This window comes from Chelmon rostratus, chromosome 1 (assembly GCF_017976325.1).
Source record: "Chelmon rostratus isolate fCheRos1 chromosome 1, fCheRos1.pri, whole genome shotgun sequence".
Lineage (NCBI taxonomy): Eukaryota > Metazoa > Chordata > Actinopteri > Chaetodontiformes > Chaetodontidae > Chelmon > Chelmon rostratus.
This window is the reverse complement of record NC_055658.1, coordinates 17,623,478-17,767,656: the sequence shown is the minus strand read 5'-3', so window position 1 is coordinate 17,767,656 and position 144,179 is coordinate 17,623,478. Positions and strand designations below refer to the sequence as shown.

General features: G+C 41.2%; 4 protein-coding genes across 6 annotated transcripts; all 4 read right to left on the bottom strand.

Annotated features, from left to right (window-relative positions):
- Nucleotides 1–16,809: 16,809 nt before the first annotated feature.
- Nucleotides 16,810–22,478, bottom strand: LOC121603946 (ammonium transporter Rh type C 2). The gene is made up of 11 exons (XM_041933321.1): nucleotides 22,196–22,478; nucleotides 21,302–21,494; nucleotides 20,122–20,272; nucleotides 19,861–20,008; nucleotides 19,583–19,749; nucleotides 19,355–19,492; nucleotides 18,463–18,599; nucleotides 18,125–18,249; nucleotides 17,909–17,982; nucleotides 17,749–17,822; nucleotides 16,810–17,662 (listed from the first exon to the last, which is right to left on the bottom strand). Exons 1-11 carry the CDS (start codon nucleotides 22,419–22,421, stop codon nucleotides 17,629–17,631), a joined length of 1,467 nt encoding a protein of 488 aa, XP_041789255.1. The 5' UTR covers nucleotides 22,422–22,478; the 3' UTR covers nucleotides 16,810–17,628.
- Nucleotides 22,479–29,423: 6,945 nt separating this feature from the next.
- On the bottom strand, nucleotides 29,424–43,005 carry fes (FES proto-oncogene, tyrosine kinase). Its single transcript, XM_041934848.1, has 18 exons — nucleotides 42,670–43,005; nucleotides 41,486–41,659; nucleotides 40,326–40,422; nucleotides 39,993–40,176; nucleotides 39,198–39,335; nucleotides 38,974–39,093; nucleotides 38,682–38,804; nucleotides 36,871–37,066; nucleotides 36,108–36,188; nucleotides 34,999–35,208; nucleotides 34,709–34,831; nucleotides 34,302–34,355; nucleotides 33,304–33,422; nucleotides 33,071–33,165; nucleotides 32,780–32,903; nucleotides 30,923–31,080; nucleotides 30,664–30,786; nucleotides 29,424–30,505 (listed from the first exon to the last, which is right to left on the bottom strand). Exons 1-18 carry the CDS (start codon nucleotides 42,892–42,894, stop codon nucleotides 30,366–30,368), a joined length of 2,484 nt encoding a protein of 827 aa, XP_041790782.1. The 5' UTR covers nucleotides 42,895–43,005; the 3' UTR covers nucleotides 29,424–30,365.
- Nucleotides 43,006–46,318: 3,313 nt separating this feature from the next.
- Nucleotides 46,319–126,479, bottom strand: furina (furin (paired basic amino acid cleaving enzyme) a). 3 transcript variants are annotated; one of them, XM_041933911.1, is made up of 16 exons: nucleotides 126,317–126,479; nucleotides 119,315–119,641; nucleotides 87,614–87,712; nucleotides 79,565–79,660; nucleotides 75,460–75,588; nucleotides 75,097–75,173; nucleotides 68,491–68,579; nucleotides 63,713–63,885; nucleotides 62,246–62,458; nucleotides 60,295–60,395; nucleotides 59,026–59,129; nucleotides 58,681–58,798; nucleotides 54,504–54,683; nucleotides 54,291–54,415; nucleotides 52,670–52,792; nucleotides 46,319–51,526 (listed from the first exon to the last, which is right to left on the bottom strand). In XM_041933911.1, the coding sequence occupies exons 2-16, from the start codon at nucleotides 119,522–119,524 to the stop codon at nucleotides 50,919–50,921; spliced, it is 2,445 nt and encodes an 814-aa protein (XP_041789845.1). In that variant the 5' UTR covers nucleotides 119,525–119,641; nucleotides 126,317–126,479; the 3' UTR covers nucleotides 46,319–50,918. The 3 variants fall into 3 exon arrangements, with proteins under 3 accessions (XP_041789845.1, XP_041789922.1, XP_041790001.1); XM_041933988.1 differs by lacking the exon at nucleotides 126,317–126,479 and adding an exon at nucleotides 125,714–125,943; XM_041934067.1 differs by lacking the exon at nucleotides 126,317–126,479 and adding an exon at nucleotides 122,970–123,022.
- Nucleotides 126,480–129,427: 2,948 nt separating this feature from the next.
- Nucleotides 129,428–143,704, bottom strand: LOC121608633 (stereocilin-like). The gene is made up of 28 exons (XM_041939921.1): nucleotides 143,392–143,704; nucleotides 142,778–142,802; nucleotides 142,077–142,662; nucleotides 141,029–141,910; nucleotides 140,868–140,930; nucleotides 140,649–140,774; nucleotides 140,256–140,422; nucleotides 139,995–140,181; nucleotides 139,529–139,644; nucleotides 139,292–139,424; nucleotides 139,019–139,201; nucleotides 138,547–138,585; nucleotides 138,290–138,466; nucleotides 137,743–137,892; nucleotides 136,278–136,336; nucleotides 135,982–136,105; nucleotides 135,762–135,844; nucleotides 135,525–135,660; nucleotides 134,790–134,992; nucleotides 133,566–133,656; nucleotides 133,279–133,450; nucleotides 132,935–133,104; nucleotides 132,365–132,520; nucleotides 132,142–132,284; nucleotides 131,510–131,658; nucleotides 131,197–131,294; nucleotides 129,722–129,869; nucleotides 129,428–129,516 (listed from the first exon to the last, which is right to left on the bottom strand). Exons 1-28 carry the CDS (start codon nucleotides 143,702–143,704, stop codon nucleotides 129,428–129,430), a joined length of 4,968 nt encoding a protein of 1,655 aa, XP_041795855.1.
- Between the last annotated feature and the right edge of the window lie 475 nt (nucleotides 143,705–144,179).

The window sequence follows — 144,179 nt, the reverse complement described above, 5'->3', positions numbered from 1 at the left end:
TCTAGTAATGAAACAATCTTTTTTCTTTATTTATTTGACCAAACTATGAATAAATAACTCAAGGTCAACCTTTGAGCCTCTTCTTCTGAAACTTTCTACCACATTATTATTATCTAATCTTAATTCAAATGATCCTAAACAAGCTGCAAATCATGATAAACTCATGGTGGTAAAACATTTGTTGATTCGCCAAACTGATTTTTATCCTAACATGTGAAAGTATGATGGGAACTAAATCGCAGGACAAAATCTCTAAGGAATGGATTTCCATTCTCCCCCGCCAGTCGTTCAGACTGTCAGTCAAGTTCAAGTTCACAGGGGTAGAAATGTCTCGACTCTTCATTCACTCCTGCCGTCCCCCCCCAGACTCCTCCTCCCCCCTCCCTTTCCCCCGCGCTCTGCAGTGACTGCATGGCGTTACTATAACAGAGGGGCTGTGGCGTTGTTATGGCAGCAGGCTGGACGGCCCGACTATGTGCTGGTGAAAAGGACAGCCTGTCAGAGAGAGAGAGAGACTCTGGTTCCCCCCAACAGCTGGGTACAGGCACCCCCCTTATAACCCCCCACCCCAGGCCTTTCAGACACCACCAAGACCCTGGGAACCCCAAACACACACACACACACACACAGAGAGAGACACACACACACAGAGACTTATGTTCATTGCTTAGAGACTTACCTGAACCATCATTATATCCACTACTTCCCTCACCCTTATCCTTATCCCAAGTCTCCACCCTCAAATTTAACGATTTATGTCCCCATAGGGAAGCCAAGTCCCCACAATGTGACTGTATAAACAGATTTATGTCCACACACACACACACACACACATTGCACTCCTCTTCCAACCTCCACTCACTTTTCCTTCCCAATCAATTCCTAAATTCACCTGCACCTCAAGCCACCTCCCTCCCACACACACACACACACACACACACACACACACACACACACACACACACACACACTTCTTCGTCTTGCTGCCCTTGCTACACCTCACTTCATTACACCCACCTGTGTTGTGCAATCAAGTAAAGGACTTCAAATTAAGAAACAAAAACGGAAATAAAAAGAATGATGATTATTCAGTACATTTTCAAACAACCTGAGTGTGTGTGTGTGTGTGTGTGTGTGTGTGTGTGTGTGTGTGTGTGTGTGTGCGCGTGTGTGAGTGTGAGTGTGTGTGGGAGAGAGATTTTGTTGAGGTCTCATTCAACTTTGAGCATGAAAGGCTGATCATTTGCATAAACTGCATGCTGTCTGAGGGGTTTGGGGGTGGCAGCCATACTGAGAAAAGATACGAGAGAACATGAAAAAAAAAACAGAAAGCACGATCCTGCATTGTGGAGCTGCAGGAAGAAAGAGGACGTTTGAATGAGAGAGAGGGTGAAAATTGGCAAAGAAAAGGTCTTACCATGTCTCCCAGTGGGATTAAATTGTCCAGGAACCTCTTTATGTATAATTTTGTGAATCTGGCAGCAGCACGGCTACAGGATTGATCTCACATCGAGCTCCCGCCTGAAATTCATTAGAGTTACATATGCTGAGATGATGCAAGCAGTTAAAGAATAGTGTAAATGTTCAGAGTCTTTTTTTTCTGACTGTACCTACTCACAAAGAAATGCTCTGTGTCAATGTTGCATTACAGAGTCCCTTTTTCCTTTTTTTTTTCAGAAAAGGGCCATAATGATGCTGATGCCACCGTGCAGCAGAGGATCTTCAGAGCTTCACGCACAGGCCAATGAATGAGGCTGAGTGCAGTCGGTCTGCAGCAATGAAAGGATTCTCTGCCACATTCAGGTGTAACTAAATACAGTTTTAACAATTTACAAAAAAACGACAGGTTTGAAAGAGAGTTTTGATACTGAAAAAACAATCATTCAGATATGCTGGCATTTAAGTGTCATTAGAAAACGCAGCATTTTCAGTGAAATGTGATTTTTAATTTGCTCTTGTCAAAGTAATACTGAATTTATGTCTCTGTACTTGATTATTTGTGATTTTTTTATTGTTTGGATGATTTTTTTAAGGCATTTAAAACAAAATGTTGAAAGGTTGCTGTTTCCATTCATTTGCAGCTTGTAATTTATTCATATGACATTTGAGATGATCAAAGCAACCTGAATGAAATGTTTTTGCTCTTTACTCAATAAAATAAGTGTTGGAGAAATGCTGAATGTGTAATTATTCACCCTGCTGAAACAGTTCTTAAAGGCTGATCTCTGTCAGCTGACCAAAAACAAGTGCTGCACATTTTCAGCCATCAGGAGATCAACATAGCTGCATATTGTTTGGATTGCATGGATCTTTTTAAAGGCTTTTACTTTTTCACAAACACTATACTGGGGGAGATGTAAGGTAAACAGTTCTGTTCTTTTCTTATGGTGAAAATAAACAGAGTGAGCCAGTGAACATAATAAGAGGACAAAAGAAAAGTCAGCTCACATAAATGACAAAGAGCATAAAAAAGTGATGGTGATTTTTTTTTTAAGTATAATTGTGGGCAAAAAAAACAATTCAGTGTCACAATTGTTTGTTCAGATCAGTCAAATTTTGTCTGCACGTTTCAACAAGACTTGAAGTGAAAATCTGATCTCATTGTTTTTCTCCACATGTGTAAGAATAAATATTAATAGAATAATAGATAAATGATTATTCAAGGAGGGCTGAATCTCATCCAAGGGGCTTCTTCATTTCTTGCTCTGGTGGGGAGTCCCAGGTATTTAACCTCTGTGGGGTCATTATCAAGGTCAGTGTTACCACGAGGGATTAGTAAACTGCCTCCCGCAGTGTGAGGAGCTCATGTCCGGAAGGCGTCAACCTGCTGCAGGACAGAGGGGGTCACGACCTTTCACTCTCTGGGGACTCAGGTTGACCTGACACAAGCCGCCAGAGAAGAGCGTCTTCCTCCATGTGTTTTGTTTCGCAGAGCTCCCACTCTGTACTTTAGGTTATCAACATCTGTACTCTCTAATCTGATTTCAGTCTTTCATGGAAAGAGAGAAAGGATTGTGTTGCAAGTAATGTGTGTCCCCAGGGGCTTGTAGAGGAGTCAAAGGTTTTGCTCAGTTTTTCTCTCTTTTTTTCAATCACATACTGTAATATGCAGAAACCTGTGCATCAGCATCCCTTCGATTTATGTGAATGTGAAGCAAAGTTCCTCAATGTGTGCGCATTACATGGTGTTCCTGCCTTAATGCAACATTATATCCCAACAAATATCAACAACATTTTCAATCAATGCAATCTTCTGTATATTTATTCATTTTAAAAGGCTGTATGGCTGAAAGTATGTGGACACCCCTGCCTGCCTCTTGGTCATGGTTTGGCCTGTCAGTTCCAGTTAAAGGACAGTTTTGTGCAGTGATACAGTTTCTAACTCTGGCGGCAGTTTTTAAAAGGACTTTTCTTGTTTCGATGTCACAATGCATGAAGATCCATAAAGAAATAGTGTTCAGCGTGACGTGTGGGAAAACTTAACTGGCCTGCAGCGAACTGAACTTGGAGCGGAACGAGGCCGGCATCACCACCCAGCGTCAGCGCTGGATCTCAGTAATGCTCTTTGGAGCAAATGTCTGCAGCCTGGATCCAGTGAGTGAGTGCAGAGCGACGGCTGTTATAGTAGCATATTGATGTGAGCATCAAAGTCTGATTTATAATTTTTTTTCCCTGAAGTATCTGACCATGTATCTTCCAGCTGACAGTTTCTGCTCTTAGGCAGCTTTGCATGCGATCGATAAATCACTCCTCCTCGTTTCATGTGAGAAATGATCTGTAAAAACAAGAGTGATGTGCATGAAGCTGCGTCACACAGAGTTGAACTCATGAGCTGCTGGCTGCAGGTGTTGTCTCTCACGGCACTCAGTGTGTCTTCATTCATTGATTCTGCTCAGATTTTGTCAGTCTATTGTGACAGGAGTCACTGGAGGTCACGTTACTCACCAAAAGCTGAGAAATTAATTTTCAGGCTGTGCTGCAGAGAACAAAGCACACTTTTATGTGCAATTACTATACGTAAATAAACAAACATACATTCACATCTCGTTCGTTACGCTGCTTCAAACTCAAATCTGGAGTATAGGCAACATTTTCCAGGACTGACCTTGATATTCACTGCTGATCAGAGCTTTGGTGTGAAAGTGCCTAAATGTGGCACTCAGTAACGCCACCATGTTCATGTCCCTGTCAGAGTATGAAGTGAGACGCTCCGAGTGGACTCAGATGTCGTCGCCCTGCCTCATGAATGACGAGCAGGCAGCTGTAGACCAGGTTTGTGTCTGTGGAGGGCTGCAGATGATTGTCCAGTCATTTATATCTTCCAACTCAGTGAGCTTTAGGTCTTGTACTCTGCGTTTGCATAAGAATAGAATCAGGTCCTGTGAACTTCCCCAACCTATTGACCCAGCTCCCCAGACATGAATAGCTCTGCTTTGAGGCTCCCCAGCCTCTCAAACAGGCTTTAACCATGCCTTAAGTCCCAATCATGGTAATTTAATATATCTTAAGTCCCTGGCTGTTTTGCTGGAGCCCCTCTACAGTTTGTTTTAGGCATTCTCTGCTTCTCACCTCATCAGCACTACTCCTTATTTGGCAAATTTAAGTGGCTGCTGTGGCAATACAAGGTCCTTTTCAGCAGCTAAATAAGCCTCGATTCTATATAATTAGACAAAGTTTTTTCCTACTATTCTTATTCAGTCCTTTGATTTAGAAGAAAGAGAAAATTAAGCATAAACAGCTGAAGGACAGCGTGGTGAAACAGACTGACGCTGTCTCAGATGCATCAGGGCCCCACAAGTGGCAGCTCCAGGTCCAGTAATCTGGAGTCTGTCATCAATGAATTTATGGTAACATGATTATATTTATATATCATGTACAGACAGTCTGAGAAAACCAGCTGACAGTGCTGATGTGGGGCTTTCACACAGCATAAAACTGTGAATCACCACCAAAGATTTGTGTACTCAGAGTTGCACCTGAGCCATTCTTCTTGTTTTTTGCACTCCTGTCTGCTTTATACCTTCGACAACATGATAAATCAGACTTGAGTTTAGGTGAAAAAAAGACACTTGAAAAAGGTGCTCAACCATGACAGAAATGAATGCATAGAAAGGCTGCAAAAATTAACCAAAAATGAAACTGGACTGCAGAGGGTAAAAAGATAAATTGTGTTTCTGAAGCAGGTTTTAGAGGCTCTATTGAATGGAGGCTGTCTTTCTGATCAGATGCTGATTTGTCACTGTGGGGCAGAAGTGAGCAGCAACAGAAGAGAAATGAAGCAGAAGCTATAATGTGGATTGTGTGGTGGTACAGTGACAGCATACCTGGATCAGGAAACAGATGTTTTTATCTGTTGTACCTTCTCACATGTGAAGGAAATCCCCCACAGCAAAGTTGTTATAGTCTCTCTGTCGCTCTCTAGCAACTGTTTTTACCAATTGGGTCTGAAGCATCTGTGAGTGAACTCCTGTGGCATTCAGTAGCTGGAGAGTGAACATCATAGTCCAGAGACAGGCATTTAATCCCTTAATATTTCCCTCTGGAGACTGAATTTTAACACATTAAAATGTTCAGATTTAACAGACCAAACAGGAACAGACACAACCATTTACATCTACTCTGTCATTTCACTTGTCTGAGATTTGAATTCATGTATTTCTGCACAAGATTGCACATCTTGCTGATAATTTTAACTGCACTAGGTATAAGAAAGACAGACATGAAAGCAACTTTTGGCAAAATGATAAATCAGACCTGAGTTTATGTGAAAAAAAGACACTTCTGTTATGGTGCTCAACCATGACAGAAATGAATGCATAGAAAGGCTGCAAAAATGAACCAAAAATGAAGCTGGACTGCAGAGGGTTAAACGCCTCCACTGGTGACAGCAGCTTAAGAGTCAGAGAGCGATTCTTATTTCTGTCCTCCTCCACTTTTTATTCATTTATTCTTTTATTTTTTACATTTTGACAGAGTACATCATGTCAGACAACCTCTCATCTCTCGCACAACTGACCGGGACACAAATGGTTTCCAAGCGTGGGCTGAAGATGCTCCGCTGGCACAACAAGCAGAGCCGCAGCTTCAATAATACAACCATCATTTCATGATATGCTGTGGAATATATGCTGATTGAGTATGACTTGTCTGTTTTTCAACCTGGAATATGATCCTAAATTAATATCTTCATGACATCTTGATGTTTTGCTTGTTTTGTGTCCAATAATAAAGGGGAGAACAGAGCTAAGTATATATTTCTGTAGGTTTTACCTGAATTTGTCCTTCCTGACAGGTGCTTTTGCACAACGATGAGTTCTTGGAGATATTTTTAACCACAGAGCTAAATGCAAGTCTGGGCTTGCAACATGTGTGAGCCACATGAATGCTAATTGGTTTACAGATTAAAATTCCATTTAACTGACTCATCATTTACTGAAAGAGATGATTAAAGAGATTGTCCAAAAAATGTATGAGGGCTCCTGGTTCTTATTAAAGATTCATTTCCTATAATGCCATTTAGAGACAAAAGTAACAAAAAAGTAATAACAAGCTGCCGCTTTGTTTCTGTTGTTGTTTCAATGGTAATGTTTTACAGTAGATTTGTTAATGAGCTCGGTGGAAGTTGCATGATTTTACCGTTAGCTTGAAGAAAGTGTGAATGTGCGCATTTAAGCAAACAGTGACTTCTCTGTGGTTTTACAATGATTCCGCCCACAAAAGCTGTTGTAAATTTCATTATATTTTACGATTTTAATAATGATTAACCTTCTTTTTTTCAGCTCAAGAAACATGCAGTTACACCGTGAGGTTAATGGCATGCTCATGTATTTTTAATTCATAAAGATGTGTTCCTGAATTTTTGTAGCTGTTCTAATTTAACATGAGTGTCCATTTAATTCATGGGACTTCATTTCCTAAATGTGGGTTTGTCCTAAGTAATATAAACTGCTCAAATCTGATGTGACGTTGTATATTCTGTGTGGACACACTGAAAGACATCAAAAATAACAGCAAACCCATAGCCAGAGTCACAGTGTGATCCAACAGTGGAGTCCATTCATCTGCATGAATGAGAGAAAGCTGGAGTGTGACAGAGAGTGATGCTCTCTGTAAAAACAGGACTGCAAACCTCCAGCATGACCTGTTACCTCGCAGCATCATGTCCTCTGTTTCTCTGTGTCATTAGACAGAAGATGAGTTGTGGTGACATCTTTGTAAGAGGGTCCACGGTGTGAGGATCCAAATGTTTTATGGGGTGAAAATCTTTTCCTATACCTGCTGCTAATGACAGAAAACAGAAAGAAATATGATAACCTGCTTCAAGGGTTAAACTCATCGAATTCTTCACACTTAGAGATACTACTGTCACTTCAGGATCTTGAATGTGAAAGAACATGAGTATGAAAAGCATCATGGCAGAAAGGCAGAGATGACAGGTCAGCTTCTCAGAAAATATAAAGGTGGAAAAGGGAAGGTGCACACATTGTTTCTTTAAAATTAGAGCCAAAAGAGTGAAGTGAAAGAAATTAAATTGGGCTCATGGAAATGTGTGTGACAGAGCAAATTACGAACCTGTGTCTTTGTCACTGTGGCACCACCTGCTGGAAATAAAGCACAATGTGTTGCCTCGATGACCACTGAGCACACAGTTCCTCTCACCTGCATCCACCTCATCTCACACACAAACACACTAGACACATATGCAACCAACACCAGCTCTACATCTTTAAGTTATGTGTGTGCTTCCCTGAGGTCTGAGCCACAGAGAGAGACGATTGTGAAGGATCATCAACCTGCAGGGAGGAGTCTGTATTAACACCCATTTTTATTTCTTAATTCAGAAGACAAATATTGTGTGTGTGATATGTCATGCAGAGGATGGAATAGTTTTTCATGCAGATAATTTTGAGGATCCTGGTTATGATTTGTTGATGAACACTTTTTGTTTAAAGTTCAGGGATTTATCTTTTCTTGCTCATGCAAAGTCCACACATGATTCTGTAAAATGTCCCTTTGAAAACGAGATGCTTCGATTTCAGGAGTTTACCATGAAAAAAAACAAATTACACATGTAAGTAAAGGACTTTCAACCATCTATGTCACGTCTTCAATGCCGGGCATTGTTTCAGCTCACTGGGATGGCTGACGAGCTTGGAGGATGGGAGCCCACATGGATATTTTCCCAAAGACTGAAATGGGACTGGTCCTAAAATGAGGACCTCATCAAAGTTTGGGGCAAAAAAAAAAAAAAACCCTTCCAGCTCTGCAGATACATAATCCCCTGAGAGAAGAAATGTGCACGAGGCAACAAAGCACACATTTGTTTCTCTTCTCTTCACGTCCCAATCAAAGCCTCTAATTAACACGGTTTCTTTTCAGATAGTAGACATCAAATAGTAGCAATTATCTGTGCAAACTTTGATGAGGTGGAATCTCATGCATTCATGGCTGCACATTCGACAATAATCTAAGTCCCCAGCCTGGTTCACTGCACAACCAGAGCTCAGAGAGGCCCACTGTGCAAAAAAACTAATGAACTCTAATGAAGCTCCATACAATGATCCATGCCGTGCCAAAAAGTGCAGGACGCAGAGTTGACACACACGCACACATGCACATGCACATTAACATATCCACACACATTTACATACACACACATAAAGATCTTGGGTTTGTTTCTAATCATTTGACAAGTCTGAAGAAAATAACAGAAGTACACAGAAACCTGGACTCTCTGGTTTAGTGGCAGGCCGTGAGTTCAGCAGTCGTGTTTTACATCTAAAATGCGGAATCATCCTGTTCTCTGCTCCTTCATCTTAAGAACCAAGCCACGTCTCTGCTGTGCTTCAGCCAAACCCGAAAAAGCCGACCAGGAGGTCATCTTTGTGCTTTAGTTAGGAGGTGTTCTTGTTTTGAACACATTGGAAAAGATTTTAGCCATGCAAGCGGCATGTTCCTAGGTAAGGTCTGTCCCTCATTTTGTCCAAGAATTAAACATCAGTCAACATGAGTTGATTAACTGAATGGATTTACCATGAAGATCTCATGACCCCCTCAAATTGAATTTGACACTTCAGGCACCGTCAGCTGCACTTTGTGTTTAGTTTGTTTTTTGTGCTAGAGCATAGCAACGAGATGCTAAACATGGTAAACATGGTAGCCATTAAACATTATGTTAGCATGCTGACATTAGCATTTAACTGTGTCCTTTGTTCATTGTTACCCAGTGACATCGATCACGTTCACATTCGAATGCCATAAAATCAGATTGTATTACCTTGAACTGCTGACAGTGTTTCACGTTCAAGTTTAATTTTATTTGTCATTTCAACTATAATAATAACAACATATCAGAGAAATCATAGTGCATTAAAAAATTGGAATATGTTGAAAATGTAACAAAGTGTGCAGTGTGCATACAGTATAAATGTATGTGTGTGTGTGCAAAGTAGCAAGCAGTGCTAGCAACATGCTGCCAATGTTGTAGCTCTTCATGAGGAGATGAAGGACATTGGATTATAGAAACAAAAAGGCTTACTGACCGTTACCACAACAACATGGACAGTTTTCCCTAATTGTATGCACAATAACTCCAGTGCAAACCAAATGTGGCATTACACTCTATGTGAAAGTAAATGAACCAGTACATCCAAACCTACATACTAAAGTATAATATGTCTGCTGGAATGACGAACCGAAAATTACTGGTTGTAAGATAAGTTCTTGACAAAAAAAAGGACACACACACCCAAGATTCCACACATGCACATGTGCACACACGTACACAAACACACAAACAGTGTGTTGGTAAGAACCGGGGTGTGTGGCTGCGAGGCTGGGAGGGAAAAGGCTGAATTTCATCAGGGGAGCACACAATCACAGGACCACAGTGTGTCTCTGTGGTCAGGCAGGGCAATGTGTGCACATCAGGTTTTGTGAGGCTCTGACGAGATGTGACAGCCCAGCTCTCACTCAAAGATCCACGAATTTGGTCCATTTTTCTGCCTTTTCCATTTACAATGCTTCAGTGGAGATTTCTTTATTTCTGAATGGACAATGGACTCTTTCTTTCTCATTCCCTACATCTCCCTCTCTCTCCCTCACACACACACACACACGCACACAAAGCCTTGCTGGCAGACGCATGCACACTTGCTTGCTGTCATGCTCATTTTGATGGTAATTAATGACATCACCACTGCGTGCGGGTGCGTGTGTGTGTGTGTGTGTGTGTGTGTGTGTTGGGGGGTGCGTTTGTTTGTTGCGCAAACCGTGGGAACAGGGAGCTCTCCAGGGTGGCGAGTCAGGGCCTCCAACAATACATATGCTGTTGCTTTTCACCCAAACACCCTCCCCTCCCAGGAGAATCATTCCTCTCCCCTCCTTTCCTGTCCCCCTCTTTCCCTCCTTTTTTTCTGTGACTTTCCCTCCCTCAGTTGCACTTGGCGCAGTGTGGAGTGTGAGATGACTGCCCCCTCTCTGCCAGTGTGTCGCATCAGCCTTAACTTAGTTGCAGCTGATGGTTTCTGGTAAAGGTAAGTGGCATGCCAGAAGTCCGGTGTGCTTGCAATGAAGAAGGAGGCACCTGTCGCATGCAGTCGACATGCAGGGATGAATCATTTTGATCTTCACATCAGGAGCATTGATGGATTTGGTGCAGAGATTCTTTTGTGCAACTAGCAGTGTCTGCAATGGAGGAGGAGTGTAAAACAACTATTCACATCTACTCATATTACTGTAAAGAGCAGCTTTTTTGTGTACTTCTTTGTATACCTTCTAAAACAAGTGATTCTACTTGCTGCTCTACACGTCTCTTCCTTCAAAAGCTTGGACCTGGCCCCTCTTCACAGGCGTGATAGATACTGCTGGCCTACCACTGTTCACACCGTTACTCATGGAAGCAGAGAGATGTGTTGGTGGGATTCATTCATTTTCAAATCATTACTGTCAGGATGCCACATTGGCCCTGTTTACCAAACAGTTACTTACTGGATTCTGCAAGACTGCTGAATTTATATTTCTGTTAAAATAGTATTATTCTGTAAAGAGTCAGTTACATAAGTTCACTAAGTCCCTTAAGGCACTCTTAAAGATCAAAAAAAGTTTCCATTGGAAAAAAAAAAGGCTGAGCAAGGAAGAAAGTTATATTGATAGTCTTAATTTAGCCAAAAAGCTGATTGGTTTTAACCTCACAGCATCGACCTTCACATGTGACAGATAACACCTGGTATTGATAACACACTGGAAATAAACAGGCTACAATTGCATTTCACTGTGCAGTGCTGTATTGCATAATGACAAATAAAAGCCTTGAACATGAAATATGAAAAGTAAAAACGCCTGCCCAGGCATCCCTGTATGTTTGCAGAAGAGCTCTAAAGCAATATCCATGGTTTCCATGGACGCACAATGCCAGCATTTAGTTTGGCGATGAGGTCAGAGCTCACTGCGCTGGTAGACCCACCACGTGCACTTCCCAGCACACAGTCCTGCCTGGTGACCAGTCTGCAGCCAGACAGTGGCAGCATAGTAATGAGAATGTCCTGCAGTCCTGTGAAGGCCTCTCTGCGCCCACATGATAATATACTCGTGTTTATTGTCTAATTAAACCAAAAAAGATAAATCCAAAAAAATGCTCGTGTTTCTTTTGAATGGAGGCTGTCTTTCTGATGCTGATTTGTCATTGTGGGGCAGAAGTGAGCAGCAACAGAAGAGAAATGAAGCAGAAGCTATAATGTGGATTGTGTGGTGGCACAGTGACAGCATACCTGGATCAGGAAACAGGTGTTATTATCTGTTGTACCTTCTCACATGTGAAGGAAATTCCCCACAGCAAAGTTGTTATAGTCTCTCTGTCGCTCTCTAGCAGCTATTTTTACTTTCTTCTCTTTGAATCACTACTGAATGTACCTCTTGGTTTTCATTGGCCTCTGTCAAATACCACTATGGTTTTACAGCATTGGTATAAAAGGTATAAAGTGTCCCTCTCTAGGGACAATTGCTTTTTATTAGCCTTAAGGTTTGCCAATTTGGGTCTGAAGCATCTGTGAGTGAACGTGGCTTGGTTCTGTCATTTCACTTGTCTGAGATTTGAATTCATGTGTTTCTGCACAAGATTGCACATCGTGCTGATTATTAAAACTGCACTAAGTACAAGAAAGACAGACATGAAAGCAACGGTCAGATGTCCTGAGGATGGGACGCTTCCTTGCAGATAACAAAAACAAGTGGATTTGTTGCTATCTTGCACGTGAACCATCTTACAAATAAAATGTAAAATGTTGTAGTTGTGATTATGTTTTAAATTGTATGCAAATATTGGCAATAAACAAACACAAAAAAGTGAGATTTTCCATTTATTATTATAATCAATCACTATCTCTTATGTACTCATTTGGGCTCATGGGCAGGTGGAGCACCTAATTAGCTAAACCATTCAGTCCGGATCTCTCTCTTTTTTTAAAAAAGCAGCTCTGATTTCTACTTCTTTCAATCTAGGCAGGGAACTAGTGGCCTTTGTGCCCGAATCAAAGCAGTCCCCAGCCATGAATAGTGATTTCTCTGGTTCTCCTCCCCACCATTGCTGGCAGAGAGGTCTTCCCCCCGAGACTTTCCCCTTTGACCCCAATAAATGGACACTTGTCAACTGAATAAAAAAGTAGTGACTGGCCTTTAGTGATGCCGCTTGTTTGGGCAATAGACGTTTGATGAGTCATCACAATGACAGAAAGGATCCTGCACAGAGTGGTGGTGCTCGGCCCTCAGTGGGACGTCTTGTGACATGACATCAGCATTACAAGCTCTGGACAGTGAGGGGGTTAAATTTGATTAGATTGGAGTGTATCTCTCAACACAACTCACTGCACCAGCATGAAACTTTTTGCTTGCCTTTCATAAAGAACTAGTGGGCTGCCTTACAAAAGAACAATGCACATCTGCAGCCGTATGTCTTTTTCAAATGAGATGAAACAGTCTGAGTGAGAGCTCAGCGATGGGACCAATGGCCGCCACTGTCATGTGCCAATTAGATGTTGTGGACCTCTTGAAGGACAAACGCCTTTCAGGAGTTTGCTGATGAGTTTTATTTAGACCACAAGAGCCCCTGATATCTCGCTCAGTGGCCCAGTGAGACTGCTTGGTGAGGACAGCGAGAAAATGCAGGTTGCTATGTCCATCTAAAAGCCCAGATGGACTCTGCAGCCTGCTCCAATCAGCTCACAAAGGTGATATAATTGCCAGGGCAGGATGGGACAAGGCCACCGCCTTTGGAGTTCTTCAGTCTCCTCCTTTTCCCATTGCACCTATTTTCTCCCACTCTATACTCACTGATTATACTCCCCTCCCTCATTGTCCCATTATCCCCCTCCAACAACAGGCCAATTTGTCCCTCCAGCTTGGCTCCCGCCTCCCCTCCTGCTGCGTTATTTAGCCCCTCTTCTGCACTTCAATGGCAGGTACTGATTAGAGAACTTCCACGACCTCGTCGCCATTCCTCAAAAATCCCTCCTCCCCTTCCCAGCAACCTTTAATCTGATTACAGGCTTTCTGCAGCTTTTCAGAGGAGGCCAGTCCCAGGAGGACAATAGCAGACCAAGTGGTTTCACAAACACTCTCCCCAGGGTCATATGATTCACAAGAGCTGAGTCCACACTCCTCCAGCATCGGGTCCCAGCAAGGTCTGTCTGCACAGTGATTTAGGAGCAACATCTCTGTTACAGTGGATCTGCACCTTGTCCAAAAAAAAAAAAAAAAAGAGTAAACTTTTGAAACAGCCATATTTATGTTGAGATCCCTCATGCCTATCTGTCTTAATCTATTTTTTAGTCAAATTCTGGTCATTTTGGTTTGCAGTTTGCAATATTAAAGGCAACGAATCAATCAATTTGCTTGATTCTTGTTTTTTATTAGGTTTGCTTCATTAATTCTATGGAATATTATTTTAAGTGTATTCATGAAGAGAAATTTTCATATATGTTTAATATAAACTGTAAAAAATCCTCAAATATCATTATATGTTATTGTCATTGTTAATAAAGTGAGAACTTTCATACCCACCTTACTGTCTACACACTTCAATTAAATGTTTTATTTTTATTATTAATTTGTCAATATCAAACTTGACAATTTGCAATGCAAATTTCGTTGACATGTCCTTGCTCAATGACAATAAAGGCAATCTTGAATCTTGAATCTTGAATCTTGAATTTCTATTTTAAATATTGGGTTTTGCATTTACATTTAAAAGAGCTATTTAATATAAACAGACTCATGTTGGACAGTTATTTTAAAAAAGGATCAAAGTCAATGCACCTGTAAACAGACTTTGATGTGTGAATTAAAAATTGAATTAAATTAAAAAGCTGTGTTGGCTTCAAGTCATTTGGAGAACATTATAGCCTCAGTGAGTGCAATGTGATCACGATCAAAATGTGACCTGATATGTCCGCAAAATGGTCAGAAGAAAATCTTGGTTGAAGTAAAAACAATGAATGTGTGACATCCTGGACTCATATATGTGTGTTCTCGAAAACCAAAACAAGGCCAAACTCTCCAGTGCCTGAATGTTTCCAGCTACTAGTAAACACATGAATGTTACATCATATGCAACTACAGTAGAATCTGAATGTCGATCTAATGCCTCATAGCCACATGCACATTTATGAAAGAGGCTTTGGAGCGGGTTTCCCTTTCTATCATTTGTACATTTAAAACAGATCTGTGGAAAGTGAATTCATCTACTGCAATAATGAGGGTCAATTAGAGAAGTACGACACCCTGAGGTATTTGAATCCAGAAGTGTTTTCACAGATAACCCCTCATTTAACTTGTTTAACCTCAGGCCTCTTCACTCATCAAGCTTCTGCCACTAGCCAACCTGACAAGACCAGCACAAAGCACATGTCCAGCCAGTGTATTTAGAGTTCATTAATGACTGGTCACAGTCACAGTGACTGGTCAGGAAATGACCCTATTGACTGGCCTGTCCAGGCCTCATTACCATCAGAATGAAGGGAGCAAGGAGACCAGGGCCCTGGAGGCAACAGGCAAGCCCACAATGACCTGAAGGGCCTGTTTAAACTCTCTTTAACACACACTTACACCCTAAATCAAGTCAAAATGGAGCTGTGCACTGCTGTTATAGAGACAAAGTTATTTCTCTACTCATTCAAGGAAATTAAGCGATTTTGTTAAGTGGTGTGGAGTCACAGGCATTAAAACCTGATTCTGCATGAGAGTGTTTGAGTGGTCAGAGCCCTGAGTTAAGGTGTCAGTCAGTGTGAGACTTTACTGGAAGCAACATCAGGATTCAACAAATCTGGCTCCATAGCTAACTTTAAAAACAATTTACATCAGATAGATATTAACCAAAACAAATAAGGTTGCAATCAAATGCAAATGGAGGGAAACTTGGATAACTGATTCAGCTTCCTCTTTCAGTGCTTCTTTTCCTCTTTGGTCATGGTTACACACTTGGCAGGCGGCAAATACAATTGTGCTGTTTGTCTGTAATTCATACAAACACACAAGTATGTATATATTTTATTATTCAAAAATTAGAAAGTGTAGATTTTGGTCCTCTGGATGCTGTCTGGTCCCCATCTGAACCAAACTGACTGAATATATGCACTGTGATGTTTGCTGTTGGTACACTGGAGGTGATACAGCCTGCATGCAGACTGCACACAATCATACAAAGTCTTTATCTTGTTTCTCTGAGGATAGAAGTGTTGATATAGAAGAGTCAGAGGGCTAAAACTTCTGCAACAAGTGTTGATGCAGCATGTTTCTCATAACGCCACCTTGTGGAGTAACAGAGGAGTTGTAATGAAGAGGACAGAATTTCAAACAGGTTCAGGTGTTTCTTGTGCTTAAATCGAGGGAACAATAGCTTCTAACAGCTAATTTATCATTAATTATAGTTTACCATTGTTAAAACAAAATGGCAGGAAAGGGAAACACAGACAGTCTGTGCTGTATGACACTGGCTCAAACACTGGTTTAGTGGTTTAGTGCCTTACTGAATTTATATATCCTGGTTTTTATCTTTTGTTTTGTGTAAGGCATGTTGTGACACTGGTTTTGAAGAGTAATATGCAAAGAAAACTTGAATATGTTTTATGATAATACAGCTTTTTGTAGTAGAATTCTTATTCCTGTTGTTATTATAATCATTATTACTGCATGTTCAGGAAGCTACACATCCGGTTAAGCAGTGAGTGCCACAAACTATGGAATCAACACCGTCCCGTGTGACTACAGTCCACCACCAGTACAAGAAAAGAGAGAAAGTCAAAAACATTATCTACTGGCCCTAAAATAAACACTAGGGGGGTGCATCTATTCACAAAAGTGAAGATTAAAATATTTAAAGCATAGATTCAGGAGACAAGTCTGAAATTATTACTCTCCTGCTAATGACTTTGTTTTGGATGAGGTTATTCTTCTATTTTAATTGGCCATGATGAGTTATTTCACTGGACAAACTGGATGTCACAGCTTGTGCTTTCATTCAGTTTGCGACACATTAGAGCAAAATAAAAAAATATTTGCAATTTTCATCGATATACAAAACTAGCTAGTTATCAGTATTGTCATTGATTTAAAGCTTTTTATGGCCTTTTGTTCATTTATTCAGGTTATGTTTATTCACACAGGAAAATTCTCACATCTCGATGTGATTTATTCTGCTTGTGCAACTATCACGTGAGCAATAGGAGTATGAAGACAATAATATAACTCTGTTGTTTGTGATTTATGAATGCGTACATCTGAAACTATAATAGTCAACACAACAAGCAGATTGTCACATACAGTCAGGTATAGTTTATTGGAGGTAACCTTCAACACTGCAGCAACCAAACCACTGGAAACTGTATCATAGTTACTGTAGCTACTCAAAACTTCCACCTTAAGAACAAGTGAGTTATGCAACAAACAAAAAGTATGGGATAAAATGTGGAATCATATGTACACACATCTTACAAAGACCTATACATAATTTAAGAACTAAGATATAAAACACAAAAAATGTTTAATTTGGCTGCACAAATACATTTGATTATTCACTAAATGCCTTTTTTGCACCAACAACTAAATGGATTTAGCAGACTCTTCATTTATAAGCAACAAAATAGCAAACATTATCAGTGACAATATTCAACAATTAAAAGGCATGACATGGAAGCATTCAGCGCTCTCTATAGCAAAGATAAAAGAGTACAGTGATGTATTTCCAAACTCATGAAAATGAGTTTCTTTCTGTGCATCATAATCATCTAACACAATATAAACAAAGCGTCTATGATTTCTCATCATACTGCTTGGGTTCACGACCTGACATTTTCCAGTCATCAAGCATCTTCAAATCATATGCAGTTTCTTCCAGAATGAAAGAGAAAGTGAATGCAGTTTTGATTCAGAATATTTTTTCCATTAATGTGATATTTGGTGAGCGTCATCATAATCTTAAGCTTCCAATCATTGACAAAGGTGCCAGACCAATGTACACAAGACTGGCAGAACATGGCAAAGTATTGTTCCTTGTTGCTCCTTCATAAATAAGTGTTGTTTCACAGCGGTATCAAGTTCAAAGTGATATGAGGGAGGTTGATCTTCTGCTGCGCACCTCTAACTTTGCTCCACAGAGAAGTTTGACTCAGATCTGCCACACAAAAAGAAGAAAATCACATTAAACATGCGAACTCTTGAGGGGGAGGAGTGAATGAGGACGTGTCAGAGTGAGCTTACATTTCTTGGTGCTTGTGTATCATGTGGTTGTTGTACTCCAGGACGGGAGGGATGCTCTCCTCTTCCTCAGGAACCTGGAAAAGACAAGTGGGATCACATGTTTTTCCCTTTCCACTTGAAAGAGAAAGACCACCATCTAGTGGTAGAAAAGCACTCTTACCTCCCAGTACACTTCATCATCATAGCAGTTGTCATCAGCAGGGTCGCCCCAGATAGGGAACTTCAGGATGAAACCTTTGAAGAGAGGACAAAAAAAACAGCATGAAGCAAGACAAGACAAATAGCAAAATAACCTGGATTCTCTTAACAAGGTCATTGAAACAGACTGCTTGGTATGGAATGATGAGTCTTAGAAATACACATTTTTCAAACTCACCCACAATCGCTCCTCCAACAAGTCCAAATGCAATTGCCACACATGTGCCAGCAGCCTGGTAGCCTCCCTGCGTTCCTACAGATCTGTTTGCAAAATCTCCTTCAAAGTCAAATGTGTTGATCAACCTACAGGCAGAAAAGGAAAATTCAGCAAAGTCAATTCACTCCGAGCCAAAAACTCATAAATGTCTTAAATCAAAGCAATCACAGGGCTAAATCTTACAATTAGATGCAGCCAGCTCCTGAGAACTCGTGCTCGTGTTGAGGTCAACAAACAGGTAAGTTCAGGTTTTCTGAACTTCAGTCACTTGTGTGTTCGCGTGCGTGTCAGTCACTCACCCCTCTTTGCTGTAGACAGATTCAGTGGCGGCTGCAGCAACAATGGCTCCTATGAAGCCGCCGAGCATCCCTGGCACAGCGTGCAGATTGTGAACACCACACGTGTCCTGGAGCTTCAAATATTTCTCCAAAAAGGGCTGAGAATGAGAAACACAGTCATGCATTACTTACTGATTTGAACCAGGGCCACAGCCATGATCATAAAAGTATTGAGTATGATCCCAATTCCCTTCTGTTCAAACCCAGTGCTGTTCTCCCTAAAAACGGCCCTCAAAAACAACTATTACTATTTATATTGTTTGGTTTTTCAAAGTTTAAATTAATTTACAAATCCTTTTTAATAATGCTAACAACATTAAAAATATGAAATCCCTTTATTTAAATTATTTTTGGCATAAAAACAGCCATATATAAGGTTACTGACTCTAAAAATGTAAGAATCAGCCTCTAAAATTTATTAATGCTCATCTACATGTAATTATAGAATAAGAAAATCACCTACAGGTTGTTAAAACTGCAAATTCCCAGAATCAGTTCTGTGTCAGGGCCATTCTATCTCCATCTTGCCCTTTTTCAAAACTTTATTTAGGTTGATTTGCTCACATTTAATATGAAATGTTCATTAGAAAATGCCTCTTCAAACAATATAATGGCTGGCATAAAGGTCACAGTTGTTTGCAACCTACTTTTTGAGGTGTGTCGACAAAAACTTACAACTGGACAGTTTCCAGCTTCCATTTAATTCTGAAAGCACTCAGTGGCTGCTCTCCAAATGAGTCATCACTTCAAATAATCCTGTATGACCGCCTTCACCTGATTTTGTTTCTGCCTCTCTGATGACACAGACTTTAAGAGTTCTCTCAGATCAAAAGATCGGAGGTGTAAGACTCACCGTGACAAACAGGTAGCCAAAGGTGGAGATGATTCCACAGCAGAAACCCACAATCAGTGAACCATAAGGAGTGATCATGAACTCTGCTGCTGTTCCCATGGCAACACCACCGGCCAGTGTGGCATTCTGGATATGCACCTGTCAGGTAAAGCAGCATGCTAGTCATGAGAAACATGTAGAAGTTAGATGACTAGTTGTAGGTTTGATGCTTTTCAGTGACATCATTACCATGTCCAGCTTTCCTCTCTTCTGAGACATGCTGGAGATGGCCACGGTGGTGAGAACAGAGGCAGCGAGGGCCAGGTAAGTGTTGATGGCTGCTCTGTGCTGTCCGTCACCGTGGTCCGTGATGGCTGAGTTGAAACTGGGCCAGAACATCCACAAGTACAGTGTACCTGAGAGGTGAGAGGAGGACGATCAAACAGTTGGATGAACACATCACATGAACAGGTTTGACAGCAGTGAATGTAAAGTATGTGATATGCCAGATGACCCGTGTCACTCACCAATCATGGCAAACACATCGGAGTGGTAGACGGATCCATTGAGGCGTTTGCTTAGGTGTAGGTTTGGTCGGTAGAGGACCCAGGAGATGGCCAAACCATAGTATCCTCCGAAGGCGTGAATGACCATGGAGCCACCAGCATCTCTGCACTGTGGGGGCAGGCAGCACAAAAATAAAAAAACTGCAATGTTTGAAGGAGAATTCTCACCCCCTGCACAATAATTAATGCCCCTGTGGGATGACTGAGTTCGGTGAGGCTCACATGAAGAAGGGTGAGGATAATGTATTCCTCCACAGCAAACAGCGTGATGCCAAATAAGGTGACGACCATCAGCTGGACGGGGCTGACTTTTCCCAGGAGGGCACCGTAAGCAATCAGAGAGCCGGCACAGCAGAAGTCAGCATTGATCAGACTGTGGAGAAGAAAAAGGACAGCATTGAGGTCCGAATGAGCAGAAACAAACAGTAATGGATGATGCACCAAATCCCTGTGGGGAGTCACAGTGTGAGGCTGGATGACTAACTGGGTGGTCTTGCAAAAACAGACCTCGTGCCAGCGATGTAGAAAGGTCTGGCTGAACTCATGATCATTCTAGTATAGGGGGAAAAAACGCTCAGACTTGTATGTATTCCTTTAAACCAATGACAATCACCATGGACTCACTAAGTCCAGGATGCAGCAAAAGTCCCCTTGCAAAATAGTGGCACTCAGATACTGGAAGAGGAGGAGAATGCCACCTGAAATAGTGGGCCACTAGCAAGCTTAACCAACAGCCTACTGCCTGTGAGTCAGTCTACCAACTGGGCAAGCACGAAACTGCTCTGAGGCCCCACGAGTGGGGGCATGTCAGCTGGTTTTGGTCATTTGTTAAGGACTTGGAATCATTAAAGTACAATGTGAACTAAGGCGGGTCCTGCATTATTACCGATTATTATTATTAGCTCTGTCTTGTCAAGTGGCCTTGAGTCACAGCCACGGGCGTAGCTATGTACAGTGCAGACAGTTGTTTTTGTCTGTCTCCAAATATCCAAGTTCATTGACGCAGCAGGAACAGAAATACTTTTCTTTTTATTCCACACATTCTTCCGAACTTGATTGGCAACATTTTGAATAAGTATTTTACAGACTATATGCATTAGTGGCAGTGGCTTCCCACTTTGCTATGACAAGAATGATCGCTCTGCTGCAAGGACTTCAAGATGCAGGACCAGACAAAAGATTTTCATGTGGTGACAGTTGTGACAAAAGATCCCCTTCAGAGAACATGACAAGGTGAAGCGTTGTTGTCTTTCCGTAACGATGAATCATCTACACTGTTTAAGGAATGCGGTATCATCGAGGAGTTCCATGACACGCCTGCACATCCCCACCTGCATCTCGGCAGGTTACTAAATGACTGATGGTGCACAGATAGCTGTTTACTTTGCGTGAAGAGACTTACCTCTCTACTCCGATGTAGATTTTTCCGGTGGTGTGGTCGAGGGAGTGGAACCAGCCTTGCATGAGAAGAGCCCACTGCAAACCGAAGGAGGCAATCAGGAAGTTGAAGCCTACACCACCGAAGCTGTAGCGTTTCAGGAAGGTCATGAGGAAACCAAATCCAATGAAGATCATGACATGGACGTCCTGGAAGCCTTAAATAAGGGAAATAAACACATTTGTGGAATTATTAGAGGCAACACTTAAAAGTGCATCAAGCTAAAACAAAAATCTCTCTCTCTCCTGCATGTTCATTGTCTACTTAGCAATTAGCTTATTATAGTTTCTTTTTAGTGATAGATTTGTAAATTATGCTTTTGTTTTAGCTTGTATGTTGAGATTTTATCAGTTTAATTTGCTGAAATTTATTAATGTATTAAAAATATTATTGCAGCTAGAGAGCTTCACACTCGGTGTATCAAACTGTCACAAGTAAACTGAGAAAAGTGTTTTCCATCGTGCAGTGCTACTATTTTAATGTTGCATACAAGAAGAAGAGAGGGCCTCTCATAACATGTTCAGCAAGGTTATTAAATGTTCTGTTGCACAGCCACAATCTAGATTCTTGATGGAAAAACAGGTTCATCGCCTTGTTTTTATGACCTCTGGCATTTCATTGAAACTTTCAAGCCATGAACAGAAACCAAAGGCAGAAAAAGGAGTGAAGGTGAGGTAAAATGATCTGTTGCAGCTGTGAGAAATTTCAATTCTAGATATATTTTTAATGGAATAAAAGGAATTCATAGTCATCCCTTTGCCATCAGTGGAAAAAAAAACAGTGACACATCACAGGATGATCAAAAAACAGCTGGATTTAAATATAGTTTCCTCACAGGCCGCCTGTTGTTGTACTCACTGGGATATCTGAAGTAGAAGTCGTTTTCGATATCGCTGGTGATGTTGTGATCCCTTTTGTGCTCTGCCCAGTGTGCGTCTGACTCTTCATCATACCGGATGAAAACTCCAAACAGTATAATCATAGCAATCTGCCAGACGAAGCAGACAGCCGGCAGGCTGACACGAACATTGGTGTTCTTTTGCCGGCCGAAAAAACCGCACACAGCGTCGCAACAGTTCCCCATGGTGGTGATGATGCTCTGATCACTCCTCAGCCAGGCCCTCGCTCTGCTGTGACTTCCAGCAGCTTCTCAGCAGGTATATATATACAGTTATAGATCGACCTTTGGAGGGGTGTGCTCTCCAAAGGGGTGGACTGATCTTACCTGCAGGCAAACCCCTCCTTCCCTGCTTGCTTCTGTTCCTGCTTTCACAGCCAGGTCAAGCTACATTTGGCAACGCTCCTCCTAGAACAGGTGCCACAGGAAACAATCACTGCATAAATGTGTGATAGAAATGACTCAGTACAGGCATTTGATGTTGTGACTGACTTTTTATGGGATCATTTTGTGATGTTGCAACTTCTAGCTATTGATACATAATGTTTGCATTACCCAGCAGGCCAGCACAATGAGAAAACATGGTAAAAATCAGGCCCTGGTGTAAAGGTAAAGATGTAAAGATAGCTGCATTTAGTAGTATTGCCAGGCTGTTCATTTGGTCCTTTCTGGAAATGAAAATTTTTGAGTGTCATGTAAGGGAAGCCTTGAACTGGTTTTGGGTGAACACACATGTCAATCAGGCTATCATCACCTCAGCTACATAATGAATTTAGGTGTTTACACCTTTTATACACAGGGCAAAGTTTTCTAGGGATCAGAAAACTGCGAATGGACTTATTTGGACATATTTTGAGTGAATGAGTGCATGTTTTATACCTGTGCAAACCACTGGGCCGATCCACTGGACCATCTGGGACCCTTTCAAAATGGGAATCGGTTCACTGAGTGTGCTGTAAAGAAGACAATGCCAACTACTTTCACTTTTATGCGATCTGTGTGTGACTTAAATAAGTGCCTGCCTTTCTGTACAACGAGATGTGTGTCCAGACAGACTGTTTAGAGCAACTAAAGCAGCACTGAAGTATAATTTGTCTTTTCCAGTGAAGGAAGCTTTGTAGCTGTACCTCTCTCTCTCCAGTTGTTTCCTGTCTGCCTCAACTGTGAATACAAGCAACAGTATGTGATGGTCACTCAGTCCCTACAAAGATCACCATTCAGGTCTGTGATCATCAGTCCACCACCGTCTGATGACAAGTCAGTGACAGAAGATCAATCTCAGTACCACTCAGAATGAGCGATGGCTGAGTGGGAAGTTGCTTTTTATTATTTTGTTTTATTTGCGTGAAAGCAAACTGAGCTCGGTCTTTCCACAGCACATTGAGAGAGGGCACGGGCGTCCGCTCGGAGTGACACATGCCGCCTGGTTAGCTGTTCCTCTTCCTGCGAGTCATGTGTCCTGTGTTGTGTTTTGGTTGTGCTCTCCTATCTTGATGATTATCTGACAGAAAAGATTCCAGTTTAAGGATTCATCATGTGTCAGGGCTCTGCCGTGTCTCTGCAGCACAAAGAACATTCCAGATGATATCTGTTTTCCTCCTTCAACACTTCATAACTTCTTCAGTACATTATGTAACACAGTGTGTGTCAGTGACAACATGTGCTCGAGAGTCAACCTATACGCTACATACTCAAACTCGACTTAAACAGAAGGATCATTTTTATTGGCATGTTTGTTGCATTTGTGCTTATTTCATAATAATGCAATGTCACGGGCTCTGCAAGCCCAGAAGAAGAAGCCTGCAAAGATACGAACACAAACACAGGTTTAAAACTGTTGTTAGAGACGAGGCTGCATAATTTTTACAGGGTAGGTTAACTAGCGTTCCTGCCACACATGTGGGACAATGGAGAATTTTAAAACACAGTGCAACAGTAGCACAAGTCAAGTCATAGATACACAACAGTGTCTGTCTGAAGGAACGTTTCCCACACGTTTTTGCTCTGACTCTTCATCACCAGTTACATAACTGCTGTCACCAGCTTAACCAATGACTGACTGTTTTCTTGCTGGTTTTTTTTTCTTTTTTTAAATAACTTTTAGAGGCAACAGCAAAAATAGGAGTTTTTAATTACATTTGCTTTTGCTAATTATCTTCTGGGAGCCCCAGAAGACAACCAGGTGAGCTAAGGTTACCCGCTGGTCACACCAGGTGGGCTTGCACAGAAAAACTTGCAAAAGAGTGCAGTGAACTACGAATGGACTCACGTTTTTATTTTTAGAAGAATGTTTTATATTTTCCATCAAAAGTTAGATAACAGGCAGAGGATGAAGAATGCTGATTAAACAAGGCCATATTTAAAGCACTGTCACATGAAGCATCCACCCTGCTGTCACACCGCTGAGCAAAAAGCGACCCTTCCTGTGGGGAGTGTTTGAATAAACATAAACCTGAAATGAATGCTGCAGAAAGTGGCCTACAGCAGGGGGTGATCATGCCGTTTTGTCTCCATAAAAGATGAATTTTTACAAAAAGAATAGAAAGTCAGCCCCCACAAATAGCTGTCATTCAACTATATCGACGCAGAAGCGACATAATGACGTCCTGACAGCTGTCAGAGGGCCTGAACATGTGACAGAGGGACATTATGGAGGTTTTAGATTTTATCGGCTGAAGATATTCCAGCGATGTTCTCTGTCACATGGTGTGGTGTGCTCTGCCTCAGCTGCACAGAGCCCAGGAATGATGTGGCTGGAGATATTATGAGCTCCTGTCAATCTGCAGGTAAGTGAGACACAGATCAGTGCAATGCAGCTATTCAAACAACAAAGCTTTGCACTTGTATCGGCCTTTTCCTTTGCTTCAGTGTTGTTTTTAAAAGCAACTGTAACTGTGACATCCCGTCAGGCCTGCCAAATGGCAGCGCTTACAAATGGAGTAATGAAGCACCTTCGAGTCAAGCACTGATTTACACTGTTAATGTGAACTGTAAAAAAATAAAAATTAAAAACTCCATGTGCATATTTATCTTGCATTATGTGCAGAACTCCAGGCACTCTGTCACACACACACACACACACATACACACACACACACAAGCTGCTGACCACTTCTATCAATGTTAGGGAAACAACATCCAACGACTTTTAATGCTCGGAAAGGCACCAAATGATTGTTTCCTTTTCAAATGACTCAAGCCTGTTTTTGTTGGAATCACTTTGCGTCTTCGTTACAAAATGATTGTCTATTGTGAAATCTGTGATAGGTGTATGCAAGGTGAGCTCTGCAGCTGAGGAAGTAATTGCTTTCTTGTTTTGATTAGAAGAAATAAAACGTCAATCAAGTGTCGTGCACTTTGATTTGATCTGTCTGGAGCAGCCTGAGGAGTGTGACTAAGCAGAGAGGAATTACCCAGAACCGAGCAGCAGCGCGCACACACTCAGATGTCACAGAGATACGGACGCGTCAGGCAGTCGACAGCACACTCGGGATATGATGTGACACTCAGATAACCCTTCAGCCACCGCGTTATGATCTGCAGAGGAGACGCAGGTTTTACTTTGTCAAACGGCATCTTTGCCTCTCACATGGTCCTTTGTGCGACTGCAAGCTCACGCACATGCACACTGATACGGAGGCGACACACATGTGCTGTGTGAACAAAGGTGACTGAGCAGCCGTGGACGCACATGTCTGTGTTAATGTGACCGCAGTGTTCGTCCTCTAATCTCTGCTGTTTTCCACTCGCAGACGGAATTTGATTCTGCTTATTGAACTTGTTAACTGTGTTTTTTTATTCTGTGCTCGTTTGTATTGCAGATATTGTCTGTTTGTTTGTTTGTTTCTGTGCATTAATTAAATAAATGTTTCAAACAAAATTAATATTTGTTCATTAGGAATTTAGTGTGATAAATAGGAATAACTTTTTCCACTCTAGCTGCAGGAGTTCATGTTAGTTTGGACTAACAAAACGTGAGAAAAGATTTCACTGATGCATACTGAAGAAATCTATCTATCTGGTGGGCATAGGGCATCAACTTCCTGAATTTTAATGCACCAACCATCCAAAGTAGATTTTATAGCACATTTCTCTGCAGTATTTTATACTCTATAACAGCTTGTTCCAGCTCTTCGCTGAAACGACATGATGCCTAAATCCATCAAAAGAAAAGCTTGGATCATTCCATGAGATGGAAATACTTTTATTTTATACACATTTCCCCAAAGCTCAGCCGGACATGTTTTGTGTTTTTGGAAACTTTTTTATTTTATTGTTTGTTTGTTTGTTTTACATTTTTCAGGAGCCCAGGCTGATCTGCTTGTCATTAATTTATTTACTAAAACACACCTTTAGAGACTACCTCTACTTTTCTGAACAGGTGTTGCCTCAGACATAATTTCAACTACTTCCATTTAACAATGTATCTTGTCTATCATCTTCCATCTATTTGTCTCCCAGTTTAACATTTGCAGTTTCCTGGTTATGGTCTAAGATGTGCCTCCAGAAAATGAAACAGGGTTCAGCCCCACGAAGCAGCAGCAGGAGTGTTGACTGGCCAGCAAACAGCAGCACAGAGCTCCTGCTGCCCTTCTGTCAGTTGGCCCTTGTTTCATTCTATTGACAGCAAACGCAAATGCAGACAGTAAAATCTGAAATACTTTTAAAATATAATTTTTCTATTTGATCTTAAAATTCAGTTAGTGGTTTTGAGACACAATAAGGAAGTAGAATTATTAACTGAAAAAACAACAAAAAAGTTCTATATATTAAAATGTAAATGCTAATTCAATTTTGTGAGTGTATCAGCTTGTTATTGTTCATTATTCCAGCGACACATACAACTCCATGCTGCTCACTCATTTTGCGCCTGTATCAGGATACTGCACATGAACAGAAATACAAGCATGCCGGCTGCATGAAAGATCAGGTAACAACTCTGCAAATGAGGGCTGAAATAAAATAAAAGCACAAATCTTTTCAGAGTTCTTTTAACTGTAAATTGATTGATAAATTGATTTGAAGTGGTTGATTTTTTTGGTGCGCTGTTTAAGAGCATGATCAAATCAACAAAGGCCCTCGTACCAGTACCAGCAGTAATACTGATACTTAATCAATAATGATTACAAATGATGTTTCCCAGCATTGTGTGGTGCCTGTGGGAGCTCGACTCAGAGTCATTGCGCCTGTGTGATGAAGATGATCAATAGATGAGACTGGTAGCATGTACACTGTCCTTGAGATATTCTTGAAGTTCTCTGCAACTTCTGATTGAATCAAACACGACTGATTTAATGAGCAGAAAATTAGGAGACACTTGGAACTGAAATGAAGGTCAGTAGATTAATATTATTTTATGTCACCTGTGTTTCATGATTTTATTCTTTGTTTTTTGTTTTTTAATTTTCTTGAAGTATTCTGAAACTTAAAAGTAACTTTTCTTGTTATCAAATTTATGCATTTCCCTTTCTGAGATTTGTGAGCTCACTTACTTAAATTCAGAATAATATAAACACATTTTAGCCATGTGGTTTTATCAGTTAATATTATTGGTATAACTGTGAATCCAGTGCATTGACTAGGACACAAACAGGGCCTCGCTCTGACCCAGTGTGTTGCTGTAAACAACTCAAACAAAGTTGCTTCATACATGCTATTAACTTTATGTACATTTGCATGGTGACTCATCAGCAGATCAGATCTCAGCCTGTGAGATAATTAAGATGCATATGTAGGTGAAATGAAAATCAGGGCCAGTATCCAGAATGAGACCCAAATCAAATATTAATTGGGGTTGAATTACTTTCCTAATCAACCCATTAATTAACTAGATTGTCAAACTAGAGCAGGAACCAGAGAGCTGTGCATTCTTTGGCAATGCCTCGGATTTACTGTATGTTTTGTTTCCTTGGAGTCAAATAAAGATGAATGCAGGCCTCAGCATCATGGGACACTCAGGTGGCAACAAAAGTTACACAACGTGCTTGACTGGTGAGGTGCTTTGAATTACAAAGCAGTTGAGCAGTCAGGTTGAGAAGCAACAAAAAAATTTATTGCACATGACAAGTCAAACTTTCAGCCAATGACTGACAGGTGCCACACCTTCCTCCCCGCAGGTGTTTCTCGTGTTAGAAAAGACGCTGAGTGCATATTAAGGGCGTGTGGCAGTTTAATTTGACAAAGCAAACTTGAGTGGGCCATTATGCAGTCTAAAATTTCAAATCGCACTTTCACTGCCAGTGGCTGAAACTGATACATTCAGCCTGTATACTCAGTTTGTACTATATTTAGTGAGGAAACCTCCATTATGTAAACTTTAATACTTAAGTTGCACAACATCATTTCAAAACTCACATATCTTCATTCTCTGTGGGATTAATCTCAAATTGGTGTAGGTATGAAATCTTGCATCAGGTAAAAATGCCTTATCACTGAAATACAAAAAGGATTAGCCGTGTTAATGATCCTAATCCATATCAAAGGAGAGAAAACACACACTATTTCAAGAACAATTACAATAATCCCTCAGAGAGTGTGACTCTGACACTGAGCCAAGAATATTCAGAGCCAGACAAAACCGTCTGCAGCATTATTTGCATAGAGATGAGTATCGACTCAATGTAACCTCTCCGTGACATTACACACCCACACTGCTGACACGAGGAGCAACCCTGTTCACATTACACACAATGTCAGAAAAAGTATTGATCATAGTGACTTAAAATCCACATCCTGAGCAAAATCAGTCAAACAGATAGCCTATCCCCTTATTTTAGATATATTTTTTTGTAATTAAAAACAGTTGTTTTACTCCTTCTCAGAAACCCTACATGCTTTCCATCAGTGTTGTGCAAGTACATGAAAATTAGTTACTTCTCTCAAAAGTAATTTAATCACTGCATAATTAATTATTAATTAAAAATTAGTAACTACGGAAAGTAACTTTTGTGTTGCTTTTAAATATCTGCTTTAATTCTCTTTTAATGCACGCACAGTTATATTAATTTAGTGTTGCTGTTGCACAGTGAGGGACAACTACACACAAAGTCAAATTTAATCAATCATTGTACTCATTATCACTGTTATTGATACTCCCGGCCACCAGAGGGCAGCAACGCCTGGCGTTCCGACCTCCAGAAGCTACACTACACCCCTACAGTGGGATTTGATAAAAAGGGACCCACACAATGCTTGATGCACATGTCTACTGAGCTTTGCCACAGTAGTTAATGAATAATTGTATTTAATGAAATCAACGTTCTTCGATTTATATTAGAAACATTACAGTTGATGAGAAGTCAGCTCACATTGCCTGAACAGTCTTATGGCACAGTAGGGTCAGGTGACGTTAGATCATAAACCAGAAAATCCAGGGTTTGTCTGCTGTCCCCTGCAGGTGACTACATCACATAAAACAAAAGTAACAAGTAACAGGCCCATTTAAATTTCAGCAACTGTAATCATTTAATTCTTAAAGGTAATTAGTTACATTTCTAGTTACCGAATTACAGTAACGCGTCACATAGCTAGTTAGCTATTCCCAACACTGCTTCCCATTGACTAACATCATCAAAAGGAAGGTCTGCAGCTGGGTCCTACAAACACAACAGACACCCCAGCAGACACAAACATGTTCACAGTGTCTGTGCTGGCAGCCTCTACAATCTTCAGGAGGATGTGTTCGTTTAACACATCTCTCTGGTGTCTATGAGACAGACCACGTGTGTGTGACATTGCATCAGTTATGGTCACAGCATACGGTGCAGTTTGTTCACAGCAGCACGAATCTGTGCTGCCTCAAAGGAGCCAGATGTGTTGAGGACAACCTTCTGTTCTCAGCAGGAGGAGGAATGAAAAGCAGCCAAGCAGAGCGAGGGAAGAGTGCTGCCATCAACTGGTCCACTGATGTTTCACAAGTCCACCAAACTCCATTATCAAGTTTCAAAGTCCAAACCTTTTGAAGTCATTTGCCATATGTTTGGTTTCAATGCGCATGTGTCTTGGAGATCTTTTTCAGTGTTCAGACTTGACTTTAACATCGTTTAAAAACTAAATTCCAAACCTATCAACTGTACAGCTGAAAGAAAAAACTAAGCTACTATACATGTCCAGTCCACAGGCTGACTTGTGTTATAAAGTTTTGTATATGGCACTGAGCTCAGTCCGAAGTTTCTTGAAGGACGGTCTGTTTCTGGGGTCGTATTGCCAGCAGCTGTTCATAAGACTGGAGATTTGCACGGGGCAGCAGTGTGGAGCAGGCATACGGTATCCTGAAACACATCACAGACAGTCAACGCAGGTACTGAGATACTCTTAGCACACGTGTGGAGTTCAGAAAAAGCATCTTATGTGACAGTCGAGCACAGTGTAGGAGCTGGACTCTGAACTCAAGCACATGGACGGCTTGCTTCCAGATATGAGTTTTTACCTTTCTCCACCTCGTCTCGTGTCTGTTGGTTGGTCATGCTCGTGTAGGGTGTCATTCCCATGGAGAAGGTCTCCCACAGTAAGATACCAAAGCTCCACACGTCACTCTCTGTGGTATAACGACCTGAAAGCACCAGCAGGGGGCAGCATTGACAAAGGCACGGTGCACTTCTCTGCCAGGTTTTAACTGACTTTTGGCAGGGAGAGACAGGAGAAGTGTTTCTGGTTGTGACTGCTGGGCAGAGGCAGCTGTGGCCTACCATAGTTCAGGGCTTCAGGAGCCGTCCATTTGACAGGGATCTGTCTGAGGCCGCCCTCTGTGGAGTAGACACCGTCATCTTGCTGACGGGACATCCCAAAGTCGCTGATCTTCACCACGTTGTGCTCTGCAACCAAGCAGTTCCTGGCTGCCAGGTCCCTTTGAATGAAGACGGCAAGACAGAGGGAGAAAGATGTAAGAGGGATGTATGCAGAGGCAGATGAAAAGTGGATACAAAAAAGGCACAAAGACATCATACAGAGAGAGAAGAGACAGCACTAAAGGCAGAGAGAGAACAGGCGTTCTTGTCATGTCTCTGGTGTTGCATGTGAGGCAGTTTGACATGCAGCGTTATGGGCTAAGCAGCTACCAGCAGCCTGCTCTGATCTGTCCCCGCTGGGCAAATTACACAGTGCTCCTGTAATGAGCCGCGTGTCACAACCTCATGTTTTCTCCAGAGCACCGACAGCCTCCACTGATGCCTCACCCAAAGCCCTGCAATCACTCGCCCTCAACCACAGACGCCCTGAAAGACTAAAAAACCCTGCACACAATCCAGTATTTACAGTATTTTTTACCAACAATTAACGTTTCAGCCTTTTCTCATTTTTCTTTTAACAAATGCTTCGAAATCAAGATTTTTTTCCTATATTTGGAGACCGCATACATGTCTGATGTTTAGAACCAGTTCCAGCTCGCTCAGAGATCACAGTCTTTAGAGGCTGGCTGTGTAGTTCCTGACAGGTGGTGAACCAGTTTCACAGCCACGAGTACTGGCTCCCTGTCTCTTTCACAGCTGAATTTAAAATCTTATTTCCACTGGACAGCAGTGTTGTTGACTGTCTCTTCTTCTGTCTTTCCAACCTTTACTTCGGGTTAACACAAAGAAGTATTGAGAGGCAACATTTTACTGTTACAGACCTGAGGAATAATCTGTCGATTAATATCGAAAATGCAACTTCTGTAACTCTAATTATTGTCTGTTTTGTATCTAAACATTTGCAGCTTTGCTTATTTGATTGTTTTTACTCTTTGTTCTGTTTTATTGTGTTTTAAAGCTTTTTTTAGTACTTTTTCTATGTAAAGCACCTTTAATCTGATATGCACAAATAAACTGCCCTGAAGCTCCCTGAACCAGCTTTTATATGTTAATTGTGAAAGTTGCAGTTTTGATGACATTTAGCTCTTGTTCCTCTTGAGTTTGAATGCGCTTACTGCAAGTCACAGTGAATCACGTTCAGAGCTTCCTCTTCAAGAACACAACTTCACTTTAAGAAGGCTTTTAATCTCTCATTCTCAATCGACTGGCTGGCCGCCTCATCCGCATATGAGGAAGAGTTGTGGGGAACGTGCAGTCTGGTTGACAGTTAGGTAATGTTCAATATTGGGGAAGTAAATTATGCTGTAAGATAAAGGCTTTGAGATCCATCTGCCTGCAGCTTGTAACACTCTAGTTCTTGTGGAAACTACATCATAATTTATGTCAAATTAACACCCAACTAATTAATTTTCACTGCAACCATTATTTGTCTAACACACTGCTCTGCTGTGCTTCATACGTTTCCTCTGTGTTTAATTCATGGTGGCCTCGACACACTTAAGAGAAATCTACACATAAAGTGCCCTGTCCTCTGATCCGAGGATGCCACTTTGTGTTTGTTATGTCTTAGATAGTATATTCTCCATGCTAACAGTCAGTTAGCAAACTCCTTAGCGTAGCTTGGTCTAAATAGATTTTGCCACAGTGGGGGATCCTTGTTGCTACTCAGACCCTTTGAAAGCTTCCTCGTTCACAGGCAACAAAACATGGTCAAATCCTACGTGTGTCCTACAAATATCAACTGATTGATTGACCAACCTGTGAATACACTTCTTGCTCTCCAAGTACTCCATGCCAGATACCACATTTTCTGTCATTTTGACCAACATCTTATGCGTCAGACTGTGGCTCTCATGCCGCAAGAAGGAGAGGAAATCACCACCTGATGAAATGTGTAGACACACACACACACAGAGAGAGAGAGAGAGAGAGAGAGAGAGAGAGAGAGAGAGACTGATCACAGAGGCACAAAAGTGGGGAAGCAATAATGGTACAATAAAGCTTGAAGCTGTAGGTAAACAACTGAGAGTCCAACAGGGTCATATTTACCTTGAATGAGCTCCATGATGATGTAGATGGGCTGCTTCTGAGTGCACACTCCTATCAGCTTCACAATGTTAGGATGGTCATATTGCTTCAGGATCCTGGACAGCACAGGAGAGAAGTACAGAGATGAGTGTGTGCGTGTGTGTGTGTGCGTGCGAGCGTGTGTGTGCGTGCGAGCGTGTGTGTGCGTGCGAGCGTGTGTGTGCGTGCGAGCGTGTGTGTGTGTGTGTGCTAACCTGGCTTCCATCAGGAACTTCCTCTTGTGCTCTGGGGCCAGGTTCTCTTTGCAGGATTTCACCGCTACAGGAGTGTTATCAGAGCGTAAATGACCACTGTACACCTCTCCAAAGTTACCCTGTACAGTGCGAACACCAACATGATAGTTATCATCAGTTATCATCATAGTTATTTACCTGATGATCTGTTCTCACATGTGCATAATTGTGCGACAATTTTAAATCAGAGGGAAATGGAGACACGCGTGCACATCACTTCTAACTGCTCTTCAGTATTTGAACTGTGGAAACAGACAGGAGTCAGAGCTGTACTTCTGTTTTCAACCCATATTTTGGTTAAATTTGCTGAGAAGTTCAACTTGAAAGATAGATTTACATGTTTCGAGCCTATTCTAATAAAATACTCACATGCTCACATGCACACTGAAAGGGCTACTGGTTTCTGTAACTGTTTCTCCTGCCCATAGAGACAACTTTATTTCACTCATTCACACTGCTGAAGCCTCAGATTAGCTTCTAATGAAATGAACTTTGAACTTTTTGAGCTGTTTTTAGGTCCATCACTTAGATTGGTAACTCTTTGCAGCCAGTATAGTGGTGAGGAGCCATTACAACGAATTAAGTATTCATTTAAGGCAGACGTGTAAAATGTGAACCTATATTCTTTAAACTGGCAATAAGGTCTCCAAAGTTCTCATATTGCTTATTGCTTTATTAAACCACTAATTAAAAGTCTGACCTTGTGTTATGTGTACTTTATCAAAAATCTGTATTAGTGCAACTCATTAAGCTGGTCTTTAACCAAACTTACCACTAACGTCTCATGTAAATATGTTGACAACATTTTGAGAGATCTGAGTCAGAGACAGACACACAAACACATGGACACTCCATTCACGGTTGTCAATAAGCGTAATCTGGGGTAACGAAGAAAAAATATTTTTGCTTTTTCTCACTTCACTTCTACATTCCTGTCAACACATGTGAAGTTCACCCACCCGTCCAATGAGGTGTCCCAACACAATATCCTCATGTTCCAGGACCCATTTGTCCTAATGGGGTAAAAATGATCAGTGAGAGACACATCGAAGTGCTGTTTGAAACTGTGAGACCACCAAGGGAAAGAAAAGAAAAGGGGAGAGAATCTGAAGGAAAGATCATTGGAGAGTAAGTTTAGATTTGCATATGAGCTCATCTGTGACAAACACTTTAATAGCAGTATGTATGTTGAAATAGAGTGTTTCAGCTCTGGGCTGCAGAGCTCTGGACTAATAGTGTGTTAAAAAGCATGATTCACATAGAGAAAACAATAAAATGAGTGCGTCTGTGCATGCATGTGTGTGTGTGTGTGTGTGTGTGTGTGTGTGTGCGTGTGTGTGTGTGTGTGTGTGAGTTACAGCAGTACCTTCAGGACAGGTTTCTTCAGCACTATGTTAGACCTCTTGGTGATGTGCTGCCGTGATGACATTAGATGATGGATCAGCTGTGGGACACTGGGGAAGCTTTCTCCATCCAGACGGTACAGATTCTACTGACACACATGGAAAAGCATTTCCATAAGTAGGTTAAGGAAGGAGAAAAACTTCATGACTTGATAAAAAAAAGTACGCCTGAATAACAAAAAAGCTTTTTAAACAATTTGATTGTTTAAATAAATTGCCCAAGTGTTTTGTTCAATTGAGCAGATTTACTTACATCCGTGTTCTGAATGAGGAAATGCTTGCAGGCTCCATCCCATTGCACAGAGAGCACGTAACCCTGCTTCTCTTGACTCTTCCTCACCAAGAAGTCTCCATCATTCTCCAGCAGCTGCTGGACCTCCAGTCTGGGAATGGCTCCGTGGTACCAGTCCTGCTGCCCCAGAGGACGATCCACCTCCTGCACCAGGCTGAGGGCCGGAACCACCTGGAGCCAGGAAGAGGGAAAAGCCAATGTTTAGAGCTGACATGAATAATGAAACAATAAGAAGTGATACAGGGTGGATTTTAGGGTGATTCTGCAGAGATTATCTGGTTATACTTCAAAGAAGAGTCTAAAATACTTAAAGTCTAACTGCACCACCTTCCATGCCTCCAGGGTACCACTGATTTGGGACTTGGAGAGCAAGAAATAGTTCACAGTTAAAAGAGAAAAGTAGCAAAAAAATTAGGCTTGAAGTCCAGTGCATTATAGACAGTAAAATATGATTTGTTCAAGATGGTCTGTTACACCATGCACACAGTCATGTTTATCTTTCTGACAGATTAAACTGACTGTATCTGGTCTTTTCCTGTTGAGACCTGTGTGCAGGACAGCTGGCTGATGGCTGCATGTGTGCTATCGAGTGTCTGCAATGATAAAATGATGAAATGTAAACTGGCCGCCTGAGATGTCACCTTTAAGGCCAGGGAGAATTTCAAAAGAAGCGATTTGACAGACAAAGCTGACCTCAGTGAGTCCAGCGATGCCTTCAGGAGCACAAGATCCCAAAGAAAGATCTGTGAAAGTGAGAAAGTGAGCTCAGCCGTGCAAACTGTGCCACTTTCTCCAAAACATGATGAATTGTTTGTTGTGTGGGAAGAGGTCTGAGCGTACAAAAATAGTTACAGTTAAGGTCGGAGGTGGGAGAGTGAGGGGGGAAGTGTCTTTCAACTGGAACAAGTGTCCTTCCTTTTAAAATGTCCAACCAGCAACTACTGCAACATAGATGTTGTTTGGAGTGTACAATGTGATGCCAAACACTTTATTATCAGCACTTGCACTCTGTCTGTCATTGTTTTGTGTGTAATCATTGTGCCTTGATTGTAATCCAGTGTTCGACCTACTTCCCATTTGGGTTTAAACAGTCCACTCAGACTGTTTATGATCCCGTCCATGGCCAGTTTAGAACTGGTTTGGCTGTGGTCCTGAAAAGAAATACAGAGTACATTATGTTGGTCTGTAAAAATGTATAAGAACTGACATCTGGCATAAAGTGTCCTCTCTGCCTTTATTTCTTTCATCTCCCTTCAGTTCCTCTTTAAATACTTAAAAATATTTCCTTAAAAGGCATTGCAATTAGAATGATTTAGCATTTTGTAAAATCTAGCAGAGAGGTGTAGACTGAATACCCGTCGCCTCACCCTCCTTGTCCAAGTGTGTAGGAGAACCCATGGTGGCTGTGAAATATCATGAAAACATGAAAGGCACTCTCTGGAGCCAGTGTTTGGTTTATCCATTCTGGACTACTGTAAAGACCAAGTGTTCCTATGTAGCAAGTTGGGAGTGAGGCTGGGTTGTAGAAACATGGCAGTGCAATATGGTGGAAGAGGACCTGCTCCCTCTGTACATATAAAGAGCTCATTCTGAGATAACGAAAACATGATTCAGGTGATTATATACTAATCAAAACATACTTATGAATATTACACTCCATTTCTGTCATATTCTGCCTGGTCCTTTAATTTTTCTGCAAATAGACAGAATATACCTTGGCTTGTTTTCTGAGTCTACATGCAACACACAGCCAATTTTTTGACTGAAAGAACTGATAATTAAAGGAGCTTGAAAAAAAGAGAAAGGAAGGAAAGACTGCCAAGAATAGCATACATTGCTTGTATTTGAAGAACATGAGATGGTGTCTGGGTCCAGCTTCAGAGCAGAGGGAGGTTCTTTGGAGCCCAACTTGTCCAGGTTCTCCTTCAGAATAAGCCTCTGAACCTCCAGCTTGGCTCTCATTCCCAGAGATAGAGTAACCTGCTGCCGGCACTCCTCCATTGCATGTCTCTTGCTGAACTGGTAGACCCTGGACAAAGTCAGGGAAGGTAAATTATATTTGTGTAAGACCTTTTCAGTGTGAACAACACAACGGGTTGCACGAGTCAATAAGACAACACAAGTGACGGAAATAGACAATGCAAGACCACAGACATCAATAGAACGTCTGTCTGGGCAAATAGGTTTGCAGATGCAGATCCTATTGACTAATGCAATCAATAAGAAGGCGTCTCTAGCAGCAGCTTAGCCAGCCTTTGTGCTGGATTTTGAGCAAAGAAGACCAGTAAACCTTTAATAACCCAAGAGTCTGCTAGTAAGGTGAACAAGACCTCTAAAAAATGAGCTGAGATCCTTATTATCTAACTAGCAAACAGGTTCAACAGAGCAGGAATGGACAGTGCATGGCTGGATTAACCTGTCAGAGGGCACCAGGGTAAACATTTGCTGTTGGACCCCTATTGACCACCCGACGTCAAACTGCGCATTGTGCATGTAGCCCATTACCTCCAAATTCCCATTAACAGTGCACACAGCACAGCTAAATCAAATTACCAAACACACACAGACATGCAGTGAACCTGGGCCTGTTGTGGGGCCCTTGGAGTCCTCTACTTTGCCTGGCTTGAGACAGTGATTTCATGCCATTTTTACACTCAGGCTTATGGACAGATTAATCGAACCAGATATAACATGCTGATTAGTGAGCTTTAGCGGTGCTGGAAGGCAGGTTACATTAAATTTAGCCAGAGTCAGGCTAGCTTTTTTCTGCAGTTTTCATTATTTGTGCTAAGCTAAGTCAACCTGCTGCTGACTGTTCCTTACATATATTTACCATACAGACATGAGAGTAGCATTGATCTTCTCATCTAACTGGCATCTAAAGTGAATAAATGTATATTTCCTAGAACATCAAACTGTTTTAAACATTTAAGCCAACCTGGACTGCCAACAGTTTTGTGTAGGCCAACATGCTGTTGTTTGATCAGATTTCAGTATGCAAAATCCTTTAAAGGCAGTTTAATCAATGAAACCTTTGAAATGATCCGAGAGTGATGGTGAGTGAATCACAGATGCAAGCGTGCTTAGTCATACATTTCCTCAAGTAAACTCAGCTCCAAGAGGTCACACTGGGCCAACCTCATACAATACGTCACTGTCGATTTACAAAATGTTTCTTCAAAACACAAACGAAAGCTCGGCATTACTTCCTCTCACCTCACAAACGCCACCGGCACCATATGTTCCCCCCAGCTGCCCTTAAAAGGCAGAAACTTTTTGCAAATAAACACATTGTTTTCAGTTGTCCTCAGGAGCTTGTTAATGACTCGATCGCTCCCACAGGACTGTGAACCTCTAACACCTTCAGACAGCCTCATCAACCAAGACAAATGAAGGAGTCTAGCTTCAGAACTCTTAACATATTGCTCTATTATGATTTATAAGGCACTTAGCCTCCTGAGAACACGCTAGTTATTAGCTGTTGCCCACTGAACACCCCCGATGGGAAGGACTGCCCACAGAGGCAAACTTCACTAATTTGTCTCCACAAACGCTTTGTGTTTTTATTTCGAAACCTCCTCTGCAACCTCTGAATATAACATCAGAGAATCAGTGGTTCTGGCTTGAGTCTGTAGTCCGATCACCTCTGGCCCTTCTTGACACCTTCCTGTTCTGCCTCCAGCTCCAGCTCCAGCTGTTCCACCGAGGTCTGCTGGGAGCCCAGAGTCCGAGCCAAATCCAGCAGCTCCTCCTCTACCGCAGTCAGTCTGGGAGAAGGAGACAGGGAAATAATGTGAGGAGGGGAAGTAACTGACGCAAAGCAGTCAGATGAAAAAGGAGAGGAACAGAGAGGGTAAGGAGGAGGAAGCAGTTGAGACACTGAAAGAGAAAACTGGAGTTTAGTCATCTGGATGAGATTGCGCTGTTCGTTCTCACTTGTGCTGGATTGTCTCGAGCGTGAGGTCATTCAGTTCAATCTCTCTGGGTTTTAGCTGCTCGGTGTCCTCCAGAAGACTGCAATCAAACTCTGCACAAGCAGGAATCTCCCCCACAGACCTCCGAGCACAAACACACAGTCCACAGCGTCATCTATCTGCAGAGTTAGCTTTCACGATTGCATCGGTGGCTGCATCTGAGGGGGAAGTTTTTCCTCAGTCTACCTGTTCTGCTGGATGAAGTTCTCATACTCTCTGTGAGGATCGATGGCCGTTAGAGAAGACGACATCTCCCTGTGGATCCGCACCACTTCATGGTGGAGAAGAGTTGAGATGTCGAAATACTCCTGCAGGATCTCCTTTCTGATTCAGAGGCCAGGAAGGGCAGAACAGAATAATACAACATACTCAGAGGACAGCCTAATTCAAACCACATATACAGCACATTCTCGCTTTGTTTTCAAAGCCCAACATCAGAACATCCAGGTTGGTTAGTTGCAGGTTAATTCATAACAGTGGTATGAGAATCTGCTTGCTACAGTTGTAATGAAGCTTCTGGCTGTCAAACACTTAACACACGAACCTCTTCAGATTATCTTCATCACCACACGTTATGAAAGTAGCATTTTGGGTTTGTTTTGGATGTTTTCTTGACTGCACAAACACGGAAAAGCTGTCAAAAGTACTCTCAATGCATGAGCAGATATTATTAACATAATGTTGATGAGAAACAAACAGTTTATTATTCACTGTACACTCAGCACACTGTTTAAAGTATTGCTCTGGCGTTAATTAAAACAAATGGTTGTCTGAAAGACAAAAAAAATGTTGTAGCAGTTTGTGGGAAATTGATTTGTATCTAATAGGGGAAAGCCTGTATAAACTGTGGTATCATTAATTAAAATGTGCTTTTGAGGTCAGCATTCCATCCTCATATTTACTGTGAATGAATGGAGAACAGTCCACTGAATGCGAGCAGAAAGAGAGTGAATAGAGCAGCTGCAGTGTGTGTGATCTTACAGTATGAGCACCATCTCCTGCTGCAGCGTCTGCAGGGCAGTGAGCAGGGCGGGCTGGATCTGACTGTAGTGGTGCTGATGGTAAACTTGAGCTGCTCGCACAGACAGGACGTACTCATTGTGCAGCTCGTGGAGTTTCAGTGAAGCCTTTATGTAGCGCTCTTTGGCCTTGTCTCGCTCTTTATCTGCAGACAGGAAGGGGGGAGGGACCCTTAATGTCATGGAGGAAACACACATGACATTTACAGTGTACACAGTACAGAACAAGACAGACTGTGCCATCAGTGTGAAACTGATTCTGTGTAGGGAAGTGAGTGACACTGGGAATGCACACCTTTAATGGCCTCCTGGTACTTCCTCTTAGCCTGAGCTGCATCTCTGACGGCCTGCCTGTAGCTGCTCTTCAGCCTCTCCAGCTCTGTCTGGGTCACCTGAAGCACAGCAGCACACGGACATGAAAATATATGGTAAAAGAATAGGTGTTACTTACGGAGCACAAGTGCTACATTTAGCAGGAAGTGGACGGTGGCTGTTTTATGTTTCACCGCAGAGCAACTAGAAACATGAGTGAAGAGATATGAGGAAATGATCTGACTTTTGTTATGTTGCTTTAAGCAAAACCGCAAAACTCTGCTCGATAGCATCTCTTGACACTGCTGATCAGTTGTAATTACAACATAAAATCTATCACAAAAAAAAAAAACAAAGTCATCTGAGCTTCGTCTGCACGGTAAAGTAAGAAAACTGAAATTAACAAACTGCGACCCAGTATGGATCACTGGAAATGAACACATCATTTGCCTGAAGTAATTGGGTAATAAAAACAGGGGGGAGCAGCGACCAGATCGAGATAGCATCAAAATGCATTTGCACACACGGTTTCCAGTCTATTGGGCCTCATTTCATTTGACTGCTGTCTATTTATAAAGCTGCCACTGCAATGCTCATCTGCATGCCGAGATGATAAACCAACAGCTACATTTTAAAGCAACAGCTTCTACATGAAGAATCACGCCATAGATGAGAATCCTCTGCCACTATGACGGCCTCTCTCGGTACACATTATGGTTATTTAATATGTTTACTTTCATCTTAAAATACCAAAGCGCCCAGAAACAGAAGCAAGTTGTGGTAATGACAAACAAAAGCATTGTTTCATAACAGCTGAGATATGGATAGTGCTTGAAATATGACAGTATCGGTTCATGGACCACAGTAAATATGTGGCCACTCAACTATACACCAACACTATCTTTCTTTAAGAGGAAGACAGTTTTCTTTAGCCTGTGGTTTTAGGCTTTGTGTGTTTTCTGTCTGTGTCCATTTACAGGATGAAAAGTGGACAAAGACATCACAGTAATATAAGTTCAGCTCACTTTCAGCAGCGAGCAGTTTTATCACAGGTAGAGGTCTGACTGGACCAAGCACTTCACCTGTAGCTGGTGTGTGTGTGTGTGTGTACGATCAGTTCATCGGGGATGGCTGGTCACACACCTTGCAGAGCTCCTGCTTCATCATGTTCCACTGCTCCGCATAGGTTTTGCGCAGCTGCTGCTTGTCTCTGATGAGCAGCGTCAGCTTGCTGATGGGACCATCCAGCAGATCCTCAGAGCGCTTCTTCATCACCTGACTGAGCGAGTCCGTCTGAGAGACCAGCACAGCCCACGACTGACAGGCAGGAGGACAAAGGTGGGGAAGACGGGTCGTTCAAACACAGGACATGAATACATGGAGCTCATTGGTCTGGATTTTTTTCTTAGTATGTTTTGAAAATTACTCAAAAAGTTTAAGAAAGTCAGACAACAAACATGTGGTTTTTGGTGTGGATAGAGCCACTATTATTTAACTCTGGCTCCCAATTCCTGACCCGTGAGGTGCAGAGCTTTTATAAGATTTCCTTGGTTCAACCTGCATTTACCTGTGTTGTCCACCATTTCAATTTTTTTTTTCATCATTGCCCTTTTTCATTTTAGCCAGTCTTTGTGATCTTTGGTAGACAATTCTCAGCAAATTCCAAAACTTTTGCAAACCTTATTGGGAGTTCACCTACAGGTAGCACCATGCACATGGATGGCTGTAACTCAGTGGTCAGATACAGATCTGCAGCTTTTTTTTCTTGAAAATAAAAATAAGAATTTGATGACTGTGCAGCCCCAGTATTGTACACTGTGTTTTCTTATTCGGATTTGAAGAAGTATTTTAACATTTAATACCATTTTAATCTATGACAACTGGGAAGGTTTTGTTCAGGCTCATAGGTAACTATTTGTTCAGAGGAAACTGAAACTTCACACCATTTTATGAGCACCTCAAAAAGAAAAATCAGCTCACACAATGACTCCTTCGCTATACTCCTGCAGTTAAATGTGTTTTTTAAACCCCTGAAAATGAAGGTGATAAAACAACATTGAATTCACAAGCTACACATCTGATTAAAGAAATAAACCTACACTTTTGCTACGATGAGCGGTTCATACTTCTGTCAGATATTTCGATCTATCTGCATTTGTTGCTGCAATAAGGAAATAGACAGATCCTTTATTTTTCTTTTTTTTTGGATGGAATATATTTACATATTTATATATATTTCAGTGGGCCTCCTGGATAAATTCTTTATATGGGAAACACTTCACCTTAATTTTGAGAACTGATTACTGATACTGAGAATCACACCTCACCTTGTTGAGCTGGCTGATGTAGTCGAGCCCTGCGCCGAGCTGAGGCCGCTCCAGCTTCTCCACTATGACAGCCATGTGATGCAGCTGAACCGAAAACTCCCGCTCACTCTTAGCCCGTTGACCCATCCACTTCTTCATGACCTCCATCAGGTGAAGCTCTGAGTCCAGCAGCCGCATGACGGCTGCATGTGCCTGGGGGCACCACAGGTCCTCCCCAAAACCCATCTCTGAATATTCAACTCCAAGAATGCGTTGTCAGCAGTAAGTCCAAACACCTTTGTCTTCTAATGAGCGGGGCAGAAACAGAGCAGTTGCCAGTGACCAAGAGTAGTTGCTCCTCTGTGGCCACACAGGGGTTTCATTTCCCTGCACACAAACAAAAAAAATGTACAGAGCTTCATGTGAGGCAGCACTTCCTCATGACTGTTTGAATGTTGTTGTGCTTCTACTTGTAATTTTGCTTTCAGTTTAGGCACCATTTTTTGAGGCACATTAAAACTTATTATTGTTGTAAATGTATAAAAAAAATCTAATAATAATAATAATAAAATCTAAATGAAATGCAGATAAAACACAGAGACAGGTGGAAGCTGCAGGCTGCCTGAGACAGAGCAGTGAGCTGGAACCACATGTTACATTATGGCCACTAATGTTCAGCCTTTGCAAAGGGGGCATTTTTATGAGTAGAATGTAATGAAGTGCATTACCTCCGCCACTGTAGTTAAGCACAATTTTGACATAAGATATTTTACTTGAGTAAGTAAATCAGTTTACTACTAATCCCAGTATGCTACAGTATATTAAATTGGGGGAAAGTCATTTATAGATATTTCCCAACGCTGCTTAACTTAGAGCAAAGGCCAGTTTGTTGCAAACTTCTGTGTGTGTTGCTTATTTAAGTGAACAGCTCATCACTTTTAAAGCGCAACAGTCTGTAAAACCTGCTGATGGTGTTTTAATGCATAGAATAAAAAGGAGTTTTCAATTGTGTTTTTACCACAGTGTGAACCCAGTCTCACTTCATTACTTGTATTTATGACTTGGTTAGGTTTGGGTTCAACCTCTCTGCTGTAAACTCATTGGCTTAATTACACCAGCCATACATCATCAGATTCACTCATTACACACAATGGGGAGAAGAAACAAGCTAAACAAGGCTGCACAGCACCGGCAGGTTCTGCACACTGCAGAGGAAATATCTGCTTTTAAATTTAGGCACAGTACCTTTCACTGTGGCTAGAAGTAACAGACAGGCGTGTTGTACTGTCTGATGTCCAAATGTCACTGTTATAGTTGGCCAAATGTTGTTTGTGCTTCAGTGGCAGCATTCATGCTACTATGCTGATTTACCACATCCACCATCCTAACCACCATGTGTTAGCATGCTGAGGCTGATAGAATAGGATACACATTTTTGCAGGCATTTGTTCTAAAACCAAAGTACCGGACAAATACAATTATTGACCTTCTGATTACAATGGATGAAAAGTTAAGAGATCATCAAAGTAGTTATAATTCATCCTAAGGGGAGCATGAATGTCTGTACCAGATTTCATTTCACCACAAATGCAAACCTGATGGAGGTGCTGGAGGAAAGGTCAGTGATCACCAATATCAGTAGGATTAATTCTCTGTCTTCATTATTCATGTTCATAATAACAGTTTCATAATTTGGGTTCCTTTCAGACATTTTTATCATTTTAATTCATACTGGCATTTAACTCAAGGACATTTTTATTTCATGTAAAGATTTGTCTCACAATGTCCTTTTTCACAATGATACATTGTATTTTGTAATGTTACTTCTCATGACAGAGGTGCTGTCAATAGAGCTGCGAAGTGGGGGGCCTCTCAGTTAAATCTTTAGTTAAAAGTATTAAGAACTGCATATATCTGCTTATTTCATTAAAAGACAGAACAAACAGTCAAAGGTACAAGCCTGTGTATATAATAGAAGTTAACTATGCATAAGGTGCATTTGGGCATTAAATATTCAGTCACAAAGCTTAAAATTCTGTTACGAGTGCTGCTAATAGCGTGTGGAAGCTAAATATAACAGTGTTTAGAAAATTGAAAATGTAATCTGCATCTTACGTTTATTCACTTAAATTCTAGGTCAATTATTAATAAATTCAGCAACTATGGCGCTGTTTTCTCCTTAATTATAACAATTAAACATTTTGAAATAAATGTGTCTAAAATCAACAAACCCCTATACATCCTGAATGAAGATTGATGAAATAACATTAGATAATAACACATTTTTAAAAACAATTATTTAAAAAAATTAACACGTTTAAGTGATTTTAATATAATTTTGAAGGTATTAAAATTAATAATGGAAGCCTATGGGAGAAATGTTTGGAAGTTGAAATCTCAACAACTACAAGTGCTAAAGTACTAACACTTTATGAAGAGGTGGCCCATCTATTACAACACAGTATCAGTAGCACCACCGTGTGGTCATGTGTTTAAGTTTTGGTTTGTCAGTCGATAACTGTGAGGCGTAACAAAACAGTTTTTGCACATCATGTTTTTTGATGATGCCACACCTCCAGGCTATTTACTAACTGCCATATCGCTTTAATATTCCAGAGCAACCAAATTCAGCAAAGCCATCAAGATGGGGATGCTGAACAAGTGTGTACCATTTGATACAATTTCATCTATAGGTGGCGCTATAAGATGTGAGAAATTGCAGCTGTATTGCCGCTGTAGAAGCAGCAGCAGGAGCCTGAAGCAGCCACTGCTTCCAGCTCTCACACACATTCCTCTGCAGCGTATAAAGTCGTGAGAATGAGCCTTTAGCAGCTGCACCATTAAAGTGATATACAAATTAATGCATCGATAATTATAATACAGTATTGAGATGGGCCATTCTGCATGACTGAATATTGTGTGAATTTGAATTTGAATGCAGGACTTGTTTCTTCACGGGTACCTTAGTGTGAATAATACCACACTGCCATCAAACTTTTAAAAGATGTCTGTGTCTGTAGCTTGAAAAAGCAGAATGCTGCATAAAAATAATGGAAACTGAAACCTTTCCCATCAGAGAATACTTTATATGCATGCATGTATCTATGTATAGCATAACATTTGTGCTCTACGCTTCTGACGGTTTGAGAGAGAGAGAGAGAGAGAGAGAGAGAGAGAGAGAGAGAGAGAGAGAGAGAGAGAGAGAGAGAGAGAGAGAGAGAGAGAGAGAGAGAGAGAGAGAGAGAGAGAGGTGTAACATTATGACCACTGACAGTTGAAATGAACAACACTGGTCTCTTCATCATGGCACCTGGGATATTTTAGGCAACAAATGAATATTTTGTCCATGCCTCGACGGGTCAGGGCTGTTTTGGCAGCAAAGGGGGACCAATATTAGGCAGGGGGTCATAATGTTATGCCTGACTGGTGTATATGTCACAGGGGCCAATTTTCTACAGACTGGGCACTTTTAGATACTTTAAGTATGTTTTGCTGATAATACTTCAGTACTTTTGAAAGTAGGACTTTTGCTCATAATACATTGTTGTTCTGGTACTTTCACACAAGGGATCTGAGCTCTTCTTCCACCGCTGTGCAGTTTCTACACACCAAACTACATTTACATCAAGTTATATTTATAAGTGCATTTGAGTTAATAAAAACACATTCAAATTTGCATAGATCTTTATTTTTAGTAGAATCTATAATTGACATCAATTAAATAAAAAGGAGAAAACAAAAGCAAAAAAATCTTTAAATTACAAGAAAATTACACTGCACCATTCATATAGTACAAAAATAGGCCTTATTTTAGAGTTATGTCCCATGTGAAGATAGTCATTCTTGTACATTATTCATAGGTCACAAATCTGTAAGGTACTGTGTGCAGCCACAGGCCAGGAGCATCACGAAGAGGCGGGAGGAGGTCAACAGAGTCATCGGAGGCTGCTCCACTAACCGCTCCCACCGCCCCCCCCCCCCCTCCATCACAAAGTGTTTCATTTATATTTAAAGAAGCATGCGCACACATGGACGCACGCAGATCTGATTCAGCCCTTAAGTTAATGGAGATGGGATACATTCTACCTCCTCCCTCCACAGCTGCTGAACATATAGGGTGTCACTGCAGATCTTCCAAAACAAAAACAAACAAACAAAAAAAGGCAGAGATGACAGAATGATATCAACAAAACACTTTGAACACCAGCGAAGGGGTCGATGGACTGTGACAACCTGACAGCAACACGTCGTAACACTAAACAGACAGCATTAAAATGATTGTCTTTGGTTATGCCAAAGATATTGCTCCTATTAACTCCATCCGACTTCATATTGATCACTTCAGACTACATCCTAAGGCAGGACTGAAGCGACATCAAGCTCCACGTAAAATAAATCAGCTGCATGAAAGAAAAGCCTCCATCATTTCCACGAGCGAGTCTTTTCTTTATAGCCAGAGGAGACAATTTGCAATGGACACCATTTTCTTCTGCAACATTTCTGTTACATTCTACATGAAAAGGCTTCACACTTTAGTGCCAGTGAAGTGGCAGCCTTATAATAACGAGCTGCTTTCTGGCACAATTAGATAACCTTTTCTTTCTCTTTAGTGTGTAGTTTCCATCACGTTCTTGCAGCCACAGTGTGAGACAGCTGCTAATGGTTTTCAGCAGCTCCCCGTGCTTTGGAAGCATTAGCAACTTAATGCTGCCTGCATGATTTTCTTAAAGTTTAACACTTGAATGCACAAAGCTCTGAGTTCATCCGTTTAAAGTTTTCTGAGTCCTCAAGTTGTAGTGAATACAACATCAAGCTAAATGGAAAATATCATTTTGTGTGTGCACTGGAGGGGCCACAGGAGCCATAATGTTTCACTTTAGGAGAAACTGTATAATTGCTGGAAGCAATATAAACCCTTTGTAAGGGAAGATGCACCATGGATAATATTGATGAGATGGGGCATCAATTACTGTAGTCAATAGTAATTGCAACACATCAGTCCAGAGTTCCACATTACAGTTCTTCTAAAAATGCAAACTCTAAGCATCCAAAATACAAGAAAATTGTTTATGGAAGCAATTTTGGTGCCACATTAGCACATTATCTGTTGTTTACATACCTCACACCATGCTGGGAAGTCAATAAGATTTTGTGGCTCAAGTCTGAGGCTGCAGTTATTAGATTTTCAAATTAGCACCCTCCTTAAACTGGGGCTAATCAAAGCCTAATGGCACTAGGCACTAATGTACATCACACAAAGCGATGCAGCATGTGCTCGTTATTCTGCAGCCACATCAGCTTTGTTCCTTTGGAGGGCACTTTCTCTAAAATCCACACTCTCAGGTTGGTTTCCAATCCAGTTTAGTGCTTTCTGGCTGAAACTGCCGCGATAAGCCAAATGTGCTACACCTGCACTGGCCATCTGAGATGAATTAAGCTTCTGGCTCAGCGCTGTGTTTGAGCGCATACATACCAATCTTTCTCCATGCTTTCAAACAGAATGTTGGCAGGTATTGGTTTGAAACTCTTTATTCTCTGCCGATTTTCTATTTTCTTTTCTTCCTCTCTGAACACGCTTTTGCAATTTAAATCATATTTAGCTCTGCGGGTTTATGAATAATGACTTCTGAGAAGGTTTTCCAGCACAAGTGGTTAAATTAAAATCCATTTGTTTTGTGTGCATCTTCTCGCCCTCAAAACAAGGAAACTCTTTGATTGTCAGTGATGTAAACTTACGAACAAAAAGGTCTTCGCCCCTGATAGAGTCGCCTGGGTAGAAAGTGAGTATGAGAAGGTGAGGAAAACAAACGCCTCAAACAATTTGAACTTGATTTAGCACTTTAACGCTGGCCAACAAGATCTATGGACAATCCCTTCGACCCATTTTATTTTCAATAACAGGTTTATAAGCCCAGGTGTGCCTGCCCATGAATGCTGATCCTAAAGGCAATAAATTTTTGGAGAGATAGGAGGTTCAGGAGACTTGAATTTATACAGCAGCTTTACAGTTTCTGAATTGCAATTGCTTGTTTCTCCTCTAAAACATAAATCTGACTTACATGCTTATGCCCCATATCTTCCCGAGAAGCATTTTCATATCTGACCTACATATAATTTGACCTCTATAATCATTTAACAGCTCCTACAACAGCATATGAACCCTTGCTGAATGATATGAGAGGTAGATAAAAGGATGAGCAGCTGCACTTTTGTATGCATGTCATCACCATGACAACCTCTCTCAGCAAGCGCCACTGTTTTTGTACTGGAAATGGAAAAAAAAAAAATCAACATGATAGAAAACGAGATCAATGGATTCAAAATGGCTACTGTGGGTTAAATCATGAGATGCATATTTTAGATGATAACCAGCCCCGGAGAAAAATCACTTTAAAACAATCTTCCCTAAAGGTATGATTAAAATCTCTCAGAATAAATAGCTGCTGCAATATCACTCAGAATATAATTAATTGGCAAGTACGCCGAAGAGATAATCTGAAATTCAGATTAGATGAAGTCTGGAGGGTGAGTGCAGAGACACTGATGAGATGTGGAGTCACAACGCACGATTTCTAAACGGAACTCAAGACTTGAAGAAAAGAGCAGAGACGAAGGAGGAAACCTTCACATCAGAGGGCAGATAAACATTTCTCCACCTTATCTGTAGTAAACTAATTCACACAAGCGCACGCACACGCACGCACACGCACACAGACGCACACGCACGCACACGCACACACACGCAGGTGCATTTTAACAAAGTTTCAGGTATTATATGAGCCGTGTGTTTGTAGTGTGAATGTGCTTCTGAAAGAGAAGAGAAAGCATCAATGTTTTGGCACTGTCTCCTCTCTATCAAGAAATCATTCACAGGTGGCTCAACACCCGCCAGCTGCTTTGAAGCTCTGTGCTCGACGGTCACATATTGTTCTGGGTCCCATCAGCACCTCGGCTGCGTCTCTCTCAGCACCGGCATGTGAGAGCGTCAGACACAGAAATTAAATATCCCTGGAAGGGACTGTGCCTCAGGGCTGATCCAATAACCTGTGTCTGTGTGTGTTTCTTTAAATGTGTCTGTTTTTGTTTGGCGTGGTGGATAGTTTATTATGAGCAGAGGAGAATGTATACTTTCCAAACTGGAATAAATGAGAGTCCATCTTAAGGCTGGAGGAAGCTTTGCTAATTGTGTGACTCACAGTTTGTTCTGCCAGTTGAGAGTTGAGAGAGATCTATGTGTGCACAATAAGAGAACTGAAGTCTCACCTGGATCAATAACTGTACAGATTTAATATATATATATCTAAAAAAAAGACTGTGTGAGGGATGGATTCTGTTCAAATACGCATCACTGACTCATCATAAAAGGAAAGATGACATGACAAGTTCAAAAAGCTCTCCGACAGTCTGTTTTGCGTCTGTAATGTTTTGTAATCACGTGCCACCACATGTCCAACTATTCTGCTTTTGATCCGTGAATTTTCAAAAATGCACTTCAAAAATGTGAAGCACTACAGATAAGTGGTGCTTTTCTGAACAGATTTTGGATGTTGATGTCACAAAACGACACTTCGGAGAGAATCAGTGTTTCCAAATCCGATTTCATGCCTCATAATACAATTTTGTTATCGCTTTTATGATATAATACTAAATGTGACAGGACCAGCTTTAGGTTCTCTATGAAGGGCACTACACTGTTCATCAGATTTACACGCTCGCATTCACACAGACACAGGCATTCACACATGTATGCACACGAGTGCGCGCGCGCACACACACACACACACACACACATCTCTACTCCTCACATTCTACAATCTCGTCTGGCTACTGCACTGAGAGTGACGGAAAGAGAGAAAAAAGGAGGAAGAAAGCAAATAATAATCATGTGTTTACTTGTAACAAAAAGGAGCTGGAGCTGGGTGGGTGGTGGGGGGGGGGCTCTGCACAGACAGACACTGTTAACGATTGAGGGCAAGAGGAGGGAGAGAGCCAATTTAATAGAAATGCACCCAAGTGTGAACAGAGCAAAGCTCGGGCCATCTGAGCTCTGAGGGACGGTGGCTTCCCATCAGGTCTCCCACAGCAGAGTGGAAGACGAGATCCTGAAACAGGACTCAGACAAGAAGCCCGTAAGACAGAGACAGAAACAAAGGGATGAGAGATAAAAACCAGAAAAGACTGTGAAAGGACCGTTACCACAGCTCTGAATTATCAGAGAAATTGGGAGGGGGGGTTAAAAGCAGTAGAGAAGGAGGGATGTGGGGGAGGCATTAAAGAGCACTTTGTGTTTTGATAAAGGCAGTCCTCTCATTGTGGACGTCAAACTCATCGTTTTCAGAGTCTGTATTTACCTCTTCATCCCCCCACACTGTCGGGATGCCATGGTACGACACCACCCTATTTCCCCCAAGGCTGAAGCTGCCCCCGAGGCCGCTGCCGGCCTCCAGTGAGGGTATCTTAATGAGAGCGCCTGAGCGCAGCTGCAGCAGCAGGAAGATGCCAGCGAAGGTGGCGATGATGGCTATGCAGCTGAGCACAGCGATGGTGATGGGCAGCCGGGAGCTCAACTGGAGCTCTGATGCTGGGTTCCCCTGGCCCACCATGAAGCTGCCAGGGGACTCACGCATGTACTGGTTGAGGTGCAGACAGGTGCCAGAGACGGGGTCAAGGGAGCTGTGAGTGGGACAGGACAGGCAGGCCAGCGGGCTGAGGCTGCTGCAGGTCAGGCAGGGCGGTGGGCAGGGCAGGCAGGCTGGGACGGACGAGGGCAATATAGAGTTCCCCACTGTGTAGTTGAGGGGCTGGGAGCCCACTGAGAAGCCTGGTGGACATTGTTTCACACAGCCCTGCTGAAAGAGGTAGTAGCCAGCGTTGCACTCTGTAAAACAGAGAAACAAAAGTGAAGTCAACAGCTGCAGAGACACATCTTACAACTCTTCTTATGAGTCAGAAAACCCAAAAACAGAGAGCCTGATCCCTGGCCAGACAGTCAAGGCTCAGAGAGCACAGTTAAAATGGTAAAACAGGCTGCGTCTGAAATTTCTGTATTTATTCAGCCATTCAGGGTTGTTTGGTATCTTAGAAATGTTGAGGCAAAGTTTCAGGGCAATTTTGCTTTCAAATCACCATTTAGACTTTTGATAGTACTACTTTTGCCAACTAAAAAAAAAACAAAAAACAAAACTGATGACGAAAGCTTTGCAATTTATATGCTGAGTGCAGCACATTTAAGTCAACAGACGCATTTCCATATGCATCAGGTCCAGATGCAGACCATTGCCTGCAATGGCAATTAACAGACTGTAGACGCTGGGGGTAACAGAGCTGAAAACAGGAGTGTGAGCCAACAGGAGGAGGAAAATGTAATGTACTGCAGGGTCTTGTCAACGTGTTCAAAAACAGAGAAATTCATAGTTGTGAGCCCTCGTCAGAGAGTACTGTGTACTATACAATACATGATAATCATAACATATGATTATCATATGAATAATTAAATTCAGTTCACCCTCTAGTCAAGTCAGTGTATATGATCTTGTCTGTCAGTGTGTAAGTACCTCTGCCAGCCTGTAGGGGTCAGACTGACAACATGTAGCTAGACTTCACACTGCATCTTGAGACCTTGCCTACAGCAGTACTGGGATTAGGTAGGAGACAGCAGTATGGACACCATTAAATTTAAATGAGATTATTAAAATGGGACCTGGGGTAAAACTTAATTTGATCTCATCAGAAGTTAGATCTTCATTTAAAATGGATACTGATGCTAAAGCTACATAGTGGCATTACATTTGAAGACGTTTAAATAAGATAATTGTGCGACTCTCAAACAAGTCTGCCCACAGTTGACGCAGAGAGACACACAATGCAAACGAATGCAGCTGAGCACACATGGGACTATATTTCATCCCATTCACTTGTCACATCTCAACACGACACAGTGATTACACTACCACTCCTCGGCTGTTGTAACAGCAACTTCCCGTGAGGAACAAATTCCCAGGACAGGAGATACGAGTCTTACCGATGCATATCTGCCTCAGGTCCAAGGTCTTGCAGCTGTCGTTGCCAGGCTGAGACTCGTCAGAGGAGCTGGAAGATGCTGAGCCGGTGCCATACAGAACCAGGATGAACTGGGTCAGGGTGCCTGAGCGGAGAGATAGACACAGAGATAAAAAGTGAAATTAACTCAGGAACAAAAGTAGGCCTGTCAAAAACAGTAAGGCACTGGCACTCCCTAGGGCGGATTTTGTAAATGTATCCTCTTCTCGTCATAGACACTTGGATTGTCAGCATGAAGTGACAGAAAATGACTCCTTGAAATGAGTCACAATTTAAAGAGCATGATTTGTGCCTAATGAGAGTGCTAAAAAGTGCACGGCTCTGAAGAACAGCTGAAGTGCAGCAGCCTTGTGAGAGGTTCCACTTCAAATCACTCCTTCCTGAGGACGGAGGTGTAAGACATTTATCTACATCTGTTTTCTGGGGTTTTCTTGGCTTGTTGTGGGTGGACCTGCTATGTCCCAATGCAGACAGTAGTCTTCACCAACAAGAGTGAAGTATTCACTTCATCATGCACTCTGCTATACAAAAACGGGTTGCTGCAGAGCTATACCACCTTCAAAGCTCCTATAAAGAGAACAAGGGCACAGGTACTCTGGATACAGGAGCCACTTGATCTCTAATCTCCTGGCACTGAACCCTTAACCCTTGAGCAGAACTCTAGACTCAACAGATTAATAGATATGTTGATTAACATTCATGTGAGGTGACCGTAATGCCTTCAGTTTAAATCCACCTGAGGACTTCAGTTGCATGCCGCACACCTCTCTCTCCTCCTGTCTGTATCTCTACTGTCTGTGTCACATGAAGGGAGAAATACCAAACAACATCTATAGCTAAAAATAACATGTAAAGTCACTTAAAATTAGTGCTGAAACAATTTGATAGATTAGTCAGGTTAATACATTTGCTTCCATTGAAGCATAACATAATCAACATAATATTGTCATTACTTGCATATGAGAATCAGGATTTAGTATTCTGCATGTTCTGTCTGTCTTATTTATTTCTAATTACATACTAATGTTGTAAAGTTTGTATGTAGCTGTAAGTTTGATTTGATGCTTTCTGTCTGTGGTTTTAAGTGATCTTGTTGCTGTTTATTTTCTTGCGTCTATTTCTTAATTAATAAAATGACTAGTCAATCGACTGAAAATGAATCAATAACTTCTTTGTAATGACGCAAGGCCTTTATCAAGCAAAAACATCACATTTCCTGGTTCCAGCTTCTCAAACGTGAGGGTCTTCTTCATTCAATATGCTTTTTTAATTGAATATCTTTAGTTTTGAGACTGTCAGTCTGACAAAACACGTCAAGGTATCTCACTGGGATCCTTGTTCGTGCAATGGGCATCTTTTACCATTTTTTGACATTTTACTGCCAAAATAATTTCCCAGAAAAGTAATCCACAAACTAATCAATAATGAGAACAATCATTAGTTGCAGCTCTATTTCAAATAAAGCCAAAAGACAGATAAACCTAGACAAATAGCACTTAACTTTACAAATGAACATACAAATACACAAGCAATTTCACCAAAATGACCTTTCATCTCTCTCAGACACAACAAAGGTGCTTTACCATAGTCACTGGCACCAGCCACGTTCTCAATCTCCAAAGTCCACTCCCCGGTGGGGTTCTCATCCCACGAGTGGGTGGTCATGAAAGCCCAGTCATTAAAACCCTCTGACGAGTAGTCGTGAGGCCTGCAGACAACGACAAGCAGGACTGTCAATAGTTTGTCTTTACCACCTTGAACTGTAAGTCTATCTGTGTGTGTTTGTGCGTTTGTACCTGGGGTGGAGCAGCGTGGAGCGCGTGCCGGCAGGACTAACAAGGTGGATCGCCAGGTTTCCCCTCCGGTTGTAGGACAGGGTGAGCCGGGCCTGGACGTGCTCTAGTGAGGTCACATGACTGTCAGTCCCGATGCAGGCATCAACACTCTTGTTAATCGATAAATGGCTGCCGATGTTCCTGTCAAACATGAGAAACGACATGCAGAGGACAAGTTAAGACAGCGGTGTGCATTAGTCGTAGGTTGTGTTCTGGTGAAATCATTACTGGCTGGGATAAGCTACACACCAGATAACTGTGTGAGTGTGGCTTTTTGCTACTGGCTAGTGTGCGAGCCTGCGAAGGGTGAAGAGTTTGTGGCCTTGAACAGGATTAATGTCTCACAACCTGTAGCACCAGCGTCCTCTATGGAAGTAAAGCACCCACCTCTTTTTATTCCTCCCCCCTAAATCCGCTTAGGAGATTACATGCATCCGCAACAATTCTGAGGAGGAGGAAGGCGCCGGGGTTTTAGTGACACTGAGGAGCCCAAATTATAGACAAGATCACTAAACTGCCAGGCTTTTTTAAGACAGTCTGTCCATGTGCAGTCTGATAAATGTTTCATGATGCATTAGAGGACTACATAAACGTCTTCGACCTTTGCAGAAGCCTCTCGTGGGAATAGTCTAAAAGGTGAATTTGCTGCATTTTCCTAGGTGCTGGCAAGTTATACAGTGACTGTGCACAATATTATTACTATGATGCAAATTTGCAGCAACGCATCACCTCGACATTTGCATGTTGGGGCTTTTGCAATACGCATTTTGTGGTGCTTCTAGGCAGGATCAGAAAGCATGTGAGAGGGAAATGGAAATTTATACAAATGGCTACAGAAGTTGATTTATCATTGCCAGTTGACCGCTGCGGCACGGGCGTCTGTGATTTAATGTCTGGGAGAAGCAAAATTTGTGGCAGCATGGCATCTGTTTTTACAAGCAGACGCAGCACAGACAGAGGAAAGGATGTGTTACAAACCTATAAAACAGCAATCTGCTATTCAGTCACAGTGGGAAAATCAACGGTTAAATAAGGGCAACTGATCAAGAAGGAAAGATGTGAGAACTTTGGCCCTTTTCATTATCAGCATTTCAGCTGATATGCTATAAAAAATCACCTCAGTGATGACAGGTCACACTACTGCTGAAAAGGAAAAGACTATTTTATTTTTCACCTGCTTTCTACTGAAATTTGATTTTCCCTGTAGCAGCTCCCAGCAGATCATCTCCAACACATCACAATCACATACAAATTACATATTGGGCATCATTTATTAAATTATTTTTAAGTTAAATGTGTTTACATTATCCTGGGGAGAGACAAGTGTGTGTTTTTGTTCAGTGCGTATAAACCATTTCAGAAGCATCAAAATGATATTCTGGGAGGCAGCCAAACCTTAAGAACTGCGATCCATTTTGGTGGTGAGTGTGCTTGAGAAAGGACAGGGTGTTTTGAAATCATAAATCACTTTTTGAAGAGCTACATCAGAGCCTGCAACATCGTGCCATACTTCAGTTTGCTGTAGCACAAAATTTAGCAGCCCGGGTGGTAATTTGCATTGAGTTTGGTAAATCCTCTCCAAGTCTTTCAGAAGAACGTGTGCACACACATCCCACACTCAGTGTTGAAAACAATCTCTCTGGTACAAAACCAGCTTGGATCCTGTAACATATTTGGCTGGACACATGTTTACAGAAGCTTCTCTGCACAGACTTAATACTTTAATTCTTTCCAAATGTAAACATAAGGTTAGGTTCACTGATGCAACTCAAACCCATGATGTGCAAACGCCAGTCACTCTGCAATCCATAAACAAATCTTTCTATACACAGAATATCACTAAACTCCAAAGTTATTCATGAGTCATCTAAATGCTACACAAGCCAAAGTTAATGGCAAAAAAGAAATGCAATTATGGCCATCACAGTGCTGTACTGCACTTTTCCCTGGAAAGATGTCCTTTCTGAGCACACCGTCATGATTTTGATGTAATCACTGGCTGTAACTGACAGTGAGAAAGCCACTGAACACCTACCTGCTGACTTATTCCATGTCACTCCGGATAAGTAAGTCAGCTAAATACCTAAAACGTAAATTGAATAACCTGCCTTGACTGCTGCTCCCAGACGCTCGAACCATCTGCTCTGAGCATCTCATAGCTGCGGTAAAAAAGAGAGAAACCTCAAACCGGGCTAGAGAAGTGACAGGGTGTGCATAATGAAGAGGAGATGTCAGGCTGGGTTTAGACAGGGAGCAAGAGAATGGCTGAGGAGAAATATTGACTCTTTACAGTCAAAGGGACGTACAAGTTGACAAATTACTATTTCTCTATTAAATGCTCCCTCTCCAGCAGAGCTGAGCGCCTACTCGCACACGCACACACACACACACACACACACACACACACACACACACACACGTACTTCTATACTTGTGAGGACCTTCATTGACATAATGCATTATCTAGGCCTTAGCCCTGACACCTTAACCGTCACTAGTAAATGCCTAAACCTAAGCCTAAATCTCAACCTGCAAACAGCCCTTTAAAGTTCTGAGGACTGGCCAAAATGTCCTCATTCTGCTGGTTAAAAACTTGTTCCAATTCTCAATATGTAGCAAGTACAAGCACAAGCGCATGCATGCACACACACACGCGCACACACACACACACACACACACACACACACAGGATTTCAACAGGTGCCAAGCTGAAGACATAACGTGTCACTGCAGCAAAGCATGACAGCTCAGTCACACGCGAGCATCTCCTACACCTGCATTCTGTTATGAACCAATTTCTCTTATCGCATCTCAAACATCCAGCCTGAACTCACCAAGCAGCTAAATCACAAGCTGAGTTTATGTCACTGTATAAAACCATTTATTTAATGCCTATCTGTTCTGTTATTTGCTATATTTACTGCTGTTATTTTATCAGTATAAATTAGCTTTCTGATCACATCTGCTTTGCTGATCCCTGTTTACTCCCCTCATACTTGATGTGTTTTATTATAAGTTTGTGTTATATGGTTAGTTACCTCCGTGTTCAATGTGCTGCTGCTATCTCAGCCATGAAACTATTTTTTTTAAGTCAGCAAGGTACTGGAGGGGTACTCCAGTGATTTAGGACTGCACTTCCATGAAGTGGGGGGACTCAGTCAAGACAGATTAAGGCAGTCAGGAGGTATCCTGACTTTTAGTCCCAAGGAAGTGTGAAGCTCCTAAAATACTGAAATTTGCCATAAAGCAAATTAACAGCCACTTTCATTAGATCCCCTTGACTTCTAACCCTGCTGACAGAGCAACCTGCAGAAAGTCTTAAAAATTGACACGCTGATCCCTTTTAATCAATTCTTCTTTTGATACACATAGAGTGGTGAGAAGGCGTATTACTTGAATTGATTGATTGATACGTCTCATGTTGTACCTGTTTATTGTGAAACTTGTTGATGTATCTGTCGTGTACTCGTATTGCTTTGTATGTATTGTAACTTAGTTTTACTGGTACAGTGACTTTTAGGTGTACTTTGTATTGTATTGTGTCGTTATCAGGGTGTCATTGTAAAACAAAGCTTGCTCTCAAATGCCCTCCCTTTTTAAATAAATGAATAAATACACTGTATGTTGAAGCTACTTCAAAATCCAGATTGTGACTTGTACTCCAGCAGGGGGTGTTCCTAACACACACCATCCATCTGACCCCCTGAATGCTCTGTTGCTGTATCAGTAAAATAGGCTATGCAGAGAACAGGCTAGCTATGCAGAACTAGGATCTAAAGTGACTGAAGATTTTGGATTTGACAGATATATGAAAAAACTGTGGGCCAACATAATAAGACTGTTTGCAGAGTTTGTAAAATTTGTAGCAGTAGTAGTAAAAACTACTTTATAGTAATGCTAGCTTGCTACTCAAGTGAGGCAGCATTTGAGCAAAGAGAACAACATTAATTCTACAGTGTAGTTTAGGATTAGGCTACGTGGGCTGCCTTCAAATTAATCTGGACAAATTACTTGTTAGCTCTAATTAGTTTTCACCACTTTTTAAATGACAGCTGTAATATGTGTAGACACTTGTAATCAGGGTCTGGAGATAATTCAGTAAGCTGTGTGTGTGTGTGATGTAGTGTAGTATACTAACCTTGGCTCACAGACCATGGTGATGACACATTTCCGCTGTGGCCCCACACTGTCCCATGTCTTTGCCAGCGCTACAATTGCACTGGCATCAAGTAAACCATATCCATATGAATGGCTAACTGCGGTGACCAAGACACAAAAGAGGAAATAGACACATGGATGTCAGCCTGACTTTCCAACTCAATAGATAAGCAACACAGTGTCTATCCCATTTTAAGCTTTCACACAACCAGGGCCTTGCATCTCTAATGACAATTTGGTTTCTTAGATGCATAACATATTAATGGGCTCAAAGGCGTCTGCAAACTGCAGAGGCCAGAGGAGAACTTGGAAGGAGTTGCTGTACCTTTGCGCCCAACCCCATTGGTTCTCCAGTCATTGGTGAGCAGGTGGGCAGGGTGAGAAGTTCGCACAACCAGATGTTGCATGTCCCTCCAGGTCAGGTTTTTACTGGAACAAGTGTATATGGCAAGCACACATGCAGACACACACAGCCACATAAAAAGAGGAGACGCACGCACACAGGGACACACATGGTAAGACTAAAGTTGAGGCACTCAAATCCATCAAACAGACGTGTCTAACAATACGTCCCACAATCTTAACCTGCAGGTGGACAAATACAGAATACAGTACCAGTCATTTACACCTGAATAACAGTAAATCTTCAGTCAACATGTATTTGAATTCAGTTCCTTCCCGTTGGCAAACTGAATAATAAGATGAAAACCTGAAAAAGGGTTAATTGATTATCCTGCCTGCAGCCATGCAAGTTTAATGAACACGGCACAAAAAAGGGTTGCATGAGGTCACAGTTTGGTTTAACTTCAAATGTATTAACTTATTATCATCTTGTTGTGGATTTTCTAAAATAAAAGCATGTAATCTTGTAACATTCTCGATCACTTTCTCATCAAATCCATTCAAATTGCAATCTTTTTCTATAGCCAACTCTGTTTTGCCACAAGACTAATTACTAATTTTGAGGACTGTTCTGACATTCGTGTTTGTCCTTCCATTAGTGCTGCCTGACTGGAAAAGAGTGATTAGTGCTTACATCAAATAGTGTTTTTTGTAAATGCAATGCAAAAATCTGTCAGGCAGAGGGGTTAAAAAGGAATTCATGAAATGAGATAATCGAGCAGAATCGATGCGTAAACACACACTGTCGGCAGTTAAGGACTGATTTAGTAGAAGAGTGTACATTTATAATAAGGCTTACAAAAGTCTGTGCATAAAAAAAAGGAAATGCTTAATGTTTTACCTGTTGCTACTAAATGACCAATTTGCAGTTAGGAAACTTCCAACCACATGCTAGAAACTGATAACAGCGGGGCATTAATTCAAACTACTTTGGCTTTTGGAATATTTTAGAGTGCATGCAAGTTCTGAAAATGACAAATCTTTCTCTAGAATAATTACTGCACAGTCTAATCATGAGTTTGCTCTGTAAAAATTATATTTAACAGTTTTCTATTCCATTGGATTAAATGATTTTCATCAACAAAAGTCAGTGAAATATGCAGATAGGGAAGGCTAGAATGAGACCGTACAGCTGAGCTGAAGAGAATAGCGAGGCTTGGGAAGACTCAGAAAAATGGTGATAAGCACTTACTTGGCCTCAAGGGCAAGGGCTATGATCCCAGCAGCAAGCGGGGCGGAGGCAGAGGTGCCTGTGTGGGAGTCTGTGCATTTTGATTTGAGGTCTGTAGTCACCTAAGGAAGATGAACATGGTGATGCGTAAATACACGGCTCCTGCAAAAACTGACAAAGTGGAAAACATTCTCGAAATATTTACCCAGAATTCTTCTTCCAATTCATATTCATAACTTTGTCCAACCTCACACAGCAACACAAATCCCAAACTCTTACCACAACTGAATTATTCAGGCTAAATTAATGAGAATGCTTGCCACCTGATAATTATCACTCATATTTGCTGGAGGCAGAAATCACTTAATAGTTAAAGAAGAAGGAACCTAAGAGCAAAAAAGTCCTCAGCATGACTCCCTGGATCAGAAAGAAAATCAAATTGGAAAACAACAACTGGCAGTGAGGTGAGTGATGCTCTTTACATCTCCATAGTGACTTGTACATGGCAGCTCACAGGAATGAATTTCTGCAGCTGCATTAGATTACATAGGCAGGCAGTGCAGAACCGGCATGTTTGTACTCAGCAAAACCGATACTGGAAAAGATAAAGGTTACAAAACTTTCCCTTGCAAAAACAACCCCAGGTACACCAACCTAAAGGGAGGTCAATGAATAAGACTTCCAAAATAGAGAATCAAAAATATGCTTTATGTGCAAACCAATTCAGCCTCCAGAAACTGATCTTTTAACAGATTAAATATGATAGTAAATGCAGTCGCAGAACTGAGTGCAATGGTCGGATTACGCATTCAGGAGCTTCCCATATGAACCTTACTTTAAATTGAAAGAGAGGGATAATATAAGTGCAAAAAAAAAAAAAAAACCCAAACAGAAATAAAGATATTCGCTCCTTCACAACCCTGGAGGTCCCATCATCTCTCTTCTGCTCCATCTCTTCATTCTCAGGTTCATGAGTGACAGCACAATTAAATGAGTACAGCACTGAAGCATTAAGGGACCAGCCACATGTCACGGAGGTGTCATAAGCTGTCCGTCCAGTTGGTCTGGCTGCTAGGCGCTATGCTAGAGAAGGAAAGACTGTGTGTGTGACACTGTGTTTGTGAGAAGAATATTAAGCGGGAACTGATTGCCATATGGAGTTTCAGCCGCTCACTATTCGTTATAATTTTAATGGCCCAAGACGGGATGAATGGAGAAGAAGAAGAATGAAGCAAAGGAGGAAAGAATGAAGAAAAACAACAGGCACAGCATAAAGCTGCAGAGCCGAATGCTGCAAATGAGATTCAATTAACCACTTAGTCCCATGGAGATATAAAATTCATTATCAAATATTTTGATAACCAATTGATCAGTTAAGTTATTTTTTTAAAGCAAAAATGTAAAGAAAAAATAATCCTTGGCTTCAGCACTTCCCAGTTTTTTCTCAGCCCTCTGTGATAGAGTGCATGTTTGGGTTTTGGACTGAACACATGAAGGCATCATATTAGGCCCCAAGAACATATTAACTGACAAAACGAATATGTTTAGCAAGGAAATAATAGGCGGTCTATTTGGAAATTAAGACAACTGTTACTTGCAGCCATATGCACAAAATGTAATTGTGCACACACACAGGGAGGCACGCGCCCTTTCAGTGGTGTTACACTATCCCACTGATCTACAGGCAGAGGCAAAAAGCTCCGAAACACAGCCATGAGAAAGGAGATGAATTCAACATGTTTGTTAGACCTCAAGGATACACGATGTGTTTTGGTAAGTTAACTTTGAATGTTAACATAACGTTTGTTTGTTTACAAGAAAACTCCAGAGGGCACCTTTACTGAATCGAAACTGTTGTCGATAGATGGACTAATTGATTCAGCACTAATTATAATATCAGACTGTTCTGAATGTAATGCACAGGAGAGAAAGAGAATGAAAGAATAGACACTAGATGTAAACACAAACTCACTATCTGTTTCTCATTGAGGTTCCCCGAGCTGTAGGTGGTGGCGAGGGTGGACGAGCAAGCCTCGCTGTACCAGGGGACATTGCCATTCTGGGTGGAGCTGCTGATGGACAGGGTGTAGATACTGTTGGTGTAGCCGTCGCAGTTGCAGCTGTCCTTCTCCCTCCCTCCGTTCCCAGAAGCCCACACAAAGATGGAGCCCAAACCATTACGACCCTGGAGAAGGAACAGAACATTCAGAAACGGAAATTCATTCATTCTTTCATTCACTCATTCATTCATACCATTGGTCATTGGACCAAAATCTCTAATCTTTAATAGGAATCCCAATTATTCGAGAGTAAATTAATTCCAAGGCTCATTTGAAAAAGGGTCCATTAAAACACAGCATACATCACAGAGGCCGGTGTGGTCACTTAGTAAATTAAAAAGAGCTAAATATCACATGACATCGATGCAATACAAAAAGGCACTACATGACAACAGCTCATTGTGATAAATCATCCAACCTCTCAGATGTTGAAGTGCAATCATTTTCTTCTAAGAGCCGCTTTATTGTATTGAGTGGAGACGTCTCTCTCTGCATTGATCAAACCCAGCTATGCACCACCCACACCACCATCTGACAGCGCTGTCACTGTGGCAATTATCTTAGTAGTCAGTGTCAGCGGTTCCAATCAGCTTTATGGCACATGCCTTGAATCCTGCTGCCCTGTAACACGAGTCGGTGTTAGCTGGATGGATGTGTTTATTCATGGAGTGCAGCCTGGGGTGTGATCTGTATGCTTATTTATCTGTTGACTTGTTCTTTTTACATATCTGACACCATCCCATGCATTAAAACAAGTGCTGCTATCAACGGGACTGCTTACACGGCAGTGCAGCTGCTTTTTGGGTAATATTCAGATTACCATGCTGTCAGATACTGACAGAATGGTTTTCAAAACAAACCCCCCTTAAAATGTCTTTTCTCCTATAAGCATATAGTTGTTAAGACTGCGTTTGAGAGCCTTTTGATTAGAAATGCTTGTCAAGTCATTTAAAGCTCCACTAACTGCTTGATTGGATATGTAAAAAAAACAACCTTGATTTTCTTTTTTTTAAAACTTCACATTTGAAGAGACCTCATGCCGACCGACTGAAAGAGCTGGGAGATAAAAGATGAGCTGGCAATTTAAGAAGCGTCCTTGAACTAACAATGAATATAGTTTTAAAAAAACCCACTTTTTATACTTGGATTCATTTCCAAGATTTTCGGCCCTGGTGGCTTTTTCGAGGACATTCTCTTCCGTTCCTAATTGTCAGGGTCAAAAAACTGTTTTGTTCTTCCCGCTTGTGTCCTCTCATGCTTGAACAGTTCAATTACTGACTGCTGAAAGGAAGCCACACACAAAGGCAGCAAATAATTTCTGTCTCACACAAACACATACACACACAAACAAATGCTCACATACACGCGCACACACACACCTCTGTAACTCCACGCAGGAAGGCTTCTTTGGCGAGTTTGGCAGGTCCATCAACAGTTTTGCCATCATCCTCTGGGCCCCAGCTGGCGCTGTAGATGTCGATGTGTTGGGGATTCAGACTGAGAGACTGGGCCTCCACCATGTCAGTCACCTCACCGTCCAGCATACGCACACCTGCAATCACGTTCCCACACAAATACATACAGACACACACACCAGATGACAAAACAGAAAGCTTTTCTTAGTACTTGCAAAGGAAAGTTTATATGAAATTGAATTGAATATATAAGTATGTAGTAGTATTGTATAGTTTCAAGTAAAACTCTTGAGAATCAGTCACACTTGAGACTGAGAACACAATGGACACTGCAGGCAGAACAAATAACTTAACTTAATTCAAATATTCAGTATTTATTTAGTATATTTAGTTGTTGTTAGTTAACATTGTTAATGTAAATCTAGTGTACGTTAGATTGGAAATATATGTATAACTCAGTAAACATTGGCTGTTACAGCAGCACAATGCTAAGTTAGTGGAGTATTCTTTAACACACACACAAAAAAAACCAAGGACTACACAGAAACATGCAAATTGTGCTGCAGGTGGCGATAACCTTGCAGGATCTTGTTCCTCTTGTCTGCAGCTCAGTGCTTTAGTGCATGGTGGTGAAGGTTTACCTGAGTGTGTGCTCATGTTCAGCAAAGTTCAACATGTGTCGGAACAAAGCAATGCTGCTGTGTGGTTGTCTGATTTGCATATTTACACACTTGTTTGCAATGGTGTACCTTGTCTGTGTGTATTTGCACAGCTCAGGCACTGGTGCAGCACATCCTGGTGGTGTTCGTTATTTGTGAATCCACTGTAACATCCTTATAGAACACACTAGGTAAATCAACACTATCTCTACTAATGGGCTTTGGCGCTTGAGCTGGCTTGGAAAAAACAAATGGAATGACATCAATTGCAGTGTGGGTGAACTGCCTGCTCAAGTGTCAAGCAGATGTCTGAGTGAAAATTCAGATAAAAAGATGATAGAAAGAAATTAATTGTCTTCCTCTGCGTGTCTGGATGAAATCAGTGAACTGAATGTAAATTCAATCAGACTTATTTTAACAGAAGTGAATGATAGCTGATAGCTGATCAAATAAGGCTTACTTATAAGCTATTTCGAGTGATCATTGATGAGGTGCTGTATCAGACCCGACACACACAAAACAATGCAGAAAAAGCAGACAGAGAGTGTGGTGCTCATCCTGACCAATTATTTCTGCTTCAAGTTCAAGTTTTCTTGCAACAGAACGATTTCTCTGTCTCAGCAACGTTCCTCCACAGAAAAAGCAGTGAGAAATCAAAGACAATAACAAACTAATTTCCCCCTTTGATGCATTGCAGGTCAGGTTGCTCCATGCTGCTCTATATGGGTTAAAGCAACCAAGCACTGACTCTTTGAAGTCCCCCAAAAGCATCAAACAGACACTGAGCTGCTAGTGTTTCCATGGCAGCCTGCACTTCGGTGAGAGAGCCATGCGATTCGCTGTGGAGACTCAAGAATCTCCAGTCCCCATCCCAAAATATCATTTCCAAAAACCAGAGGCAAAGGTTGACAAAACATCAAAGATAAATTGCTATTTTTTGGTATATGTGCAAAGTATGGTATTATAAACATCAATGTTCTAAAAGATGATGATTCTACAACTGAAAGTAGGATTAAAACATTTGAAAATAAGATCTGCATTTCTGAAATAATAATTTTGCTCCTACAACGTTCGTCTTAGTTTCAATGTTTTGATATGTGACCGTAATCGGCCAATAAAGCGTTGGATCCTGACTGAAAAGCAAACCTTGAAAAATACTTTATAGCGGCAGCAGAGCAGCTCACAATGGACCACAGCACACTTCTTTTTCTTGTCTTGCTTCACCCAACCTTCACAGCTCTCGATGTGAAGGGGAAAAGTAAACACAAATACACTCAAGGATTCTTTGTAGTTTCTGAATTTCATTTCAGTTCTAGTTTCTGATTCTACTGATGGAAAAGAGTCTTGAATGTGGATAAAAGCACATGCGCAGGTTTTTCACACCGCACCGTCTCCTGCTCCTCCTACACGACCACACGCAGCCCACTAGTTAGGTTACAAAGGCAGAATGCCATGTGGTATATTCCCACATGCCATCTGGAATGACCATAAAGAGGAGAGTTATGGCACTATACTGACAGGGTTCAAACTTTATGAAAGCAGGATGCAGGCAGGAGGCTATTAACATAAAAACAGAAGTAATGAGTTCAAGTATGCACTGGGATAAAGGCACTCCTACAGTTATAACTATGCATCATTATGCTACATCGTGGAATCAGTCCACAACAGACATTACAAGACATCCTCAGCACAGGAACAAGAAATAAGCAGTCGCAAATATAAAACACATGTGAGCAATGTGACCATACCAACAACTAACTGCAATCCTGATAGCCCATGTAATGTGGCTTCAATTTTAGAATCATACCAAGAGAAAAAGCAAAAATAAAACACAATGACATAACACAATAAGTTGTGTGCAATGTTTACTGACAACAGATTTACAAAGTGTTCCTGAGTCCATGTAGTAACACCCTTTATCCAAACATGAGTTCACAAAGAGGTGAACCTCGCTCCATCCTTGCTTGTGAACGACTGAGCCTTTCCAGGATGCTCCCTTCATACCCAATCATGATACTATCACCTGTTACCAGTCACCTGTTTACCTGTGGAATGATCCAAACAGGTGTTTTTGGAAGATTCCACAACTTTTGTTGCTCCTGTCCCAAATTGTTTGAAATGTGTTGATGGCATCACATTTAGAATAAGCATTTATTTACAAATGTTTAATTAAGTATATTGTCAAAAAGGATTATCAAATTGTGTTTTATTTGTTCTACACATGGTCCCAACTTTTCTTGGTATCGGGGTTGTACAATTAAACTTTGTTGTTTTTTTCCAATATGAAAAAGCCACTGAAGCTTCCTTTGAAGAATGGGAACAGAAACAAGAAAAACTATTGCCTCCCTGTAGACAGAAGCAAAACAACCCATCAGGGTGTAAAGCCCTTTTTAGAACAAACAAATTAATATTTCACAATATTTTTCCACACTCACATACTTTGTATCTTCTTTGCAGATTCTACTATGAGCGTGTTTATCGCTGACACAGACAATCTTAAATAATGATAATGTTTCATCATTAAATTATGTTTTCAATTGACTGTTGAATTCATAGTGAATTCACTATGAGATTAAACCAGAACCAACATAAAAAAAAAATATATTTTCTCCATGTTTCTTCTTCTGTTTGGACTTTGTTAAATGAAGGTAGAGAAAGGTGAAACTCACACTGCACATAAAGGTTTTGACAGACACTGGGTGATGAAATTTCATTAGCCAGAGTGACACAAATATCAAGCATGTGTCGGTCAGGAACAGCGGGGGGCCGACATCACAGCCGGGTGTTGACGAGCCCCTGCCAAACGTGTATTCTGACGATTTGACTTCAGCTCGTCTGTGACATGGCTTTCAAAACTTTAAAGTGGGCGTTTTGCCTTCAATAAAACCATAAAGGCAACGCTTTCAAGTTTGCAGTACCACAGTCAAACTCTAAGGCCCCCCCTTTATCTCTTTCTTTCACTTCTTCCGAGATGCCACCAGCACAACCAGATGTCTCTGAATACATTCAGTTAGCAGTTTATTAGGTGCCTCTGTATAATCCAGTGCATCCCAGCACAGCAGCACTGGAATAAACCCTGTCTTCATGAAGCCCACAATGTTTTTGACAGACAGGTGTTAATTCAGCTGTGGTATGTTCTGTGGTCGTAGCTACACATAGGGGTGGTTTTGCACTTCACTGTATATTGAGGGTGTGTATAATGTTTTGTCTGCACCTATTTACAGCAGACACTTAGAGGATGGAACATTAGAAGCTAGCAACATTTTTACCATGTTTACCTTAAATGCAAAGTGTGAACAGTCGATTTGACATTAAGTTAACACAGATTCCCTTAAAGCTCCAGTATCATTTCATCATATCCTTGTGCTTTTTGACAGAGGTGGAAGACATACGAAGATCATTTACTGAGGCAAGAGTAGTAACATCGCAATGTAGAAATACTGCACTATTGCAAGTGTAAGTACTCATTATTAGGAATGGCCCATTTAATTATTAGGAATGGCCCATTTTATAAAAATGTGTATCATATAATTGGATTATGGTTTTTGATGTATTCATGTACGTATCACTTTCATGCCGCAGCTGGGAAAGTTGCAGCTAATTTGAATGACTTTATATACTGCTGTATGAGATTAATTTACAGAAATCTATCAGATATTATTTGCTGATAATATTTTGTATTATAGTCTGAATCTGTGAAGATTCTACTAGTTTGTTTTTCAATGAAGTGGAGTAAAAAGTACAATGCTTCTCTCTGAAAAGTAAAGAAGTATACAGTAGCATAAAATGGAAATGCTAAAGTAAAGTTCAAGTACCTCGAAAATGTACTTAAATGCAATACTCGAGTAAACATACTTAGCTAGGTTCCAAGACTGTTTTCTAAATACTCTTACTAAACCATTACATTTAGAGCACACTGGCAATCCACATGACAACTGTGGCAGATTAAGTGGCATGCTGTGTCTGGGAAATGGGCTGAAAATAAGACTGGCGCTACTATTCTGGTTGTCGAAAAAGAAAAGAAACTATCATTTACCTCTGTGAGAACAAATCAATCAACTACTTGTTTTTATTTGATCCTACCTCCAATCTTGGCATTGTAGGCCACACCGACTCCACAGATCCCGTTGTTGGCTACTGCTGCCACCTCTCCTGCACACCGTGTTCCATGCCTGGGGAGGAGGAAGAAAGAGTAAGTGAGAGGCATGTTTAAGGGAAACTGTTAATCCTTTTAACTGCCATACACCTAATGACACAGCACTTTACTGTATATGTACCCACAGGTAGCGCACACATAACAACGCTTGCTTGTGTGAAGAATGTGCTCCCTCGTGAACCGTGGTCGAGCTGCAGACTGAGACAAAACAAACTCATGGAGACAGGTTCTTGGCTTTGATTTCTTTAAACAAATCTGAATTCCCATTTGTACGAAAGAAAACATTCAGCCAATGAGTGGAGACCACCAAACATTATCTATGGCCTTCTAGCATTAGTGACCTTGGAATGCTGCCAGGGCTTCAATCAAGTCGAGGGAAAAGGGGAAATAAGATGACATGCTACTGCCACACAGGGGAGGAAATTGTGAATTAGATTTGCTGTTTTCACAATGGGTCCTTCACTAAGCCTGAGCCTCTGTAGTAAGATCTAGCTCCAGGCACTGCAGTGAAGAGATCCAAGAAGCCGCTACAGAGGGACCGATCATCACATTCCAGTCAGGTGCATTCTCCTGGTCTGTCTGATGGACATGCACTCTTAATGCCCTTCAAACTGTGGCGCAACCCCCTCCTGGAGCACAGCCATTCCCAGACAGGAATGCCGGAGCCTGGGCGGCCCTGCCACACCAGGAAACAACAGAAACAGTGAATACTCACTACTGCAGGCACTATCTACTCAAGCAGGCTTCCATTACGGCACACTGGGTATCCAGCCAAACAAGAAAACAGAAGAATCAAAACACGAGCAGCAGATATCCTCCCCTGACACAGCAGACCACATCTGCTGTCAGGATGTGGACGTTAACTCTGAGGGTAACCTGCCAAAGCTGCTGTTAACTTATTCATTATTAGTTATTAATGAGTATTAAAGAAATTATTAATTCCCCGAACTGAGTTTCCTGAACTGCAATTTAAACTGTTCACAATGGAGAGATCAGAGGTCACAGAGGCTGTAACCCATTTTTATCTGACTAATTCTAATAAGACTTCTGCTTTCATTAAAGACACAGGTATGAAGACAAATGTCAGAGTATTGTAATCCAGTCCCCCAGAGATCTCTTCAGACACAGTGGAGAGCTGAGAAGGTGGAGGTTAATGTCAAAACCACAGCTGACATTGGCACAGAACTCTAATGTGTCATAAAACATCAGTGAGCTGGAGCCAGAGGTGACACGGAGTGCTGCAGTTAAAAAAAAAACATCTTTACGCAAACAAAAGTAAACACACACTCTAATGTCATCTGGACAATTTTCCACTGAACTTTATCTCAACATTCCTGGAAGTGACTAGTCTGTTGACTTTGGGGCCGCATGTCCTACAGCATCCGTGTTTGTGATGCAGCTGATAATAAAAGCAGCTCAGGTGTCTGTGATGGGATGCCGGGCATGCACAGGCCTATACCGCCGCTGTTCAACTGAGCCTTTTTCCCCCAAACCTTCCTTTGACACATTCATTATAGTCACTTACACGGTAGACTGATTCATAGCATACAAATGCAGTTACAGAGGTGAAGCTCTTGGTTTCTGAATCTGATTAAGCAAGAACTACTTGCATAATCAGGTTTTTGGGAGTGATTTTCCTGGGAGTGATGAAATGGATACAAGAAGATATCCTTTTACTGCTCCCACTCACCGTCCGGGTCAATGAGAATGTGAAGAATACATCAGAGGGTCAAACACTTTTGTGAAATGCTCTTGTGAAAGCAGCTCGCTCCCTGCTATTTATTCAACATGACTTACACAAGTCTCTAACATTTTCACTCAGCTATCGATTTGCAGGTAGTGGGCAGAACTGCTCTGTTTGAATCCAGTCAACAGTGTGCTGTCCAGCAAATGACATTCAAGGTCAAAAGTTATCTTAATACCAGTAAGATTTTAGCAGCAGTAGTTTTTTATCTGGAAGTGACTCACTTAAGTATTTAGAAAATGCATCACTAATATGTTTTGGCTACATAGGTAACTGATTTCAGAAACCACAAGATTACAATGTCAACACTTAGCAGAACAAGTTATAATACATACATACAGTGTGCCCCATGATTAGGAGTAGAACTAAGGATTATTTTCATTACTGAATAAACTGTTTATAATTTTTTGATTAACTCGCTAATTGTTTTGTCTATACAATGTAATAAAACAGTCAATTCAGTTAATTCATTTGGTGATCTATACAAACTTAAATAAAATCTTACTAAAAATAAAAAATTAAACTGACCTTTAATAGGACTTTATTCATCACAGTAACATTAGGTGCACATATACACACACAACCCCAAGGCATTAAAATGCTTCATTAAACTTACTGTAGTATTACAAATGGCTCCCATGATAAACATCTTTACAGTTTACTGCCCAAATCCCCAAACAACAGCTAATTAGAAACCTTGACTCTGTGAATTCATCTGTCAACAGGACGATCAGTCATGATGAGATGCCTGAGGGAGCTACCAATCCTCTGACAATGAGGCAAGGTGTGACTCAATGTCCTCAATTTGTCTGTGTGCACACATTTCAACTGATGTGGCATCCTGACGAGCCGACATCATGTGAAACTGAACCTGGATTCATCCTCCAGGCCCAGGGTTCAGAGAGGAGACTGAAGGGGTGTCAGCACAGCGCAGCAGATCATCACATGAAGTGAAACAACAAGCAGACACTGTCTGCAGGAACAAATAGCAGTCTGTCACTAGAAGTACAGCACTGTTCCATCAGTTGTTAACAAGTCACACATTAATTATCAGTGATGTAAACATCTGCCTGACACGCTGGCCCAGACTCTCAGAAGTCTTAACTCTCAATTGCTCCCACTTCTTAAAACAAACTATTACTATCTGTTCTGATGCTATAAACCTATTCAACAACTATTTAACAGTTATCTAAACCAACTGAAGCATGATGTTATGAGTCAGATACGCAGATATCACAGCGGGTTATACAACAAGAGATGTTTTAGAATTCATTCAAGATTTACTTGATTTGGAGTGACCAGGTGATAATATCAAACCAAAACCCACTTACTGGATAGAAAACTTCTACTGCAACACAGTTTGTATTGTTAGATGTAGTCTGGCTAGTTTTTTTATGAAGAGCTATATAATATATACACATTCAACTATTCAAACAAGTTTTGTATCTACTTGTATCTTTTTAAAAATGAACTGTTCACTGTTAAATAAAGTTTTTATAAAAAATTGTCACACGCATCGGACTGTTCTTTTCATTCAGAAAAATGGAAAAAAAAAAAAAAAAAGGTCTAAACAAGCTTCCAGTTTACTAAAACAAAACTCAATGAAGCAACAGTCAATTAGTGTGGGTCCCTGCAACATTACCAACATAATGCAAACTGTACATGGAAAGACATCAGAGGTACATGCCCGCTAGTTATCATCTCATCACAAGTAAGACAGCAGTTTCAGAGTGAACAACATCTGCTTTTATTTAAAACACTTTGATGCCTTCGCTAATCCTCCTCAACTAAATCTTGGTGGAGAAAGTCACTCACTTCTTGGAAAAGAAACAAGAGAACCTTGAAGGAACTCCAAAACACCTTTTGTATCCAGTGCATTGTGCAATAAGCTCCGACTCCCACGTCATATGTAATGGTGATAATAGGAGATTATGGTGAACAAAGAGCAATTTCACTAAAGTCTTGTTCAGATTATGGCCAGAACAACCCCCCTGGCAGATTCTAAGCACGGAGACCAACTCAGGTTACAGTGAACTACAGTTGGCTGCGGGCCCGAGACCAAAAACATGATCAGTATTCACACTCACAGCTGGCAGAACCATTATCACTGTACACAGCCTTAACGGACTCTCTCTGGAGACATGCTATTGTCATACAGATGTATCCAAACTATGTCTATGGGTGTAGTGCAAAGATGGGAAAAGTGTTAACCCAAATTTGCAATAGTGGTCAATTACTAATTACAAAAAATAAAATGGCAGGTTTAATAAACATACAACAATCCTCTAAAGATACCACAGACGATTGGCAATACTTGACAAGTTCTGCATTTCCTGCAGTTTGAGGTACATACAAACTTTTACAAGATGACTAAAAGAACGTGACAAAGAAAACAGTGAAAAGCAAAAAACTGTATAGTGAAATATGTACCTGTCCAACAGCACATTGATCTTTTTTTTTATCCTCAAAGTTTCACTTCTCGTCCTCACATCTTTCATTCAGTTACTTCTTCTTCCTTGCATCCTCCTAATTACTTTAAAAAAAACCACTGAGGCTCTCGAGGCCGTGGATAGGACCGTTTGCTGTTCATTAGTCTCTGGTCTGCACTGAACCTCAAAGGTAAATCTGCACAACTGTTTTGCTCTGCTCATTCTTAAGTCTGTTAATGGCTCTGCCAGTTTGCTAATGAGCTGGCCTTCAGGACAAAAGGCCTGGTGATGTTTATAGAGCATAGTAAGGAGCGGAATATAAAGAAAATGTCAAGAGAGAGATTAATGTATGATCTGGTGAAAATTAATCAGCCTGCTGTTTGGAGCACTGTAAGTATGTCGCTTCATCCATCGCCATGCACTAAATATTTCTGAATTTACATGCGCAGTCAGTCTGCACTTCCCCCTTGTTTTCTAAAGTAGTTTATGTTGTTTTTTTCCTGTGCCTCACCAACCTTTAGAAAAACATCTGCATGTTTATTGCACATGTTGAATAGAGTGATTTTGATGTAGTTTAAAGTTTATTTAGAGCAAGCCTTTCTCGCCATCAGGAGGCAATAAGTCCATGCCAGTCCAGCCAGGTTTGATCCTGAAAATGCATATTTGGAAACCATCCTGATAGGAGTCAGAAGAAAACCTGGAAAGGGAAACATCTAGATCACATGCCGACTTATATAAACATGAGTGTGAATGGTCACATTGCTCCTGAGCCATCCTCACTGCTTCCCGTATGCTGGGAAAGAAAGACAGCTTTATGGAGGTGAACAGAGTTGGGCTTTTTGCAGGGAACAGACACTTACAGTTTTACACAACCTTACGCATTTTCATGCCCGCCCACAGGTTGTTTACACATGCATCTGCACCAACCCACTGCAAAAGTAAGAAACACACACACACAAATATGCTCCCTCTCAGTTAGTCCTGCCACAAGGAAGACACGGAGAGCTGGGTGGCAAGAGATAAGGGCTGAGGTGAGCGAGGGTTGGAAAGAGGTGCAGCTGAAATGAAGGAAACATCAATACTAAGTGTCTCAGCTGGGCTCTGGGCCACTATGAGCCACCAGAAGAGCTTAAGCGTGCCTTGGCATAGATTGTGAATCTGTGGAGCTGCACTGGAGGGATGTTCTCCCACATTCCTCCAGAAACATTTCCACCATTTAGGGAAAACAGTTTCGGGCACTGGCACAAAACATTCCATTGGGCTGAATTAGAAAGCAACTGCGTATTGTTTGAATTGTGTCTATGTTTATCAAAACTTTTGCTGATAACTGTGTGTGTGTGTGTCTGTACACCACATGTGTTGCTCTGCCCCGATGTAGTGTATTTTGTTTGGAGTTTGAAAACAATTACACACCTTCCACAATCAGCCTCCACCTCTTATATGTTCCACAAAGCCTTTAAGTGGTTGATACAGCGTTCGCTTAGTAAGAGCATGTTTAGGCCATTCTGTAGCTCTGACTGTTTCCCCTCTAGCCTCCACATTCATGGTGCCCGCTCCAGGCCCCTGTCTCAGTTGGGGACGTTTGATTTCCATCCGACCCTCCAACTATAATCTTCTCTGCCATCACCAGTAATCGCGGTGAGCCCCAAGATATATAAAAAGCCTCTCAGGCCACTGGCCCACAAACAACAGATTACAGCAAATCAGAAATTAAAGTCAGAAAGGAGGCGGGCAGTGGGAATGAAGGAGCACGAGCACAGGCCCTCCAGAGCCAAGAGATTTGCTCTGTTTCATTAATGCTGATAAACTTAATTCAATCAATTCTGTGCAAGACATCACCGTGGTGGTAAACAACTCCTAATGCCATCTGCAGAGGCCACTGCAATAAAGCTGTTTTCTTCGCACACTACCTTAATCCTAGTGTAGATTTACTCTACTTACCCAGACTACAGAGATGCCCCGATGGCGCCTGTGTGATTTAGGAGGTCAAAACAAATTCACCAACTCTGAGTTGGGGGCAGGATTCATATTAAGAAGTAATGGCCCATTTGTGGAGAGAAAAAAAGCATTAAATGGCAGAAAATTAAAATTAATTGAACAAAACAAAGCCCATAGGCTGTGGCCTTTAATTAGTTTTGTTCCTTGACTCAACAGTGGATGGGAAACAGCCATGGGCCTATTTACATGTCAGCTGTCAGCTATCAAACATTGAGGGAGACAAATTAATGAACAAGTGCAGTTTAATCCTGACATCCCCCACACACAGCCGGTGCTTAGAAAACAAAAGTGGGTGGTTCTAGGGCAGGCCAAAACACAAAGGGAAGAATGGAAATTAAGTTGTTATCTGTGTAGATTTCTACCTGTTGTCATTAAGCTGCGTGTATCGAGGCTGAGGATCTGGGTCGCCATCATTCACATCGTAGCTGGCATCCGGGTCCTTAGAAAACACAGACAAGCTGTTAAGAGTCAGATGCAGAAACAGCCTTTTCTGAGTTTGGTTCATTCGAATATTAAAAAATCTGCAACACATAAAACTTCAAAATCTGTCCACACAGATTCTTAAAGCCCACCAGATGCTCAAATTTAGCACAAGGGAGATATTATCTTTAATTCAAAATCTGCTTTATTTCTTCTGTTCTTATCTTCATTTTGTTTGCTTCTGCAGAAACACAGCTTCTCCATGTAAAACATAAAGCATCAGCTTATTTGGGAGTTGTACTCACATAGTTCTGCATTAGGTCAGGATGGTTCTTCTCTATTCCATCATCCAGGATCGACACCACCACACCTTTACCTGTGTAGCCCAACTGCCACGCAGCTTTGGCATTCAAGTCACGGTGGTTGCCGTTGTACTGAGGATGGAGAGAAAATATCTTAGAAGGAATCTAATTATCTGAGAGACACCTGGATACTGACAAGAAGGTGCTTTTAACCAAATTTGGAAGGGCAATCATTTAAGACATTTTCAGTAGAAGGGGACTGAGCTTTTCACTGGAGCATCCAGGAAAAAATGGTGCTGCTTATTGAATTTCAGTCAGGGTTTCCATTATCTGGTAATTGCTGTTTCTTTACCGGGAAAATCTACTCAAGTCCGACATTTTTAAATATCTGGTGAATGTGAATGTGGTGAAAATAATTCCCGATTTAGATGTGAAAATATTCTGGCTCTGCACGCTGATTTCTCCCACTGCCTCTCTGATGTCTGCCCTCCCTCTCGATTCTCTCCTGATATTTTCATGACTAACTCTGTGAATTAAGTGTTTGTCGTTGGAAGAGTGGAAAGATGAACTATGAAGGTTTTGGTGAGTTTCTTGTGTCGAATTTGAATAAATTGTGTTTTACGATGAGAAAATTACAGTTTCTGTTAATGGAGTCTGGTGGCTTTGGCGAGAGTGATACAGCGGCTGTTTAAACAAAAAGGATCTCACGCTATAACAAAACATGTCTGTAGGGAGCATTTTCATAATGTTGTCAGACACTTAGAATCAGTCAGTGGCAAAAAACAAGAACATCCAGCGGACATACTTTGACGGTGCATAAATGCACGGAGGGATTACTTTGTAGTCTGTTGCATTGCTGTCGGCTACTATGCTGTTGCTCAATACCTGACCAGTTTCAAAAATTACTCACCCATTCCTCACTTGGACTCAGAAATATGGGGAAATAGGGTCCATAAACACAGATAATATTTCCCTGGAATTTCTGCCATATGACATTGAAATTTTCCAGCACATATAGACCAGCACCAATTTGTTCTAATCGAAACCCTGATTTCAGGCGTTCTTCCTTCAAATAGCTTTCGTTTCTCAAAGAGAGGAAGGCAGTATTGCAAGGTTACAAAAGTATCTCTATTCTGACACCATCAGTGCAATGCTCCATTTATTGCATTTATTATTAATACCAAGCAAAGCACCAGTGAACTGAACGATGGCAGACAGTAATGATTCTGTATGCTTTGTTATGTGTTTTTGACATTCAACTTGACCTTTGGTCCAAAGCCATGTCTGGCATTCATTTAGTTCAAAGCTCTTCTTTTTCAAGCATTTTGTCATGTATCTGATGCACCATCCGCCATTTTCTCTTCTTAGCCATTCTCAGACCATTCGAAGCATATTCTATCACACAGGATGAGGTTTGTTCCTCATACTTGTTATTGACAATTGACACGTCCATCAAAGCCATCAAAAAGATCATGAAAGCTGAAAGTGCAAGGCTGACTGATTGAGAACGGCCTTTTGTGGCTGACTCGCCGAGTGCATAATAAATCTGAGCAAGGCTTGTGTAAGGCCTCATTTTGAATATTGCTCATCGTGTAAGTCATTTTCTTTTAACCTTAAAGTCAGCGTTTCTTCTGCACACTGAAAGCCTGAGAATGTGAGCACATATACAGCTCGAGATCCCTGCTAAGGCTTGCTCACTGATTTATCAGTAATCAAAAAATCTGCCTCATCATTTAGATAAATATCTCAAAACATTACTTATTCATTGTAATAGCAGATGATGACCATTAGCATCTGTCCACCAAGGACACTCTGCCAACAAAACTACCCACACTTCCCTCCGGCCAGCCAGGTTCATCTTTAATGAAGCACAGATTTATTAACTGCTGGAGAGAAAGGCAGCACATATCTACAACCTGTCCTTGGCTACATCCTTGCACTTCTGAAAAATATTATCACAATTACTTATTATCTATAATACACAGAATGTATTTCTATGAGGAAAAACTGATGGTTTTTTTTCTGTAACTCTGCAGAGTGTAGATATTTGGACAGTCGACAATCAACAGCTCCATCTTAAAACACAATCACAACCACAGAGACAAACAAGAGGCAAGTAAAATCGTTGTCAAATGACTGGAACTAGGAATGAAAGCAGCATCATCTGAAGCCCTAATGCAGTGTTTAGGAGTTCATGGTAAACCTGGCAAATTAAACTTTTTGAACATTTTAATGCATTTTTTTTTTTTTTTTTGGCTCCATTTTTCGCTCCACAGAATTGTTTGGTAAACTTTTACTCTGTTCAGACTATGCAGAGCTGCTGCCCAGTTTTCGCCATGTTGTTGGTGTGGCACCTGGGATGTTAGTCAGACGGTCGGTTCAGAGTGGCGTATCTTTAGATATACTGGACTGGAGTGGACTTTCATTAAATTTGGTGCAGTTACTCCATGTAGCCAAAGGATGAATCCTGCTAATCCTCTTACTTACATCCAGCCCCACTAACACACTAACATTTCCACTTGTCCAACACCTCAGTTTGTTACACAAGACCTTTAAAACAAATGCCCTAATTCCCATGAGCTTCAGGTTAACGCTAACCGAGCTAAGCGGGGCAAAATGGTCATTGTTTGGTCTGTTAACAGCTAACATAGTTTTCTGCTGGTGTTGACATGGTGACATTTATATTCTACTCAAGGCTCAGTTGATCCCAGTAGGGGAAGGAATCAGAACATCAAAGGTGTTGCACCAGTTTTCATGTCATTTGTTTAATGAGCTTTACAACCTCATGGGCTGCCAACAGATTTTTATGTTTTATACTCACACAGGTAAAGCTTTTGCTTGAAAAAGGACCACAGAATTATTCACATCCATAAATTGTAGCACGGTAGCTTTAGTAATCCTTTTTCCCAGTTTTCCATGATAAAATATAAATTTTCCATCTCTGTAAGTTACATTATTATATCATTACAATATAACAAAGATAATATAACAAAGACTCTAGAGTGGCAACAATTAGTCACTTAATTAAGCAGCTGATTGAAAGAAAATTAATCTGCAACTATTCTATGGTTATAGCCCCTCAAATGTGAGGATTTGCTGCTTTTTTTGTACTATTGGTTGGACAAAATAATTTAAAAACATCTTCTGGCTCTGGGAAATTGTGATGGACATTTTTTTTATTACTTTCATTCTAGAGACTAAAGGATAAATCAAGACAGTAACTGTCAGATTAATTGATAACAAGAACAACCATTAGTTTCAGCCCTAAAAGATAAAAGATAAAAATGCTATTATATTGTGTACTTTACCATATCCATATGTATCACAGACAGGTTTTACTTTGAGTGAAATACTGAAGTGTTGTGAATATATGGCAGAATCTGTGATATCTAGGCATGCTGATTTAACCAGGCAGCAGGCTTTTATCTGCCTCATTTGCCTTTTAAGTTTCCACTAACTACTCCACCGCACTAGGGAAGTCAGTCTGTCTCTGTTAAAGCACAGACATTTTGAACAACTGGTGATGCAAGTCTGTTTTGCATCACCATGAATCTTCTCCCGCCTGAAGCATCCTCACAGTAATTGAAGGAAAAGTGGAGCCGAACAGAAAGTCTCAGGGGTTGTTACTGCTGCTTTGAACAGGCCAATGTATCAGTGACATTCTTCAAGTCAAACGTGAAAATCAATCAAGTGAAAACAAGAGCGCTTCAAGGTGAATCACCTCTGTCGCTTCCTCTTTGTTGCTGTGGTTTATGGACTAAAGTAAATCATCAATTGTTGAAGAGCATGCAATTCAGAATACAAAGGCGCTCTGTTCATGCATGCATGATATTGTTCAAGTTGAATCCTTTAGGAGAAGTCACTTAGACTTGCACTTAAACAAGAGACACAACAGCATTTCACACAAAGATACAGTATATTGGATTCATACAGGCTTGTCTTTTCACTCGGGGGAAACATCACAGGCCCAAATTTAATTACCGGTATTGACTTTGGGTAGATAAAAAGCTCAACCAGCGTGCAGGGCTGAATTATGCTCACAGACACACCAAAAACACACGTATGCTTTTGCTAAATGAAGTTTCTGTTCAGCAGGGTTCTTACTCACCAGGTACCACTGGTCTCTGAACTTGGGATCAAAAGGTTCTACGTAGACATCTCTCTTTTTTCTCCGTTTCGACACCTGTTGTTCTGCCCAAGTCACCTAAACAAGACACAGAAATACACATGTAGAAATTAGCTAAACAATAAAATGATGGTGAGGCTCAGCAAATATAAAAACTCTACCCACAAACTGCTAACCGTCATATAAAAACAGAAGAAATAATTATGTGCTGGACACAAGGGTCACGACGTCAAATAAATTAATAGAGATCCAAATTCTCAGCGGGATGACAGCAGACAGAGTGAGATTAGAGGCACAGGGGTATCGTGAACCCCTCACTAATGAGACTCGCTGATGAACTCCACAGCAGCCCGAGACTAATTAAAATTTCTGAATTGGTGTGAAATGGGATGCACCAGGCTCTGTTATGCTTATGGGTACACCTAAAGACTTATGCACACTAACAATGCACACACACAAAGGGACAAATTCACTATAAATTGAACAACACAACTGTAACCCAGTCTGCAGCAGCCTTTCGTAATGTTTCCGAGCTCCCACAGAAAGTGTTGACGGGAGCAGAATTCATACAGTGAAAATAAGCCTGTATCTTACTTCCTCTGCAGAACCGTGCTCGCTGCACAGCAAAACGCCCGGGTAGATGAGAACGGGGGAGGGGGGGGGGGAAACATGTCAGAGAAGGAAGACAGAGAACTGCCTGCCGCAAGGACGGAGCACCTGATGTGAAGGACAACCAAATCACAGTGCACCTCTCTCTCTCCCCGCCTCTGCAGATCACTAGAGACGTAAGAGTAAAAGAGGAAAGAAGTAATGAAGGTCACATTAGCTGCTACACTGAAGCGATGCCAATTCAACACTTCCATAATATAACACTGTAATGGAATAATTTCACTTCAAGGAGATGTGTGGGGTTGGCGTGTCGCTGCTTTGACCGGTGAGAAGCCCAGTCTAGTCAAAGAGAAGGAAATGTTTTTCCATCAGGACTCACCGGATTCTTACTGGGAAGATGAGCGTCAGCCCTGTGAGGTATAGCTAGGGTAGATCATGCACAAAAACTGGGTGTAGTTTCTTCACTCTGAATATGTGTACTTAAGGATTATGGGCCTTGGTAAAATAAAGTCAAAGAACTACAGCTGACAAACAGACGGATGAGTCTGCAAATGTTTTCAGTTAAAGCTGCCAAGACTTCATCCAACATTAAACTGGCTGCCAGTACAGTTGCATGAAAAAGTTTGGGCACCCCTAGTCAAAATGTGTGTTATTATGAATAGTTAAGGGAGTAGAAGATGGACTGATCTCCTGTCCACATAAAGGAAGGAAGGAGGAGAAAAGGAGCATCATGCAAAAGTTTGGGCACCCCGTGAGAGTTGAGCTCTCAGATAACTTTTACCAAGTCCACCCTGATTAGCGCTTATGGAATGATCACAATCATAATGAGGAAAGTGACTTTGAATCTTTATGTGTGTGTGTGTATACATACATACATACATACATACACACATATATATACATATATATACACATATATACATATATACACATATACATATATAAACATATACATATATAAACATATATACACATATATATACACACATATATACACACATATATACACACATATATATACACACATATATATATACACATATACACACATATATATATATACACATATATATACATATACACACACATATATATATATGTGTGTGTATGTATGTATGTATGTATATATAGATAGATAGATATGCCTAACACTTTGCCTAACATATGCCTAACACTTTGAAAATTAAATAAACTGATTGTAATTTGTTACAAACAGGAACAGGAAAAGTGGAGATCAAGTTGAGATCTGGAAGACCAGGAAAGCTTTCAGAGAGAACTGCTTATAGGATTTCTAGAAAGGGATATCCAAACCCCCTTTTGACTGCAAAAGACCTTTCACACATGCTATAAAAACAACAGGGATTCTTTGACAGTCTCCACATTGTATATGGCCAGAACATAAATTAAGACTAAAAGGAAATAAAAGTTGAAAACTGCCACTGTAAACTTTTTCTTTGTGCTGGCTTTGTCAGCCTGTCAATCTTTGGAGGATGAAATGAAATCTGATCTAATACATTTAAAGAAAAAATGCCTGTATCCTACTGCCTCTGCATTTTAGTCTGGGACATCCTCTGCAGACAGTAATGAGAAGACAAATCAAGGTAGTACATCATGGCACACAAAAATGTGAAACTGGTACCCGTCCTGTATATATTTGCCATTTATACAATGCAAAGATTGACGATGTAAAGTGTAATCAAATCATATCAAAACTAAAAAGAACTCCATCATATCAGCTGCTCAAACTTATATTTAAGATGAGCTAAGATAAACTTTATTCATCCCCAGTCAGGGAAATTTGGGCATTACAGCAGCATTGAAAGCAGTGGGAAGAAAAAAATAGCAGAGGTAGAGAACATTCGAAAAAAAAACAAAAAATAAAAAGTAGACTATATATATGTCCATATTATATTTACTGAAAAAAATTGTATGTATCTTATCAATTTATCACATTTTTAGAAAGAGAGATTCCAAACCTACTCCTACATGACATTATTACGTCATCTAATTAGCGTGAGACAGGTTTAGAGACAGAAAGGCAGTTGTTGATGCGTTTCTCTCTGTCTGGCTCCTAAAGGAAATGGCAGTATTATCGACTGAAAAAAGGTTCTGTCTGGGTGACAAAGACTCAGTTGTACGCAGTGACCACGTTCAACTTCATTACAAGAGTCCAACAGATTTTCAGTCAGATACAAACAAGCTATTTTCTCTTGCATCATAAGGAGATGTATGTGATTTCCCCTTTCCATTTCCTCATCTGCTTCTCAGTCACACATGAAATCCTGTATGAGACCTGACTCATTCACACATATGTAGGGTAGGTCTCTGTCGTGGAAAATAACATGCTGACTGTGTTCAAATATGACAGGATTCTTATTAAATAAAAAGATGCAATGCTTGCGCAATATTTGTTCTCTGAGGCAACAAAGGAAGTATAATGTACAAGGGAACATATGGGTTGCATTGCATGAAATCTCCTTCTCTTCGGGGCGGAGGATGGTGTAACTTAGAATTCCTTTCGTACTGTTTTGCATTATACACAAAACCATCATATGTAAGAACTTTGTGCTCTTGTGCAACATGGCAGCTTCTATTCACACTTGAGCTGTGTGTGAAACATTTCAGAAATGCTATCAGGTCTAACTTGACAGACTGGTATTTATGCAGTCATTTTTAATGTTGCACACAGTTCTTGGAAATGTCCATCAAAATGCAGCAACTCATGCTTTGGTCCAACTCATAACGAAAGGATGGCACAGATTAGTGGCTTGGGTGCGTTTACATGCAATCAAGAAGACAGGGATTCTTAATCAGTCAACGACGGTAAAAATAACTGAAAGCTGTTTACTAGTACAGTAATGATCTTCATTTGAGCACTTTCGTTGTTGCTTTTGAGGGAAGCAATATATCATTTCAGTACACAAACTACATGAAAAAGTAGTCACTAAGCACACTGATCAGTTCATGTAGAGTTATGCCAGGATCAGACTACACAAATCTAGCTCGATTTTGAGACGAGTTTGTCGTGTCCGACAAAGCACCAGCGCCAGGGCAGATAATGAATAACAATAATAAACTTTATCTAAATAAAGCATGTTATTATTAAATTACCAGGATCATGGCCGATTGTGAACGACAATCGGGAGCCTATACCCGTGTAGTTTGACATGCATCCACAGCCATCTTTTTTTTTTTTTTGCGCAACACAAGACCGTCAGCATCACACACACAACACTTCTGGTTACTTCACCCGCCTTCCCGATGACCTCTGAGCTTGAGACTGGTTGGGGTCATACGTGTAGGCTTAAGAGTCACCCGGCCAAGACACGGCAAGAGTTCATGGCACTGTGATCATTAGATCTGACATGGTGACCATCGTCAAGGACAAAAATATTCTGTAGTCTGATCCCACCACTAGAGAAATACAGGATATAGAATTTTTTTTTTACTATTTAATATAGTATGCCAGTGACTGTTCAGTAAAATGGACAATGTTTATTTGAGTATTAAACTGAACTTGAGATCAAAGTACTCATTTTCAACAAAATTTTCTCTTCCCTCTCCATACTCAGAGTAAACAGGAACGAGAAACAATAGAAATCATACCTTTCAGCACCAAACTCACAATTCATTTTGGACAGATTTCCTACTTTTGGCAGAAGTGTAACAACAAACATTTCCACTTTCCAGTCTTTTGAATATTCTTTAATAGCCTGTGACAGAACACAGAGCCCTGAAGTTGACAAACAGCAGTTTCATTATAAATGAGCTTTAAAAAAAGGAAAGCAGTGTCTATCTCGTGCATCCAGACAGATCCAATGCAGAACTAATGCTCACAAGCAGACTACTCAGCTTATGTTTAGGTGGAGAGTCCTATCTGTCCGCCAAATAGATTCCCCACCCTATTCATTTTGCCCACCCACTGCTTTGTCCCTCTTCATTATACAAACATAGCATCCTTCCTCTGAGGCCAAGTGGAAACCTCAAATAAAGCATTGCTACCACAGAGGAACATAATACCAATTATAGAGCAGATATGCAGCTATTCCATTTACATTTATTCTCAAGCTTTTCTGTGTTATAGTTGCTTCGATTCTGGCCATAGTCATGAAACTGACAATAAATGCCTTGACCACAATCAAACAAATGCTCCTTAAATTCATTGTTTCTCAGCATCTGGCTTGTCCTATTACTTCTCTAATTTTCAACTAACTAAACAAATACACTGAACCAAAGCAAAGTGCACACAGCAGGAAAGTAACAACCAAATAAATCAGAAGACAGTAGAAGGTATGGAGGTTGGAGGAACAGACTAAAAACTTTAAATCTTCAATAGACCCTATTAACAGGGCTCTGTTAGCCAGTCTATGAGATCTGGCAGAGGTCCAGGTGCTTCTTCAGTAATTAGACACTCTTCAAAGAGAGTTTACTGAGCCTTTTGTTCAGGCTTCATCTCGACCGCTTAAAAAGCTGCGGGGACAGTCTCTGTAGGATTTCACAATTCCACCAATTAGGAATATTTTTGCAATGTTTTGCCCTTTCATAAAAACTGTGCAGCTGATGAAAATGTGAATCAAATTTGCAATGATCTGCTGCTACATAAAAGCTTTGATCAAACCATTAATTGCAGCAGAGTTACAGAATTGTATCAATGTTTAGATGCCAGGAAGTCTATGCATAATAACCATGGGGATCTGGTAAAAATTGCAAGCTATTACAGCATTTGTTAAGCTTGACCTATAATTAAATAATCAAACAAACAAACTCAACAAAATCTTGTAAATTCTTGTAGGTCCCACAAGCTGACCCGACCCCTCCTGGACAGTTTCCACTTACTCTGAGGTGCTGTGGGAAAAAAAGAATTCAACAACAGGAAATGGAGCCGCAGTGTTAAAGGAAATCCCAAAGAGGGAGGTGGACCGTTTCTAACATGTACGCAAACAAGCCCAGCAGAAGCTGTTCTACTCCCAATGTGCACCTGCACTGTGTAACTGCACAGCATGTCAGCACAGTGTGTCAGCACAGCCAGCGACTTCTTAAGGCAGGTTTCGTTAAAGGCAGCGGATTAGTTTTGACGTATATAATGCTTCCACAGTTGCACTTTAGATGAACAGTTTTGCCTTTATTTCTGTGACATCTAACGGGTACACAGTGTCTCTTAAGTGCTGCTGTCAACTGTCAACTTTTTATTTTACTGCGCATGAAACGAGGCTGTCTGAATTTAGTCTAAACCCACCTGTCATAACAACAACAGACTAACACTTCCCTTGTGAACAGATGTTATAGAAAACAATAAGGGACATTTCACAGAATATTATAGGAGCCACTGAAATAAAGCTCTGATATAGAAACAGGGTCACCGTTCAACAGTTTGTCCACTGGAGAGCAGAAATTCATTTGATTTTCAAAATATAAACTTAAAACTAAATATGACTTGCGTAATTTTCTCTTAAAAGCTGCAACGATTAATCAATTAATCGATTAGCTGCTTGAATGAAGACAGCTGTGGCTCATGAGGTAGAGCAGGTCGCCCACTAATCACAGGGTTGGCAGGTCCTTGGGCAAGACATTGAACCACAAATAACTCCAGACGGTCAGGCCACTACCTTAAATCATAGCTCGCTGCCAAAGGTGTGTGCCAATGGGTGAAATTTTGAAATTAAATCTTTTTTATTCAAGGAAGATTCACTTGTTTTCACTTCTCAAATATGAAAATTTGCATCCTCTACATATTTACATTAAGGTAAATGAAGTCTTTTGTTGTACAAAATAGACGTTAGCTCACTGAGCAGACCGAGCAAACCGAGCCATAAAGGAAGTCAGACACAGGAATGGTGTAGAGAATAGGGCATCTTTTCAAAATAAAACACCCTTTGACTGCCACTTTTACATCAACAATAAATTCAATTACAGACAAAAAGTAAATGATTCAACTATGAAGCCTGCTTACCCATGGCAGAAGCACAAAAATCAAGAGAAAATGACCAAATAAACACAATCTGAGCAAGTCAACAAAGCATGGCAGGCAAAACGCTCTCCTTCTGAAACACGACCAGTGGGGATTGGTACATTTACTTTGATGGAGTGACCTATTTAACACTTTCGGCAGTTAGTTAAGTAGATGAAAAAAAAAGTAATCAGGCCTTTCAAACTACCCTCCAATATTTATTAAGGTTTTCATATTGTTACATTCAGTCACTCAGTTTTTATAAAAGCATTTTTAAAAGGTTGGATGGTTTTCTTGATGGAAGGATCTTTAAGAAGTACTGATACATCCTCTTTCTCAGCCACACACTATTCCTACAACCATGAATGTTAATTTCACACCGTTCCCCTTGTCCTCCGCAGTGAGGTAGGACACAGGAAACTAACCTTACTGCGAGACAATGCAGCCATGTGAAATTTTAATTTTGATCAGTCAAGGAGGAGGAAATTGTTTCACAGATATAGAGGAGTGTCTGTATCTGGGGAGCATCGGCACACACGCAGCAGCTCACCTTTGAGCACTCAGGTGAAAGGAAGACAGACAGTTTGAATGTGGGGCTCGTCTGAGACAGCCATTAAAAAAAGAAGGTGACATATGAGGGCTGAGGGTTTGGTTTTTTGCTCTGTTTAGCTTATGGTATTCCTCTTTGTTTGTACTGTGCTTCTCCTCTGGTACTGCACACAAAAACTGCTCATTTAGTGAAATGACTGACTTAACAATTTACCTCAAATTATCAATCAAATGAAAGAAAAAGATCAAGTTTCATCTTGGACACGACAGCTTTCTGAGATTTTAAATGATGACTCATCCCATGTATTGATATCTTGTCAAAAACACAATTCTAAACAGTCATGGATGAATGCATCCCTATAATACTAAACAATATATCATGAGTTAAGAAGAAGATGTTTAGGTAATGTTTAGGTAATTCGTTTAGGGATCATATGTGAACTCACAGCAGAACATTTTAAATAATGACAAGTCAAAAGTCCCTTATGCAGGAAAGCTTTTCTTAAAGTCCTGCCAACTGCAAGGACTACAAGACTAAGTCTTGAGTTGCATTTTCATTGTGGAAATAATGTTATAAACATTTAGACTGCGAGCTCACAAGATATAGACCTCTCACGTGATTACACTGGAACCAAACAACAGCAAGCGAAAATAAGAGGACATTCATTTTTAAAAAACGTCATTTGTAAATTTGTATTTAAAAGCTTTAAATAACTGTGCTCGTTGATTAATGAATAAATACAAGCAGTCCAAATACCTGATTCAGTACCATTTATCTCTCAAAAGGCAACAAAAGAGCTCTGACCATGCTGATGCTGTAGATACGATAATGGTGACACCACACACACACACCAAAACATCAATAAACCTCCTTTACACGTATGAACACACAGTCCATATATTGTAGCCCCTGAAATTTTTCTTACCTTCGGATCTTTTTCTAGACGGACTTGTGTCCCCCTGTGATCTGACAGCGATCTCTTCACCACCGTACGATGCCGAAAGTGATAATAATCACCAAATACCTGAAAAAGACAAAGAAATATGATCAGTTATCACATAATGCCATTTTTAAATCTCTCTCTCTCTCTCTGTGTAATCTGATAATACCGCTACATGTAATAATAGCTTCAGTGAAGTATGAAATTACTCTGTCAGGCTAGTTGTACTTTTCTCTACCACTAAACCACCATTTGGTTCATATTACAATACACCACTATTTGCCTAGCCAAATAGCTGTATTCAATATTAGAGAAATATATTTCCACTTTCTATCTCCAACTACCCCCTCTAACACCTGGTGCCACAACACAGACAAACATAGTCCCCTGTGGGAAACCTCGTACATGACCCACAATCCTCTGTGCTCAGTTCAGTTATTACAACTATGGAATCTAGGTTATTAATATTGAGCAGTGATACGCTTTACTTCAAAGGATCTGACAAAGAAAAGGACTCTGCATCACAGCAGAGCAGTTTTAGAGGGAAGACAACTTGATGGTATGAATCTACACAAGTGCTTCAAAAATTGTAATTCAGCTAATTCGCTGACAGAGAAGACAATTTGACAACCCATCCATAATTTTATTTAAGATTCAGTAATATTTCCTGGTTACAGCCTCTCCAGTGGGAGGACTGGCTTGCGTTTCTTTTTCGTTTATAGATTTTTTCAACTGAAAATGTTAGTTGCATCTCTAATCTATACTTAGCGAACATAGTACAAGTGCGAGTCCAATACGAGCCCAAAGGAACATTTTTACAATCAGAGTTAAATAGTGTGTTCTGTAGCAAACCAATCAAAATCTATGCAGATACTACGGTGGTGTGAACATATTTAATATAATTAGACATAATCACAATCAAATTTACCGCTGCATTTAGATGTGCAGAGTTAAACGTAACTACTGGCAGCATAAACATATATGAGGATGTGGTGCACAAAAGGTGTCAAAAAAACAAACAAACACACACATTTTGTCAACTGCTGGGGTGCTTTGTATCCAGCAAAGGTCAATGTAAAGGCTAGCTACTGCAGTGTGTACTGTAACTTTCCTACGGTCTAAAAGAGTCACGGTTCAGTCTCCCAGCCTCCTCTGCTGCCTTTTAATCACAGTAAACAGGCCGATTCCAGCCGGGCTGACACAAAAAGCCCCTGAACACAAAGCCAGTGGACAATAGGGAGGCAATAACCAAGAGGAAAGACACACTTTACAGTGTTATTCAGCTCAGAGGAGGAACCACCACCACGAGTCTGTGTGTGTGTGTGTGTGTGTGTGTGTGTGTGTGTGTGTGTGTGTGTGTGTGTGTGTAAAGCCATAAAAGAATAAGACCAAAGAGAAAATGCAGGATATAAAGGGGATAAAACGCTGACATCCAAAAAGGCATTAGCTGAGCCTACGGTCCCTTCTCTGAAGGAGAGCAGGTAGTAGGTCCATTGTGTTAGACCAGACGAGAGCCTGGGAGGTGGGACACCACTCAAAGACATGGGTGGGGAGCAATAAGCAACCCTACGTAACGCTAACGCCGATGAGAACATTTAGCTAACAACAGCATTGATGGTCGATTGCATTCAGCAAATGTTTTTGACGATAACTTATCACTTTGAAAAGCAAAAAGAAGCTAATGGTGATATATCTCGCATTTCTGGGTGCATTTTGTTGATATGTGTTATATGATAATTTCTATTAGATATAATACCCCATAGACAACATAATGTCAGTTTTCAGAGCAGCAACAAAGCAGTTTGATAATTTTTTATAATTATAATATAATGTAATACAATAATTAACATCAGGCTTGGTGTCAGAAATTCAAAATAATAGTGGAAAAAACATTAGCTCATCATTCTGAGAACAATTACATTCTGCAGTTCCCTACAGAAGACACCGACCTCAATACGTCCAACGGCAGGAGAATCAACAGATTATAACTCAGCCACAGCACATGCTGAGTTTTTCTTCAACGCTGCCACTTTCACTTTTTGTCAACTGGAAAACCAAAACTCTCTCTGCTAATTGCTGTCTTAGGTTTTAAGTATAGTCATCTGATAAGCTCACAAATATCTGGAGGTTGTCAAAAGTAATGCTGGGTAATGTAGGAAATCACTATCTGATGGGGAAATTTGGGGATAATACTTAATTAGAAAATAATTCTACATCAGATATTGATGATGTTCAACAACGTCCAGTTCTCAACGGTACATTTACTTGGAACTTGTCAAACATACATACATGATAACTTCGTGAAACTTCAAGGCCAACTCATTTCTACATGTCTACACTTCTTGGAGAAAAGAGATTATACAAAAGTTTGTATGGACACTTTCAACATCAACAATAGTCACAACTGCCCTACAAGCAGCTGTGGCAGAGCACCTTATACATATGCATGAATGTACACATTGACACAGGGCCACAGGTCACCTCACATTAAAAACAGCCCAACTGTTCCAAACATATGCACGCACACACACATACTCACTTCACTCAACAAAATGAAGTCCATTCCACCCCTGCTAAATGTCCACTCTGCAGCTCAATCATCATCTGGCAATCAGCAACAACACTTAAGAGCTTATGTTTTCAACCACTTAATCTCAGGACCGCGTTGTTTCTGTGGGGTTTAACTGCTTTCCACTGGAAAAAAGGCCCCATTTACGACAAAGACATTTAGATGGAAAAATTATGTGGAAAACAGACAGATCAGGACTTGTGAGTGACCATTACTGATGCGATAAGCTGGGCACTGATAGAGCACAACAGGCTTAACTGGAGCTCTCCAAGTGGCCTATTACCGAAGTGAGGCATTAATCCATCAACCTCATTAAAATGCACGGTGACAGACAGTGGAAAATTACCGTCTGCTGGCTTGTTTGCATGTTTGCTCGCTCCCCGCCTGCCAAATTTACCTTGTGGGAAAGCACTTATCAAAAAGGTCTGGTGTCTCATCTCCCGTGACTGTTGACACAATTATGTTTTACAAAGAGCCAAACAATGTCTGGAGACAAATTGGGAAAGAGGTTTGAGGGCTGCAGCAAAATGATACGAAAGTGTTTTCCATATGGAGCCGTGAATGTCAAGAACAAAGCCTGTGGATTTTGGTAAATCCACTTGAGGAGAGACCATTTATGCATTTAAACTTCGGACACATCAATCGTGAAACATTTTGTTCCAGTTTTGACGTTTAACTGCATTTGATTTAGGGGCATCGGGACATTGAGCATTACTATATTTTGTTTGTGCATCAAGGGGTTCAGATCACGTGAGAAAATGAGACAGCCAAACTCCTAAAATAGTTCAGCATCTTGTTTATATAATGAGGCTGGAGTCTAATTTCTCTTCTTGGGTAGGACGGGGGCACAGAGCGCCACAGTGGCAGCTGGACATAACCAACAGTTTCTTTTAAAGCAGGGCAGAGCAGACTGAGCTACCCCCACACCTGAAAATGGGTTTGCACAGCTGGCCTGTCTTTATACCAAACCACACTTAGTCATTACATGTTCTCTCCTCATTGTTCCCCCCCCGCTCTCCATTATTTGTCCTACAGCTGTCATTCTGTGGCTCCCTACTCATTAACCCTTAGTTTTATTTGGCATCTATGTTATGTATGTACTTGATAAGTACCATGTGCATCTAAACCATGTAGGTATAAACTATTACATTTATAAAGCCTTATAAGGCAAACTCAAGCATCTGTATTTATCAACACGCCATCCATTCACAACAAGCTGCCGGCCACGTTCCTCGACTGTGTTTATAAAGTAAATACAGATTATGATTCTTAGCACAGTACACTGTTTACCTCCATTATTCTAAAGGAGTTAATCTATTTAAAGCAGCATTTTCTACCTATCTTACCTTGAAATAACGTAATACCTCAAAATCATTATAAGCACCAAAACTGGAGCAACGTAACCAGGTTCAGGATAGTTGTACATATTGTAAGTGGTGTGTAGGTGAACTGAAATCGAAAAGTAAAGGGTAACCAAAATGCAAAAAATCTGAATTCTTCCGTAATGTACTTTAATGGTATTGACAAACACATGCAGATTAAATGGGATGGTGAAATATGGGGTCTATGAGTAGGAAGGACAGCTGAAAAATACCCCAATGACTTCAATATCTACGGGGGGGTTAATAGTATGATCCGAGCGATCGTCATTCAATTCAAGCCCCTGTGACATACAGAGCAATATCAATGTTCTGCAGCCACAGACAAAAGCTGAACTCTGTCTCCTCTGGGGAACATCATGTGATAATCATGTCTCTATCACCAGATAATAAAAAAGACATTCTAAAGCATCAAATGCATCTTTCATATTCATATCATTTTTGCACAATGATTTTTAGACTCTCCAATAACTAATCCCTCAGTGTATTACTTTCAGTTAACAATATTATCTTCTTCAGTCTGAACTCGTTGTCCTTCTTGTTGCCAATAAATTCTTCTGCTGAGATCAGATGACTTCGTGCTATGTGCTCTTCTGTTAGATGATTAGCTTTCCCACTTCTGCAACCTTGCTATCAGTCATGCAATCCACATTTGTGCAACATCATGGCTTCCCAATAAAATAACCTCCCCCTCTCAGGTTGAGGCTGTAGAGTCCTTTCTCTTTAGGCAGAACCCTTCAATTCCACTCCTCTCACTCGCGCTTCTCTCTCCTCTTTTTGCATCTGACCTCGCATTAAGAAAAAATCGGAGAAAATAAGGAAAACTGTTTTCTTTTTCATGAGTAGGGACTCAGGAATAATTTTTAAATTCAAGTTTCTCTCTTTGTGTTGACTTTCCACCACAGGACCTTAACAACTCAAGATATAGCTATTGTCACAGGTTTTGTTTCCACTGTCCTCCACTGACCTTGTGGGAGAGTCCCTGAACGGCTCAGCTCTGCACTGCACAGAAGCTGAAACTAAATCCAAGTTCTAGGTGCTCTCGGGGAAAGAAATGCCACAATTAATAACGCAGAACATGTATTCTGATATGCAGTGTAAGGAGGTTTGCTTCAACATACAGGTGAATTAAGCAAAACATTCTGGTCTGTTCAACAAAGTGAAAAAACGAAGCAAAACCTAGACCTCACAGGTTCTTACAAGTTCAGGTTATGGGATGCTCCGGGCTATGGGTCGTTAAGTTCCTGCCTGTAGTAGGAAAGAACCAACAAAATGGCGGTGGCGTTGACATGATGAAGTGTGTGTCGTGAGGTAGGGTGAGGGATACAGAGCTGCCACACTATCCGTCATTTGGATGAAACTTTGTTAATCATTGGTGGAAGGGTGCCTCTGTGAATTTTAGGGAAACATGATGTTTACTTGTTGGTCACACTGGCAGAGCTTTAATGTTGACAGACATCATACTGTGATGTGAAGCAATTCTGGCAAACCCTGACATTTTTAATACTTATTAACTTGAAGGTACAGAGTAAATGTCAGTGTTGCAAAGACAAATACTGAATATACTGACGTACTCAGATAAACGATTCCTGCTGTTCATCTTTATGGTAAACCTCTGAGACCGCAATGTGAAAAAACACTACAAGCAGAAATGATAACCTTTTTTTGTTTGTTTGTTTGTTTATTTTTACTTACTTCTAATTACTAATAAAAATAAAGAAGTATTAGCTTCTTGTATAATCCATCCTCCTTGGGTCTCTGCATTAGCTCAACATCTCATCCACTGCAGCACACCTCGACTTTATGGAGTGGATGAGCGCGTAAAAAAGTTTACAGAGCCATGACAGAACTGCTGCAGGGCTGTTAGCTCACAGGTCGATGAGAGCTGTCCTCAGATGACTAACTCTTCACAACAAGGTCTTTATGGTGCTACGAGAGTAAAGTCACATGAGCACAAGACTGCATCCATACGCAGTGAAGTAGGCCTTACAACACCACAGGCCCAGCTGTACAGATTTCATGCAGACTACTGTAGTTAATTATGGTAAAATGTCAATACATTTGAGAAACAGACACGCTCTGTTGTTTCCCACTGACAACATGGCTGGCGACCTGATTAGACAAGTCACAAATATTTGGTCATGTTTAAGGATATCTGCCCCTTTGGCTATTTAGTCTCAAATGTTGTCTTTTCTCCATATCTGTCTTTGGCAAAAGAAAAGGCCTATTAATGTAGTAAAAGGAAAGAATATCTGTGAGCTGCAGGCCTACGATCGAATACTCTTACTGCTCCACCAGACCAGAACTGACTGTGTGAGATGTGAACTTTAGCTTCAGGGTTGAGCCAGACGGTATCTGAAAGAATTGGTCGGCCCTGAGCAGAGCAACAATCTGCAGGTGCTGCATTGAAAGGGTGTCATCTGACCGAGTCAACCTGACCCCCGTCTGAGAAGTATTTTGGAGAATAAACGCTCAGAGCAGAGGCGTGCTCCTTTAGACGAGGAAGAGGCAACTGTGATCAGTGCAGAACTCTTCGACATGGCGAAAGAACATCAGTTGACTCGGCTCAATCTCTCGCAGCGTCTCCGAGATGCAAGCCTGGTATGCTAAAGCTTGAGTCAGATGTTGCTCTGCTTGGGTCACATTTGTGGAGTGAATCATTTGTTTCAACACAGTCAACAGCTAAAAAGGTCGTCACAGTCTTGATTGTGGTGTTATTCACTCCTACACTAATGGACTTGAATCGTTTCTATAGGCTGAGGCCCTAAATCTTTTGGAATATCATTTATGTGTCCTCAGACAGAGCTGTTAGGAAGAAAGCAAGCCATCAATTACTTGCTTCAAGTATAATTGACGCTATATACATTCCACAAGGAAGAATCAATTCCTCAGCTACCATATGCACTTTGGTAGACGTCCAATGAGATGGGTGACTTTGTAAAAAGGAAGCTGGGTTTTAAATGTAACTGATTACTAAACTCAGCTGCTGAAGGTGTTGAAACAGCCTTCAGTTGAAGAATACAGTATATCTACATTATCTGTATATTTGTGCTGCAGCTTGCTTACTTTGTGTATTACTTTATTTAATTCAGCTGGTGGTGGTATTGCAACACTGGTCATCACTCTCCAAGTAACATTTTATTGTCATTAATATTTCAAACCCTGTTTAATTTATTTTTCTGTAATCACTTCCCAAGCCGCTGCAGTGCCTCTGCACTAATCCAACATAACATAGCGAAGTCTTGAGGCGTAACCTGTTCAGAGAACGACAGAAAATCTAATTCATGTGGTCTTCAAAAGGGAGCTGAAGCATTAAACCTTTCAACCTTAAATAATAGAGCAAAACTCCCGCTCAAGCTGCACAAAGGAATCTTTTAGCGATACACAAATGAAAAACTTGTGTGAGCCTGGCGATAAATAAACTAACTGCGCCACTGAACAAACGTTGTTCTGCCAGTTGAACTTGAACATGTGGATAAAAATTAGATATCTAGTCTTAAATACTGGTTTAAAGTTAACAATTTAACCAAAGTGAAATGATAGTGATTATCCAATGAAAAGAAATACAAATCGAAAAATTGAGAATCTATTTTTTTGGGTTAAAAAAAATAAAGAATGTCAATACATTCCAGATAAATATCTGTTAACTCAGTAAGATGAGCACCTAGAACTCACCCTTCAAAACACTACAACGAGCCTGAACCCCAGTCATTCACTGACTCTACTCGGTGTGCCCTACTTTACAAGAAATTTCTGCATCTTTAAACAGAGTTAAGAACAGCAGAGTTATGTGTTTTATTACACAAATCTATTGATATTTAAGAGAAGCTGAATTCCTAATTAATGGACTTTCAAAGGCAATGCATCATTAATAAGTGTAAAATAAAAAGGAACTGGTCCAACAGTCTGCTGTGTGATCAGTGTCACAGAACGTTGATGAATCTCTAATCAGAGACTGGTTAGAGATTCTGTTGGACAACTTTTCATGATCAGTATGCTGGAAATGAAGGTCGTTCCTATTAGAGTCGTATTAACAGTTCAGAGATAATCTCTCCGAGCGCGTCGTCAACGGTCATGTAGATGCCTTGATGAGCTCATCCTCATTAGTGGGGGAATTCAACTGTATCCATCACTAGTTACCCAGTTGGGGTGTGTGTGTGTGTGTGTATGTGCATGTGTGTATGCGTGTGCGTGCTTGTATGAAAGAGAGAGAGAGAGAGAGAGAGAGAGAGAGAGAGAGAGAGAGAGAGAGAGAGAGAAACTGAGATGGAGGAAATTGGAAGAGGGACATGGAGGAAGCAGGTTTTTATCATGAGGGAGGCAGATCAATCCCAGGGAGTGCAAACTGCATGATTGCTTTTGACACCATGAGGGAATACTAAATCTAATCTGAGGAAAAAAAAAAAAAAAAAGAGTGAAAATGACCAACATGAGTAAAAAAAAATCTACTCTTTACTCTTTAAAACTGGGGATACTGGGGAGGCATTTTGCACTCAACAGTTAATTTTACTTTCCTTCAGTTTCCACAGCTTTTTCATCAGTTTTTATACAGTGTACAGATTTAATTATTAACCATTTTTGGGATTATTCTGCTTTCAGTAAAACCGCGGTTTTATGTATATCCTGGTTCTCACACACACACACACACACACACACACACACACACACACACACACACACACACACACACACACACACACACACACACACACACACACACACACACACACACACACACACACAATTTGGCTACATATCACCATAGCAACCACATCACTCAAAAGGAATCGCTCAACATTTTGAGAAACACACTTCTTGCAGAGTAAGAGGACTGATATGCTCTCTTGTCTTGTACAAAAAAAAAAAAGGGAACGGACAATAGCTAACCAGGCTCTGTCTAAAGGTAACAAATCTGCCTATCAACACCCTTAAAGCTCGCTGCTAAATCACCCCTTGTTTACTCGATTGTTTACTGTGACAAGTTGTTTTACAGGGGTTTATGTGCTGGAGTATTTCTTGTCTTCGCTGGTCTTCACTCATGGTGGCTGCAAAAGCGAATCACCCTTATCCCAAACTACTCCAATAGAATATGTCCATTTACAATTAAGTGAACATAGCACACAATGCATGTAAACATGTTAGAAATTTCCAGATTTTTATTAAAGGTTTCAAATTGTGATACACAGTAATCTGCTGTCCTTGAGCGTGTTCATATAAATCAAGGAATTGTAGAAAAGCACAGTTCAAGTAGTGGGTGGTGATGCTTAAATAAAAAAAAAAAGCACACATTTAATGCACATAGTATATCCAAGGATTGGGTTTGCCTTGAAGTTATTTTTGCTCCATGTAGGATGAAGTAAAGAGTGACAGTGATGAGAAAGAGGAAGAAGATTTACCATGAATTCATTGGCATTTCAACTGAGGTAGTTTGCCTCTCAGGCCCCAAGGGCCCCCTGCCAGGAGTGCTGGAATAAACAGCATTATATAAGTAGACATGAAAGCTCACTGCATAAAATCCTGGGCTGGACAGAATTAGTGTGCACTGATGAATAAGCATGAGCGACGATATTAATACAGCGGTGAGTCTCAAAATACAGAGCACAGATTACAGTGCTGAATTAAATGATGAGGCAGTTGTTTTTTTTTGCCTCATCACCTGATTTTTTAGTTTTCATTTAAAAAATTGATCAGTTGAGAGGTTTAAAGGACAGTGACGCAGATTTTTAAGGTCAGTGTAGAGGTGTATGCAGTGGTAATGTCCTTGATAGGAGAGTTTGACAGCCGAATCTGAGGCTTTCTCTATAAAGTTAACAATGTGTTAAAATTGCCAAAGGAGTACCTGGGCAATAAATGTACAGAGTGCAAGGACACACGTACCTGTGAGAGACTTTATTTCAAATATAACATCTCATTAATAACCTGTTGCATTTTCCCCCGACCATCCCTCTCACTCACACACACATACACACATGTGAAGACGGTGCAAACAGTGATTGCCAGTGGGACAAGGGCTAATAAGATTTAACACTGGCATCTAATTTTATCTCCCCTCTTTACTCTCAGAGCACTGATAGAGCACAGCTGCTGGACAGAAATAACAAACAGGTTCTTCTGACCCCAAATGAAGGACCATAGGGGCCATTTGAGGAGGCTGTACTCTCTTAATTTCCTAACAACTCTCCATCTGAAACATTTCCATCACTGTCCTCTCCCTCCAGAGGCGTGAGCACTTTTGTGTCTGCACCCACCACAGGTAGCCAACCCATCTACACTTCAATTTAATGGACTGTCATGAGGGTCTCCCTAAGGTGCACAGTAGCAGCAGAGGAGGACATAACGCTTCCGTATTTGTAGGTGAAGGACTTTCCCGTCAGTGAAATGTGCCTTGAGGTAAGAAAAAAAAATTGCTTCAATTTTTATTGCAGTTGGGATTTCATTTGGCATTTCTGTTGAGTAAAAACAAAGAGATCCATCAAACTGACCAGGATGATATTCATCTGTCAACTTTGCATGTCCTGAAAAAACTGTATTTCAGACAACTCTCTCATTATTGCTGCTTTGGTTATTCCAACGCGTCCTGCTGCTCACCACTCACATGAAATTGAGCCACAACCCCACCCTGCTGCTGCCAACGCCCGAGGCTATGGCACATTACAGCCTGTGATCCCCTAACTCTACAAAAGGCCTCAGACTCATTGTACTCCTCCTCTCTGCACTGTAGGTGAAGTGGGGTGAAAGAAAGACAGATCACAAAACAAGATCCACCGCACAGACGGAAAAGGGGAAGTCCTCCAAGACTGTTTGTTACCGTTGTTTCCATGGTGATCAGTTAAGGTTCAGTTTGACAATGTGGTGTGCTGCAAGAGGGCGAGAGATTTTGATAGTCTTCGGTATAGATTGAGATTATCCTCAGGAAGGCAAAACAAATGTTCTTATATCCTGTCTTCTTTTACATCGTCACAAGCCTTTTCAAAACATGACACCAACCAGACATAACTGATGTAGATCTGGTATGGTATGCATAAGCGCACCTCAACTTGCGTGATTATGGAAAAATTGTGGAGCACGTCATTCTGGCTGAGATGACCGACTGTCTCATCAGTCATTACTTATCTGTGCTGCTATGTCTTGCTCGGGGGAAAACTACAAGCTGGAGCTGTCTGCCTCTACAATGTTATCACAGAGCTCTTAATTTGGACAAAATCCTCTTGCTGCTTCCTCTCCAGACTTAATGGTCAATTTGATTCAATAATGAGTTACTGGTGCCTTATAGGCCACTACACACACACACACACACACGTCTGCACATAACCACACACACTTTTTTTCCTCCTCCTCCTGCTGCTCAAATCTGTCCCAATATCAATTTCACAGATAAACGTGTGGCAATAGGCGCGAAATGGATCCTGCGACTGCTCACACATAAAAGTTCTGAAATAAGCCCACAAAAAAAGGATGTGGGAAAAAGAGGTTGTGAATTGAATATCTTTTTCCACAACACTTCCTTGTAAGTGACTTAGCCTTACTGAGGGGCACATTATGGGCACACCCATTTTCCAGCTATCTGGTAGAGATTACAGTCTTTAAGCTTTGCACAGACATCAAAGTTTCCCATAAATGAACTGCATCACAACTGTGAACATTACCAGGAAACAGCCACAGACCATTTCTGAAAGCACTTTCGATATTCATCTCTTGAAAGAAACCAAAGGGCATCCTGTAAGTACAGGACCATTTCCCTGAATATCTCAGTCATCTTTGAAGCAGGGTTTACAGGCGCAGCATGTTACACCAAGGTCTTAAGAAGCATGTGCTAGCTGGATGGATCTGAGAGGGAATTCATAGAATTTCTTTCTGAAAACCCTGACATTCAGTAAAGTGAGGAACATGCCATTTTTGGCCACTAGTAGTCCGATGGAGCAAAGTTTTTACCTGTTTCACACACATTGACACATGCATGCCAGGTGATGCCATACACAGTCCTCCCAATCATTTCACACTATTCCACTGATCAATAGGTGGCAGTAATGTGCCAGAAACATGCACTAGCAAAAGGAGGGAAGAAGAAGACGGCCAGCCAGTAAACACGGACATAAACAACAAACCAAAAAAAAAAATCAGCTTTATAAATGTTGTATTGGGAAGGAAATGCACTCACAACCTTTGCAACACCTCAAGAATACAAACATGCATTTTTGTGAGAAACACTAAATGTGAAACAGAAACTCTGGTTTACAAGAAAAACTCCACACTGCACCTTTAAGTTACTATCTGCAAAAATGGACACAGTAGCAAAATTAAAAGTAAGTGTAAAATTGACTTAAAGAAACATAAGGTGCAGCTTGTCATTGCAGCTTGAATCATGGGTGCACAGTGTATTATGCAAGTAATGCCCTGAGAATAATGAGCAAACATTAATCAGTATGGTGCTCTTTTATTTACAAGGAAGCTGAGTGAAAGTACTGTCAACAGCAATTAACGTAGAATTGAAATTAGCTGAAAGCATAAAGTCTATTTGAAATCGGATTGGGCTTTCAGTGGGTCATCATGCCTTATTTTGCCGTCATTCTCTACTCTTATGAAAGCAAATCAACATAGACATCGCATGCAAACAAGGTCCAGCTGCAGCCGCCATTCCAGCCGCACACGTCGCAACGCTCTGCTCCCCCCTCATCTGAAATTGATGTGTTCATTTATGTGGGTGAATGTCGATCAACAAAATTATTCATAATTTCCATTCCCTGGGCAGCATGAACAAATGAGCTCTTCCAACCAAATAATTCAGCAATCGGGGGAAGATACTGAATGCAGTTACAACACAGAATTATTCATAGTAGACAGCAGCACGGAGCAAAATAACTCAGGCCTCATCTACATTATGAGAATGAAGAGCAGTCCCTTGTCAAGGAACATTACACTCATATGACACATCTGCCTTTATTTCAGCTCCCTGTCATATAACGCTGCACTGGGTCCGGCACAAAAATGATATCCATCAGACGCTCGTTCTAGACAGTGGAAAGTGTATACACACAGTGTACGGCCTTGCATATTATATGTGATCCTGGCACAGAAAGCATCATGATGAAGTCCTACATCAATACAGTTTATATAACATAACATGAGTGGTGAGAGCGCTGTGTGTGGAAGATGAATTACCAAAAAGCAATTATGAGCACAGTATTCATCTCCCTCAGTTGACTAACTTCACCGTCGGACCACAGGCCCTCTGAAGATGCATGCATGTGTGCCTCTGAACTGGGCTATGTCTTGTTGGTGTGCGTTTCAGTCCAACAATATTTGCAGCCAGATGTTTTGGAGGGATTTATGTTCTCATAAAAGTGAGCATAAATAATGAATTTTTACAGTTTGGGAGAGGCGGCTGCGTGCTTGACCTGATTTGATCAATTAAAATGAACAGATGCTCATTTTCCCAGCTGTTTCGTTTCGTTTACAGCGCCGTTTGGATGTTATCACAGTGAGTCTTGTAGCTTCTGACATGCAGCACACTCTCGACAGGTAAGTACAGCAGACTTCCTCTGTGCCCATGTTCTTTTCTTCAGTGCCCACAGTCTGACAGTCAGATATTGTGTCGAACACGCCTTGGAAGGACAAAACAACTCACAATAACACCATGAGAAAAGTCTGAAGTGTGTTTGGCAGAGGACTAAATGGGACACTGGAAAAGGTGGCCATTAAACAGCACGGGATTGCAGAGACAACTGCATTGCTGGATTGGTGCCTCACAGAAACAGGATGTGCTGCATGTCGTCTGAGTACATAGACATCGAGCAGTTCTCCATCCCCGCCTCCTCCTCAATCTCACTCACAGCAGGTGAGAGTGAAAACAACGGAGCCACACATAACTCAATGGCTGGGTAGCGGCAGTGACCTTACAGCACCATCAATTCATCCCTGAGATGCTTTATTTTTCCCCAGAGGGAGTTTTGATTGTCACAGCGTCAACATAGATAAAACTAAAATCAAAATCTAAAAACTCAAAATTCTCCCACTGTGCTAATTATGTCACAACATCATGTTACAATACACTGCTAGATTACAACACCGTCCATTTTACTGTACACAACTGAAACAGAATGTATTCTGTGAAAGTCAGCTTTATAGATGTGTATTAAGGGGTTATTGAGTAGCGAATCCTACACACATAACCACTATAGCTACTAGGGATGTGCGCAATCCGTCATTTAGTTGCTTAAACGTTGTTACCTTCTATTCAGTACCAGAAATACTAGTCGGTTAAATCACAATTATTATTTTATCAATGTACACTTTCAAGTTATAGGATAATGTATTCATAAGGCACAGCAGGGTTTCTGTTATCCAGTAAATGCCAAATTGTTACCAGGAAAATCAGCTGAAGTTCGACACATTTAAAGCTCTCTGGTCAAGTTATTTCTGAGATGTGAAATTGTGCAAATATCCTGGCTCTACGTGCTGTTTCCCCCACTGCTTCTTGGATGTCCACCCTTTCTCTCACTCATCTCCCGTTTTGGTGAATTAAAGATTTATTTCAACCAAGCCAAGAGTTGGTGGGAATTGTTGGAACAGTGTAAGGATGAACCAAGAAGGTACTGGTGAATTACAAATGTTTTGGAAAATAAGCTCTAATTAATCAATCAGCCAGTCATTTAGTAGGATATTTCTACTTCAAAATGTGGTGGAGTAGGAATATAAGGTGTAATGAAATGGAAATCAAGTACAGGTGCCTCAAATTTGTACTTGAGTAAACGTACATAAGTTACGTTCCACCGTTGCCCACAGTGACACATACGTCTGATATGCCTTTTGCAAATCAAAATATTTGTATTTTGAGCTGAACTGCTTTTGAATAATGAAAAACATCACCCAGTTTAGTCACCCAGGTGCCTCCCCAAAACACTGGCACATCACTCACTTGTACCCTCTTGATGTTGACACAAAGTTGTGTCCCGTTCTTTATCCTCTTTGTGCCCTGTTTACTGACAAGAGTGGGTCTCTGTGTGTGTGTGCTTGTTTGTGAGACCCAGTATGTGTTTTAGACCTTGGAAGAGAGGACATTTTTGGAAAGTGAGGACATTTTTACCTGTCCTTGTATTCGGACAGACCTTCAAAGGGCTGTTGGAGGGTTCAGACTTGGTTTTAAGGGTTAGGTTAGAATACGATTTTGGTCAGGGTTACGGTAAGGGTTGGGGTTTGGCATGTAGTTCTAATGGTTAAGGTTAAGGAACACTATGCCAGTGAGCGTTCTCATAAGAATAGAAGTACAAACGTGTGCGTGCGTGCGTGCGTGCGTGCGTGCGTGCGTGCGTGCGTGCGTGCGTGCGTGCGTCTTGTGGTGGCATGTCAGGTCACACTACTCCACAGAGGGGAACATTCCTTTCTCTTAAACAGTTCGGCCCATTCTGAAGCCCTGAACACACTGACCGTGTCCAGCTGACTGCCACAACTGCTGAATTCAGCACTCCGGCCGCCCAAACCGAGCTGCTGCATGGTGGCCGGGACAATGACAGGAAGGCAAACCACAACCATTTCCTACAGTACGACAACACCATCAACATGATGGTCGGTCCCAAAAAGAGTCTTAAACTCTCTGTTCAACATTTTATTTATGACATGTAGATATCAATAATTATGTTTAATCTTCATCCATTTTGGGATAAATCACGCTCTTATTACTGCCATGGGATAAACAAAGGCATGGTAAAGTTGGCATTTATTTCTCTGTCAGCGTGTAATTTTGACTATACGTGAAACAAAGCATGTTTCCTGTACCCCAAAGGAACAAGTCACACCAGCCTCTGAGGTTACTGTAAGCTGGGACAACAAGAAAACTGAAGAACAGTCCCAAAATAGATGAACAAGCCAACCTGGTGCCAAAATAAGGATAATATAAGGTTCCAGGCTGTGTTGTGTTGTGTGTGTGTGTGTGTGTGTGTGTGTGTGTGGGGGGGGGGGGGGGGGTTCTTTCATAAACAGCTAGTATTATAGGTCTGGAAAGCAGTGGGAGGCTGACTGCTTTCTGTGGACTAAACACTGAGCCCACTTGTTGGGAAGAGCTTCACTCAGCACAGGACTCAGCTCTTTCCAACACACCATAATTGCAGCTCTCCTGGTTTACTTTGTGTATTGGACAGTTAAGGAATGGCAGCACTAGACTCCCAGGGAAACCTGCAACTACCTCCAATGTGGGGAATGAGAGCCGAAGTTGTCTGGACGGCTGCCCTAAGAATGAGAGTGAGTCACTGAGGCTCACCAACTATAGCCACCACAGTATCCTGTCCAAAACATTGGTAACATTCCCTGAGCTGACGCAGCCTCCAGAGAAACCGATCCAAACAGATGGACACTTCTCACAAAACAACCTCTTCAGTCTTTCCTGTGCAGTTGGTTTCCAGCACATTGTGGTGAATATGGCAATGAGGACGTTTTGAGGATGCAAGAGCCCAGTTGAACGTCAGCTCTCATACACGCACGGCACATAATAACGTCAGGAAGTACGGACTCTGCTGCAGTTTAAATAAAGCTTTCCCTAACAAATGGCCACAAATTTGCAAAAGAATGCAAATGACTGTAATGGAAAAGAGTTCACTTGTAAACACTCATGGATGTTCAGCAGCAACACCCACCATAATTCAGTGAAATCACAGTTGGTGGAGGAAGACAGACATTAAGATGCAACTGATTATGAGCACAAGGCAATGATTTAGTCGATTTCAGTGGGACCTTATGTTGTCTAAATTAATCGCTCCAAACAAATTGTTATCAAAAGCCAATAGTTATTCAACTTCTTTATCTTAACTGCTTAAATAGTTTTGTTTGACAGAATGCAGAGCAGTGGAAGCCAGTTCACTACATTTAAAGTCATTTTACATTTGAGCAGAGGCTCAAAAGGTAATTAACTGTCAACAATTTTGATCATCTATTATCAAATTATATTATAATTTATGGAGCTAAAATGCAAACATCAGCCGCTTCCAGTTTGCCAAATGTGACAACTTGTTGCTTTTATTGTATCATCATGAGAAACTAAATGTCTTCAGGAACTAAACAAACAATTTCACTATGTCTCCTTTAGTTTTGGAAAATGTGAAGGAAACTTTTCACCATTTTGAGACATCTTATATTTAATTAGGGCTGAAACGATTAGTCAATTAACAGATTGGTTAATCAACAGAAAATAACCAGTAACTGTGCTAATAAATTGCTAGTGTAAGTCATTTATCAAGTTAAAATGCAAATATTTGTTTTTCCATATGTGATGCTGTTTTTCTGTTTTATTTTGTTGTATATAATTAAAGTAATTCAAATGATTAGTTGCTATACATTTGCCATAAATTCTATATAAAATGGTAGAAGAAAAAAGCCTCAACCATAACACATCACTGTGCCTTAATGTAAGTGACAAAAGATAACGGCATTTTTCTCAGCATAACCAAACACAACATACAGTAACAGTGTTCACAGTGTTCCTCCCAGCAGCCAGCAGTTATGTATGCTGTATTAATCCCACTCCAACAAACCCCCACAGCCAGAAATGGACTGAATAAGGCATACTATTCAGTCAGCATGGCTCCAGTCAGCAAAATCATCACACACAATAAAGGAGATGAGCTCCGTCTTCAATAGCCGGCATCCAGGGATTCAATTTTGCAAACATCTGATGAGATGGAGGGAGGTGGAGGGGGGGACTGCAACTCATTGATGCATAGCTTACATCAGCAATAAAATATTTATGAACACTCGAACACACACACACGAACGACCGATACTGTACACAGTGACGGGATAAATTCCACCTCCTTTGCAACATGGATAGATGACCCAGAAAGAAATCCTGTGTTTTAGAGCTGGTGTGAATTGACTGTCTGAGCTCAGACGAGCCTTTTCAACCTTAAACTTTAAGGACTTCCACAGAAACTGAAGAACACAGAGGCCTGACGAGGCTGTCACATCAATAAAACAGATGATATGAAATCCTGGAAGAACAAACGCTCCTTTTTAGAAAGGATATCAGTAAAAAAATAAAAAGAAGAAGAAGGAGAAAAAACCCTGTACCTCCAGCGCATTTAGGAACCATTTCTGCCAAGTTGGCTGGTTACCAAAACATTACTGGAAACATTCAAAAACAAATCAGCACCTACTCAGAGTGCGGCGCTGCGAGGAAGAAACAGCCTGCTGCATGATTGGAAGTGCTGAAAAGCTCTGAAAATGAATTTAAGGTGCGACAAAAAGCATGAGAGAGAGGTGTTTGTTTGTTTGCTTGCTTGCTTGATATTTTCCTCAGCCACTCTGTGCCAAACGACATTTTGACAAGATTTACCTTTCAAGGCAGACTAATCACGCAAATAAAAGCAACTGAGCTGACATCTTGAGGTCATTCAGGCTGAGGAAGAAAAGGCTACAACTGACAGAAACAAGACGTTCTTTAGATTCTCAATTAGCTACACTGCAAAAGACATAGTGGCAGGTACACAAAACATACCGTGCATGTGTTTGTGAACTGTACAAAATGTATCTCACAGGAAGGCAACAGTGTAATTATCACACATTATCTAAAATGTGATCCTCAGCAGCACACAGGCTCTCAAACAGGAACCTGCTCCTCCAACCAGGCAGCCCTGCGCCGCTAAACCAACTCTGTAGGTGATAACGACACCTGATCTGAAATCTAAATCCAGCATCTCTGCTACACTGCAGCACAACCAAACAGCTCAAAACTGCAGATCTGTTACAACTTAGGACTCCTGTTACAAGAAAAAAAAAAAAAATCACTTGCAGCCATCATTAAAAAAAAAAAAAGAAGCTCCACCCAAATGCTGCATTCCTCCCACACTGCTGCCTCCATTAGGATGGTTACGGGCTTTTAAATGTTCACCTCAATGTTTTCATTGTACAAAGGCTTATCAGATCAAAGCCCTCACCCTTTTCAAACGGCACCGCAAACAACTGCGCCTCCTCCCAGGTCAGCTTGTGTGTGTGTGTGTAAGCGTGTGGATAACATGAGGAGGGAGGCCTGGTTAGACAGGAGTGTCCTGTCCTCATTATGCGCCCCATGACATGAGATACAAGTCAAACGTACAACACAACTGCTTCCACAGACAGATCAGTTACCTCTAACAGAGCACTGAACAACGTGGCTCCCTTCAGCCGCCAGCGGCTAACAATTTAAGAGAGGAATATCTGTTAGACCTGAAGTGCTTCATATGAAATTAGTCATTTACTGAGAAACAATGAAGGACGAATGCATTAACCAGTATAAATCTGCGCAAACTCAGTCAGCAAGGACGGTGGTTTTAAGGAACAGTAACACATCCACACCTGGAAGCGGCCCAGTAAAACCACAGTCTTATCTCGTGGTCACTGGAGCAGATGGGTGAGTGCATTGTTTAACGGCCCCATGAATTGGCTTCCTTCCGTGAAGTAATGTGTCTTTTCCCCACCAAGATTTATAGTGTTAGTCCAGGGATCAAATTCAAGACCTGCTTCTTTAACCTTTGGTTTCTTAAGCACACACTACGCCATCCTAACATTCAAAACTGGCCGAGCAGCTCTTATTTTGATCAAATTGCAAACACTACATATTGGAAATTAATGCCATTTTCTTTGTACATGCTTTTCCAGATTTTGGCTTTGTTCAATGGATGAATAATAGCAAAATGACAGGAAACAGGGGAAAGAAGTCTGGGTGGAAAAACAAAGGTCCCTGGCCAGAAGTGAACCAGGGACGTTGCAGTTAATCGATATGAATCTTGAATCTTGAACATAATGGATCATCTTCAGGAGGCAAAAGTGCTGTAAGTCGCAAAGAAAGCAGGAGCTTCAAGTTTGGAAAACATGCTGTTGCTGAAACTTTAGTCTACACTGATGATCTAAAACTGTCTTCTTGGCAAGTTATGATACTTTGCGGCTGCGGTTAGTTTTTTTATTTTTTGTTTTTTGTATTTTTTCACAATTCTTAATTGATTACTGATTACTAATTGTTTCTACTTTTCTACTATACTTGTTTGCTATCGAAGGTTCATCAAGCCATCTTGATCAGTAGAGAACACCTCCCTTGCAGCTTTAAGCATGTGAGCTACACAACAGGCATAATATATAACATATTTAACAAGCAGACACGTCACCCACAAGAGGTTGTTTCAGTGTTCAAGTGAAAGCTTTTCATCTCCAGCTTTGTTTTTGTCAGAAAACTAGAGTTGAGTCACAGCTGACTGCTATTAATCCAGCTATTATTATTAACACATATGAACAAAGCAAAAAGTTGTTCTTTCCATCTGAGTGCTGACATTCTTCAAATACCTTCAACCTTCTGTGTGTGCGTGCGTGTGTGTACATGTGAGCACGCTCATATGTAAAAACTGAGAGAGGTGCCTGTCCATGTATTTTCATGTCCCCTCAGCACATCTGGCTCTTGTTACAGCCCCTGTGACCTGTGTGTGGTTCTGCTTCATCCCAGCCCCCATCTCTCCTCTGCGGGAGAGCAGAGTAATGACTGAGTGCTGCTGCAGTTCCCAGGACCCCTGGCAATGTGGCTGTTCACTCTTTTGCTCTAGGCTGGAGATGGCCTCCTGCTGACCGGTTTGTTATTTTTTTTCATCTTTGTCTTCAGAATGCTTTTTTTTTTTCTTTTTTTAGGGAGTATGAGTGAAGGCAGTGGCAGCTTCATCTAGTCATTTATCTCATCCTCAGGATATGTCTCCAGAGACACTGATTCATGCACTGCTTTTGTCTTCTCATGATGTTGGCCTTTACTGCTATCACTGTGGTCACAACACTGGCAGTTTCTCCACAAAATCGCAATTATCAGTTTGACCTGACGCAGTGTTTGTTTTGATTTATAACTTAATCTAAAAAAGAGAAAGGGTCACAAAATGTTATCAGCTTTAATGAAAGTACTGACAAACAGAGCTGAGAGAGGTTTTTGTGAAAAGTCTTTTAGGCGATCACCATCAGATATTGTTTTACTAACTTTTCCGAGCAAAACAGAATCATCTCTGTAGGGAAATGCCACGTCTGCACATTCACTAATTTATTTTGCATTTATGATGTTTTGTGTAGACCTGTTGTTGTATTAGTATTAATGTAATGAGGACTATAAATGTCTGCTGCCTGAAAATGTTGCTTAATAAAAATCTCTTGTGTCATAACGTCTGAAAGGTTCTGAAACACCAGTGACTTAAAAAAAAAACATCATAGCATTACCATCATGCACATATTTAAGACCAGACAGTAGTTTTTTTCCTCCAACACCTTCTATGTATAAAACTAGCAAGTTTAAAGGTGGATTACATGAATTTAAGACTTAATTCTCTGGTTGCCCAACTTGTTTTGCAGCTTTAAGAAGTGTGTAGGTGTGTTTCTTTTTTCGTTCCATGACTCCATGAAGCTGCTATTGATGATGACAGACTGAAATACTGCCCAGTACTCATTGCTCTCTCCTAAACTCAACCTGAAGAGCTAACCACTCATCTTGGAAAATGTGGCATACATCTGTCTGTCTGAACCAGCTGCACCATCTTATTGTTATCTTCAAATTGCACTGCGCTCTGGAGATTCTGGCCAGTCTATGAACTGGATGCTAATGAAATGTCACAATCAAGACCAACTCTTCCTAAAAGTGGAGTTTAATTTCATCTTTTACTAAATTGAAAGTATTTGCAAAACTTCCATTATGAATTACAAAACTTCAATGTGTAAGAAGACAACATGTAGACAGATTAATCAGTCTCTTTCTTTTTTGCCATATTTGCTTATAGCATATGTTCCAAAAATTGTGGAAAGAGAAATGAATGTGAAAGTTGTATCTTGTGTGCCGTAACAACTCAAATATCAGTATCAGTAGCATTGCTTTGCAGTGCTGACAGTTTACGATTTGATTTTATGTGTATTGGCTCCAAAGTCCTTCTCAACACAAAAGTCTCCAGCAGAGCAAACGGGATGAATGAATCTCTGCAGTTCATTAACTTCCAAAGAAGAGCAGCTGAGATGAAGTGAGATTCTGGTCTGCTTAGTGAGAGAGAGGTCATGGAGCATGGAATAAAGGGAGGCTCTCTCTCACTCACAGCAACACGAGGACCAAAGGCGCTGCAGAGATGCACCACTCTGCTGCTGATCAACCGTACGCAGATGAGAAACGATACATTCCTCTCTGGATGAAAAGCTCAGTCTCTTCATGGGTCAGTACCAAACAAGGGCCCACATCCAACAGTTCTGACTGTCAACTGTGTTTGTGGCGTTATCATTACTGCACTTCAAAGCAGCACCATCTCTAAAGGGACATGCTACGCTGGTTCTGCACAGTCCGTTAGAGCCATCAGCTCTCATTGGCTAAAGTAGGGCAGAGCCACAGTGCACAGAGTGGTGCATTAAAGATTAATGAAGGTATTGCACAAGTAAACCCGCTTAAAACATGCTTAAGCATAATCAAATATTTAGAGGTGGCAATCTATATAGCTGGTGTGTTTGGGCAACATGTTTGACTCAAGGACCCTGGAAAGGCCCTCAGGGTATAGTATTATATCATGGTTGAATAGAGACAGTGATGCTGGTTCAATAGCTGGTTTCCATCCAAGTTTGGGTGAGATGTACACATACGTACACATTATTTATGACCCATTATATATGATTAAAAATGGCAATTGGAGAGGGCAGAATCAGCTAAAAAAGTATGCAAATGAAAAGGCATTCATAATATTCATAATGATTAAGTGATGTTTGATTCAAAGGCTGACTTTAAATTATCTGTTCATCACATCTCCCAGATATATTAAATGGGCTGTGCTTCCCTCATTTATAGCTCCCTTTATGTTTACATTAGAGTATCATAAAGCACATCCTTCTTTCACCCTCAGGGCAAAAAGCATTGCAAATATTAGCTGACATAAATGAGCAATAACCTGCTCAATATTAATTAATTCCTGAAAGGCTATTTCCATTTTTCATGTGGGAGTGTTTACTGACACGGCTGCATTTTCGTCTGGGAAACCTTATTAGTCATCTCAATGCAGCTGCTGGTAAAAACACAGTCAGTTTTTGTGACATTTCAAAAGTTCATTTCGCAATTTAATCCTGATAGGGCTTCATGAAGGTGTTAACACGTCTTGTTTCTGGCAGGCAACTTGTAAGTGCTTGGTAGCAATGCAGCAAATAAAAAAGAGGAAGCACCTGTGTGGGACTGTACAAAGGCAGACGACTTCTCCTATCATCTGCAGGCCAATCATATTCTCTCTGAAGATTTTCCAGCAAATTTCCTCAACTGACTGTGACAAAGACAGTGTGAGTTTTGAGATAGAATTTCATAACAAAATACAGAGAATGGAGATAAGACAACCTGTGTTTCTAAGATATGCATGATTTCTCCAAAAGTTCCACCACTTTTAAAACAGTCATGTCCATACTGTGTCACTTCTGTAATGATGTTACCACAAATACTTTGCAGAGTGAGAAAGAGAAATGAAAAAATACCGAAAGTAGAAAAAACTGACCACAAGTCAACAAATCAAAGCACCTCCTGCTTCACAGTAAATATTGGATATTTTAACAATATGGCTTAAATTTGTTTGTGGACTTTTGAGTGGCTGCACAATAGATTACTGGCTGTGGTAGCTCAATGAAATGAATGGTGAATCTGTCTACTTGGTGTTCACATTACTGAAATATTTTTTTTTTTTAATTGAAATTTTTCTTGTGTGCAAATATGGTCTAAAAGCACCAAACGGCACATGCTAATTATGGCGCATTATGTCAATATTAAGGCATTTGGTAAAAGATATTGTTATGCTTAATATTGCGAGGCTTTATGGGGAGTTTTCATTTAAATCAGCCTGTAGACATACAAGGGAAGACCAACCAAATGTGGAAGGAAGAGATTAGAAGTTTATTCTGCCACCATATCTCTTGAACTCCTCCAAAAACTGTGGGCTAGATTAAAGTTGAAGTTCTCACAGAAGCTGCCGTTAAGTGCAGTGCTGTGTCCTGAGTTACAGATAGGAGAGTGTCATTTCATGTACTTCATCAGAACTACAGATAATACCCTCCTCCTTTGCTCCTTTTTTAATCTTGTGCTAACCAGAATATTAAATACTCTTCCTAAAGGGGTCTGACCACTTCAGAGAGGAGGGAAAAAATCAGCACATTAGATAGCAGAAATAGGCCAAGATGGTGCCATGGAGTACAATGAGGGCAAAGTATGCCAAACACAATCCTCCCTCGCATGCAATGAAGGCAGTTAAACAGCGGTTTTTATCCACAACCAGCAACAGAAACTACTGTTCACAAGAAGGGAAGTGGCAGGCTTCTTAGAAACATTTTACTTTGAAGTGAGTGTGGGAATAGATGAGTTACTCATTTAGCACCTTTCTTCTTTCACCTCTGCTTGCAATAATCAAAGACGGCTTCTGAGGGAACTAAGATTTATATTGCATCTTCCAAACATAGCGTCCTGTAAATTTTGAATCTTTTTCATGAATAAACTGCAACAACTTGTTTCATATTCCAGGAGGAGGAAGCAGAAAACAAAACAGGCTTTCTTATGCAACACTTGCATGTGACACAAGCTCTGTACAGGTAGATACACCTTCATTCTGTGACAATGACAGTAATGTAATTAAGTGAGGCTATTTTTAAACGGTAAATTTTAATGTACAAAGGCAGTAAATTGCTCAGCACGAGGTACAGCCAGGAAGTCGTCCTACAACATTGCAAAGAACAAGTTAAACATTGAGAGTGCGAGCCTGCGTCACTGTAAAGGGAACTTTCATGAGCTGCATACAAGATGGAAGAGATGGTGAAAGCCTGAGGCCACAGACAGAAAGACACAATGTTTCAAAACACAAGTGACCTAAAAAATATAAAAAGAAACCCATCAAGCAGTCTCAACAGCAGTCGAGCTTAACAGATCAAATAAAAAAGGGGTGCTTTTGTTGTAGCTGTGACCACATGTGCATTTTTAAATGGAGCCTTTGATCATGTGGCCATTTGATCCCATTCACAGATTACACTTTAATGATTCTTAATGTTTATTTAACTTGTGTAAATCCTCCTTATCAACTTATCAATCACTTCTTACTACTAACAGCAGTCGCTCTAATCCCATTTCACTATTTATTTAAATACTGGCATAATGGAGGTGCAATTGAACCAGATGTAGCACAAAAAAATTTAGTTCTCCTTGAAAAAGCAGTGCTGCAGTGCTGATGATCAAGTCTGACGATGTGGGCAAGAAAAGGTCTTTAAAATGCAAAGTAACCATTTAGAGATGCAAGTTGGCAGTTAATACCCATTTACCAGTGTGTGAGTCAGCCATTTCTTAATTTTATTACTTTAACTTAGTTTTAATTATTCCCCTTGTTCTAAAAGGGCCCTATAATCTAGAAATGAAGGTATAATCCATTTGCACACCACTTGGTCACAGTAACCTTTTACTTTTAAAAACAGACAGTCCGCTTCATCTCAGTTATATTAATATTGATATTCCTTACTGGCATCATCTATTGCATCTCCTTTAACAACGACAGGGAGAAGAGAAAAAAAAGGGAGGAAGTTTAAAGCCATATGACAACTAAATAAGAGATAACACAAAGAAGCGATGTAACTCAACTGAGACAGTTGGTGCACTTAGAGTGCATCAGGGTTTTACATGATTTGCTGCTGTCTTAAAGTTTCCTCACTGACAAACGACCAACCCCGCCATCACACTGGCTAGCTCGCCTTGATTGATTAGTAGTGACAGAAAGAGGAATGGACCTTAAGTCACTTTTGGCCCCGACGCAGCAAACCAGCAGCATCAGCAAAGATCAGATGCATCACGTCAGCCAAATCTTTGTGTTCCTAATCTTAAAAACATGGAAACAACAGAGAAAATTAACTCACAAACCATTTTCATGTCAGAGGGAATCTGAATGCGCAGTCACAAAATGTTCAACAGGCACTACTTCTGCTACTGCTACGCGAAGGATAAGGAGAAACCACACTGAATGTTTGAACTAGCTATTTTCCAAAGAAGAAGAGGCAGTCAGGAAGCTGCCAGCAATTTAACATGCTGAATTAAACAAAGTATCTGAGGGCCGACCAGAGCTGCACTGTGAAAACTAAAGACAACAGGCAGCCACAGATAACACCACCCGAAGGACAACTGTTTGCGTGACGTGGCCGAGCCTTCAGACCACAGGGTGAGTAACGGGTCACAAGTTATTGTAATATATTAAGTGATGAGCTCAGGCCAAATTTTTTTACTCATCCAGTCTTCAGTAAAAGAAAAGATAATAATTTAAAGGTTTATTTATACTACTAGCATTTTGACTAGTGCTGAAGTCATTTTTCAAGTCAATATGTGAGGATTTGCTGCTTTTCCTTGTCTTAAAGGTATAGTAAAACAATTATCTTTGGGTTTTAGACTGTTCCTGTGACTGTTCCTGTGACTGTGTTCTCTAGGGAACTGTGACAGGCATTTATCACCATTTTCTGACATCGTATAAATTTAACAGGAAAGAGCAGATTGACAGATAATAATCATCATTGGTTGCAGCCTTAATTTGTCAGGCAGATAAAGACACATATTACATAACAGTAAAATGAATTCTGCAGTGTAAAGCATTAAAGGAGGTGACAAATTATCTCATCAATAAGCAAAATCATCTCAAGTACTGCGAGGTGCAACGTATACTGTTACAAGCATGTTTTAACCTGTGTTTTTCTTAATTATTGTGTTGACTAAAATGTGCTTACAAACAGAGAGCTTCATGAGAACACGCTCTATGTGTCATGATGGAGGAACGTACAGTAATTAGAGTACAGAGTGTATGGATGCCATAGTGAGAGGAGAATGAAAGCAACCATCATCAGAGCTGTAAAACCTGCCCAGCTGCAGTCTTTGATCCTCCCCTCAAGCTCTCCTGCCTAATTTCAACACCTGCACACACCAGCAGAGTCAGACGCAGAGCTACACGCACAGCCCCACAGCTCACACTCACCATGTCTGGCCACACATAGCTCACAAAGCAACCCTCATTTCCCCCCATCAGCTGTAGGCAAAAAAAAAAAAATAAAGTACAAATACAAAACAATAATAAAAAGCAGACTGAACAGATTTGTTTGTTCCCAGCTCTAATGCTTCTAAGGCTGCACTTTAATCAATGTGATATACTGGAATGCAGTCTGGGCAGTCATCACTTGTGGTTGTACCTCACCTTTCAAAGTAAAAGAACAGAGCCAGTGCATAAATAACCATCAGAGTGTTCAACAGATGTGAGTGTCCCATGCCATTTGCTCTGAGGTTCATCATGGGCGATGTCATGTTGTCAGTTGTCAGACAGGAAGCCTCCTGAAGCCAGTGTCTAAAGCAGTTAACAGAATTATTGCTGCTAGTACCGATGATTTTCAGTCTCGGTTAATCTGTTGATTATTTTCTCAGATCACCAATGCAGCATTTGGTCTATACAATGTCAGAAAATGGCGCAAAATCTCATCCAACTTCCCCAGTGACATCAAATCATCATCAAACATCAAACAACATCATCAAATATCTTATTTTGTGCAACCAAGAGCCCGAAAGGAGACCACAAAGCATTCACAACTGAGAAGCTAGAATTCATTCTTTAAAAATAACTTAAATGGACTATCGTAGTCAATTCATATTCTGTCGATGGATGAATCAAGTAATCGACTAATGGTTGCAGATCTAAACTCAACTCCTGTGGCACAAAGGCCAGGGCAGCACAACCAAGTTAATCTTGGTGATCCTTCATCTAAACAGATTTATTTTCATTGTAATATTACAGGAGCCTCCTCAGCAGAAGAATAACTCTTCTTTTTGGCAATGAATAGGAAACTGTCTCATGAATTTCTGTTTGATACTTCAAACTGACTTTTCATTTGGTGCCAGCAGCCCAACACGTGCACACGAGGCCATAGTAATCACTGGACTCCTTAGCAGCACAGAATTGTTTCTGTGGTTATTTCTACAGAACACATACAGGGTCAGGTCGAGCTTTTTTTGGCTTCATCTCTTGGGCAATGTGGTGGGTCACAACTGGGTTATCTCAACCCACTTTTCCTCCAGCACAAAAATGTGTGCCACATCAGGGATCCAATTTATGAAGGAGGTTTAATAACAACACCTGCAGCATTTGTTTTTACTTGAGTCCATAATTCAGATGACAGAGCTCAAGGCCTGACTCAGCATTAATCCAGATAACTTTATTAAGCCTGCTCATTAGACAGGGCCCTGTTAATCTTTCCATCTTAAATACTGTGTCAAGACAAGCTCGTCAGGCTGCCTCTAGTCAGACACAAAAGTCCATTTTCCCTCCCTCAAAATTTCCTAAAATTGTCACAGGCAAGTTGCTGGGATTGGCCAAACCACATAGCTCCTCGTCTCCAGGTCACAGTTTTGTAAGAGCATGGGTGTAATTGCTTTGTCTGGATTCCTCGCTGTCCACAGGCAAAACATAGTTTAAGGATTTAAGTGTGTAGGATTACTTATTAGTCTCCATGCTGTGATTCAGAGCACACAAAACATTCCTGGTCATGACCAGTGAGACCATATGGTGCAGAACAGCACACAGTTCCCTGGAAAAATAGATGAGGCAAAGGAATGAAACATCGGCATGAAGAGCCACTTGTTGTTCGACTATTAGTCTTTGTTTTTCATTTTCTGACAAAGTGTAAATGTACATTCAGCATGAAAACTATTCTCACACTCATACATAAAACATTGTGTATAAATGTTCATTAGTCATTCACGGTACTGGCACACCTACGATAATTAAAGGTCTAAAGGTATATTGCGCAAGCTGCAAATTACAGCTCTACTGTTGAAATGCTTTCCCTAAAATATTGCTTAATGTCACCAATTACATTTGAAGTAGTTGATCACTGTTCATCGTTGAGTACAACATCAACATGCGCTCAGTTGTCCTATGTATCTAAAGGGATTAGGTAAACTAGGCAAGGACTGAGATTCTTGCATATATATTTAAAGAGTTTGTGGTTGAAAGAAGAAAGGTTATGAACAAAGTATGTACATTCAACGCCAAAACAGATATTCATTCAGTAAATAGTGCAGTAAAAAGCCCAAAATCACTTCTGTTATAGTATTGAAACTACCTTCTCCTCTCCTATCCAGATAAGTGAACTATTAAGCACGATAAGTTTTGGGTTATGATTAGAACACAAGATGAGCAAGACTATATATAGCTAACAAAGAGGAAAAAAAAAGGTCCTTCTGAAGACTAAATTTACTCAAAAAGATCTTTTTGCAGGAGAGGATGTGGTGATGTTAAAGGATAACTTAGCTAATCAGTTTGCACTGAGGCCAAACAGGAAGTCATAACAGAGGAAGACGTCACTGAAGCACACAGGAAATGTTTATCTGTAAATCGCCCACATACTGTGCCTGCAAAGCTATGGGCGTAATAAGATCTTAATTGGCTAAGAATTTATTTTACAATAATCCAACTCCTACAGATTTACAGTATTTTTGCTTTCTGTCATGACTCCATGCAGAGGCTGAGAGCATAAACAGAGACACACATCTCTCTGACAAACGCCTGTTAAAGTCTGAGCAAGTAGCTGTTGTCAGTCAGGAGATAAAATCATGCATCGGGTGTGGTGTTGGGTGTTTTTTTTTGATCCAGTCACATTAAGATTATTTGAAATGTGTCTGAACTGTGTGACTTTTAAACAGAGAAATTCAGGTTTTAGTGCACACCCACAGTTCACCGTCCATGTTGGTCACATCTCTCTATTCACCATTTCACAGAAATCCGGCCTTTTTAGCTATTTCTTTTCAGCTTTTACACACAAATTTCAAGTGGGAAAATTGTTTTATTGATAGACGTCCATTCTCATTAGAGATCGACTGATTATCGGTCGGGCCGATTATCAGCGCCGATATTTGGAGTTTTGACGTATATCGGTATCGGCCTTTTTTTAAATCTGACGGGCCGATATCAAGAAATCAATTAAAAACTGGGTTATTTCGGCTCAGATGCAGCCGACCCACTCTCTCTCTCTCCTGCCACTTCTGTCTCCAGCATTGTTCCGCCCACGGTGCCATCTGATTGGTTCAGCAAGCCACAGTATGTGTAAGTGACAGAGCCAAACTGAAGTGGAAGCTGTCCTCACACACGTGGCGGAGAGGGAGCTCTCCGGAGTCCTTTCCACACAGGAAGTTGTCCCACACGAGCGGCAGCTTTGCTAGTACCTCCACGAGAAGTTTTCTTATGTGGGGAAGCTCCGGAGAGCAAACACGCTCTACATCTCACAACTACTACTAACGTTACAGTGTGCAGCAGAATAACGTAAGAGCGGAGTCAACATCAGCTCGTAGTACCTCCAGATATGTCTGTGAATCACTTGAAACAATGCTGTTGGTAATATCGATGTAATGCTACATGTAACAGTCCATGATAGATAGATAAAAACCAGCGTGTGTGATTGTGAGAGAGAGTAAGAAATTCAATTCCGTCTTGTTTTGTTGCAGGGAAATATGCTGAAATGAAGGCTGACTACCTTTTAGCATAACATTAGCTCGCCGGTCCTGCTCTAAATGCTCAGCAGACTCAATGGGAGAATGTCTGTTATGCATAGAAGATAGTGAGTTTGCATGAAAGACACATAAAAAACTTTACAACTCACAATTACTAACATTGCTGTGAGCTTTCTGGTCCTATGATCTGAAAATTAAAGTGAAGATGAGATGCTATGGGCTATTTAGTGTTCACCAGTTGGTCTGATCCCTTGCAACAAGGCTGCTGATAATATTGATACGGAAATAGTGACAGTAGTAAGAAGTGTGTGTGTGAGAGGTAAAATTCAGGAGTGATTTATCTGAAAGTCATTTCAGTTATTGTGACATTTTACTTTATTTACTGTGTATAAAACTCAGGGAGCGATTATACAAGTTTTTATTTAACTTTACATGAGTTGCTGCTGAGCTTGTTAACACCATGTTCTTTTTGTTGTGTTTGACCTTAAAACAAAGCTACGTCATTTCAGCTATATTTAAATATTGGTTATAGGCCTCCTTAACTACTAATAATCGGCATCTGTCCTGAAAAACCCATATCGGTCGATCTCTAATTCTCATGTGAGACTTCTTATTCTCACAAGAAAATAGGGCATAGCTCTAATCATGCTGTTTTCACCACTATTTACTCAATTGCTCAATATGTGCTTCTTCTTGTCTGGGTTTGTTAGTGGAAATGAGTTATTAAGCATTTGTCAGGCCTTTATAGATTTCAATAATCTTCAGATCTGTTCAGGATGGAAAAAAAAAATCTATGTTTGATCAGTGCACAAAAGCATCCTGCTTCTTGCTGGGCCACCACCAAGAAACACTGTGTATGCAACTGAATGAGCTGTCAAAGACCTTCTTATGAGAAGATTCTAGTGTTTTATGTTTGGATGTAAAAAGTGGAAAACAACAGAGAAGATATATTCCTTCTGCATTATGCTCTCTGACAGCGGAGCCAACAGGAAACCAGAATATAACGAACCTGAAGAACCATAACTACCTGATAATAATAATAAATGAGCACATACAGATATAAATAGAATATAATAACTCAGAAATTAGCAACTCAGATAATAGACACACAGCAAGGGCACACTGGGTAAAATAGCAGCAAGCGCACCTCCTGTTCTGCAACCTCTCAGGAGGCTGAAGAGTCCTATATTTGCATAGTCAAAATGTAGTTGGTTTTATGCAAATTCAGGCGGAAAAAGCTTTTAACTTACATGTCCGTAGTTGATGAACCCATGTTTGCTGGCAATTCGATCAGCTTCCCCCTGACCTCCAGGTATGTGGACAGCCCATGTGTTTGTGTAGACCTTCTGACCCAGTACTGGCTCCAGCCCAGACACCAGCAAGACCAACAGAGGTCCAAGCAGCACCTCCAGCAGCCTGAGCCTGCGGCCTACAGAGGGAGATGGAGGGCCTGAAGCCATGGGGTTCTCCTAGTGCAGCACAGTCTCTGAGCACAGCGCCTCTCCGACAGGCCGGGGCTGCCCACAGTACATGCAGGTGCACAGAGAGAGACAAAGAAGGGGACAGTCGCAGCTCACCTGGCAGGAAACAAAAGGAAAGAAGAAAACAAAGTATGTTTCATGTCGATTCCGCTGGTGAATCTTGCTTATGATCCACCATGATCGTAAAACTGTAACAAAAAAAAGAAAAAGACTGGATACACTAGACCTCGAGATCCACATGGAAACTGTTCACATGAGGCCAAACAAAGAACACTTGGTCCAAATTTGAGGTTTTGTTCTTCCCATTGCAGTTGCTCCAATGTTTGGTGGAACAAGGACCAGAAACGGGAATGGAGGAATGTTTCATATGTACTGTAACTGAACACTGGCATGTTGAAATGGAGACAAAGCATATTAAATAATATATTAATCTGTTTTGTCCAGGAGGAAGAACAGCACTTTGGACCAGGCGTAGTACAGCCAAGCTAAGTACAGGCATTTAATAATCCCACAGGAAGCAGCAAGCAGGACGTCAAGGCCAGACCTGAAGTTGCGGTCAGACGCAGAGCAGCAAAATTTGGCGTTTACACTCCCTTGGGAGGATACGGCGGATTGTGAAAGGAAAATGCCTAGGTATACTGGGCTGGAAGCAGAGGTGGAGAAGTGCGGTCGGAAAGCTAGACTACGCCCTGGATGCTGAGGGATCACAGCTGAGCCTCACCACGAGGTGAAGCAGCCAGTCGAGGGCGGGGTTTAAATGCCTGAGGCAGCAGAGGCAGCCGCTGAATGGCTGCGGCCAAGGAGAGAACATGCACACTTAAAGTGTCAGAGAAAAATGTTTGACTGCAGCATACATTCACAGGATACCGATCTGAGGATGGGTATTTCTTTGTAGTGTGTTGACTGATATGTTATCACCAAGCCATGAGAAAACAGAAACATCTAAAACACAATCTTAGGAATAAGACAAAGCAATACATCACATGATAGTATGGCTACAGTAGCCGCATTGAGCAGAGATAGAGCTCAGCTCATGGTGTCACTGTTTGCTGATACAATTTGCCTCTAAGCTGCTGTTTTCCAGCCAGAAGTGTCAGCTGTGCCCTTAGTCTCTTGAGATCATTATCCAAAGTGCTAACACTATTGTAACTCTGAGTTGGCTGGACTACACTGCATACAGTGCTCCTATTCTGTGCTTCCCACTGTATGCAGTCACATGTGTGCTCCTGATTGAAGTCTACTGCGGGACGAGCTTTCTCATCTTTTTGCAGGTGTTACAAACTTCTTCATCACCTCCTCTCCTGCGTTAGTCATCCAATGAACAAAATACTCAGATTTGACTGGTGGTGCCATTACGACACACTCCAAAAGAACAAACAAGCTCTTAAAAATTCCCGTGGACATTTTGTTATGAAGCAACAACGATGTGTTTAGAGGTGGCTGGGACATTCTGTTGTGTTCTTAAACAAACAGTCATCTAGCATACAGTTACCAAAGCTTTTACATTAAAAATATGCATGTTAAATGCATAATTCAATATATTGAGTGTTTTGACTCTATTTAATTTATGTAGACTATCAGCAATGACAAGACAAATTAGATACATGTCACCCAAGTGCCGGTTGCCAGCTTAACAGCTGTCTACTGGGCTCTGTCTGAACAGCTACTTCTACAACTGAAGGAATTTGGGGCAATGGTAACACTGATTTCTGAAAAGACTTTTAGGTGCAGATCATTTGCGTCACTTGCTGCCAGCTGGTGTCTATCCATTGCTAAGAAGTCCTCAACAAACCCTGCTTAAAGCATCCGGTCTCTCAGTGTGATCTCACCGAGATCAACAACCTCAGCGTATTGTAACGTCTGTTTCTCTATCGAGAATCAGATTTCCTAATACAGTCAGTGGCCACTTTATTAGGAACACCTCTACAATGCAATGCAATCCAATGCAAAAGCCCTGCCATAACATCTTTTCATTTGTGAGTGGCATTGTCAGAAAGGAATTAATTAAATGAGGTATTTATTTTTGAGGTCATAGCAGGCATTTTATAAGTGCACCAAATCTATTCACGTAGATGCCTACAATTTAAATAATATAAATTTAAAATATAAAAAACAGAAATAGAAATTCTCAAACCTTTTCAAATGAACATCTGTTTCATTCTCATCAAAACCTGAGGTTCAGCTGTATATATTTACATAAAGGCCACTTTTGGGAACCTGTTAACCAGGTTAAGTGTTCACATACAAGGATACTTGGTTCATTTACTTAAATCCTTATAGATATTTGCCCTATATGTGCAACCGCAGACACACGTTTTGTTTGTGGGAGTAGAGTTACTCTTCTATTAGTATATTATATTTGCATTCAAATAACAACAAACAGTGTTTTACACTGAGTTTTGATAAAAAATGTTCACTAATTCAAGTATCCTGGAAAAGCAAAGTTTCAGTCATAATCTTCATCTGACTTTCATTCATTTGATATAAATGGCCTTAACAGAAAAATTATTCTTGCTAGTGTAAAAATGCTTTCGGTGGATAATTTTCCCATCTGGCTGATTACTCAGAAGTTTAAGGAGCTCCCTGAATAATACCACTTCTTCTTTTGCATACATTGCTAAAAATAAATATAGCTGTGTACATCCCCTCTATCTTGTATTAATGCAATGTATCATTTATTATGCTGTTATTAAATTTCACTCACCTGTATATGTTCAGTTGATATTGCAGACAACCCTACAATGTTTATTGTATAAGAAGCCCTGTTTGATTAGCAATTCAAATCAAAATTTAAATCCCTTGTATCCCCTGTAATTACCTAATGCGTGCGTGGAACTGATAGAAAAGTTGAGTAGCGCACCGTGAAAAAAAACACAAGTTGGCGCAACAAGCTGCTAATCCATGCCAGGCATTTCAAGAGTAGATGTTCATTTTATAAATAAATTCCTGGATAACTGCTGACTTCGCAACAGAGACAACTATATATAATACAAGCACAGTGTATATTAAACAGTGCCGAACAAGTCAGCACAACAAATCGGGTGTCTCTCAAAGTAGAACTCTTTAAATGTGCCAGCCTTCAGTAACACCCAGATCCCTGCGCCGCCTTTTTAATTCTTCCTTCCTGCTCAGTTAAGCCTATTTTATAAACACAGAAAAAAATCTGTCTAATTAGGTAGCAAGGATCCACACCCAGCATTAATTATATGTTTAATTTTTGTATCACAGCTCCTACTGAAATTGAAGACAAACACAAAATGCTTCCCGTCTGAATTTCATTTTGAAAGGCTCAAAAAAGACCCCTGGCTATTTCAGCCAAAGTATTTATCAGATTTAAATACATCAAAATTCTGAAATATCACAAACAGAGAGAACGAGCAAACGTCAAAGACAGGAAAACAAGAGATCTGGTGGTACAACTCACTCAATTTTGTCCTCTGTCCTTTGATGCAACAAGTTTACAGACTGTGAACGTTTCCAAACCTCTGTTTGATTTCCAGACACACGCTGACTTTAACTGCAGACGCCTGTGACCTCATCTGGCAGCTCAACCACTCGCTTTCTTTAACGTCAGTGTGAAAACCACACGCCATGACATAACAACTGCCCAACTACTTTACTGTTCGCCAGAGACAAAGGAGAAGCCAAGCGTGGCATTGTGAGTGGTCTCTAGTGTTACCACAGTCAATGATACCATATGTCAGACTGTGATAATAGAGGTTATAACAGAAAAAAACGACACCGAATTATAATTAGCCAAGTATCATTAAACCCAAAGGATAAAACCAGCCTCATTACCAAACTCATCGGGACTTTTTAAAAAGGAAACAGTTTACACCTCATGAGTTTATTATTTACATTTTAATGAGATAAAATGATCTCAAATGCTTTTCGCCCATATGGCCCTTTTCTCCTACTCAAATATCGTGTTATTACTGGCAGCTCTCACACAATGACACACATGAAATCAATGTTTCAGTGCAGGATCGCTCAGATATCCCACAGACAGATTGCAAAATAACAAGCTGTGTGTGTGTGTGTGTATGAATATGCCACAAACACTAAATGTCACATTATGTTTGCTGCCAAATCTAAGACTTTTTTCCCATAAGTGTGAGTACTGCAAGTCACTGACGTGTACGGGAGCAAACACTTCAGCGTTTAGAGAAATGACCAGCAGTAATCCAACATTCAGACCATCACTATCACAGAGACGGTGCTTTAAACTTTTTTTGGCCTTTTGGTTTCCCCATCAGATTTTACACGTTGGCCTTGTTTACTCTCACATAAGGTTGCAGTGTTATCTGAATCTGCATTTAAATAAATAACATGTGCGAGCCTGCGTCACAGCAGGCACAGGCACTTTCTACTCTACAAGCACAGATTATGGCCTTACAGCAAATATTTTTAATTTTAAACACATTTATTCCCGAACAATGCACATGTCTAAAACACACTGCATGAATTGGAATTACAAAGAAGCCTGTATCTTATCAGGAAAAGAGTATGTGACTGCAGATCTGGATTCAGTCAGATTCACTCAAGTCATTAAGACTGTGTGGAGATTTCAAAAAGACAGTTATCATCTAAGGTACAGCATTTAGGCAAACAGGAGCACAAACACAGGTGAATTTTCCTATTTTCTGAATTCCCTGTGCATGTTGAAGAAAGCATCAAAGCTTTCGCTACAAGCTGAATAACACACAGAAAGCAGGAGTGATAAATTTTTTACATTGCTACACTGATCGAGCCTGCCTTGAATTACAATGTGTAATTAATTTAAAATATTTTGTAAAAAACAGCGGCACCGTGAGAGCTTTGGGACCACTGATGGAAGTCCACAGGTGCTCAAAAGGAAAGGGAGAAAAAACACAAGACACAAAATGGTGGAAGTACATGTACACGTCTAGAGAGTAAGAGCTGTATAAGTCCAGATCCTCCAACTACTGTGAGTATAAAAGCCTTCCTTCAGGATGTTGTGAAGTAGAAAAATCAACTAACACCTCTGTGGCCATATTGCTTGCCCTCGAAAGGCTTTTAATAACTCTAGTGGATGACGTAGGTTTTTGCTATTTTGCTTTTTTTTTAATCCCTGCTAAGTTTCAATGTTTTCAAAGTAGACAACAATGACACAACTGCAGCTTTTCAGTATTGAGTGTGTTTTGCACCTCTTTGCAAATACGTTTTTTGGAATTTTATTATAAAGCCTTTTGAGGTTTAATGGCTTTACTTCCAACTAGTCCAATTAGGGCACTCGCAAACAATGACCAAACCTCTGTTGCCTGTTCTTTTCCTTTTCCTGGTTCGCTTGTTTCGCAAGTATTTCACCCAAATACTTCCATAACACTTCCTGCTACACAGGTAACTCCAGAATTTACTATTTTCTGAGATAAGCACCGGGACATGCACTTCATTAGGGTGCTTTTATAGCGAAGGCAGTGCTCAAGTTCAAGAGCAAAACTTTTCATCATATTGTCGAAGCAAGCGGCCTGACACACACTTTATTTCAGAACAGTGTGCACTGTCTATTTGCTTGATTTCATTTGATACGTGTAACTGCATGCCAGGGGCTGGACAACCTTGTTTATCCAGAATGATCAGTAGCCTAATATTGGCTCACTGGAGAGGTAAAATAACAGTGTACTGGAAACAACACAAACAACAGAAGGTCAGTTCCCATGGAGGAGCACCCATATTTCTACATGCACTGTGCCACTAAACAGCTCCTTCAAAAATGAAGCCTCCCAGAAGATGCTTTTCACAGAAGGTTCGTGTTCACACCAGCCCAGATTGTGTTTCATCAGATAAACAGCACACAGGAGTCAAATGTAGAGCACAGCAGGTCAGCCCCTCACCAGCTGTGCTCTGCAGATCTGCGTTGATCACTCCTGAAGCTCAGGCCGACATGAATGTGAGCCGCTGATACTCCAGACAAACTTGTGATACTAGAGGTGAAACTTTGCTGCGGGCTGCGTACGGAAACAGCAACACGTACTTTTCGTGGCGAGCAGAGATTAACCGCAGTAACGTTACAGCTCAGGGAGAAGGAAAACTTCTCTCGCTCGGGCCCGAGCGACAAATACTTTAATGTTTATGAGCTAAAGTTAAGAGGTTTAAGTACATCAGCTGACAGGAGCGACGCTGGGAGTTTGCGGTCGGTCGACTCACCTCACACGTTAAGTCCGTGATAACAACAGCCCGTAGCGCCGGTCATAGCTTGTGACGGAGCGGCGGTTGGAGCTGGTCCGACGATGACTCCTCCGCTTGACAAATATGTCTGAAACTGTACCGCGCCGTGATTAACGTAAACTTGACACCGCGGAAGGCTGACCTGCTCCTCTCTCAGGTGCCTCCCCCTTTTTTTCCCTCCTTCTCTCCCTCTCTCTCCTCTCTTATCCACCCCGGACGAACATTTCCCCACGCTACGTTTTACTACTCCTTCACAAACGCCACAATTTTTCGCAGGAACGACCACAGTAACCGGACGCGGCGCAGTCGACGTCACCTCGGCATGCGTGTGAGTGAGCCCCCCTGCCGCCGCCGCCGCCGCCGACGCCGCCACCACCTTCCCCTCGCCCCCGCTACGAGCCGACACACCACAAACTGACAGCAACCGGGATCAATAAGGCTACACGTCGTCCGCTCCTGTCCTGTGTCAGTGTCCCGGTGGTGCTAGAGCCGAGGACACGGCAAACTCGCTGACAACGCAGCCCAAACAAGTAAAAAATACGAGCTCGAGCTGACGGGAAACTTACAATCGGCTCAACTTACCAGCTTCCTTTTACATCCTGCTCGACACGGCTTGTTGTTGTCTCTCACCGCGGTGTTAGAACCGACGACAGCACGGTGAAGCGGCTGAAAAATTGATAACAGAGAATCGCTGGTTATAAATAGTCATGATACCCCTCTGGTGTGCCGCTGAGTGGTCCGTACAAGCCCCAGGAAATACGTCACGGCCGTGGACAAAGTGGGGACGTTAGAGCAACACCTACTTACCGACCAGCAGCGCTGCTACACCCCCACCTGCTGGCCACAAGCTGCATAGCATGCTCATCCTTATCCTGAGCCTGTGGCTGGCAGCTGCCAAACAAGCTTTTTATTCCCAGATGGGAGTTTTTTTAATTAAAAAGACATCGTAGATGGGCAGTATGATGCCAACAGCACGCCAAGAAACGTCATCTTGGTTTAGAAAATGGTTGTTGCTTGTACAGACACATTACATGAATAAATCTTAGAGCCAGGTTAGCATGTTTTGGGGCCCCCTGGCCAGAAATTTGGTTTTGGGCATCTACTGATCTGCCATTCCTCCTGCCCATTCACCAGTTTGCATTAATCACAATGCAGACTATACATGGCAGCTTCATTGTTTCCCCAGACCAACCAGTTGCTGCTCCTGACGCTGCTGGAATAGTAGCCTACTATTTTGTCCCAGGTTTTCTGTGTGTCAGACAGTTTGTGATAATTTGATCATTAAATCCAACTTTAATTAGAAATATGCACCATGTGGCCACCAAGACAGCCATTAATTTTAGATTCAGATTTGTTGTCCCAGAGAGCAATTTGTTTTCACTGCCAGTGCAACATAGAAACATACAGATATACACACAGAAATAGACAATGCATACAATCTTAATGTATAAATTCATACATCCCAGCTCCAAAAGTGTCAGTGTCAGTGGGAGACGGACACTGAGGCTCTCCTGAAGCGAGCTCTTCTCCATTTTCAAATCCTGTATCTCCAGCCAGATGGTAATAATGTGAAGTGTTGATTCACAGAAACCACAACGCCCCTGGTTCTCGTCCATTCCCCATCTCTCCCTTAATTCATTTCCTGTCACGTCTCTGTTGGATCTATCTGGTCTGGGTGTAAAATGCCAGAAATATGCACCATGTGGGCAGTTGCTGGTTGGTAATCCAGCTTCTTTCCTTCTATATCTTCCTATATTTTGCTGAGGATCCCATTTAAAAACCTTCAGATATAATATGGACCAAAGTCAGTGTCCTGTAATGGTGCCACATTCAACTTATGATTTGAATTTGAATTGTTTTTATGATTATAATGATTATGTCCAGTCCATTCTCGAGAACACAATATTTTAGGAACGCCTGGAGGACTTTCATTCACAAACGTCAACTTGGACACTTGGACTCAAGAATGAACTGATTAGAATTTGGTGGTCAAAGGTCAAAGGTCACTGTGACCTCACAAAATACATTTTTGGCCAGAATTTATATGCTAAATTATGACAAAATTTTACACAGATGAGAGTCTCAGGATGAAATGATGACATTTCATATTAAAAAGGTCAAAGGTCAACTTCACTGTGACATCATGATGTTCTGCAAAAGCACTTTTCTGACTGTTATTCAGCACCATCACTCAGGAACAGAAGGGGAGACTGTGACCATATTTCACATTTGGTCAGACACTGAATTGGTGACATTAATCTTGGGTGTCCCCCTTCAAACTGTGCTGATTGTATAGATCTTTTGTGCTGCCGTGTTGAAGATGTGTGTGAAACATCCACATTTTACAATGTGTAGCTTCTTTGCAGCAACATCCACATCTGAAGCATTGTAGTCCACCACAGACTAATTGGTTCTGCTGATATTGAGCTTCAGGTGATTGTTGTTGCACCAAGTGATGAAGCTCTCTGTCAGTCCTCTGTACTCCTTTGTTAAAATAGTCTTGAAGTGAAGACAGAGTGTTTCTTTCTAGATATCATTCACTGGAATCATAACTTCCATTCCACCAAAGAATACCTTAATACCTTTTAATAAATTCCTTCAAAGTCCTTCATTGCTTGTATTATATGAGTCTGGACAGACATGGACGTAAACTATAACTTGACTGGTTGGTGGAGGCAAACAACCACAAGGCTTTAAATTACAATCACAACATATAAAGGCACTTCAACATTACAAACACAGTTTCCTTGTTGAGCTCAAGTTGTAACTTGACTACACAGATTATTTGTTCTTTGGCTCCTTCAAGCCACAAATCAAGACGATGAAGCTTCATTGTGTCGTAGACCAGTTCAGTAATACCACTGCACTGGTTGATGGTTATTATTGTGTTATACTCTCACCTGGAATGCAGTAACAACCTCAAGACATGAAAAACGCCTGCATGCAGGAGCATCAGGACGGATTACTGAATCCTCAGACTCACAGCAGGTCAGTCAATAAATCTTTCTAATATTACATTTTACCCTTTGCTGCTACATGTCTTATTTCAACATTCAAAAAATCATTGTTAATATAATATATTTCAAAGCATAATTGATAAAACATACAGGAAGTATTTAAGGCACTATCAGAGAGGACAGGTATTGTACTTTGAAAGCATTCATACATCAAATCTGCAACGTTTTATGAATGAAATTAGCAAACTAGGCCCTAAAAGAAATAAGAAGGTTCCCATGAGCGGCCAGATGGTTGGCAGGTTAGTCAACAGAAGCTTTTAATAAATTGGAAAAAGCTTTTAAAGGTTTTATAGATCCCAGTGTCTGTAGTTTAAGGGAAGACATTCACAATATTAAGCTGACATTTTATTTAACTGAATAAAACGTCATCTTAAATTTGTTTTCATGATCACACATCCTATAAAGTGCGGAAAGCCCATTCTTCTGTCAAATAAACATCTATTATCACACTGCTTGATTGCTGTTTGTTCAAGCAAAACAATATCACACATAGTACAAGTACATACACTTATTTACATACAAGCTTAGTGAAATATGTGCAGCAGAGCACAGTCAAAAGCAATGTAAATCAAAGGACCAACACAGAGAGAAACAGAACATTTCAAAATATTTATTTGAAGTACAAATATGATGATAATAAGGAAGGTCAAGGGACAATTAAATTGGTTGCAGCATTTTAAATTAGTTGCCATAACAAGAGGCACAGAGCCAGCGAACGCACCGTGGAGCTGTCTGCGTTCAGGGCCGCTGGAGCCCAGTTTCTCCCTGTGGAAGCACACAGACATGGCATTTATCATCACCTTATAAACACAACATAAAAGTCATATTGGTTGGTGAAACCAGTATTACCATAATAAAAGTATATGTGCTCACAAAGTCTTACTCAGTCAAATAAAATGACTATAGCAGACTCATTATGAGGAAGGTTATTAAAAGGAGATTTTATCACCCTTGTGTTTTCAAGGCACACCTCTCAGCTCCAGCAGCACGTCTCCTTCGTATCGAGCCAGTCCGACAGCGTGCCTCTGCTCGGTGTCCAGCTCTGCCCACTGTTCATCGGTGACAGCCCACGCCTGCTCCACACTCAGCCACGACAACTGAACGGCGCTGAACACCACCTGTCAGACACGCAGCCAACACCAATACTAACTCACTCCCTCGAGAGGACGTGCTCTGCCTGAAGACATAATATCTTTCTGTCACAACTTTTGACATATTTCTTAATTTTCTCATATAATGAACACATTTAGCACGAAATGTACATATTTATGCTTTTGTTTCTTTTCTCAACCGTTTAAAGCTCAGTTTCCTGTCACAGAACATGAACAATGTCTAACATTATGTCCAACATATCTAGCATCTACACCACATATCTAACATCTACACCACAATATGTAGGATTTACTGTCCACATCCTTCTCCATAAACCAAATCAAACATTCTACATGTGCTATATGTATGTGTGCGTGTGTATGAGTGTGTGTGTGATACAATGTTATACAATACAACTTTTAATTTCATTTAAGACATTTTTATAGGGTACTTTGCTTTTGCTTTATATTGTAAATTTGCTGTCCAAGTTGGTCAGTTTCATTAAAAGTTATGTAAAAAGTTGCAGCAAAAAAAATTGTGAGCTACGTTTCATGTAGCATGTCATGACAAAGATCTCATTTATGTTTATCATGTGTTATTTTTATATACAGTACAAAGACAATGTATTTAATGTTTGACCTCATAAACTTCATTGATTTTTGTAAATATCTGCTTATTCTGAATTTGATGCAGCAACATGTTTCAAACAAGTTGGGACAGAAGCAACAGAAGACTGGGAAAGTTGTGAAATGATCCAAAAAAACCTGTTTGGAACATTCCACAGGTAAACAGGTTGATTGGTAACAGGTGATAGTATCATGATTGGGTATGAAAGGAGCATCCTGGAAAGGCTCAGTCGTTCACAAGCAAGGATGGAGTGAGGTTCACCACTTTGTGAACACAGGAACACTTTGTAAAACTGCTGTTTGTGATCACAGTTTGTTTGCAAAATGAATGCATTTAGTTTTTATTTACATTTGACAACATTTTGGAATCGAGGTTGTATAAATTCTAAGTTTGAAAAAAAATACCTTGACATAATTTATAAGCCATGACCTGGAGCCAGCATATGTCACCAGCGTCTAAATGGAATTCAGCCACCATTCATGTCATTATTTACACCGGTACTTTCCTGCTAAGACATGTCAGAATGTCGTCCATGAAAAAAGCCTATTGATTCCTCTCTTTTACACTTTATGAGCCTGTAATTGTTATAGAAGAGATACAATATCTCAAAATGTGACAATTCAGCCAATTTTGCCATTGGTGTTGTTTATAGATCCCCACTGAAGCTAAACATTGTTCTGTAGATTAGTCTGAATGAATGGCCTGAAAATCCTAGCTGAAACTCACTGCCATCTTCTTTGGTGTCATCAGGGCGATGGCCTCAGGGGTGATTCCCTCCACTTGTTCTTGTACCAGAGCTGACAGCACCATATCCTCCAGACCCACTGGACAGAACACAAACACTGTCATCAGATAGTTAATGTGTCTCATATCAAATCACAGGAAAAGTTTTCCTCAACTTTTATACACTCAGGGATATTTTTAATTGCACCTATCCATCCAAGAGCTGTCATTTCCTCCTCCCCGCCTCCTCCCACTCTCAAAAACATTTGACCACAAAAAAAGTTTATACCCCCAGAGGTATTATGTTCCACTGTACCTGCCAACGTCCCAATTTCAGTAAAAACTTCTGGTCCCCAAGCGCTGACTGGACCGAAGGCCTCAGGTCTGGACAAACAACTTGTCAGTGTCTCCATCTGCTGTTCCGTGCAAGGCAGGGACGCCTCCCGCAGAAACAGAACAGCCATACTGCAGTTTAAGGAAAGAGATTGAGGACTTTATCCTCCTCTGAGGGATGCAAAATGCTTTCTTGAGGCTTGTGCTGCTGAGAAATGAGCGCCAGCCTAATGTCAGTTAGCATATGTTAGCAAGTGGATGTGAAATCAATTAATGGCTCTATGAAACCACAAGGAAGTAATTCTGTTATGGCCTCCAACATTATGTTTACTGTTGCTAATTACTGCTATGTAGGTGCACAATGTACTCACTACTTTGTATGCTGATTAGCAGTTCTTATTATCCCCTTTGGACTGTATATCTTTGTTTATGTTCGTCTTTGTTTTGATGCCATTTATCTGACATTTTGGATCATTTTGCAGCGTCTGCAACTTTGTTTGTTCTCTCGGCCTGCTGTGAAAACTTGCTTATTAAATTGCTGAGTGTGAGCCTTCTCTTCTAACTTTTACAGCTATTGTTCCGTGTTGGTGTACTTGAGGAAGGTATTTGGCTGACCTGAGGTTGTACGGGCTCAGTCTTTTGATCTCTGAGGGAGACAGACCACAGATGAGATGGCCAAATGTTGCCAGATCAACAGCCGTTAACTGCTCCACTCTTAGTTTGAGCTTCCGCATCACACCTGAAATCACTGCTCTCATCTGACAGAAACAAACAGGAACATTAAACGCCATGTCAAAGTCTTCAGGAAGAGATTCTTTCATTTACTTCAAAAGTTCACCTTTTTAGGGCTCCAGCCTGTCAGCATCCCCACATGCGCCAGCACACCCAGATCAGTGAGACTGGTGTCGTAAAGCTCTCTGTCTCCCATCTCAGTCACCACTGAGCCCAGAGCCAGCACCTGGTCTGCTCTCAGCTCTCTCACCGGACTGAAGGACTGGACTCAGTGAAGAGGCAGAACACGTTTAAGAATATGTTGATATTAAAACGCTGCTCATGTTTCACTCAACCGTCCTCATCTCTCATGTTTGAAGAGGCGACTTTCTGTTCACTGTGCTTATTTTTTATCTTCAGACTATACAGACAATAAAAACAGGAACTCTCAGACGCCACTGGTCAAATTTTTCTTACATTTTTAGAGATGATGCATTTTTACCAAGAATTGTGCTCTGATGTTAACTGGTCAGACTGACTGAATCTGAGGGTTTGATGCGTATTGTTACTGATTGACCCACACAGCATCTCTCTGGGAACAGACATATATTCTTACTGATGAGGAGGAGAATAAAGAATGGATGTTGTGTGATGTGGATGAAAAAGATTATGTGGGACTAAACTGTGTTTTACTGACCTGCCTGAGTTTCAGCCACAATGCCCGGCGCTGCTCAGAACTCATTGAAGCGTCCTGAGCAAGAACCTCAACACACTGTTTCAGATCCTCCTGTGACATACGGCTGAGCTGAGTGGACATCCAAGCCGAAGGAAAGGTCCCTCTGATGTCTGCACAGCTCGGAACTGGCACTGTTGAAGAGACATCAGTGAATTCAAATAAAAACTTACACAGAGAAACTTTCCACAGTTCATACTGACAGTCGCTGGTAGATTACAGAGCTATTTTCCCTGTTGATAAAATGTATTCGACACATTATTCAACACACGAGCAGCACTAAAAATTATAGGAAGTATTTATTGAACCTTTTGCCCTCCTGCTCCGTGCTCTGACTATCCCTCGAATGAGACCCTGAGTCTGCTGTTTCTGACGATGCTGATCCATACACCAAGTAGCGCAGACCCCACCCACCACACTGTCCTCCCAGCGACTCTGACCCACCAGCACCTGCTCCACTGTGTCTTTATTCAACACCGCCTGCACAGGGGAAACACATTTTACACATTCATGGTTGTCAGGATATGTGTTCGCAGGCCTGCTCAAGTGCAAAGAAATGAATGATTTGCATGGGTTGATGCTTCTGAGCGTTTACCAGCGGGATGGCGTTAATCTGCTTTGTTGAGAGAGAGAACACCAGTCTGCCCAAATGTTCCACATCCTCGACTTGCCATTTGGACGGCTCCCTGGCAAATGAGCACACATATCTTCTCATTACTGCTGTTTTCTATAATCCATGTCTCACTGCAAGCACAATGCTGGAAATCTCCTAACAGGCATTTAGACTTCGTGTCATTTAGACTGCATACAGACTTTTATTCTACTGCTCTACATTAAAAGGTGTGTTCTACAAGTGCTATGTTTTCAACAACCCATCATTACAGGTTGCTATGCTGTATGTTCACTTATATGTAAACTTTTAACTTTGCTATAGCCAAATTACTGTAAGGATGACAATGTCTGTCTGTCGGTCAGTCAGTTGGTCCACCACTTTGAGCGATACTGAAATATCTCAACAACTTTTGAATGGACTGTAATCAAATGTTGTCCAAACCCTTATGCTCCTCAGAAGATAATTCGTCAATGGCCTTGATTTTTCCTCTGGTGTCACCACGAGGTTCACGTTTGTGGTTTTGAATGAAATATCACAACAACTGTTGACTGGATTGCGTGAAATTTTGTACAGACATTCATGCCCCCCTCAGGATGAACTCTAATAACTTTGGTATCTTCTAACTTTTCCTCTCGCACATCATCAGGTCAAAATTTTAATTTGTCCATTTGCTTTATGACCAAAGGCATATAACGCTAATCACATCCCCATCAGCCTCAGCTGTACATTTGATGTTAAGTGCTAATCAGCAAACATTAGCATGCAATATCCACTAAACATCAGCAGTTAGCATTGTCATTGTGAGCACGTTCAAATGCTGACGTTGGCATTTAGCTCAAAGCACCGCCGTTGGAGAGTATAGCCTGACAGAACTGCCTGCACAATCTTAGTCTTGTGAGAATTGTAACACAAGTTCATGAACAGTCACCCTGAAACAGCTGAGCTCAGCTTTCAGCCATTCATCAACATTTATTACCAGTCAGAAAACCATTATAGATTGGCTGTTCATGAAACACTACAAAAAGAATTTCTTTATATTGCATGATTGCTTTTGTCTACAGCTGTTTTTTAGTTGTATATGTGTAGCAAATAATAATTTAAAAAAAAACATTAGTGGCATTGGTGACTGAAATTAATTTCTCAGCATATTATTGACCCAGGTATCATAGCCAAGACTTGTTTTCTACAGCAGATGTGTTCCTTTACCCGAGCAGGTCTTTCTGAGTGAGCAGGGCCCCGATGTCTCTCAGAGCCTCTTTAGGAAGGCAGAAACTCCGCATCTCCTCCAGCCGCAGAGCCAGAGCCCCTCTGTCCACCAGAGCCAAACTGTCCCGGTCCAAGAAAGGCAGTAGAGGCCCCAGGATGTCCAGAGTGGTGCCATCAATCGCCCCCTCAGCCTGAGAAGAGCCCTGCAGAGCACCACGTACAGTGTCAGTGAGCCTGGATTACAGGGATCTCACTCTGAAATGACTTCACTTGTGTGAAAAGATGTTGAGAGGATGAGGAATTTCTTTCTCCATCTGTTTCTGTGTGTGTGTGTGTGTGTGTGTGTGTGTGTGTGTGTGTGTGCGTGTGTGCGTGCATGCGTGCGTGCTGAACCAAAAAATGCAGCTTGCTCTTTCAGCCCCATTAATGTATTAATACAAATCAAATACATGACTCACCATCACTGATGCAAGCCCTGGTTGAATTTAACCAGAAATAGCATCTCTGGGTTGCAGTTTGTTGTGAATGCTCACGATGCCAGTTTATCATTTTAATCGTCCCACAGATTCATTCAGGATTTCTATTTTAACTTAATGCTGTTTATAAATTACATGCCACAACTGGTTTCTGATCACACTTTTCTTCCCAAGTCTTATAGCAATGTGAAAATTCCTGCACATCATGTAAGGATATGCAGTAAATGCAGTATTTGTTTAGCTCCTCTTGGTGTTTTACCAGCTCAGTAACAGCTTTCTCTGCTAAATTCGTCTGCTTGTAATGCGGCAGCCTGAGGAAGTCAGCAAAGTGTGCTTGAATGTGGTCCAGAATGGCTCTGAGGGATATATTAGAGAGGTTCTCTATCATCGTCACACTGGAAAAGAAGAAGAAGAGGTGTAAATGTAGTCAACATCTGGAAAACTGTTAAATATTTATGTAAAGAGCGAAATACATGTTCAATAAGGAGATACTTACGGTAATGTTGCAGCAAAGCCGGAGCCCAAAGCACTGAGGTCGAGTTCAGGTTGTTTCCTCAGTTCCTCTACGATACATTTTCGCTGGTAACACAGCCAAAACACATCTGAACTTGTTAGAATTAAACGTGACTTTTAATTTGACAACAGCAAACTAATGAATCATGGCAGCAGAGACGGTGGTAAAGGGTTTGAGGGCTGCTGCAGTATTTGTTCCTTACCAGAGCAGGTCTCATGCCTCCAGGCAGCTCACTAACAAACTGAAGCAGCTCTGCAAAATCTGTATCGTTGCTCCAAAGCCTCAAAAAGTCACAACTCATTCCACTGGCAATGTGGCCCAAACTTCTACAGGAAAAAAGACAGGTCATTATTACAACTGCTTATTGAGTGACAATCTCACCTGAAAATGACTTGATCTGTTTTGAGACCTTTATTCAGTTTGCTGATAAAACTGATGAAACTGATAAATGATTGAAATTGTAGATGCGATTGTTGTGATGAAATACGTCCAACTTACCCCGCCATCTTGCTGGTAATGTTTTTAAATTCTTGGATCTTTTTGAACAAAAGCTGAGCCTGTCCAGACAAAAAAAAGGTGTTAGACTCATCTTACCAGTATATTCTGCATGTTTCAGCCCCTTTATTTGTAATTGCACATTGATTTTCATACTGTCCTGAAAGCAATGGAAACTAGTGGTTGCATGTAAAGCAAAAGGTAAAAACTAATGTAAAACCTGACAAAACAATGGTATGGTCCTTTTTAAAGAGTACTGTAGTTTGTCAAACTACTGCTAATAGTTGTTCATGATTGTTTTGAGATGTTTCAGCTGAAGTTTTGATCCTTCGCTGCCTGTAAAAAGTGCTCAATATTGGAATCCCTTCAAAATAGACATAAAGGTCTATTTTGAAGGTCTAAAGGTCAGTTTTCAGGTCTATGAAGAGTGTTTGATGCCTAAAAGATTTTGGACTAAATGTTTTTTTAAATATGTCAAGTCCATCATTATGGTCCAGAGCGAGACATTTTTACAAAGACTGTTCAAAGCCATATTTTTGATGATCCCATCAGCCTTTAAGGCTTGATCCCTATGAGATGAACCTTCTCAGAAAGCAATAGCAGATTAATATGAACTGGAGCATCACACTCACTCAAGGAAAAAGTTGTATTGTTCTGTCCAGCTGTTTCTCATTTCAGTGTGTGTAATGAACACTGAAGCATTAGGGAGCGCTTCAAACCTTTCATTTCCTTAAAAAGTAGCTCAACAGCAACACAGTGAACAATGACCAGATCTGGAATGCAACACTGGTGGTATATCACTGATATGACTGCACCACATCTTGACCATGAGTAGAGTGACAGTTTCAGGCTGAACTCAAAATCTGAAAAATGTCCAGTTGATTGATTTCAGGAATGAGGGGACATATTGCTTAAAATTATACAGACATGTGGATATAGAGGTTAATTATACCAGTAATTACGGTCTGGCAAAATATTCCTCAAACTGACTACTATAAATAGTTAATCACACGAATAAAAGAGGGTAGTGAAGCACTTAACTTTAGGGTTACTTAAATACAATATTTTAGGTTTAATATTCAGTGTCACAATATATTTCAATACAGCAACTGAGCTGAAAAGGGCAGTCTTTAATGGTTGGACTCAGGTCTTGTTAGGCCGAGAACAGGGGGTGAAATACACTCTTGGCTGTGACAAAATCTCTTTAAGGTAGCCATTATTAATTTATGCTACACTCCTCCACACCATTGTACTACATCCAAACTAATTAGCTTGATGGCGGCTGATGCGTATGGGGTATTAATATCCTGAAAGGCTCATCTGAAGCATATCCAATGAGGTGCAGATTAATGGGACCGAAAGCCGAAGCTGGGAGCGTTTTCTTCAGTCAGAGAACTGCCAAGCTATTGTTGTCATATTAATGCTGCTTTAAACAGCACACAAAGGTAGGTTAAGGTAAGATGTGCACCTGCTGTGGTGACCAGAGTATGTCTCTGTGCAGGCTGATATCTCTCAGGATTGCTTCTCCATTTAAGGTTTCTGTCAGCTTCCTCAAAGGGACAAACGGCGACAGACAGTTGAACTGCTGAGTGATGTTCTGCGGGTCTCTGTGTAGAGCCTGTTGACATACAACAAGAACAAGAATGATGTAAATTTGAACCTAGCGTCTCATTTAAAGGCCATTTGGAAAACACAAAGCCGGTTTCACACATGTGGATCAAATGAACACTGTCTGGAAACCCTAATGCCAGATTAGCAAGATTAATGTCACTCAGGCCACCGTTTTCTGTTTTAATGAGACATTTTGCAGTAAGTTTTCAGCTTCTTGTGCAAGAGTACGAGTAGCAAAGGATGATGATGTTGAATTGTATCAACTGCCAACATCCACCTGCATCCAACTGTGTCAGTCTGCTCCTCATGTGACCACAAGGCGAACCACAGCAGATTATAAGGGAGGATGAAAAGATAAGAAAAGTTATATGTGATGTGTTGAAGACAGATAACAGCACCATCACCTCCTGCATTGCATTGTATAGCATGGCCCTGTGGCCAGGCTTAAGCTCGGTGAGCAGCGTTCTCCAGCACTGGCAGTACGCAGCTTCACTGATCTCAGACCACTGGAGGTCTCTGAGCACAGCAGGGGAGAGACCAGGGTGCAACGGCTTCAGTCTGCACAGTTTTTCCATGGTGAGCTGGCAGGGAGAGAGAAACATGGTGGTGAAAGTGCAGCTGGCTGAAATCCAGCAAAAACATTTTTAAAATGTCTACTTACAGTGGTGTCCTTTGAAATCTTGGACAATATTTGAAAAGCCTGAGGAAAGCATTAAAAAATTAACAAGTGGGCGTACAAAAATGCACAAGCGTTGGTATTTTAAGACAGTTCTGTGTTTGGATTAAAGGTCACACATTAATTCAATGTTTATTCTCATTGTTTCTTTAGAAATTTGCAAAATAATTAATTGTAGATCTACAGACAAAATCCCAGCTGTCCATGTTATTACTATCAAGGCGAGCTTTTCTTTCTTGTGAAAAGAGGAATGTATCATTTTTAAGTATTAGAGAAAACATCCTAACACACACGATTGCCTTGACATTTTTTTCAATCACATTTTTAGACATATACAGCTACACTTGAAACCTATTGCACGGAGAAGACCAAAACAGTTTACTAAAATCTACAAAATGGTGGAGAACATTCAACAACTTAAGAATGACAAGTAAGTTGAAGTCAGTTCCCTGCTGACCTGTGCTGGGGAATATCTGTGTAATCCTGGTTGCGAGAGGATTTCCAGGATCTCTTGTGAGGGCAGAGATAGCAGGTAGGAAGCTCCTAACTGAGGCAAGAGGCCACTGAGGGCAGACAGCTCTGGGGACGCCATGCTGCTGATGTTCAGGTTCTGAACGGCTGGTATCAACCAAGAGGACAGCTGCCCGTCAAACACAGTTCAACAGAGACAGTCAGTGCTCGGTGGAGCAACACGGAAACACTGTGGTTATTTACTTGATGTGCCGCTTACCCTGCCGCTGTCGCTTATGAACCCTTTGGACATGCACAGAGCCAGCTGCTGCCAGAGCGCCAGAGACACAGCTGAGTCCTGAATAAATGAACGCAGGTCCACTGGATCCAGGTAACACGCAAGGACTCCTAACCTGCAAAAAGACATAAGCTGTCACCTCTCTTTTTGGAATCGTTGCCTTTATTGTATAGCAGACAGAACAGAGACAAGCAGGAAATGATGGAATCCTGGTCCCACCTCAGTATGCTATCACTGGTCAGATTGTTCTTCTTGCTGAAGAGGGTCCGGAGCACATGGCGGCCCCTGACACCGTCCAGACTGCCGTTGCCTAGAAACTCCACCAGAGGAGTGAGCTGAAGGAGGCAACAGATTGCAAGTTGAAACAAGCTAAAATGAAATTCAGCGGCTATACAAAGATGGGTGACAAATTACAGGAAAGCACTTTCCCATTAGGAGTTGATATCTGGTGACTGTGAAGGCCAAAGTATGTGATCTACATATTTTTTATACTCATAAAACTATTCTGTGATCCTTTTGACCTATATGTATCTCCACTCATTTGTTTTCCCTTTAATCTGACATTAAAGGAAAAACACTGATCCCCAATCAATGGCTTTACTAATCACCTGAACATGTTTTCTATCTATGAAACAGGTAACAACAGTTCTGTAAAGAGTTCGGAATGGGTGAAACGGCCTCTAACCTGCTGTGATGTCAGTTGCTGAAAATGACTGACTGGGAGGTAAGGCAGGAGCGGGAGGATGGAACTGAGAAAGTACGGCGGCCACGTAGGGACGTCACCCACCACGCTCGCCTGCAGTAGTCTTTTCATAAAGGCCTTTTTCTGCAGCGACTTCATCCCTGAGCTATGGTCACGGATGGCTGTCAACCTGAGGGGCAACACAGATGCCGTTAGTAAGATATATCGAGCTAAAAGCAATCGTTCCGTGGGTCAGTAACTCACACGCTGTCGTTGACTATGAGGGAGGCTGGAAATCTCATGATGTCCGAGACGGACATGAAGGGGATGAACTGAGACAGGTCCACAAACAGTTCCGGAGTCACTCGGGGGAACTTGTTGATGAAAGCAGCGGTCATTGTTTCCATGGCCTGCAGCTCTTTTTGAGAGGCCTAACAGAGAATACAAAAGAGCAGGACAGAAACTGATGTGCATTCAATTTGGCCCTCTTTAACTATGCATGGGCCATGACATGCATTCAAATGAAATGGAAACAGCACAAGAGAGTCTAACAGAATAGATGTCTGGTAATAAGGGCAAGAGGGCTTTCACTTGCACAATTATCTTAATAAAAAAGTGTCACTAAGAGTACATTCACTGTTTAGTTTAAGTACAAACCTGTCCTGTTTCTACTTGTAGCTGGTCCCAGCTTTGATGCATATGGGAGAGAAATCTCTTAACAGCATCTTTCTCAGCAGACATCACAAGAGTACGGATGCTGTCTCTTGGCATCTGGAGGTACTCCTGGTGAGATAAATTGACTCACTTCATTGTAAAGTTCAGTGAGCTGACCTGCTGTAAAAACTTAAATGTAAATGTTGCTGCACACGCCGGTACCTGCAGCAGAACCCTGAGAGCAGATGAGTTGTCATCCCGCTGGATGAGGTCCCACAAGACAGGCTGATGCAACAGCAGAAACAAGTTATTCACTCTCTGCTCTGTGTGTGTGTGTGTGAGAGAGAGAGAGAGAGTGTGAGTGTGTCAGTCAGCTATCTTACACTGAAGCAGCTCAGCAGATCCTCTTTGAGAGTGGCGTTCTGCTCCCTACGGAGGAAGACTCCCACAGTATGAAGGATGCTCATGGAGGCCTCTGGCTGCAGTGTGGCCCAGGAAGTGTTGTCCAGGAGACTAGAGAGGAGGATGGCCTGACCCAAACCTTGCCTGGCCTCTATTTCCCCTTCATCCAGGCCTGAAGAGAGGCCCACCATGAAGTCCAGGACTCGCAACACATATCCCAGCATCACTAAAAACCCTTCGCGCTCCCCTCCCTCGACCTCACACACACTCAGCTTGTGCACGACTTCCACCAGCAGTGGAGCCGGATCCACACACAGCTGTGATGTGTCAAACTCATACGGTGCCGGGAGCATGTCAAAAAACCTCTGCAGGAGGCACTTCCTGCCCTCCAGCTCTGCCTGCAGATCCTCACAGAAATTAGTGAACTGTGGCATTGATCTGAACAGCTGATTGTACAGTGTGGCGTTTAGACAAATGTACTCTCTCAATCCATGTGTCTGCCCGCAGAGCTCCAGAAGGGTGAAGTTGGTGAAATGATGCGCAGCCCAATCCCTGAACTGACAACTGTCCTCAATGGTGTCAACATGGGAGAAGTTTTGTATTTTGGAGCAGTACGCTGCGGCCCAGCTGCCCTCTGGCAAGGACTGCAGCGAGTCAGGGGACTCTCTGCCGCACACAGCTGAGATCAGGACGGAGTTGTTGGGTAGGAAGCAGTGTCTGAAAGCCTGGGCACTGAGCAACCTGCTGCCCAACTGGGCCAGACAGTTCTCGTCAAGTCCTGGACCTCCTATCGCCTCACCTGAGAGCTGCACACACAGGTCGTCTATGCTTGTTAGGTTAAAAAAGTCTTTTGTCAGTGCAGCCTGCAAAGATCAAAGTTAGAATAAGTTAAAATGAAGTAAAAGCAAGTGTGAGTAAAAAAAGAAGTGATGCATAAATACATTAGTATGCTTTGCCATGCCATGGATATTTAGCAAAAAATTCCCAGAAAACATGCAAGTTCTCACTCATCAAAAAGGGATCCATTACCTGATGTGCTCTCTGCAACCAGAAAGAGGAGTTGGCACACACGGTGTTGTTGAATTCGTGGGCAAAGAACTCACTGCAGACATGGACCCAAAGGAAGTCCTCCTCAGCAGCAGACAGGTACCAAGCTGCATCCGAGCAGGTGGCGTGCAGGTCGAGTCCCATCTGGGCCACCGCAGGTTCCACTGACCCGTTCTCCCCTTCGAACAGTTTACAGTAGAGGAACACGGTGAAGTTGGAGACACCTGTCAAGCCTGGGATGGACTCATTACACGCCGCCTCTAGGATTTCTATAGAGGTGGAGTACTCCATCTCTTTCTGCTGCACGTAGCTTGCTCTTTTCCTCCCTGTTTGTGGCTGCTTGAACTGGGAGCGATGAGTTGTGGTAGAGAGTTTGTGAAGGTTTTTTGGTTTGGAGTTTGTTCGTGAAGAAGGGGATGCTTTTGGAGACAAGTGCGCTGGTGGGAGCTGTGATCTTGGTTCATCTCCTTCATCGGAGGGGCAGGAGAGGAATGGGAGCGAGCTTGGGAGACCCTGGGACTTAACACCCAAAGCCTGAGTGTTCCACGTCACGTTGTGTCTTATCCCCCTACACATGCATGGACAGAACAATGGTAGATGTGAATCTGTTTTTCGCTAAACAATTTACTTCACATGATGTGGACCGCAATGACACCGTGAGTCGTATTCCTGAAACATCTTACCATAAGATCAGTTGTCTCAGGTCACCTTCAAAAAGACAAAGAAAAAGCAAATATTAACAGGAAATCAAAGTGAATGAGTGGTGGAAAAAGCAACTGGAAGCTCCTGCTGTACACAAGTATGCCTGATGCAACAGTGCAGCTCAGCTAACAATGCCCAAGATATAATGTTACTGGCATCAGAGCGAGGACAAAGATATTAGCTGGGCTAACAACAGATACTTTCATCGGCCGGGATGATTACAAAGATTTTAAAGCAGTGGCAATCACTGTCTCTCATGTGTCTTTCAGGTGAAACCATGGCCAAACTCAGGAGGATCTTAACAAACAGTTTTCCTGTGATCATTATTTCCTTATCAATGATGTTTGATATACATGTGATTTAATCAATGAATCATTAATGCACACTTGTAGGATCATTACATTTCTCAGAATCATCCTCGGAAGCAAAGCATGTGCCAGGTGAACTAAAGCAGCAGGACACTCTTTCTTAATTATCGATTGATTATATGATCAGATTGTGTGAATGAATGCTTAAACATTTCCGACACCGCTTCTTATCAGTTCTCATCTGATTGTGCAAACAACCTGTGAGGCCAACTGCTCCACATACTCACCAACTGAGCACCGGCCCTGAGCGTTAGGCTGTGGCATGTCCACCAGGCTGCTGACATCATCGAGAAGCGCCAACGTAACTCGTGACACTTTTTTCCTCAGGTTACCGTAGACAGAACTACCCACCCTGTGCAGGAGGCCCCTCCTCAGCCCATCCAAACCCTGCACCAGAGCTAGATTCTTCTGTGCCAGGTGGCCACCTCGCTCTCCTCCACCTGAACGTGATAACGCCTGCAGCAGTAAACTTTGCATGGAGCCGGGATCATCGTCCGAGTCCTCCAGAGATGCATTCCCAGACCGCCCATCCTGCCTCATGGCCTCAGGAGGCAAGCTGAAGGGCTTTAAACGTCCAAATGCATTTGAGCCCTTACTGTGTTCAGCACCTTCCCCTGCTGGGTGTAAACTGACCACAGGCTTCCAGTTGCGTGTTTCTAGGAAACGCAGCAGCTGCTGAAGCCAGCTGACATTGAAGGCACAGTCATTACGGCCCTTTAGCGCACAGATGAAGCCTTGCAGGCCTGCACTGGCCTGACCATAGGTTCCACTGACCAGAGCCTGAAGCACAGCCTCCAGCACAGCACTCACTGTCCTCCAGTTCTGAGATAAATAAGTCAAAAGGGGCCTGTGGGGCTGACGCTCTGACAGACTGATGAGACTCTGCAGCAGCCCCAGGAGCCAGTCCCAGTGAGGGCTGCCCCTCAGGGACAAAAACCAGTCCTGCACTCTAACGCTGGGCCGCGGTGGCACCCGGCCGTTCCACTGATTCAGCGCAGCGCTCCCCTCAGACTGG

What these genes read in the sequence shown, in the direction of transcription:
- LOC121603946 (XM_041933321.1), bottom strand. Translation starts at nt 22,421, where the DNA reads ATGGGGAACTGTTGCGACGCTGTGTGCGGTTTTTTCGGCCGGCAAAAG. An exon ending in CTTCTACTTCAGATATCCCA is followed by an intron (nt 21,495 to 22,195) that starts GTGAGTACAACA and finishes CCCTTATTTAAG; the next exon opens with GCTTCCAGGACGTCCATGTC. An exon ending in AGAGAGGAAAGCTGGACATG is followed by an intron (nt 19,493 to 19,582) that starts GTAATGATGTCA and finishes TTTACCTGACAG; the next exon opens with GTGCATATCCAGAATGCCAC.
- fes (XM_041934848.1), bottom strand. Translation starts at nt 42,894, where the DNA reads ATGGGTTTTGGGGAGGACCTGTGGTGCCCCCAGGCACATGCAGCCGTC. An exon ending in AAGTTCCTGATGGAAGCCAG is followed by an intron (nt 33,166 to 33,303) that starts GTTAGCACACAC and finishes TGTGCTGTCCAG; the next exon opens with GATCCTGAAGCAATATGACC. An exon ending in TCCTGAAGCCCTGAACTATG is followed by an intron (nt 30,787 to 30,922) that starts GTAGGCCACAGC and finishes TGGTGCTTTCAG; the next exon opens with GTCGTTATACCACAGAGAGT.
- furina (XM_041933911.1), bottom strand. Translation starts at nt 119,524, where the DNA reads ATGGCTTCAGGCCCTCCATCTCCCTCTGTAGGCCGCAGGCTCAGGCTG. An exon ending in GTCTAGAAAAAGATCCGAAG is followed by an intron (nt 79,661 to 87,613) that starts GTAAGAAAAATT and finishes TGTCTTGTTTAG; the next exon opens with GTGACTTGGGCAGAACAACA. An exon ending in GGCTGGTGCCAGTGACTATG is followed by an intron (nt 52,793 to 54,290) that starts GTAAAGCACCTT and finishes CTCTCCGCTCAG; the next exon opens with GCACCCTGACCCAGTTCATC.
- LOC121608633 (XM_041939921.1), bottom strand. Translation starts at nt 143,704, where the DNA reads ATGAGGCAGGATGGGCGGTCTGGGAATGCATCTCTGGAGGACTCGGAC. An exon ending in GGCTTTGCTGCAACATTACC is followed by an intron (nt 135,661 to 135,761) that starts GTAAGTATCTCC and finishes CTTCTTTTCCAG; the next exon opens with TGTGACGATGATAGAGAACC. An exon ending in CTGAGCCCGTACAACCTCAG is followed by an intron (nt 131,659 to 132,141) that starts GTCAGCCAAATA and finishes CTTAAACTGCAG; the next exon opens with TATGGCTGTTCTGTTTCTGC.